The sequence below is a fragment of the Lampetra planeri genome, chromosome 45 (genome assembly GCF_965212315.1).
Source record: "Lampetra planeri chromosome 45, kcLamPlan1.2.h2, whole genome shotgun sequence".
Classification (NCBI taxonomy): domain Eukaryota; kingdom Metazoa; phylum Chordata; class Hyperoartia; order Petromyzontiformes; family Petromyzontidae; genus Lampetra; species Lampetra planeri.
The window spans coordinates 8044462-8181877 of record NC_136151.1 but is presented as its reverse complement, the minus strand read 5'-3'; the positions used below and the strand labels follow the sequence as shown (position 1 = coordinate 8181877).

The 137416-nt window shown below is 48.1% G+C and overlaps 3 protein-coding genes and 2 long non-coding RNA genes across 6 annotated transcripts; 2 read left to right on the top strand and 3 right to left on the bottom strand.

Moving 5' to 3' along the window:
- Positions 1–48838: 48838 nt before the first annotated feature.
- LOC144733095 (uncharacterized) lies at positions 48839–51995 on the top strand. The gene is made up of 2 exons (XR_013588308.1): positions 48839–50144; positions 50642–51995. It is a non-coding gene; the product is annotated as an uncharacterized LOC144733095 (long non-coding RNA).
- A 1678-nt stretch (positions 51996–53673) lies between these two features.
- Positions 53674–63239, bottom strand: LOC144733094 (aerolysin-like protein). Its single transcript, XM_078614834.1, has 5 exons — positions 63053–63239; positions 59302–59412; positions 57668–57760; positions 56335–56477; positions 53674–55152 (listed from the first exon to the last, which is right to left on the bottom strand). Exons 1-5 carry the CDS (start codon positions 63222–63224, stop codon positions 54202–54204), a joined length of 1470 nt encoding a protein of 489 aa, XP_078470960.1. The 5' UTR covers positions 63225–63239; the 3' UTR covers positions 53674–54201.
- A 1419-nt stretch (positions 63240–64658) lies between these two features.
- LOC144733239 (uncharacterized) lies at positions 64659–70233 on the bottom strand. The gene is made up of 4 exons (XR_013588331.1): positions 69665–70233; positions 67876–68006; positions 65261–65339; positions 64659–64806 (listed from the first exon to the last, which is right to left on the bottom strand). It is a non-coding gene; the product is annotated as an uncharacterized LOC144733239 (long non-coding RNA).
- Positions 70234–75893: 5660 nt separating this feature from the next.
- Positions 75894–111487, bottom strand: LOC144733093 (uncharacterized). Of its 2 annotated transcripts, XM_078614832.1 has the most exons (16): positions 111360–111487; positions 109500–109763; positions 107821–107902; positions 104446–104574; positions 102603–102749; positions 98316–98423; positions 97295–97434; positions 94130–94259; positions 91548–91715; positions 89899–90093; positions 87295–87609; positions 83477–83788; positions 82207–82317; positions 79997–80089; positions 76870–77096; positions 75894–76703 (listed from the first exon to the last, which is right to left on the bottom strand). In XM_078614832.1, the coding sequence occupies exons 2-16, from the start codon at positions 109590–109592 to the stop codon at positions 76536–76538; spliced, it is 2418 nt and encodes an 805-aa protein (XP_078470958.1). In that variant the 5' UTR covers positions 109593–109763; positions 111360–111487; the 3' UTR covers positions 75894–76535. The 2 variants fall into 2 exon arrangements, with proteins under 2 accessions (XP_078470958.1, XP_078470959.1); XM_078614833.1 differs by lacking the exons at positions 79997–80089; positions 82207–82317.
- Positions 111488–116440: 4953 nt separating this feature from the next.
- LOC144733197 (uncharacterized) lies at positions 116441–131329 on the top strand. The gene is made up of 5 exons (XM_078614989.1): positions 116441–116544; positions 119828–120267; positions 121112–121288; positions 123135–123192; positions 130986–131329. The coding sequence occupies exons 1-5, from the start codon at positions 116499–116501 to the stop codon at positions 131327–131329; spliced, it is 1065 nt and encodes a 354-aa protein (XP_078471115.1). The 5' UTR covers positions 116441–116498.
- Positions 131330–137416: the final 6087 nt, after the last annotated feature.

Sequence of the window (137416 nt, the reverse complement as noted above, 5' to 3'; positions counted from 1 at the left end):
CCCATGGGATACACAGAAGTTTAGCAGCCTCATACCATTATTATTGAGCTGATCTTGTCCGTGCCTTCCAATTGCTCCAGCCCAGCTACCAACATCATGACACACTCGGTCATTAAATCATCCAACAGGATGACTCTATCCTGAGGGGCCACTTTTGCTCACATCTGTGACAGGAGATCATAAAAGGCATCTGACTCATCAGCCTTGCCTGCATCCCTCCACTGATATTCTTCTTCAGGGGGGCATAAGCAATCACCACCAATACTTTCTGGTCTCTTGTTGATGGAAAGGAGAGCCCACATTTGCCTGGGACTTACAGCTTTCCAAACCTCGCCGCTACATTCATTCTTTTATTCAGAAGAAGAGTCACTCCTTGTTGTTTGGCAGTCTCCTGCCCCGAGTAGGGGACTGTCTACCTCTCATGGTGACTGGAGCCAAAGCCGATCCATCGGACCTCCTGAATATCTCGCCATGGCCAGTCACGGTGGTTTATCGTCGTTTGTGGAGGAACTCCGAGGGTATGGATTCAGTTCCTGGTTCTGCCAAGTGGGGGTTGGCCAAGAAAGGTCGTAGATACTTGTCCACACAGATCCTCTGGCACAAGCTTAGTTCGATAATATGCACGTAGTTTAGTGGTCGTTGAATTGAAGGTGGAGGGGTGTCCAGCCTCTCGCACCCATCCAGAACACCCATTTGGCCGCTGTGATGGCTACAAGTGCCATGATGGGTATAGCCGATAGGAATTGGCCATCCCTCCACAACCACCACCGTATTATTGTCCAGTACCACCACAGAGGTAAAGGGTTGCTTTTGCCGGACTCCTCCACTATATATACATGCACACACATAGAAGAGAGACAGAGCAGCACACCAGTAATTACTGTGGCGTCTCCTCCACGACTCACCAGAGGTTCGAGACATGGATGAGTCGGAGGCTGCCAAGCTCATCAAAGTGCAGAGGCCGGAACTGAAGAAGTGGATTGGCAGGGACCCCACGTACCTGCTCGACTACTTGGAGAGCAGGGGTTTGATCCATCGCGACAAATACCACGAGGCCAAAGACATCAACGTGAAAGTGGAGCGCGCCGACTTTTTGATCAACGAGTTCATCGACAGGAAAGAGTGCCTCATACTCTGGAGGACTCTCGAAAGCCTACAGGACAAGTACCCCCAGCTGACGGAGTGGATCTCAGACTGTGTGTCAACTACACATCACGCTTGTGGTAAAGCAATGCAAAACGATACACGGCTGCTGCTTTGATATAAACAAATACTAATGATGTTATGGCTTTGTTGTGTTTGGAACTCATTGGCCTACGCCAGAGACAGCCTTGTTCATGGCCTTGTCTCTGCACCCATGTTAGACTAGAGAACAAGTACAATGACAATCATAATCATAATAGTAACACGCATTGTCGTGTTTGGAACTCATTGGCCTCTACACCAGAGATGGCAGACAGCGCTGCCACAGTCGTGGAACCAAAATTTGGGTACCCTCATTGCTAAGAGGCACACGGGCGCGAAACATCGCCCTGGTGAGTGAACAAAACAAATCCTGTCACATCGAACAGCCGAGTTGTTTCGCGTGGTTTGTTTGTTTTGTAGCTTGAGAAATACAAAAATAACGGATGAAAGTTTAAGAAAAGGTGTGATTTATATACACAACCATGTCTGGCAATAATAAAAACAAGAGGTGGTGTTAAGATATAATGCAGACTTTTGATTCCTTTTTAAAGATATCATAACGTACTACATTAACTCACAAACATATCATACTTGCAAACACTTTCCAATAATAATGTATGGCATTGTCTTTCAAAGTGATTCGCCTACAACACGAAAGACAGTCTTCTGTATGGCCTTGTCTCTGCACCTCTAGCAGTGTGTTAGTAGACCAGATAATGTCAATAGGCGAACAGTACAAAGACAATCCCAGTGGCGCAATGTTAACTACCTCGCCTGGTATGCAGGACGTCGTGGGTACAATACCAACCCTGTCGCCTGCTGTATATTGGGAGTTTGCGTCTCTCTGTCTCTCTCCACGTGGTGGTCACTGCGTGGATTTCTCTCCAAGTCCTCCGGTTTTCATTCCTCCACATTTCATATCGCGTTAAAGAGTATTTGGCTGCTATACATTTCCACTTGATAAGCCCACTTCGTTGAGCCACTATCATTCGTGATGGCCAGGTCATTGCTCAAAAAGAGTGGGGTCTTACCTGGTAAAAAAAAAAAGTAGATTAGTTAAATTTTGAATAAAAATTACGTATGACAAACATCCTCAGTGGAGTGAACGAGCAAAATCAGGGCTGCATATATTTTGCCTGTATTCATTTGATTTTTGTTCTTTTCTCTCGTTCAACCTCCAGACGGGAAGCCTGGTCACTCTAATCAGCCCGACTCGACTGCATTGGATCAAGATGAACAGCAAATCATGCAGATTGATCCTAAACGACATACTCGGGTCCCTGCCATTACTGGTGAGTTTATTTTGTTCTATGGGTCTCTTTGTATCTATATGGATTTCTGTGTATCTATATGGGTCTATATGTATCTAATATATGGGTCTATATGTATATATATATGGGTCTCTGTGTATCTATATGGGTCTATATGTATCTATTATATGGGTCTATATATATATATGGGTCTCTGTGTATCTATATGGGTCTCTGTGTATGAATATGGGTCTCTGTGCATATATATGGGTCTGTGTCTCGATGTATCTCTATGGATTTAGAGTATTTGGCTGCTGTACTCTTAGTTCTTTCGGTAAAGTCACGTAGGTAAAAAATTAAATTAAAATTAATAAAAATAAAACAATAAAATCACGACGTTTCGGAGGCAACACAAGTCTCCGTCATCAGGTGAGACTTGACCATAAAAAGGCTGCTGTCTCTGGTATAGACCAATCCGTTTCAAAGACAATACAATCAAACATTATTGTTGTTGTTATTATTATTATAAGAGCCATGTTACACCATTGCTACCTCATTTGCCAGTAAAAAATATGATAATAGTTTTTTTACCCTTTTATCTGGCAACAAAACTGACACCTTTTTTTACGAGGAGTCATGTTTGCGTTATGACTGCAGGTATTGTGGTCTATGCAAACATGACTCCTCGTAAAAAAAGGTGTCAGTTTTGTTGCCAGATAAAAGGGTAAAAAAACAATTATCAAGAGCCATGTTGTTTGTATGTTCACCACAAGCACCGTGTGTGTGGTTAATGCCACTAGTAACTTGATTCCTTACAAAATAAGAAATGTCGTCTATTTTGTGTTTGAACATCTTAACACAACTCCTGTTGTATTGCAAAGATGGTTACAAAAAAACCCATATTTTTATTTGACAAAGCTTTATAGCTCATCGGATATTTTTGTGTTTGTTACCACCATCACCATCAGCCCACCCACCACCACCACCAACCACCAACCCACCACCCACCACCACCAACCACCAACCAACCCACCCACCACTGCCGCCGCCAAATGATGAGCCGCCGCAGGTCCACGAGATGCCGCGGTCCAACGGCGTCGTCTCGGACTACCTGCACATGGATTCCTCCATCAGCGAGGCGAGCGAGAACCACGGGCGGAACGGAGAGGCCCAAGAGAACCACAGTCCTGAACGAGAGAAACTACGCGATTCTGAACCTCCTAAAAAACCAACCCCTCGTCCACGTCGTGGGAGGTGGTAACAGGTGAAGTACAGGATTGCCAGACAGGGCGAAGTATGGTGGGTGGTTCGACCACCTGGGCCGCTTCGGTAACCATGAAGGCCTGTCTGGACGCAACCTGGAAACACGCTGGCTAACGGGGCACTGGTTAGCCACTTAGGCTAAGGGAGTAAACCCTCATAAAATCCCGGGCGGATACCAAGTGTATCCACTCCACCTCGGTGGGGCGGAGGAGGAGCCACGGTCCAGATGGCCAACGGCATATGGCGGAGGAGCCACTGAATATCTGGAGCTTCAGGAAAAGCCGTCCAATTGTCTTGCTTTTCTGCCTTGCCATTGGACCGTGGCTTGGTTCCTGGTTAAGCCCCGTGCAGTAGGCTGGTGTGCAACAGACACTGCATGTAAATTAATTCACGCACTGGCACCCTCCAGGGAAACTGTGCCATCGCACCACCACACTACACACCCAAAGTCCTTGGGCGATTGGCAAGTGGCGAGTGGGGGAGGCCTATGCAGCTAGAAGCTCCTAGTATCAAACCAACACTAAGGCGATAGCTATTAGAAGGTTATAGTAGTAGGTTTTCACCCTTTAAAGTGGTACAAAAACTGACACCTTTATACAAGGCGTCATGTTTGCAATAACCACAACACAAGCAGTCAAAATGCAAACAAAAAGAAACAACTCTGATAATGATAATGATATGCACTGTCCTTGAAGTTGATTGGTCCACACCCGAGACAGCTTTTCTTAGAGCCTAGTCTCCATTGGTGTTGGACCAGATGATGCCAATAGGCGTACATTATCATCATCAGAGTTGTTTGATCACGTGATCGGGAGATCTGATTGTTGATGCTTATAACCATTTGATACGCATATTTTCGGACACGCATTCCGTACGCATATTGCTATTTTAGGGTCTGCCTATTGTTTTGTATCACGTGATCGTGAATATTAGCCAATACTTGTTTTTTGTCATTTAATACGGATTGATGAGTAGGTATATTTGCATGGATACTATCGTTGCTATTAATTACTGTTGATAAGAGTTCTGCATATTAGAGTAAGTTGATATTAAAGTTGCTTGGAATTAAAAACAGGTTTCCGAGTGATTCTTTGCTAAACTCATGCATCATTGTCGTAATGAAGAACTGTCTCCTGCGGCGAGATCCGAATCCCAAGACCTGACGTATTTACACACGTCATTGTTAAGGCGAGAATCATAAACGTTAAAGCGAGAATTAGAATTGTTAAAGCGAGAATCATGAATGTTAAAGTGAGAATCATTGAGAATTAGAATTGTTAAATCGAGAATCATGAATGTTAAAGTGAGAATCATGGAGAATTAGAATTGTTAAAGCGAGAATTATAAATGTTCAAGTGAGAATCATTGATGTACCACGATTGGTGACACATAATGTATACACACATAATGACATGCACACAATCAGATACACACATTAATAATTCATTACACTTAACAGACATTTTTAGTTAATTACACCAAATTAGACACGTTAACATATTTTCAATAATTGTACATTTTTATTATTTCATAATTTCATCACATTTTCATTTTTGCTATATATTCAACATAACCCACAACCTCCTGTATGCCAGGCGAATGAGTTAACATCTCCTAGCCACCATAGTGTGTTGATCATACGACCTTAACTCATTGGACTTAAAAAAAAATCTCTAAATGATATAACCAAGAAAATACGGTGCTCCTTCACACTTTATAAATAAGTGGTGCACCACTCGCTTAGCGAGTGAGTGTATGGGTAAGTGGGTGGGTGGGTGAATGAGTGAGTGGGTGAGTGGGTTGATGAGTGATTGGGTGAATGAGTGAGTGGGTAGGTGAATGAGTGAGTGAGTGGCTGGGTGAGTGGTTGAGTCAGTAGGCCCTCGGCACAGTGCCTACTGTGGCCTGTTGGATAATACGGCCCTGGTCGGTGAGTGGGTGACAGAGGTCGGGTACGGGTAGCCGGGTATCGGGTAGGGTACGGGTATCGGGTACCCGGTTGCGACCTCTGGTGGGTGAATGAGTAATACGGCCCTGCTTTCATTCACCCGCCCGCCTCACGTAGCCTCCAATCACAAATCCCAAGACGGTGCCCCCTGCCGAGTAGAACCTGGAGCTGCGGCGCATGTGGAGTTCACTCGTGCCAGGAACGTAACCCCATCCCCCCCATTGGCAACGAGGTCTTTCCACATTCGCGGATAGAGAGAGGGTTTGCTGTACACTATTCAAAAGTGTCTTTCCCGGGTATCTCTCGTATCGCTGCAACAGTTGACCGAGAGAGACACTGGCATCAGCTCAATCCCCCCCACCCACAAAACCCAATGGCTTATTGAACCAGCACTGAGTATCATACATACACACTTTAACAAAAACTACCTTAAAATATATAATTTCACTCTATCCAAAACCGCTTTTAATCGCACGTAAATTAATGCATATTTACTAGTACAATGGTGACATCTAAAATAACTGATATCTAATTATATCGATGATGCAAATAATACCGTGCTAATTGTGAATAGACAAAACAAAATACGCGTCTCCTATCTGAAACGACCAATGCAGTGATCCCGAGGAAAACGCGCACCGAACGCCCAACCCCATTTTGTTCATTTTAAACACATTCCTGCGGAGGGAGCTGGTAGGAACGTCGGGTTGCTCGGTCAATGGCGGCGTGGTGTATTCCGCAAATATGCCCGACTGTGAGGGCGGGCACAAGCCGGCGTGAGTTGGTTAAACGTTGAGTTTTATAAGGGCACCACAGGGTGACCAGCCCCTCCCCACCCAGCCCCACCATCCCCACCCAGCCCAACACTCCTTGTTAAAAAAGGTGTTAGTTTTGTTGCCAGATAAAAGGGTAAAAAACCAATTATCATATTTTGCTACTGGCAAATAAGGTTCCAATGGTGTAAATGCTTACCCCGAGCTCTCATACTCGGATGGTGCATTGTCTTTGAGTTGTGCGCCTTTTGGCGTCATCTGGTCCAACACCATGTGAGACTAGGCTCTAAGGAAAGCTGTCTAGGGTGTGGACCAATCAACTTCAAAGACAGTGCATATCATTATCAGAGTTATGTTTTTTTTTGCATTATGACTGCAGGTATTGTGGTCTATGCAAACATGACTCCTTGTAAAAAAGGTGTCAGTTTTGTTGCCAGATAGAAGGGTAAAAACCCGACTTTAAAATTACTTTGGCAAGTCAAATGACGAAACCACACAGCCGACGGCTTTGTAAAAAACTCGAGGAACCTCGTTGGTGACGTGACATTTACTAAATCTATCAAAAGTACCACAGGTATATGTATACACACTTGTTTTTGTGGGGGCAAGAATTACATAATTCACGCAATAGCTTCCAGCAGCACTTAGCCTTTGCGCAGCACCCAATTTGATAGATAGCACCTTGCACCACCCAGGCCTCTGGGCAACACTTACCCAGCTTGTCTAGAGCACCCAGATGCTTGCCACCATTCAATAGCACCCAGCCTCTTGCTACGAATCAAAAGCACCTCGTAGTACCCGGACTCTGGAAGCACCCAGTCTTTGAGCAGCACCGAACTTGGTAAATAGCACGCAGCCTTTGGGCAATATCCAGCTTATGCACAGCACCCAGCCTCTTTCTACCAATCAATAGCTCCCAACAGCATCCAGTATTTGCGCAGCACCCAGCTTGTTAGATAGCACCCAGAATCAACCAGTCTCTGAGCATTACCCAGCTTGTGTAAGATCCCTACAGCACCCAGTCGGTAGAGCAGCCAGCCTACCCGGGTATAATCCTTCTGGCAGAATCCAATTCATGGGCAGCACGAAACAACATCCAGCGTCTGGTAGCATCCTGCAGGACACCAGCCAGCAGAACTGAGCCTTCGGACATCACCATGACTGCCCAGCCTTGCCCTACACATCCCAGCCCTGCTCCCCCACGCCCGAATAAGGTCGGCCATTATAACAAACGACTTGAGGCCCCCCACCCCGCACACACAGTGGGGTATCCTTCTGAAAGCCATTTGTTGTACATTTCTCAGTGCAATACATTGCCTGGTTACGAGTTAAAGTGTTCCAATTACGAAAAGTGCTAAACACTTGTAGTGTCTTGTAAAATCACTCGGTCGGAAACGTTGTAACAGGTCACCTGCTTACACTTTATTAACCTAGTTTTGCACGAGTTTCAGGCACTCATATCTCTGTCTATATGGTCACTTCTGTTAACTAACTTCCCAGATCGAACTTACACCTCGCTAACCTGCCTACGGCAGCTCTTGCTCTCAGCAGCTCCGCACTTATCAGTGCTCACACAGAGTTCGTACACAGCAGCGCTCAGACAGAGGGTTGCACCCAGCTTCGCTCAGACAGAGGATTGCACACAGCTTCGCTCACACAGAGGGTTGCACTCAGCAGCGCTCACACAGAGGGTTGCACACAGCTTCGCTCACACAGAGGGTTGCACACAGCTTCGCTCACACAGAGGGTTGCACACAGCTTCGCTCACACAGAGGGTTGCACACAGCTTCGCTCACACAGAGGGTTGCACACAGCTTTGCTCACACAGAGGGTTGCACACAGCTTCGCTCACACAGAGGGTTGCACACAGCTTCGCTCACACAGAGGGTTGCACTCAGCAGCGCTCACACAGAGGGTTGCACTCAGCAGCGCTCACACAGAGGGTTGCACACAGCTTCGCTCACACAGAGGGTTGCACACAGCTTCGCTCACACAAAGGGTTGCACTCAGCAGCGCTCACACAGAGGGTTGCACACAGCTTCGCTCACACAGAGGGTTTCACACAGCAGCGCTCACACAGAGGGTTGCACACAGCTTCGCTCACACAGAGGGTTGCACACAGCTTCGCTCACACAAAGGGTTGCACTCAGCAGCGCTCACACAGAGGGTTTCACACAGCTTCGCTCACACAGAGGGTTGCACACAGCGGCGCTCACACAGAGGGAGGATTGCACGCAGCAGCGCTCACACAGAGGGTTGCACACAGCAGCGCTCACACAGAGGGTTGCACACAGCAGCGCTCACACAGAGGGTTGCACTCAGCAGCGCTCACACAGAGGGTTGCACACAGCTTCGCTCACACAGAGGGTTGCACACAGCTTCGCTCACACAAAGGGTTGCACTCAGCAGCGCTCACACAGAGGGTTGCACACAGCTTCGCTCACACAGAGGGTTGCACACAGCAGCGCTCACACAGAGGGTTGCACACAGCTTCGCTCACACAGAGGGTTGCACACAGCTTCGCTCACACAAAGGGTTGCACTCAGCAGCGCTCACACAGAGGGTTTCACACAGCTTCGCTCACACAGAGGGTTGCACACAGCGGCGCTCACACAGAGGGAGGATTGCACGCAGCAGCGCTCACACAGAGGGTTGCACACAGCAGCGCTCACACAGAGGGTTGCACACAGCAGCGCTCACACAGAGGGTTGCACACAGCAGCGCTCACACAACGCCGCTGCCCTCGCCTACGTTCCCTCAGACCCACTCACTCGTCCGATCCGGGAGGGGGGATCAACCATCACCCGCACGGCAACCCGTGAGGGTTGAGGTCCATCCCTGGTCTTCTTGGTTCTTTCGGTAAAGTCACGTAGAATAGAAATGAAAAAATAATAAAAAATAAACATAATATTATATTATTATATGATATTGTTTTATTGTATTATATTATTTTATTATATTATTATGGTTTTTTTATTATTTCCATTCTACGTGACTTTACCGAAAGAACCAAGAAGATGAATCCCTGCAGTCACGAAAGCTTTAAATCGAAATTTAGTCCGTCCCTGGCTTGAGCGGCAGCAGGGAGATGTCTTTACCTTGGTCCCAGCAACACTCTCCTCTCCGCTCTCACGTCCGTTTTTATATCCCCTGTCCAATTAACCAACTCTACTCTGGTGTCTCGTTAGGGCCAGGCAGGCCATCAATCACCCCTTATTACAAGTCTCACTGGCAACACCTCCAGTGTCAGTGCGCAACCCCGGGCCAACCAAGTTTGCACCAGCGTCCCCCCTTAACGAGGTGGCGGTTTTGCTCGTGCACGTGTATAGTAGTGTATATTGTAGTGTATAGTAGTGTAGTGTATAGTGTAGTGTATAGTGTAGTGTATAGTGTAGTGTATAGTAGTGTAGTGTATAGTAGTGTAGTGTATAGTGTAGTGTATAGTGTAGTGTATAGTGTAGTGTATAGTGTAGTGTATAGTAGTGTATATTGTAGTGTAGTGTATAGTAGTGTATATTGTAGTGTATAGTGTAGTCTATAGTGTAGTGGAAAGTAGTGTAGTGTATAGTGTAGTGTAAAGTGTAGTGTATAGTGTAGTGTATAGTAGTGTAGTGTATAGTGTAGTGTATAGTAGTGTAGTCTATAGTGTAGTGTAAAGTAGTGTAGTGTATAGTGTAGTGTATAGTGTTGTGGTGTATAGTGTATAGTGTAGTGTGCAGTGTAGTGTAATGTGCAGTGTAGTGTGCAGTGTATAGTGTAGTGCATAGTGTAGTGTGCAGTGTAGTGTGCAGTGTAGTGTATAGTGCAGTGCATAGTGTAGTGCATAGTGTAGTGTATAGTGTAGTGTATAGTAGTGTAGTGTATAGTGTAGTGTGCAGTGTAGTGTATAGTGTAGTGTACAGTGTAGTGTATAATGTAGTGTGTAGTGTATAGTGTAGTGTATAGTGTATAGTCTAGTGTATAGTGGTGTAGTGTATAGTGTAGTGTATAGTGTAGTGTATAGTGTAGTGTTTAGTAGTGTATAGTGTATAGTGTAGTGTGTAGTGTATAGTGTAGTGTGCAGTGTAATGCATAGTGTAGTGTATAGTAGTGTAGTGTATAGTAGCGTATAGTGTAGTGTGCAGTGTAGTGTATAGTGTAGTGTCCAGTGTAGTGTATAGTGTAGTGTATAGTGTAGTGTATAGTGTAGTGTGCAGTGTAGTGTGCAGTGTAGTGTATAGTGTAGTGTATAGTGTAGTGTATAATAGTGTATAGTGTAGTGTATAGTGTAGTGTATAGTGTAGTGTATAGTAGTGTATAGTGTAGTGTATAGTAGTGTATAGTGTAGTGCATAGTAGTGTAGTACTCTTAGTTGGGCCTGTGGCGTAGCTTGCAGAACCCCACACCTCCCTACTCTGCACCCCCACCCTCTCTCTCTCTCCTCCCTTGCTCCTTCCCCCTCTCTTTCTTGTTATTCGCAGCCCATTTTGCCCACTTCAGCAACTGTTTCTTGCTGTGTTTGTCTTGCCTGACGAGGGACGCTTGTATTGCACGCGAAACGTCGTGATGTAATTTATTTTATTTTCTACTTACGTGACTTCACCGAAAGAACCAAAGAGAATGGATTCCTGCAGTCGCAAAAGATTCAAATCAAGATTACACCCGTCATTGTTTATGTGGGTTTTCGTTCGAGTTTGTGTATAAAACGCGCACCTGCTGTTCCGCGCGAGTGATTAAGGTGGGGGTCGGGGTGCGCTGAATCCACTCCCTGCCGTTTGCGTGTAGATTACCATCTCTACAACCGCTACGGGTTCCGAGTGATTTGAGCGTGTGCATGTACTGCAGCACACAGAGCCGCTGTCGCGTGCACATTCTTGCGCTCGAGTGCGTGGGTGCACGGCGCGCTTTACGCAGCGCGTTTACACAGTGGAAATCGCCTTAACGACGAGACGCTCACCCAGGGTCCTGCGGCAGAGGTCGCAACCGGGTACCCGATAGCCGTACCCTACCCGATACCCGGCTACCCGTACCCGGCCGGGTACGGGTACCCGTTTGCGACCCTGGTGCGGCCGGGTACGGGTACGGGTAAGCCGTGAGTCACTGGTGAGTCACCGTTTATCACTCATTTCGGGTAGGGTACGGGTACCCATTTTCGACCCTGGTGCGGCCGGGTACGGGTACGGGTAAGGAATCAAAACCCGTTTGCGACCTCTGGTCCTGCCGCAGGTCATCTTCTTCGTGTAGCATCAGTAGTGGTACCCTGCGGATTAAGGGGCCGTCCATAAACGACGTCCCTGCTCCCCCACGCCCGAAAAGGTCGGCCATTATAACAAACGACTTGAGGCCCCCCACCCCGCACACACAGTGGAGAATCCTTCTGAAAGCCATTTGTTGTAAATTTCTCAGTGCAATACATTGCCTGGTTACGAGTTGAAGTGTCCCAATTACGGAAAGTGCTAAACACTTGTAGTGTCTTGAAAAATCACTCGGTCGGACACGTTGTAACAGGTCACCTGCTTACACTTTATTAACCTATTTTTGCACGAGTTGCAGGCACTCATATCTCTGTCTATGTGGTCACTTCTGTTAACTAACTTCCCAGATCGAACTTACACCTCGCTAACCTGCCTACGGCAGCTCTTGCTCTCAGCAGCTCCGCACTTACCAGGCTCACACAGAGGTCCGTCCCTGGCTTGAGCGGCAGCAGGGAGATGTCTTTACCTTGGTCCCAGCAACACTCCCCTCTCCGCTCTCATGTCCGTTTTTATATCCCCTGTCCAATTAACCAACTCCACTCTGGTGTTTCGTTAGGGCCAGGCAGGCCATCAATCACCCCTTATTACAAGTCTCACTGGAAACATCTCCAGTGTCAGTGCGCAACCCCGGGCCAACCAAGTTTGCACCAGCGTCCCCCCTTAACGAGGTGGCGGTTTTGCTCGTGCACGTGTATAGTAGGGTATATTGTAGTGTAGTGTATAGTAGTGTAGTCTATAGTGTAGTGTAAAGTAGTGTAGTGTATAGTGTAGTGTGCAGTGTAGTGTATAGTGTAGTGTATAGTGTATAGTCTAGTGTATAGTGGTGTAGTGTATAGTGTAGTGTATAGTGTAGTGTATAGTGTAGTGTATAGTGTAGTGTTTAGTAGTGTATAGTGTATAGTGTAGTGTATAGTGTAGTGTATAGTGTAGTGTATAGTGTAGTGTTTAGTAGTGTATAGTGTATAGTGTAGTGTAGTGTATAGTGTAGTGTATAGTGTAGTGTATAGTGTAGTGTGCAGTGTAATGCATAGTGTAGTGTATAGTAGTGTAGTGTATAGTGTAGTGTGTATAGTGTAGTGTGCAGTGTAGTGTATAGTGTAGTGTATAGTGTAGTGTATAGTGTAGTGTAGTGTATAGTGTAGTGTGTATAGTGTAGTGTGCAGTGTAGTGTATAGTGTAGTGTATAGTGTAGTTTGTATAGTGTAGTGTGCAGTGTAGTGTATAGTGTAGTGTATAGTGTAGTGTATAGTAGTGTAGTGTATAGTAGTGTAGTGTATAGTGTAGTGTGCAGTGTAGTGCATAGTGTAGTGCATAGTGTAGTGTATAGTGTAGTGTATAGTAGTGTAGTCAGGGGCGGTTTCTTCATTAGGGCGATTGGGCGACGCACCACCAATGTCATTCAACCACAGAGTCACGCTAGCCGTCACTGTGCCTCTGGATATAGTCCAATCAGCGTCACGTCACGTTCTGTGGAGTACCGCCTCTTTTTGGGCGATTTCACTCCGGCTGAGAATCGCCCCGAGTGGTCCCATAGACTTACATTCAAAGATGTTTTTTTTCGAACGGGGGGCGCTGCAATGCATTCTCTATGGCTTCCGGGGGGGCTCGCACTAACGTGCTTACGTCATCATACGTAAGCACGTTTCATCCAACAATATTATTTGTCGCCACCTAGTGGAATCTTTAATAAAAGAAACTTGAGTGGATTGTATTAATAGTGAGTATAGAAACAAACAAGATGTATTGTAAGAGTCACTTTATTTTTCATTAATATTAAAGAAGTGAAGTTGCCTTTACATGCTTAAGCTGTTAATTTATCCTTTGCATGGGTGGACCTTATCCTTATAAATCATCCAGACATTTGCCCCCCCTGAGAGATTTTGCAGGAGCCGCCACTGGTGTAGTGTATAGTGTAGTGTAGTGTGTAGTATAGTGTAGTGTATAGTGTAGTATATAGTGTAGTGTATAGTAGTGTAGTGTATCGTGTAGTGTATAGTGTCGTGTATAGTAGTGTAGTGTATAGTGTAGTGTATAGTGTAGTGTGCAGTGTAGTGTATAGTGTAGTGTATAGTAGTGTAGTGTATAGTGTAGTGTGCAGTGTAGTGTATAGTGTAGTGTATAGTGTAGTGTATGGTGTAGTGTATAATAGTGTATAGTGTAGTGTATAGTGTAGTGTGCAGTATAGTGTATAGTGTAGTGTATAGTGTAGTGTATAGTGTAGTGTATAGTGTAGTGTATAATGTAGTACTCTTAGTTGGGCCTGTGGCGTAGCTTGCAGAATCCCACACCTCCCTACTCTGCACCCCCACTCTCTCTCTCCTCCCTTGCTCCTTCCCCCTCTCTTTCTTGTTATTCGCAGCCCATTTTGCCCACTTCAGCAACTGTTTCTTGCTGTGCTTGTCCTACCTGATGAGGGACGCTTGTGTTGCACGCGAAACGTCGTGATTTAATTTATTTCATTTTCTACCTACGTGACTTTACCGAACGAACCAAAGAGAATGGATTCCTGCAGTCGCGAAAGCTTCAAATCAAGATTACAACCGTCATTGTTTATGCGGGTTTTCGTTCGAGTTTGTGTATAAAACGCGCACCTGCTGTTCCGCGCGAGTGATTAAGGTGGGGGTCGGAGAGCGCTAAACCGGTAAACCCACTCCCTGCCGTTTGCGTGTAGATTACCATTTCTACAATCGCTACGGGTTCCGAGTGATTTGAGCGTGTGCATGTACTGCAGCATACAGAGCTGCCGTCGCGTGCACATGCTTGCGCTCGAGTGCGTGTGTGCACGGCGGGCTTTACACAGTAGAAATCGCCTTAACGACGAGACGCTCACCCAGGGTCCTGCGGCAAATGTCGCAACCGGGTACCCGATACCCGTACCCTACCCGATACTTGGCTACCCGTACCCGGCCGGGTACGGGTAGCCATTTGCGACCCTGGTGCGGCCGGGTACGGGTAAGGAATCAAAACCCGTTTGCGACCTCTGGTCCTGCCGCTGGTCATCTCCTTCTCCTCCCTAAAAAAAACATGCTTCAAACCGCTTTAAACTATCGTCATTGTAGCGCGTATTTAATGTGGCGCTGCACTCTGATGTTGTTGGATAAAACATGTATTAAAAAGTCTATTTAATTAAGTAGAACGTGATAATTGTTATTTTACCCTTCTATCTGGCAACGAAACTGACACCTTTTTACAAGGAGTCATGTTTGCATAGACCGCAATACCTGCTGTCATAATGCAAACAAAAAACATAACTCTGATAATGTATGCACTGTCCTTGAAGTTGATTGGTCCACACCCGAGACAGCTTTCCTTAGAGCCTAGTCTCACATGGATTGGACCAGATGACGCCAAAAGGCGCACAACTCAAAGACAATGCACCATCAGAGTATGAGAGCTCGGGGCAACCATCTACACTATGGGAACCTCATTTGCCAGTAAACACATGATAATGGGTTTTTTACCCTTCTATCTGGCAACAAAACTGACACCTTTTTACAAGGAGTCATGTTTGTATAGACCGCAATACCTGCAGTCATAATACAAACAAAATACATAACTGCACCTTCAGATGGTGCATTGTCTTTGAGTTGTGCGCCTTTTGGCGTCATCTGATCCAACCCATGTGAGACTAGGCTCTAAGGAAAGCTGTCTCGGGTGTGGACCAATCAACTTCAAGGACAGTGCACATTATCAGAGTTATGTCTTTTGTTTGTATTATGACTGCAGGTATTGCGGTCTATGCAAACATGACTCCTTGTAAAAAGGTGTCAGTTTTGTTGCCAGATAGAAGGGTAAAAAAACAATTATCACGTTCTACTTAATTAAATAGACTTTTTAATACATGTTTTATCCAACAACATCAGAGTGCAGCGCCACATTAAATACGTGCTACAATGACGATAGTTTAAAGCGGGTTGAAGCATGTTTTTTTAGTGGGGGGAGGGCAGAGCTTTGTGATCGTCATATTTGAGGGGGGGTCTGACTTTTTGTGATGCCGTGTGACGAGGCGGGGGGTGTCAAAAATCGTCCAAATCACGTGACGTCATTTATGGACGGCCCCTAAGGCACATCCAACGGAGGGTAGCGGTGCATATTGATATGGCTATTGTAGTAGTAGGTTTTTACCCTTTAAACTGGTACAAAACTGACACCTTTATACAAGGACAGTGCATATCATTACCATTATCAGAGTTGTTTATTTTTGTTTGCATTTTGACTGCTTGTGTTGTGGTTATTGCAAACATGATGCCTTGTATAAAGGTGTCAGTTTTTGTACCAGTTGAAAGGGTAAAACCTACTACTATATTTTGCCACTGGTAAAGGAGATGTCTCATAGTGATATGGCTATTGTTAGCGCTCGCCTTTATGTGCAACGAGCGCCCGCACGGGCACGCGCGTGCACGCAGCAACCTCCGCATTGGTGGTGGTGTACGTGGGGAGTGTGTGCGATAACTCCGGGCGGTGGTGAGCCAGCCACTTAGCCATGTCCCTTAGCCATACTGGAGGAAGGGCACAAGCACTGCTTCCCCCCTATGTTCCGTTTGGAATTGATAAAAGCTACCATACTGCCTCTACTTGATTACTGTGACATCGTATATAAATCAGCCCCCAGTATTGTACTGAAGAAGCTTGACTCAATGTATCACTCTACCTTAAGATTTGCATTGAACTGCCCATATAGGACTCACCACTGTGATCTCTACATTGGGTCAAACTTAACATCTCTTAATGTTCGACGGCTTGTGCACCAGATCTTATTTATTCACGATGTACTTACAAAAAAATCCGCAGATTACCTGCTGGATCTCCTCTCTGTTTCGAAGAACAAATTTGACCTAAGGTCTTCGCTCATTTACCAGCTTCACATTCCCTATTGCCGTACAAATACTGGAGGAAGGGCCTTTGCTATTGATGCCCCCAGGGTCTGGAATGCTATCGCCAATAAACTGCAACTTGAATCACTACCTATGAGATCTTCACTCAAAACTGCTCTAGAGGAGTTGTACACCCCTAGCTGCCACTGCTATTCAGTGGCCTAAAATACAATGTTGATCGCTGCAAAGTATGATCTGTGTTTTGATTTAGTGTGCTGATCTTAAAGGTGCATTGAAAAATGTTGACACTCTGACTGATGCTCCTGCTGTTGTGGAGTGACTCATGCAGCCAGCTATGGCTACAGGGTTTGGTGGTACAAGTTGTTTATGTCGTTTATTGTGAAAATTCGGTCACAGTTCCTATGATCACTGCTGTTTCATTACTTTTATGGCTTTATTTTGGTGATTTTCGAAAAGTTTTTCGGTTTGGCCATGTTTGTTTGTTGTAGTACAGAGTTAGACTGATGGCCTTAATCTAAGTTGTCTTGTGGTTCATCTTCTTGGTTCTTTCGGTAAAGTCACGTAGAAGGGAAATAATAAAATAATAAAAATACAGCATAATAAAATAAAATAATAAAATAATTATTTTTAAAGGTTGTATTTTTATTATTTTATTATTTCCCTTCTACGTGACTTTACTGAAATATGATAATATAATGATTTTATTATGTTTTATTTTTATCATTTTATTATTTCCCTTCTACATGACTTTACCGAAAGAACCAAGAAGATGAATCTCTGCAGTCACGAAAGCTTTAAATCGAAAAATGTCTTGTGGTTGTTGTTGTTGTTTGACTTGCATCCCACTGGGATTATTGCACACAGTGTTGGTGTACGGTGCTTTTTCTGCAATATTTTTCTGTCTTTTCTTGGATTTTCTGTTTGCACATATTCACTTTAAGATGTTTTTGTTTGTTTGTTGCGGTTGCACCCGATTCAACAGCCGAATGGCTCACATGGCTATACCTAATAAATGAACTTGAACTTGGTGCGGGGGGGCCGATCACTCGATCGGCGGGGGACCCGCGAGAAGTGGCCGAGGAGGAGGGGGGGAGTAGAGGACGTCGCGCCTCGCCCGCTCACGGGGAGGTGGGCGTCAGCCCCCACATAGAACGAGCAGGCGTCTGATCATGCTTACAGGCTTCCTCTTCGCGATTCCAATGGGCTGCGGTGGTTGCACCGCGAGCGAGCGATAAGCTGCCAGGCTGGTTTATTTGTGCGTGTGTCTTTGTGCGTGTGTGTTTATTTCCGTGTGTGTGAAGGATGAGACACACAGGCACACATACAGACGTCTGTGTGTGTGTCCTGTCCTTCACACACACACACACACATGCAGGTGTGTGTGTGTCTCATCATTCACACACACAAAGACACACACAGGCGTAACGGGTGTGTGTCATGTTCTTTACAACAACAACACAACAACAACACAACAACAACCGCCATTCGCCACTAAGTGGCGGTGACGTCACCACGACGCTTGTGCCAGGCCATGTGCACCTTGAGGCCACGTGAAGTGTCGAACGCCCGCTGGCAGGAGGTCACGGGGCAGACCCAGCAGGTGCCACGGGTCAACTGACCGAGATGACCGGCTGATGTACCACCTGTGCCCCCTACTGTGCCAACTTGCTGTGCTTTCCACACACACACAGGTGTGTGTGTGTGTTTCCTGTCCTTCACACAAAGATCCCCCATATAGCCTTAACAGACTGTAGGGGCAAGTGCTGTTAGGGAGCACCTATGAAGGCCAGAACGGTACACGAGGGGGTGGGTGGCCAGCACCACGCCCGACCGCCTTTGTCTCCCTGGTGACGATGTTTACACACCACACCAGGTACTCATTTGAGGCTGAGTCGACCTAGGGGAGGCCCGGGACCGGTTCAGATAATCGTCACTGGTGTTGGCCGTGAGCGGGAATCGAACCCGGGGTCGCTGGTTCATAGTGCTCCCCACACACACACAGACACACACACATACAGGTGTGTGTTGTCTTATCCTTCACAGACGCACACAAATAAACACACAAAGACACACACAAATAAACACGCAAAGACACACACAAAGACACACACAGACAAACACGCGCTGTGTATAAATTATGTTTCCTGTTATTTTCTTGGAATTTGCGTCATAGTTGATGTGAAACTAGCTCGGCAGCGTATAAATACCGCTCGCTCATACAATTGCAACCACCACAGCCGATTGGAATCGCGACGAGGAAGGCGGTAAGCACTCTCAGACGCCTGTTCGTTCTACACCTTCACAATTATACAGGCAGTCCTCTACTTACGATGGAGATGCGTTACTACGACCCCATCGTAAGTCGAAAATATCGTAAGTCTAAGACGGCCTCGCCTACCCAGGAGTCTTAAATAATGGTGATAATTTAGCAAAACAGAGCATTTTACAGTACCGTACTGTATAAACTATATGCTTTATGTATTTATTAATTACAATACTGTATTGCACAGTAAAATTTCAAGTAAAAAACAAGGTAAATTCTTAGCCTACCTATATGAACAGCAATTTAATAGAACGTTTTTCTCAGGAAACAATCCTATCTGCTATAAAAAAAACTTTTAACATGCATTGAACGTATGTATCGTATTGTTGTAACCCTAAAATGAAATCGCTAAAGCTACGTATCATATATGCATTGAACGTATCGTAACGTATCATATTGTACTGTACTCACCAAGATTATGTCCGTCGGCTGCATACTTGAACGATGTTAGGTTGTTGTTGATGGCAATTTTGTCGTATCGCTATCGCCATCGTATCATCGAAATATCGTAAGTCGGACCATCGTAACTCGGGGACTACCTGTACTCTGTAGCATTTCAACACTACCTATAGACTCAACACTACCCATAGACTCAACACTACCCATAGACTCAACACTACCCATAGACTCAACACTACTCATAGACTCAACACTACCCATAGACTTAACACTACCCATAGACTCAACACTACCCATAGACTCAACACTGCCCATAGCCTCAACACTACCCATAGACTCAACACCACCCATAGACTCAACACGAAACATAGACTCAACACTACCCATAGATTCAACACTACCCATAGACTCAACACTGCCCATAGACTCAGCACTGCCCATAGACTCAACACTGCCCATAGACTCAACACTGCCCATAGACTGTTGGCCACCAGGTTTGCACACATCTCAGGAGGGATTTTGTCCCACTCCTCTTTGCAGATCTTCTCCAAGTCATTAAGGTTTCGAGGCTGACGTTTGGCAACTCGAACCTTCAGCTCCCTCCACAGATTTTCTATGGGATTAAGGTCTGGAGACTGGCTAGGCCACTCCAGGACCTTAATGTGCTTCTTCTTGAGCCACTCCTTTGTTGCCTTGGCCGTGTGTTTTGGGTCATTGTCATGCTGGAATTCCCATCCACGACCCATTTTCAATTCCCTGGCTGAGGGAAGGAGATTTTCACCCAAGATTTGACGGTACTTGGCCCCTCCCATCGTTCCTTTGATGCCGTGAAGTTGTCCTGTCCCCTTAGCAGAAAAACACCCCCAAAGCATAATGATTCCACCTCCATGTTTGACGGTGGGGATGGTGTTCTTGGGGTCATAGGCAGCATTCCTCCTCCAAACACGGCGAGTTGAGTTGATGCCGAAGAGCTCCATTTTGGTCTCATCTGACCACAACACTTTCACCCAGTTGTCCTCTGAATCATTCAGATGTTCATTGGCAAACTTCAGACGGGCATGTATATGTGCTTTCTTGAGCAGGGGGACCGTGCGGGTGCTGCAGGATTTCAGTCCTTCACGGCGTAGTGTGTTACCAACTGTTTTCTTGGTGACTATGGTCCCAGCTGCCTTGAGATCATTGACAAGATCCTCCCGTGTAGTTCTGGGCTGATTCCTCACCGTTCTCATGATCATTGCAACTCCACGAGGTGAGATATTGCATGGAGCCCCAGGCCGAGGGAGATTGACAGTTCTTTTGTGTTTCTTCCAATTGCGAATAATTGCACCAACTGTTGTCACCTTCTCACCAAGCTGCTTGGCGATTGTCTTGTAGCCCATTCCAGCCTTATGTAGGTCTACAATCTTGTCCCTGACATCCTTGGAGAGCTCTTTGGTCTTGGCCATGGTGGAGAGTTTGGAATCTGATTGATTGATTGCTTTTGTGAACAGGTGTCTTTTATACAGGTAACAAGCTGAGATTAGGAGCACGCCCTTTAAGAGTGTACTCATAATCTCAGCTCGTTACCTGTATAAAAGACACCTGGGAGCCAGAAATCTTTCCGATTGAGAGGGGGTCAAATACTTATTTCCCTCATTAAAATGCAAGTCATTTATTTTTTTTTACATGCGTTTTTCTGGATTTTGTTGTTGTTATTCTGTCTCTCACTGTTCAAATAAACCTACCATTAAAATTATAGACTGATCATTTCTTTGTCAGTGGGCAAACGTACAAAATCAGCAGGGGATCAAATACCTTTTTCCCTCACTGTAGAACGAGCAGGCGTCTGATCGTGCTTACAGGCTTCCTCTTCGCGATTCCAATCGGCTGCGGTGGTTGCAATTTTACGAACGAGCGGTAGCTTTAAGCTGCCAGGCTGGTTTATTTGTGCGTGTGTCTTTGTGCGTGTGTGTTTATTTGCGTGTGTGTGAAGGATGAGACACACAGGCACACATACAGACGTCTGTGTGTGTGTCCTGTCCTTCACACACACACAGACACACACATACAGGTGTGTGTGTCTCATCATTCACACACACAAAGACACACACACAGGCGTGTGTGTGTTTCTTTTCCTTCACACACACACACAGACACACACACATACAGGTGTCTTATCCTTCACAAATAAACACACAAAGACACACAGACAAACACGCGCTGTGTATAGATCATGTTTCCTGTTATATTCTTGGAATTTGTGTCCTAGTTGATGTGAAACCAGCTTGGCAGCGTATAAATACCGCTCGCTCATACAATTTCAACCACCACAGCCGATTGGAATCGCGAAGAGGAAGGTGGTAAGCACTCTCAGACGCCTGCTCGTTCTACACCTTCACAATTATTCTGTACTCCTTAGCATTTCAACACTACCAATAGACTCACCACTACCCGTAGACTCAAGTGGTTGTTGTTGGTTGTTTGACTTGCATCCCACTGGGATTTTTGCACACAGCGTTGGTGTACGGTGTTTTTTCTGCAATATTTTGCTGTCTTTTCTTGTATTTTCTGTGTGCACTCAGTCACATATTCACTTTAAGATGTTTTTTGTTCATGTTTTGTTTTTAGTTTGTTGCGGTTGCACCCGATTCAAGAGCCGAATGGCTCACAGGGCTATCTTCTTTCCTTCTTTTCTTTTTCTTACCTATAAAAGTAACTTTTTGTCTGTCCGTCTGTCTGTCCGTCTGTGTACGCTCGCTTGCGAAGGATTTGGCGCTCGGGCCGTGGGGTTTAAGACGGAAAATATTTGCCGGTCGATTTAGTGCGATGCCTATTTATTTATTATTGCCGACCGGCACGTGAGGAAGCACGCCGTTGCGCATGCGCGAGACGCCGACCAGGGCGGTTGCCCCTGGCAACGGGCAGCAACGCCGTCGCTGCGGGGTGGACGCCATTTTTCATTCCCGTAAAAAATATGCACACGCGTTAACACGCGACGCTGAGGTAAATTAATCAAAGTTTCACGTCCTCTTCTCTCCCCCCCCACCCCAATGTGTGCAATTACTATTATAGGGTCGGTAGATAATACAATTATAGCGATTAGACAGTATTTTTGTAGTTGGGGGGGGGGGGGGTAGCGGCCCAGCCCCCAGTGTCGCCCGGCTGGGCAATCTAGGCAAGGCCGGAGGCTCTGCACGGTACTAGGCCTCGACACCCCTCACTTATCAGTTGAGGACTTTGTGCTATAAACTCGATATACCCAGCGTTGCCCGGGGAAAAAATACATTTAAAATCTTCTGAAAACTTTAAACATAACATACCAATGAAAATACAACGGTGTAATTAAAATTTTAAACCCGACCGAGCCAAGAATCGATTCTCTGAATCGCGCAAAGGAATCGAAGGTTGTAGACTCCTTTAGAATCGGCCGATTCCCGTTTACTAAAAGTTGGTTATAGAGTCGATATAAACTGCTACGAACGGGAAATATCCGGCGTTGCCCGGGGCAAACATATATTTTAAAACTTCTGAAAACTTTAAACATAACATACCAATGAAAATAAAACTCTGTAATTCAAAATGTAACCCAAGCGCGAAAAGCGATTCTTTGGAATCGTTGCGAAGGAATCGAGGGTTGTAGATTACTTTAGAATCGCCCTATTTTCTTTTTAACAAACTGCGTGTCGCCAAGTTTTCTTAACATTTCCAACAGACACACATTCACACATTTAGCTTTTACATTTAACATACAAAACGTCAGCATGTACTGCTTGTGTGTGTGAGTCCATATGTGTGTGTCTGAGTCCATGTGCGTGTGTGTTAGATGCTGTGTGTGCATGCCTCCATGTTAGTCAGTGTAAGTACATTTATTTGCGTGTCTGTAGGCCCATGTGTGCGTCTTAGTCCATGCGTGTGCTTTATTGACCTGCTCAAGGCCTATGATACCATCAGTAGGCCTGGCCTCTGGGTTGTTCTATGTGCTTTCCGAGTCCCTCACCCACTGCTCACCATCCTTAAGGACCTTCATGATGGTGAGCGGCCCCGCGTCAAACTACGTGGCCGTGAGTCAGAGCCATTCCCTGTACACCTTGGGGTGCAACAGGGATGTCTTCTGGCTCCCACATTATTTTACATATATTTGGACTACGTAGTTCCTGAAGCCTTCAATGGCTGTACCGGAACAATTTCCATCTGGTACAGATATAATGGGAGGCTGATCGATGCCCGGGTGCGGTCAAGGGATGGCTCCCTATTGTTCAACCACGTTATGTATGCTGATGATCTGCTAATTGCTGCTCACTCGGAGGAGGAGTTTGAGGTGCTGCTGCTGAACCTGGAGCCTTACCATTAGCCCCACCAAAATTAAGCACCTGCCTGGGTATTTTCTACCATCGGACACTCCACCCCCACAACTCCCAATCGGTGATGGGACAGTTGTGGAGACAGTGTGCTAATTACCGGCTCTGGTTTAACACCAAAGGTCTCACTCCGAATCAGTCGAGCCACATTATCTTTTCATTGGCTGCGTAACGCTGTGTGGAAGCTACCTGGTCTATCATTCCGCACGAAGCTTCAGGTCTTCTCGGCCACGGTCATTCCTTCCCTTCTCTACGCTTGCGAAACTTGGACCCCCCTAATGGAACATCTTCGCCGGTTAGAAACATTTAGGATGGCCTACCTACGATCCATCCTGGGTTTAACCATATATGTGTGTATGTCTAAGTCGATGTGTTTCTATGTGTGTGGGTCAATGTATGTGTGTCAGTCCATGTGTGTGTCTGCCTTTTTCGCCCGAGCAACGCCGGGTACTTACCACTAGTACCTAATAAATTAACTTGAACTTGAACACTATCCATAGACTCAACACTGCCCATTGACTCAACACTACCCATAGACTCAACACTACCCATAGACTCAACACTACCTATAGACTCAACACTACCCATAGACTCAACACTGCCCATAGATTCAACACTACACATAGACTCACACACGGGTGTGTGCAGCAGGGCCGTCCCCGCGGATAGAGACGGGTCCGCTCGGGTGTGATGAGCAGTTCGTTGTACGAGTCCGCAATGCTTCATCCGTGGCAAATAGGTTCTCCAGTCCTGTAGGCAGTACAGAACAATCCTCCGTATGGCCCGTTACCTCAGACGTGGTGGTTGGCGCACCAGACACATCAGACACTGGCCACCAGGGATTTGGGGATAAATCGACCGGGCCGAACAGAACACATGTTTTCAACCGTGAAGGATGCACTAACCAGCACCGCCGGCCCAATCGGATACGTACACAATGCGGCCGCCGAACCTCAATGACCTCGACAGGTCCATGCCAGAGACGGTACAGTTTCGGGGATGTGCCAACAGGCACTTGGAGAACATGTAACTAATGGTTTAATGATATCAGATGACAACGAAGACAACTCGGTTTGCTTTTAAAATAAGACATTACTCTGTGTTTTTGTTTTGTTTGAATTAACACAATTCGCCTCCTGTCAAAAAAAAACTCTGCAGCAGCAGCAATTCACCACGGCCATCCCACCCTGGGCGTCGAGCCTCCGAGGAGCCGACAGGCAGCAGCAGCAGCAAGCGCCACCGTCTCAACCCATTCCCATCCCAATCTCCGCGTCCATCAACAACAACAACAGCAGCAGCGGCGGCAACAGCATCAGAGGGTCCCTTCTGCCGCTGCCGTCTTCCGAAGAGGCCACTTTGGGCGCCAGCTCGCCAACTTTCCTCTGCAGGCACCGTTCAGTCGTGATGGACATCTACCTCGATTCCCGGACCATGTCGTCGTTCAACTCATCCACTTCGTCGTCGTCGCTGCTGAGGTGCGCCGTGGAGGTGTTCTCCTTCGACAGATCGTGTGACGGAGCGGGGGCAGTGGCCAGCGTCGTGGGGGTCAGGGTCGGGGTGGCTGTGGCCGGACCCGGCAGCGGCAACAGCAGCAGCAGCCCCCCGCTGTGATAACAATATGTAACACGATATTTATCCCTGGGTACTAAGTGTTACTTGTTTAGTTGCGTATGCCTAAAAAGTATAGAAAATGGCTATTATTTTCCACAGACTTTGCTTTTGTGACCAGGACTTTACGCGAATGAATGACACATTCACCCGTTTTCTCATTGAAAATAGGTACATTTCAAAATATCAATGTCCTCGTCAAAAAAGTAAGGTTTGTGGGGAATGATAGACATTTTCTGTTCTTTTGAGGCATAAGCAATTAGAAAATAACACTTACTACCCACGGACAAAAACTTTTTTTGTTACACAGTGCACGCAGACCGGGGGAGAGCTGCAGCCAGCAGCCGCTGTTGCTGAATAAGTGGAAGACGCTGTGGCAGGAGCAGCAGCAGCTGTGGCAGCAGCTGCGGCAGAGAGGCGAAGACAACCGCAGCACTCGGCGACAGGACCCGGTGAGGGTGAGTGTGTCGGGTGGGGGGGGTCACTATATTTAATGCTGTATTTCAGCTTTTAATATAGTCAACACATTCCCAACAAATGCACAGCCCTCTGTCAATCCACTGCTGGATGAAGTCATTCGCATGCCACGTCGTTAATGGTTGTTAGATCGGTCACCAACCATGCTCCACTGATATTATCCATGGCTGTGAATCTAACTGAGGTCATCGAGTGCAGTGAGAGTGCAGTGAGACAAACACTGCCCCACCGTTTTAGCAACACAGTGACAAAGAAAACAATGCAGCCCTTACTTAGTGTTTCGCCTACCCAAACAAATGTCACCACTGCCCCCCCCTCTCCCGCCGCAAAGCACAGCTGCTTTTTGGGGCCAAGAACCAGCATGTGGATGGTCATTACTTGCTGGGTAAGGCAGGGGGAGTCCTATTCATTACACCCATCGTTTATTCAGAAGAAAACAAGACAACCAGGGTAGTGACCATTTCTCATGTTATCCTAATAATAGGGGTTTCCCCCTTTAAAGAAAGCTGTCTCTGGTGTAGACCAATCAATTTCAAGGACAATGCATATATTATCAGTGTGTTTTTTGTTTGCATTTTGACCACAAGTATTGTGTTTAATGCAGACATGAATCCTTGTGTAATAAAGGACTCTGCAGTCAATGTAGGTCTCCGTTTGTCCTTTATTTAGGTTTTGTCTCGCACCCCGCGATGTCCGCGTTCTGGACACGCGCCTCCTCTGTCGTGCGCCCCACGCACTCGTTGCGTGCTCCACACGCCCCGCAGCCACACCGCTGCTCCGTGTGCCCCGCACACTCTGCTGTCTCCCCTCTCCCCACTAGCTCCACACACTTCGCTAGCTACTGCTACTCCACGTACACCACCGGCCGACGGTGCCGGGACTCCGACCGCGTGGCAAATGGCGCCACTTCTTCCGCCACCACTCAGCGTGGCTCTCCCCTATTTCCACTCTCTCTCGACTTCCAGATCTCTTCCGGCTCTCGCCCTATATCCTCCTTCTCACGTGACCCTGACTCTTCCTTCCCGTGCTGCCCCTGTTTCCGCCCCTCCTTCACCCCGACTCCCATTGGAGCCGAGGTTAGCAGTGGCTCCTCCCACTCACTCCGTCGACCAGGCTCCGTCTTCCCAATACACCGGCCCGTGTGAGTGTCGCGGAGGCAGCACCCACCCTGTCCTTGCTCGCATTACACTTGTAAAAAGGTTTCAGTTTTGTTGCCAGAAAAAAGTGGAAAAACCCCTATTATTATATTTTGGTACTGGCAAAGGAGGTCCAATGATCATGTTACCTTCTTGACAACTCGACTATGCTCCAGAACATGTTCCATTAGCCACTCGGCATTGCCACTACCCAATGTATTTTGTCAAAAAAGTGCATTTGGAGTGAGTCCTGGAGTTGGTTTGTAGTTGACAACCAACTCGAGTTTCTGCTCTTGAGTTTGAAAAACTGAACTTCCTGACCAGTCTCACATAAAATGACCTCAATTATTTATTTTTGCTCTTTCAAAGATAGTGATTTCTTACATATTAGTTTTATGGAATTATCAGTTGGGCGCTTGGGCGACCTGCAGGGTTGGGGCAGAGGGGAGCGAGTGGCTGCAGGGGTTGGAGTTCGGGTGCTGGAGGTGAGGGGTTGAAGGTGTGAGTGGAGGAACGGTGTTGGGTTTGGCTATTGGCCAGGGCGTGACAGCTGGCGTGCAGCCCCGAGTAAGCTCGCCTTCCCCGCTGTTCCCGCCGCTTGCCCCTAAATGTCACAACCACAATAATAATAAGTAGCGGCAGCGGCCACTCGCCATGGTCACACCGAAGCCCGGCGGCGTCATTCGCGATAGACACCTGCTCGCCAAGCAGACCGGTTGCTCCACCTGACAATTCCCCAACATCACAGAGCGCTATTTGCAAAGATGGCGACAATGGTTTAATAATGATAGCAGATGACAAAGAAGAAAAATCGATTTACTTAAAAAAAAGACATTACTCTGTGGTTTTGTTTTGTTTTAATTAACACATTTCGCCTCCTGTCAAAAAAAACCTCTGTCACGGCGCGCAGGATCAGCAGAGGTACCTGCGGTGGATCACGGCGTCGAGCCTCCGAGGAGCCGACAGGCAGCAGCAAGTGCCACCGTCTCAACCCATTCCCATCCCAATCCCCGCGTCCATCAACAACAACAACAGCAGCGGCGGCAGCAGCATCAAGGGGGTCGTTCTGCCACTGCCGTTTTCCGAAGAGGCCACTTTGGACGCCCGCCTGCGACCTTTCGTCTGCAGGCACCGTTCAGTCGTGATGGAGGACATCGACGTCGATCCCCGGACCATGTCGTCGTCCGACTCGTCCACTTCGTCGTCGTCGCCGCCGCTGAGGTACGTCGTGGAGGTGTTCTCCTTCGACAGGTCGTGTGATGGAGCGGGGGCAGTGGCCGGCTTCGTGGGGGTCGGGGTCGAGGTGGCTGTGGCCGGACCCGGCAGCGGCAACAGCAGCAGCAGCAGCAGCCCCCCACTGTGATAACAATATGTAACACGATATTTATCCCTGGGTACTAAGTGTTACTTGTTTAGTTGCGTATGCCTAAAAAGTATAGAAAATGGCTATTATTCCCCACAGACGTTGCTTTTGCGACCAGGACTTTACGTGAAGGAATGACACATTCACCCGTTTTCTCATTGAAAATAGGTACATTTCAAAATATCAATATCCTCGTCACAAAAGTAAAGTTTGTGAGGAATGATAGACATTTTCTGTACTTTTGAGGCATAAGCAATTAGAAAATAACTCTTACTACCCAGGGACAACATTTTTTTTGTTACACAGTGCACGCAGACCGGGGGAGAGCTGCGCCATGCAGCTGTGGCTGCAGGAGCGTCAGCAGCTGCGGCGGTGGTGGCAGGAGCGTCAGCAGCTGCGGATGCAGAAGCTGCAGCAGTGGCAGATGCTGCAGAGAGACGAAGACAACTACAGCACTCTGCAACAGGACCCGGTGAGTGTGAGTGTGTCGGGTGGGGGGTCACTATATTTAATGCTGTATTTCAGCTTTTAATATACTCAACACATTCCCAACAAATGCACAGCCCTCTGTCAATCCACTGCTGGATGAAGTCCTTCGCACGCCACGTCGTTAATGGTTGTTAGATCGGTCACCAAACATGCTCCACTGATATTATCCATGGCTGTGAATCTAACTGAGGTCATCGAGTGCAGTGAGAGTACAGTGAGACAAACACTGCCCCACCGTTTTACCAACACAGTGACAAAGAAAACAATGCAGCCCTTACTTAGTGTTTCGCCTACCCAAACAAATGTCATCACTGCCCCCCCCTCTCCCGCCGCAAAGCACAGCTGCTTTTTGGGGCCAAGAACCAGCATGTGGATGGTCATTACTTGCTGGGTAAGGCAGGGGGAGTCCTATTCATTACACCCATCGTTTATTCAGAAGAAAACAAGACAACCAAGGTAGTGACCATTTCTCATGTTATCCTAATAATAGGGGTTTCCCCCTTTAAAGAAAGCTGTCTCTGGTGTAGACCAATCAATTTCAAGGACAATGCATATATTATCAGTGTGTTTTTTGTTTGCATTTTGACCACAAGTATTGTGTTTAATGCAGACATGAATCCTTGTGTAATAAAGGACTCTGCAGTCAATGTAGGTCTCCGTTTGTCCTTTATTTAGGTTTTGTCTCGCACCCCGCGATGTCCGCGTTCTGGACACGCGCCTCCTCTGTCGTGCGCCCCACGCACTCGTTGCGTGCTCCACACGCCCCGCAGCCACACCGCTGCTCCGTGTGCCCCGCACACTCTGCTGTCTCCCCTCTCCCCACTAGCTCCACACACTTCGCTAGCTACTGCTACTCCACGTACACCACCGGCCGACGGTGCCGGGACTCCGACCGCGTGGCAAATGGCGCCACTTCTTCCGCCACCACTCAGCGTGGCTCTCCCCTATTTCCACTCTCTCTCGACTTCCAGATCTCTTCCGGCTCTCGCCCTATATCCTCCTTCTCACGTGACCCTGACTCCTCCTTCCCGTGCTGCCCCTGTTTCCGCCCCTCCTTCACCCCGACTCCCATTGGAGCCGAGGTTAGCAGTGGCTCCTCCCACTCACTCCGTCGACCAGGCTCCGTCTTCCCAATACACCGGCCCGTGTGAGTGTCGCGGAGGCAGCACCCACCCTGTCCTTGCTCGCATTACACTTGTAAAAAGGTTTCAGTTTTGTTGCCAGAAAAAAGTGGAAAAACCCCTATTATTATATTTTGGTACTGGCAAAGGAGGTCCAATGATCATGTTACCTTCTTGACAACTCGACTATGCTCCAGAACATGTTCCATTAGCCACTCGGCATTGCCACTACCCAATGTATTTTGTCAAAAAAGTGCATTTGGAGTGAGTCCTGGAGTTGGTTTGTAGTTGACAACCAACTCGAGTTTCTGCTCTTGAGTTTGAAAAACTGAACTTCCTGACCAGTCTCACATAAAATGACCTCAATTATTTATTTTTGCTCTTTCAAAGATAGTGATTTCTTACATATTAGTTTTATGGAATTATCAGTTGGGCGCTTGGGCGACCTGCAGGGTTGGGGCAGAGGGGAGCGAGTGGCTGCAGGGGTTGGAGTTCGGGTGCTGGAGGTGAGGGGTTGAAGGTGTGAGTGGAGGAACGGTGTTGGGTTTGGCTATTGGCCAGGGCGTGACAGCTGGCGTGCAGCCCCGAGTAAGCTCGCCTTCCCCGCTGTTCCCGCCGCTTGCCCCTAAATGTCACAACCACAATAATAATAAGTAGCGGCAGCGGCCACTCGCCATGGTCACACCGAAGCCCGGCGGCGTCATTCGCGATAGACACCTGCTCGCCAAGCAGACCGGTTGCTCCACCTGACAATTCCCCAACATCACAGAGCGCTATTTGCAAAGATGGCGACAATGGTTTAATAATGATAGCAGATGACAAAGAAGAAAAATCGATTTACTTAAAAAAAAGACATTACTCTGTGGTTTTGTTTTGTTTTAATTAACACATTTCGCCTCCTGTCAAAAAAAACCTCTGTCACGGCGCGCAGGATCAGCAGAGGTACCTGCGGTGGATCACGGCGTCGAGCCTCCGAGGAGCCGACAGGCAGCAGCAAGTGCCACCGTCTCAACCCATTCCCATCCCAATCCCCGCGTCCATCAACAACAACAACAGCAGCGGCGGCAGCAGCAGCATCAGGGGGTCCGTTCTGCCGCTGCCGTCTTCCGAAGAGGCCACTTTGGGCGCCAGCTCGCCACCTTTCCTCTGCAGGCACCGTTCAGTCGTGATGGTCATCGACGTCGAGCCCCGGACCATGTCGTCGTCCGACTCGTCCACTTCGTCGTCGTCGACGCCGCTGAGGTGCGCCGTGGAGGTGGTCCCCTTCGACAGGTCGTGTGACGGAGCGGGGTCAGTGGCCAGCGTCGTGGGGGTCGGGGTCGGGGTGGCTGTGGCCGGACCCGGCAGCGGCAACAGCAGCAGCAGCAGCCCCCGCTGTGATAACAATATGTAACACGATATTTATCCCTGGGTACTAAGTGTTATTTGTTTTGTTGCGTATGCCTAAAAAGTATTCCTGCATTCTCAGGAAGAACGTAATCAACCAGGTAGGGTGTTGACTGTTATGTTATCCGACTCTCTGTTGTATTACATTACATTTCCAAGTATACTAGATTTGTGTTTCTATTTCATTTATACCTGATGATGATTGCTTGTGTTGCAATCGAAACGTCGTATGCTAGTATTTAATTTATTATTTTATTTTTATACGTGACTTTACCGAAAGAACCAAAGAGTAGTTGCGTATGCCTAAAAAGTATAGAAAATTGCTATTATTCCCCACAGACGTTGCTTTTGCGACCAGGACTTTACGTGAATGAATGACACATTCACCCGTTTTCTCATTGAAAATAGGTACATTTCAAAATATCAATGTCCTCGTCACAAAAGTAAAGTTTGTGGGGATTGATAGACATTTTCTGTACTTTTGAGGCATAAGCAATTAGAAAATAACACTACCCAGGAACAAAAAACTATTTTTGTTACACAGTGCACGCAGACCGGGGGAGAGCTGCCGCCAGCAGCCGCTGTTTCTGAAGCAGCTGCAGCTGCGGATACAGGAGCGTCTGCGGACACAGCAGCTGCAGAGAGGCGAAGACAACCGCAGCACTCGGCAACAGGACCCGGTGAGTGTGAGTGTGGGGGGGGGGGGGGTCACTATATTTAATGCTGTATTTCAGCTTTTAATATGCTCAACACATTCCCAACAAATTCACAGCCCTCTGTCAATCCACTGCTGGATGAAGTCATTCGCATGCCACGTTGTTAATGGTTGTTAGATCGGTCACCAACCATGCTCCACTGATATTATCCATGGCTGTGAATCTAACTGAGGTCATCGAGTTCAGTGAGAGTGCAGTGAGATAAACACTGCGCCACCGTTTTACCAAAACAGTGACAAAAAACCAATGCAGCCCTTAGTGTTTTGCCTACCCAAACAAATGTCATCACTGCCCCCCCCATCTCCTGCCGCAAAGCACAGCTGCTTTTTGGGGCCAAGGACCAGCATGTGGATGGTCATTACTTGCTGGGTAAGTCAGGGGGAGTCCTATTCATTACACCCATCGTTTATTCAGAAGAAAACAAGACAACCAGGGAAGTGACCATTTCTCATGTTATCCTAATGATAGGGGTTTCCATTTAAAGAAAGCTGTCTCTGGTGTGGACCAATCAGTTTCAAGGACAATGCATATATTATCAGTGTGTTTTTTGTTTGCATTTTGACCACAAGTATTGCGGTTAATGCAGACACGAATCCTCGTAAAAAGGTTTCAGTTTTGTTGCCAGAAAAAAGGGGAAAACCCATATTATTATATTTTGGTACTGGCAAAGGAGGTCCAATGATCATGTGATCCTTTTGACAACTCGACTATGCTCCAGAACATGTTCCATTAGCCACTCGGCATTGCCACGACCCATAGGGTTTGTCAAAAAAGGGCATTTGGAGTGAGTACTGGAGTTGGTTTTTAGTTGACAACCAACTCGAGTTTCTGCTTTTGAGTTTTAAAACTGAACTTCCTGACCAGTCTCACATACAATGACCTCAATTATTTATTTTTGCTCTTTCAAAGATAGTGATTTCTTACATATTAGTTTTATGGAATTATCAGTTGGGCGCTTGGGCGACCTGCAGGGTTGGGGCAGAGGGGAGCGAGTGGCTGCAGGGGTTGGAGTTCGGGTGCTGGAGGTGGGGTTGTTGAAGGTGTGAGTGGAGGAACGGTGTTGGGTTTGGCTATTGGCCAGGGCGTGACAGCTGGCGTGCAGCCCCGAGTAAGCTCGCCTTCCCCGCTGTTCCCGCCGCTTGCCCCTAAATGTCACAACCACAATAATAATAAGTAGCGGCAGCGGCCACTCGCCATGGTCACACCGAAGCCCGGCGGCGTCATTCGCGATAGACACCTGCTCGCCAAGCAGACCGGTTGCTCCACCTGACAATTCCCCAACATCACAGAGCGCTATTTGCAAAGATGGCGACAATGGTTTAATAATGATAGCAGATGACAAAGAAGAAAAATCGATTTACTTAAAAAAAAGACATTACTCTGTGGTTTTGTTTTGTTTTAATTAACACATTTCGCCTCCTGTCAAAAAAAACCTCTGTCACGGCGCGCAGGATCAGCAGAGGTACCTGCGGTGGATCACGGCGTCGAGCCTCCGAGGAGCCGACAGGCAGCAGCAAGTGCCACCGTCTCAACCCATTCCCATCCCAATCCCCGCGTCCATCAACAACAACAACAGCAGCGGCGGCAGCAGCATCAAGGGGGTCGTTCTGCCGCTGCCGTTTTCCGAAGAGGCCACTTTGGACGCCCGCCTGCGACCTTTCGTCTGCAGGCACCGTTCAGTCGTGATGGAGGACATCGACGTCGATTCCCGGACCATGTCGTCGTCCGACTCGTCCACTTCGTCGTCGTCGCCGCCGCTGAGGTACGTCGTGGAGGTGTTCTCCTTCGACAGGTCGTGTGATGGAGCGGGGGCAGTGGCCGGCTTCGTGGGGGTCGGGGTCGAGGTGGCTGTGGCCGGACCCGGCAGCGGCAACAGCAGCAGCAGCAGCAGCCCCCCACTGTGATAACAATATGTAACACGATATTTATCCCTGGGTACTAAGTGTTACTTGTTTAGTTGCGTATGCCTAAAAAGTATAGAAAATGGCTATTATTCCCCACAGACGTTGCTTTTGCGACCAGGACTTTACGTGAAGGAATGACACATTCACCCGTTTTCTCATTGAAAATAGGTACATTTCAAAATATCAATATCCTCGTCACAAAAGTAAAGTTTGTGAGGAATGATAGACATTTTCTGTACTTTTGAGGCATAAGCAATTAGAAAATAACTCTTACTACCCAGGGACAACATTTTTTTTGTTACACAGTGCACGCAGACCGGGGGAGAGCTGCGCCATGCAGCTGTGGCTGCAGGAGCGTCAGCAGCTGCGGATGCAGAAGCTGCAGCAGTGGCAGATGCTGCAGAGAGACGAAGACAACTACAGCACTCTGCAACAGGACCCGGTGAGTGTGAGTGTGTCGGGTGGGGGGTCACTATATTTAATGCTGTATTTCAGCTTTTAATATACTCAACACATTCCCAACAAATGCACAGCCCTCTGTCAATCCACTGCTGGATGAAGTCCTTCGCACGCCACGTCGTTAATGGTTGTTAGATCGGTCACCAAACATGCTCCACTGATATTATCCATGGCTGTGAATCTAACTGAGGTCATCGAGTTCAGTGAGAGTGCAGTGAGATAAACACTGCGCCACCGTTTTACCAAAACAGTGACAAAAAACCAATGCAGCCCTTAGTGTTTTGCCTACCCAAACAAATGTCATCACTGCCCCCCCATCTCCTGCCGCAAAGCACAGCTGCTTTTTGGGGCCAAGGACCAGCATGTGGATGGTCATTACTTGCTGGGTAAGTCAGGGGGAGTCCTATTCATTACACCCATCGTTTATTCAGAAGAAAACAAGACAACCAGGGAAGTGACCATTTCTCATGTTATCCTAATGATAGGGGTTTCCATTTAAAGAAAGCTGTCTCTGGTGTGGACCAATCAGTTTCAAGGACAATGCATATATTATCAGTGTGTTTTTGTTTGCATTTTGACCACAAGAATTGTGGTTAATGCAGACACGAATCCTCGTAAAAAGGTTTCAGTTTTGTTGCCAGAAAAAAGGGGAAAACCCATATTATTATATTTTGGTACTGGCAAAGGAGGTCCAATGATCATGTGATCCTTTTGACAACTCGACTATGCTCCAGAACATGTTCCATTAGCCACTCGGCATTGCCACTACCCAATGTATTTTGTCAAAAAAGTGCATTTGGAGTGAGTCCTGGAGTTGGTTTGTAGTTGACAACCAACTCGAGTTTCTGCTCTTGAGTTTTAAATCTGAACTTCGTGACCAGTCTCACATACAATGACCTCAATTATTTATGTTTGCTCTTTCAAAGATAGTGCTTTCTTACATATTAGTTTTATGGAATTATCAGTTGGGCGCTTGGGCGACCTGCAGGGTTGGGGCAGAGGGGATCGAGTGGCTGCAGGGGTTGGAGTTCGGGTGCTGGAGGTGAGGGGTTGATGGTGCGAGTGGAGGAGGAGGTGTTGGGTTTGGCTATCGGCCAGGGCGTGACAGTTGGCGTGCAGCCCCGAGTAAGCTCGCCTTCCCCGCTGTTCCCGCCGCTTGCCCCTAAATGTCACAACCACAATAATAATAAGTAGCGGCAGCGGCCACTCGCCATGGTCACACCGAAGCCCGGCGGCGTCATTCGCGATAGACGCCTGCTCGCCAAGCAGACCGGTTGCTCCACCTGACAATTCCCCAACATCACAGAGCGCTATTTGCAAAGACGGCGACAATGGTGTAATAATGATAGCAGATGACAAAGAAGAAAAATCGGTTTACTTAAAAAAAGACATTACTCTGTGGTTTTGTTTTGTTTTAATTAACACATTTCGCCTCCTGTAAAAAAAACCCCTCTGTCACGGCGCGCAGGATCAGCAGAGGTACCTGCGGTGTATCACAGAGTGGACCCTCCGAGGAGCCGACAGGCAGCAGCAAGTGCCACCGTCTCAACCCATTCCCATCCCAATCCCCGCGTCCATTAACAACAAGAACAGCTTCAACACCAACAGCAGCAGATGGGCCCATCTGATTCGAACGTTTTCCTTCGCGGCCACTTTGGCTGCCCGTTCGTCACTCCGCAGGCACCGTTTAGACGTGCTGGGCATCGAGGTCGTGACACGGGGGCTCACTTTGCTCTATTCAAAGGCATCATTCTTCCCGTCGTCGTCCTACTCGTCCATTTCGTCGTCCTCATCGACGCTGCTGAGGTGCACCGTGGAGGTGTTCCCATTCGACAGGTCGTGTGACGGAGCGGGGGCAGTGGCCGGCTTCGTGGGGGTCGAGGTGGCTGTGGCCGGACCCGGCAGCGGCAACAGCAGCAGCAGCCCCCCGCTGTAATAACACTATTAACACGATATTTATCATAATTGGTTGTTTACCCTTCTATCTGGCAACAAAACTGACACCTTTTTACAACGAGTCATGTTTGCATAAACCGTAATACCTGCAGTCATAATGCAAACAAAAGACATAACTCTGATAATGTGCACTGTCCTTGAAGTTGATTGGTCCACACCCGAGACAGCTTTCCTTAGAGCCTAGTCTCACATGGGTTGGACCAGATGACGCCAAAAGGCGCACAACTCAAAGACAATGCACCATCAGAGTATGAGAGCTCGGGGCAAGCATCTACACTATGGGAACCTCATTTGCCAGTAAAAATATGATAATTGGTTGTTTACCCTTCTATCTGGCAACAAAACTGACACCTTTTTACAAGGAGTCATGTTTGCATAGACCGCAATACCTGCAGTCATAATACAAACAAAATACATAACTCTGATAATGTGCACTGTCCTTGAAGTGGCGTCATCTGGTCCAACCCATGTGAGACTAGGCTCTAAGGAAAGCTGTCTTGGGTGTGGACCAATCAACTTCAAGGACAGTGCACATTATCAGTGTTATGTCTTTTGTTTGTATTATGACTGCAGGTATTGCGGTCTATGCAAACATGACTCCTTGTAAAAAGGTGTCAGTTTTGTTGCCAGATAGAAGGGTAAACAACCAATTATCATATTTTTACTGGCAAATGAGGTTACGATATGAATCCCTGGATACTAAGTGTTATTTGTTTATTTGCGTATGCCTAAAAAGTATAGAAAATGGCTATTATTCCCCACAGACTTTGCTTTTGCGTCCAGGACTTTACGTGAAGGAATGACACATTCACCCGTTTTCTTATTGAAAATAGGTACATTTCAAAATATCAATGTCCTCGTCACAAAATCTAAGTTTGTGGGGAACGATAGCCATTTTCTGTACTTTTGAGGCATAAGCAATTCGAAAATAACACTTACTACCCACGGACAATTTTTTTTTTTGTATACAGTGTACGCAGACCGGGGGAGAGCTGCAGCCAGCAGCAGCTGTGGCTGAAGAAGCAGCTGCAGCAGCAGCTGCTGCTGCTGCAGGAGCAGGAGCAGCAGCTGCAGGAGCAGCAGCTGCAGGAGCAGCAACAGCTGCGGCAGGAGCAGCAGCAGCTGCGGCAGGAGCAGCAGCAGCTGCGGCAGCAGCTGCAGGAGCAGCAGCAGCTGCTGCAGGAGCAGCAGCTGCATGAGCAGCAGCTGCAGGAGCAGCAGCTGCAGGAGCAGCAGCAGCTGCTGCAGGAGCAGCAGCTGCATGAGCACCAGCTGCAGGAGCAGCAGCTGCAGGAGCAGCAGCTGCAGGAGCAGCAGCTGCAGGAGCAGCAGCAGCTGCGGCAGAGAGGCGAAGACAACCGCAGCACTCGGCGACAGGACCCGGTGAGTGTGAGTGTGTCGGGGGGGTGGGGGTCACTATATTTAATGCTGTATTTCAGCTTATAATATACTCAACACATTCCCAACAATTCACAGCCCTCTGTCAATCCACTACTGGATGAAGTCATTCGCATGCCACGTCGTTAATGGTTGTTAGATCGGTCACCAACCATGCTGCTTAGTTGGAGCCGAGGGCGACTTCGGATATAAATCTCTTCTGATATTATCCGTGGCTTTGAATCGAACTGAGGTCATCGAGTGCAGTGAGATAAACACTGCCCCACCGTTTTACCAACACAGTGACAAAGAAAACAATGCAGCCCTTACTTAGTGTTTCGCCTACCCAAACAAATGTCATCACTGCCCCTCATTTCCCGCTGCAAAGCACAGCTGATTTTTGGGGCCAAGAACCAGCATGTGGATGGTCATTACTTGCTGGGTAAGTCAGGGGGAGTCCTATTCATTATACCCATCGTTTATTCAGAAGACTATGCTCCAGAACATGTTTGATTAGCCACTCGGCATTGCCACTGCCCATAGGGTTTGTAAAAAATGGCTTTTAGAGTGAGTACTGGAGTTGGTTCTTTGTTGACAACCAACTTCAGTTTCTGCTCTTGAGTTTTAAAACTGAACTTCCTGACCAGTCTCACATAAAATGACCTCAAGTATTTATTTTCGCTCTTTCAAAGATAGTGCTTCCTTATATATTCGTTTTATGGAATTATCAGTTGGGCGCTAACATATGATACAAATGTAATAAAAAAAACTCCGTCAGGCACTGCTGGTCTCCGTTTGTCTTTTATTCAAGTTTTTTCTCCCCACCCCGCTGACTCCTCCCCTTCCTGATCTTCAGATCCGGCCTTCCCATACTGCCCTGCTGGCTCCACCCCCATTCACCTCGCTTCCCATTGGAGCCGAGGTGAACGGCGGCCCCTTCCACACGCCCCCCAATACCCCGTTCCGTGTGATTGGGCCAGAGCCCAGCAGCGACCCCATTTACGCTCGCATTACACAAATACTGAATAACAATTTGCAACCATTTGTCAATCCACTGCTGGATATAGGTGTTGTACACTCGAAATGAAGGACGTGGACAGGTGCTCCAAATCGAGGGCAAGCACATTTATGTATTGTAGTTAATAATAATATTGTGAAGAACCGCACCGTCACTCTGTAAAATGCAACAACGCGCGTTACACGCAGCAATTCTTCCGAGACGCCATTAACCATGTGGCTGGTTTACACGTGCGGTTATTCATTAACCCTTTTTCTTAAACCCAATTCTACTACTTATAAACCATCCTTGTCTTTGACAATCACATTTGCACATCACTATTCGAATATTACTTTAATCCTAAGCTGTATGTCTATCTATACCATCCACTTACATCGGTATCTTACACCCATTATATGTACTGTATGTGTACAGTATACGTACTGTATCTCACCATTGTACAGCTTACTACTTTACATGTGTTCTATTCTCAATAGCATTGCAAGTAGTCATACTCTGGGTACATGGGCATGGTTATAGACTAAACAGTATTAGAGTTAGAGAATTACAATGACAGTAACTAATTACAGTGCGCCATCTCTTTACAATGCACAGTGCTAAAACGCCTCTAATTGCATACATCACAAACGAACAATTCAAAGCCAAGCTAAAAGTCTAGAACAAGTCTAGAACAAATCTAGAACATTTATATAACGATCAAAAACAACCTTTGGGTCCTTTACCTGTAAAATGCAACAACGAGCGTTACACGCAGCAATTCTTCCGAGACGCCATTAACCACGTGCGGTTATTCATTAACCCTGCCAGCCACCTACAGGCCCGACTCAGTCATCACATGCTGCTGTACACACATGCATTGATGCACTGCACAGCACATCAGGACCTTCACAGAACCACACTTTACTCCCTTGCTGCACAAGGGTATACTTAAAAGAGTGATCCATTCCTAATATGCCACATAGGCTTCCCCACACGGTGCTGGTCAGTGTGGGTTGCTAGAGAGGAGGAGCTGAGAGACTGATTCAGATATCATGAACCATTAATGTTACCCGTGACCTTGAACCCAGCTCAGAACTCAGGCTTCACAGCACTGCACCACCTATATTTACATCTCGTCTATATGACAGTGTTTTGCGCAAACTTTACTTATTCATCATCACTTTTCTTAATGGTTACCATGTATTGGTAGTTATTAAGAGATACCGCCCAATAATGTTACATCTCCTTAAAAAGCACACTTTCGTGTGTTTTGGATTACGAGAAATATCGTTGATAATTATTAATGGAGTGGATGATTAACTTTGCTTTTGTGCCCTGGTCACAAAAGCAAAGTTTGTGGGGAATAATAGCCACTTTCTGTACTTTTGATGCATAAGCAATTAGAAAATAACACTTACTACCCGGGGACAAAAATATGTACGTTTTGTTACACAGTGCACGCAGACCGGGGGAGAGTTGCAGCCCTCAGCAGCTGCAGAGAGGCGGAGGCAACCGCAGCACTCGGCTACAGCACTCGGTGAGTGAGTGTGGGGGGGGGGGGTCACGGTGTGTGGGGGGGGGTCACACTGTGTGTGGGGGGGGGGGGGTCACGGTGTGTGTGGGGGGGGGTCACGGTGAGTGTGTGTGGGGGGGGTCACGGTGTGTGGGGGGGTCACGGTCTGTGCTGCTGGTGGTTGCTCGTGGTGCTTTCGGCGTGGGGGAGCGGTGGGGCAATGGTCAGCACACTGCGCGACACACCCCGGCGACCGGGTGACCTGGGTTCCTGCCTGCTCACAGCCCACTCCGTTGATGGATATGTAATGCGAGCATAAACGGGGTTTGCTAATGGGCTCTGGCCCAATCACATGGCCCGGGGTATTGGGGGGCGGAGCCCAGTATGGGGGGCGTGTGGGAGGGGCCGCCGTTCACCTCGGCTCCAATGGGAAGCGAGGTGAATGGGGGTGGAGCCAGCAGGGCAGTATGGGAAGGCCGGATCTGACGATCCGGAAGGGGAGGAGTCAGGGTCACGTGGTAAAGAGGATATAGGTGGGAGTAGGCCTCGGCAAGGTAAGGTAAAAGTTAAACGGTAAAAAGCAACGAGCCTACCTTTTACCCTTACCTCATACAAATTACCCCATTACAGGATAATTACTGGGGTACTACTACTGTTGTCATTCTTTAAGCTATCATTTGTGACCAGGTGGCATCTGAAAATGAGCAACATAGTTCAGTGGGCCTTGCATAATAGAGGTTTGTTTGGGTTAGATTGCTTAAATATGTGTCGGTAAACCCGCCACCACCCAACACAGCCAATTAGTAAAGTTATCACGTAAACACAACGTGCTGATTAGTCACTAGTACAGCATTAGTGTATAGTGTAGTGTATAGTAGTGTAGTGTATAGTGTAGTGCACTAGTACATCACACCGGTTGTGTTGTAGAGAAAATCCACAACATTTACATTCTGAGTACCGTGACGTTTTGCCAGCAATTACAACCAGGTTCATCGGGCAACAGCAGGTTTGTAGAGAAATCCTCCAGTTTCGTTCCTTAAATATAAGGGTTGATGTGATGGCGTCACTTGTGAACCCTTCTTGAGCAAAGTGAGGGGGGGGGATTAAAGAACGAAGGATGGGGATTTCTCCACAAATCTGGATGTCGCCTGATGAAGATAGTTGTAATAACTTGTGAAAAGTCGTACTCCGATTGTAAATGTTGTGGATTTACTTTGAAACACATCGGTTAGTGCTGTACTAGTAACGAATTGGCACATTCTGTTTACGTCGTAAACTTTACTAATTGGCTGTTTTGGGTGGTGGCAGGATTAACCACACATTACACTACACTACTATACACTACTATATACTGCTATACACTACACTACTATACTATACAGTATACACGATACTACTATGCACTACACTACAATACACTACTCTACTATACACTACACTACTATACACTACGCTACTATACACTACACTACTATACACTACAATACACTACACTACTATACACTACACTACTATACACTACATTACACTAAAATAATATACACTACACTGCTATACACTACACTATACACTACACTATACACTACTATACACTACTATACACTACACTACTATACACTACACTACTATACACTACACTACTGTACACTACACTACTATACACTACACTACTATACACTACACTACTATACACTAAACTACTATACACCTGTTGTGGGTATACACGTGGAACGAGACTTCTATTTTGGAGGCAACGCGTTTATTACAATTGTAATAAACGACTCTGGACCACGATGTCTGGCTCAGTGTCCTTTATTATTCGGTTCGTGCTGTACACCCACACGGCTGTCTTGACTCGGTAGCTTCTCCACGGTGCTGACTCCAATGTCGGCCCGATCCACAACAGCAGCTCCGCTGCTGTTTCTCTCACACAGCCCCCCTCGGCTGTACTCTCTGCTGCTCTTCTCCCTCCGCAGCTCTCACAGCTTCTTGCTCTCTCTCTCTCTCTCCGCAGCTCCTCCTGGCAGCCACACCGCTGCCTCTAACACACAGCCTTCCTGGCTGTACTCTCCTCTCTCTTCGTCGCTCCTGCGACTCTCTGCAGCCACACCGCTGCCTCTAACACACAGCCTTCCTGGCTGTACTCTGGGGTCGGCCCCCGCTCGCCGGCGGTGCCTCCCTCCTCTCGTTCGCCCTCGTGGCCTCACCCTTTTCCATTCACAACCCGACTCTCTTCCTCTTCCGGTTTACCCGCTTAAAGCCCCGAACCTTCCCCCCACGTCACATGACTCCACCCCCCGTGACGTCACCTCCGGAAGGTCGCTTACGCCCGCATTACACCACCCTCCCCCGTAGAAAAATCCCAGCCGACCTCGGCTGACCAATAGCAAATCGTAATGCGGCGAATCGAGCTTCCCCCCCTAAAGGACACTAAGCATATAATATAACAACAAGAACAACAACAGCACAAAGCACAACAACGCACATCCGCATGTCGTACACGACAGCCCCCCGGCCCCAGGATAGAGATGATGTAATTCCGGGCCGCTTAAGAAACCCCCAATAATTACCCAAATAACCGCGATGGACGCCCCAGTATTTACATTTGAACAGCAATATTATTTACACGTGAAAACAACAACAACAAAAAAATTTCTGCTCTTACCCACCAGCAGTCCTCCCTTGAGGACCAGCACAGACCTCAGACGTACACAGCATGTACCCACAGTCACTCTCAACAAACCAACAACCCCTAATCGCACACCCTCGCGTGGAGAGCCACGCTCCCCAGCGGTAACGTTAAACTCGCCGTAACCCTCACCGTGGTCGTCAACCCACAGCAACATCCATTTACCATACTCTCGGCTAGTGCCATTTCGGGGATGAGCAGCACTCGGCCATGCTCCTCCCTTACTATCCCATCAGCGATGGACACACACCAGCCTCTTATAGTCTGACGCTTTATAGCCAAGGGAAGATCAATCCCTCGGCAAGGCCAGATATCAACGACCCCCCCCATGGGGTAATGTTCTCTTATAGAGACAATAACGCCCTAACCCAAATCCCGTGAGCCCCCGGCACACCAGGTTCAGTCTGCCACCGCACAACTGAACCATGACTCCCCGAGCCATATGAGCACACGGCCCATTAGTTTAAGACATACCACGGAGGTTTCGCCTCCGGGCTGTCAGGTCAGCCATCAGCCATAGGCCAACGTGACCACCACTCTTGCATCACCCAATCAACAATGGCAGGCATAACAGATGGAATATTTGCCCCACCGAGGTTTTTCCCGCGCGCTCACAATGGCGGCCCTTTCCGCAAAGCGCATCGACGCCATACCCCACGTGTGCGCAAAATGGCGGCCCAACGTGCGAACACGTGGCCAGTTTTCTCCATTCGTGCACCCCAGCTTCCCTTTGCTGTGGGTCACAAATTGCTTCCCCCGTCTTATTGTAACAATCCCAACAACGATAGACGCACAGCCCCAGCTTGCTGCGCGCAGCAGTTATATCGGGGAATTTTTAACCAATATTTTACCAACCACATTGGTTACACAACCCAACTCGCAAAGCAACTCGTGGCTGCATGCGATCAACCGAATACGCGACGCAACTTTGCGCCAATTTACGGTCCCATTAGCATTAACCTTTGAGACACCCACAACGGCGTCATCACGCACCCTCAAAGCGCGCTCTCTCTCTCACAAAGCGCCGTTACCCATAATATACACAAAATCGCGTGTACATAACATCCATACGACCAAATAATAGGGTCCCCCTCGAATTTGTTACCAATTTCCAAACAGGTACGCACAATTAATAACATCCCAATCCCAATAGTCAATCAATGCATCGCACCCCATAACCGTACAGAACGGTGTAACAGCACATACAGTCAACATATCGCGATCACACGCGCACATTTAAGCACAATAGCAAACCGATCTGCAGGTAACCAACACACCATTAATCCAGTCGTAACATTGCAGCAACAACACAAATATTCTCTCTCTTGCAACAACCACATCGCACATAGCACCTCGCAGCACAATACACCAAAAAAAATATATATATTTTCCAATTAAGCCCATCGCACAAGGTAACCCACGAGATGATACAGCGCAAGATACCCGACGCTCCCGAGTTAATAATTAACTTCGACATCAATATAACAACTCCACACCGCAGCGCACACACTCAATTTAACACTCAGCAAGCACAGCATACTCTCCGTCCATTCTCAACACACGTACACACTTTAATTGACACCGAGCAACAAGCAGATAGCGCGTTCATCGTTATTACACACACATACACACTTTCCGAACCGCGCTCCGCACAATCGAGTCATGAGAGAACAAAATCGCCCCCACCCGGCCCTCGAAAGATGGGTGAGGTGTGTGTAAAGGCCGGTTGCGTATCGTTACGACCCGCCCGGGGCTGCAGCAAGAAGAGGATGGCAGGGCGGCAACTTGAGTCGTCTCGCAGAACTCGTTCGGCGACTTGACTGCTCCGTTGTCACGCACCCGAGCCAGGACGGGAGAGCTCCCGCCCCAGCAGCTGTAGCGTCGTCGTCCTCTCCTCGCAGCTCCCCCTCGCAAAACAGCAGCTCACAGCAGGCTGCTCTCCCCGCGGCACCTCCAGATGGCAGCGCAAGGCTGCCTCTCCGCCGCGATGTTGAAGATGGCGGCGTCTCCCCGCCGCGGTGAAGACAAGATGGCGGCTTCCCGCCGTTTCTCCCCTGCCACGCCCAAGATGGCGTCTTCGTGCCACGTGGCAGATGGCGCTGGCAGCGCAGGCAAGGCGTCGGCCTGCAGACCACCATCGGCTTTCCCCACTGCCGTCGTCGGCGTGGTGAGCTCACACGGTTTCGCCAGCACGATTTTCCAGGTCTCCAGCTGCGCCATCTGTCTCAATCGTAAGTCGGATGATGTAGCAGATGATGGCACAGGAATATTCTTTCTTCCGAGCCGTCTTGACAAGCCGTTTCACTTCTGACACCAGTGTAATAAACGACTCTGGACCACGATGTCTGGCTCAGTGTCCTTTATTATTCGGTTCGTGCTGTACACCCACACGGCTGTCTTGACTCGGTAGCTTCTCCACGGTGCTGACTCCAATGTCGGCCCGATCCACAACAGCAGCTCCGCTGCTGTTTCTCTCACACAGCCCCCCTCGGCTGTACTCTCTGCTGCTCTTCTCCCTCCGCAGCTCTCACAGCTTCTTGCTCTCTCTCTCTCTCTCCGCAGCTCCTCCTGGCAGCCACACCGCTGCCTCTAACACACAGCCTTCCTGGCTGTACTCTCCTCTCTCTTCGTCGCTCCTGCGACTCTCTGCAGCCACACCGCTGCCTCTAACACACAGCCTTCCTGGCTGTACTCTGGGGTCGGCCCCCGCTCGCCGGCGGTGCCTCCCTCCTCTCGTTCGCCCTCGTGGCCTCACCCTTTTCCATTCACAACCCGACTCTCTTCCTCTTCCGGTTTACCCGCTTAAAGCCCCGAACCTTCCCCCCACGTCACATGACTCCACCCCCCGTGACGTCACCTCCGGAAGGTCGCTTACGCCCGCATTACACAATGAACGATAACAATGGCAATAGCCGTAACACTTGCGGTTATGGCCCCTGTAACACTACTGGGTACGGCCCCGTCACCCGTTAACCGAAGGGAGGTACAGCCTCCCTTCTAGCGTGCCTATCTTGGCTACTCCCACCCTCAACCAGTATATATACAAGGACTGTTTTCTTGGAATTTCTCTCACTTGATACAGCAATCGTGCTGTGACGGTTCCACCTGAAGACGGAAGCTTGCGTTGCCTCCGAAACGTCGTGATTTTTATTTTATTTTTATTTTACTTGTATTAATTTTAATTTATTACCTACGTGACTTTACCGAAAAAACCTAAGAATATGTGCACTACACACTCCAGGCTACGCTCTCACGGGTCCTCCGCTATGAGAGCTAGGGGAGGCTAGACTGACCCGACCTAGCCACGGTACGGGTCCCACCACTGGACCGCTGCTACCCGGCTCTCACAAGAGCCTCGGTTGTTGGTCCCAGGGTGCTGGTCTAGTCTTGAGCAGAGGTCGCAAACGGGTTTTGATTCCTTACCCGTACCCGGCCGCACCAGGGTCGCAAACGGGTACCCGTACCCATACCCTACCCGTACCTGGCCGGGTACGGGTAGGGTACGGGTATCGGGTACCTGATTGTGACCTCTGGGATGAAGCCACGTTGCAGGCGAGGGTGGGTTGATTCTAGGAACTTGAATTGTGAGACGAGACAAGACGTTGGGAAATGAGTGACAAACAGTTACTCACCAGTGACTCACGGTTTACCCGTACCCGGCCGCACCAGGGTCGCAAACGGGTACCTGTACCCGGCCGGGTACAGGTAGCCGGGTATCGGGTAGGGTACGGGTATGGGGTACCCGGTTGCGACCTCTGGTCTTGAGGGGATGAACACTGCCGGTCCCGTTGAGAGGGCTGGCTTTTATACAACGGTTGGGGCTTATCCCGCCCCTAACCACACCTTTCCCAGAACCTTCCACAAGTTTCTGGAAGGGTCGGAAATGAACCGTTGGCCCCTAGCCCCCAGCCCCCACCCCTTGGGGTTCTGGGTTCTCTACCGGGGGGGGGAGGTTATCCCAGGTCTACCACCACCAGAGGTCGCAACCGGGTACCCGATACCCGTACCCTACCCGATACCCGGCTACCCGTACCCAGCCGGGTACACCCACCTGCGGAGTGGAAGGGTACGGGTAGCCGTTTGTGACACTGGTGCGGCCGGGTACGGATAAGGAATCAAAACCCGTTTGCGACCTCTGACCACCACACATCCCGCTCACTCTCTCGGCCGCCCCCTATCGGCCCATGAGGGTGGTGACCATAAGAAGACCCACAGTGCCTTGGTATGGCGCAACACACCCATAATAGAGGTTTTTGGGTTAGATCGCGTAAATATATAAATGTGTCGTTAAAACCCGCCACCATCTGACACAGCCAACTAGTAAGGGTTGCCACGTAAACAGAACATGCCAATTCTATACACTGCATTACTTTATACTAAATTTCGATTTAAAGCTTTTGTGATTGCAGGGATTCATCTTCTTGGTTCTTTCGGTAAAGTCACGTACAAGGAAAATAAAAAAATAAAAATAAAACATAATAAAATAATTATCACGACGTTTCGGCCACAACGCAAGCAGCCATCTTCAGGTGGAGAACAGGTCTGCTTGCGTTGTGGCCGAAACGTCGTGATAATTATTTTATTGTTTTATTTATATTTTTTATTATTTTATTATTTTCCTTCTATGTGACTTTACCGAAATAACCAAGAAGATACTATATACTAGTATACACTACTATACACTACACTACTATACACTACTGAACACCCACCTGCAGAGTGGAAGAATGGCAGGCGCATCTTACAGATGACAAGCTGATGGTCGGTGGGAAAATCAGCTCCATGGTAGGTCCTGGTGTCAAGGGCGTAGCCCCACATCCACTTTTCTATCGCTATATAGTGTAGCAGATGTTCTTTCTTGGACTCAGCATGGATACATTGTTTTCTGTGGATGTGCCGATGCTGGAATGGCGTATTGTTTATTACAAGCCCATGGGATACACAGAAGTTTAGCAGCCTCATACCATTATTATTGAGCTGATCTTGTCCGTGCCTTCCAATTGCTCCAGCCCAGCTACCAACATCATGACACACTCGGTCATTAAATCATCCAACAGGATGACTCTATCCTGAGGGGCCACTTTTGCTCACATCTGTGACAGGAGATCATAAAAGGCATCTGACTCATCAGCCTTGCCTGCATCCCTCCACTGATATTCTTCTTCAGGGGGGCATAAGCAATCACCACCAATACTTTCTGGTCTCTTGTTGATGGAAAGGAGAGCCCACATTTGCCTGGGACTTACAGCTTTCCAAACCTCGCCGCTACATTCATTCTTTTATTCAGAAGAAGAGTCACTCCTTGTTGTTTGGCAGTCTCCTGCCCCGAGTAGGGGACTGTCTACCTCTCATGGTGACTGGAGCCAAAGCCGATCCATCGGACCTCCTGAATATCTCGCCATGGCCAGTCACGGTGGTTTATCGTCGTTTGTGGAGGAACTCCGAGGGTATGGATTCAGTTCCTGGTTCTGCCAAGTGGGGGTTGGCCAAGAAAGGTCGTAGATACTTGTCCACACAGATCCTCTGGCACAAGCTTAGTTCGATAATATGCACGTAGTTTAGTGGTCGTTGAATTGAAGGTGGAGGGGTGTCCAGCCTCTCGCACCCATCCAGAGCACCCATTTGGCCGCTGTGATGGCTACAAGTGCCATGATGGGTATAGCCGATAGGAATTGGCCATCCCTCCACAACCACCACCGTATTATTGTCCAGTACCACCACAGAGGTAAAGGGTTGCTTTTGCCGGACTCCTCCACTATATATACATGCACACACATAGAAGAGAGACAGAGCAGCACACCAGTAATTACTGTGGCGTCTCCTCCACGACTCACCAGAGGTTCGAGACATGGATGAGTCGGAGGCTGCCAAGCTCATCAAAGTGCAGAGGCCGGAACTGAAGAAGTGGATTGGCAGGGACCCCACGTACCTGCTCGACTACTTGGAGAGCAGGGGTTTGATCCATCGCGACAAATACCACGAGGCCAAAGACATCAACGTGAAAGTGGAGCGCGCCGACTTTTTGATCAACGAGTTCATCGACAGGAAAGAGTGCCTCATACTCTGGAGGACTCTCGAAAGCCTACAGGACAAGTACCCCCAGCTGACGGAGTGGATCTCAGACTGTGTGTCAACTACACATCACGCTTGTGGTAAAGCAATGCAAAACGATACACGGCTGCTGCTTTGATATAAACAAATACTAATGATGTTATGGCTTTGTTGTGTTTGGAACTCATTGGCCTACGCCAGAGACAGCCTTGTTCATGGCCTTGTCTCTGCACCCATGTTAGACTAGAGAACAAGTACAATGACAATCATAATCATAATAGTAACACGCATTGTCGTGTTTGGAACTCATTGGCCTCTACACCAGAGATGGCAGACAGCGCTGCCACAGTCGTGGAACCAAAATTTGGGTACCCTCATTGCTAAGAGGCACACGGGCGCGAAACATCGCCCTGGTGAGTGAACAAAACAAATCCTGTCACATCGAACAGCCGAGTTGTTTCGCGTGGTTTGTTTGTTTTGTAGCTTGAGAAATACAAAAATAACGGATGAAAGTTTAAGAAAAGGTGTGATTTATATACACAACCATGTCTGGCAATAATAAAAACAAGAGGTGGTGTTAAGATATAATGCAGACTTTTGATTCCTTTTTAAAGATATCATAACGTACTACATTAACTCACAAACATATCATACTTGCAAACACTTTCCAATAATAATGTATGGCATTGTCTTTCAAAGTGATTCGCCTACAACACGAAAGACAGTCTTCTGTTTGGCCTTGTCTCTGCACACCTAGCAGTGTGTTAGTAGACCAGATAATGTCAATAGGCGAACAGTACAAAGACAATCCCAGTGGCGCAATGTTAACTACCTCGCCTGGTATGCAGGACGTCGTGGGTACAATGCCAACCCTGTCGCCTGCTGTATATTGGGAGTTTGCGTCTCTCTGTCTCTCTCCACGTGGTGGTCACTGCGTGGATTTCTCTCCAAGTCCTCCGGTTTTCATTCCTCCACATTTCATATCGCGTTAAAGAGTATTTGGCTGCTATACATTTCCACTTGATAAGCCCACTTCGTTGAGCCACTATCATTCGTGATGGCCAGGTCATTGCTCAAAAAGAGTGGGGTCTTACCTGGTAAAAAAAAAAAGTAGATTAGTTAAATTTTGAATAAAAATTACGTATGACAAACATTCTCAGTGGAGTGAAGGGGCAAAATCAGGGCTGCATATATTTTGCCTGTATTCATTTGATTTTTGTTCTTTTCTCTCGTTCAACCTCCAGACGGGAAGCCTGGTCACTCTAATCAGCCCGACTCGACTGCATTGGATCAAGATGAACAGCAAATCATGCAGATTGATCCTAAACGACATACTCGGGTCCCTGCCATTACTGGTGAGTTTATTTTGTTCTATGGGTCTCTTTGTATCTATATGGATTTCTGTGTATCTATATGGGTCTATATGTATCTAATATATGGGTCTATATGTATATATATGGGTCTCTGTGTATCTATATGAGTCTATATGTATCTATTATATGGGTCTCTGTGTATCTATATGGGTCTCTGTGTATGAATATGGGTCTCTGTGCATATATATGGGTCTGTGTCTCGATGTATCTCTATGGATTTTTATTTGGCTGCTGTACTCTTAGTTCTTTCGGTAAAGTCACGTAGGTAAAAACATTAAATTAAAATTAATAAAAATAAAACAATAAAATCACGACGTTTCGGAGGCAACACAAGTCTCCGTCATCAGGTGGGACCGTCACAGCCAGCAGATAATCTGGATGTGATGGTCCCACAAAGATGGTTACAAAAAAAACCCATATTTTTATTTGACAAAGCTGTATAGCTCATCGGATATTTTTTTGTTTGTTACCACCATCAGCCCACCCACCACCACCACCAACCATCAACCCACCACCCACCACCACCACCAACCATCAACCAACCCACCCACCACTGCCGCCGCCAGATGAGGAGCTGCTGCCGGTCCACGAGACGCCGCGGTCCAACGGCGTCGTCTCGGACTACCTGCACATGGATTCCTCCATCAGCGAGGCGAGCAAGAACGTAGAGGCCAAAGAGAACCACAGTCGTGAACGAGAGAAACTACCCCATTCTGAACCTCCTAAAAAACCAACCCCTCGTCCACGTCGTGGGAGGTGGTAACAGGTGAAGTACAGGATTGCCGGACAGTGCGAAGTATGGTGGGTGGTTCGACCACCTGGGCCGCTTCGGTCACCATGAAGGCCTGTCTGGATGCAACCTGGAAACACGCTGGCTAACGGGGCACTGGTTAGCCACTTAGGCTAAGGGAGTAAATCCTGATAAAATCCCGGGCGGATACCAAGTGTATCCACTCCACCTCGGTGGAGCGGATGAGCCACGGTCCAGATGGCCAACGGCATATGGCGGAGGAGCCACTGAATATCTGGTGCTTCAGGAAAAGCCGTCCAATTGTCTTGCTTTTCTGCCTTGCCATTGGACCGTGGCTTGGTTCCTGGTTAAGCCCATGCAGTAGGCTGGTGTGCAACAGACACTGCATATAAATTAATTTACGCACTGGCACCCTCCAGGGAAACTGTGCCATCGCACCACCACACTACACACCCAAAGTCCTTGGGCGATTGGCAAGTGGCGAGTGGGGGAGGCCTATGCAGCTAGAAGCTCCTAGAAACAAACCAACACCAAGGCGATAGCGATTAGAAGGTTATAGTAATAGGTTTTTACCCTTTAAACTGGTACAAAAACTGACACCTTTATACAAGGCGTCATGTTTGCAATAACCACAACACAAGCAGTCAAAATGCAAACAAAAAGAAACAACTCTGATAATGATAATGATATGCACTGTCCTTGAAGTTGATTGGTCCACACCCGAGACAGCTTTTCTTAGAGCCTAGTCTCCATTGGTGTTGGACCAGATGACGCCAATAGGCGTGCATTATCATCATCAGAGTTGTTTGATCACGTGATCGGGAGATCCGATTGTTGATGCTTATAACCATTTGATACGCATATTTTCGGACACGCATTCCGTACGCATATTGCTATTTTAGGGTCTGCCTATTGTTTTTATCACGTGATCGTGAATATTAGCCAATACTTGTTTTTTTGTCATTTAATACGGATTGATGAGTAGGTATATTTGCATGGATACTATCGTTGCTATTAATTACTGTTGATAAGAGTTCTGCATATTAGAGTAAGTTGATATTAAAGTTGCTTAAAATTAAAAACAGGTTTCCGAGTGATTCTTTGCTAAACTCATGCATCATTGTCGTAATGAAGAACTGTCTCCTGCGGCGAGATCCGAATCCCAAGACCTGACGTAATTACACACGTCATTGTTAAGGCGAGAATCATAAACGTTAAAGCGAGAATTAGAATTGTTAAAGCGAGAATCATGAATGTTCAAGTGAGAATCATTGAGAATTAGAATTGTTAAAGCGAGAATCATGAATGTTCAAGTGAGAATCATTGAGAATTAGAATTGTTAAAGCGAGAATCATGAATGTTCAAGTGAGAATCATTGATGTATCACGATTGGTGACACATACCCCTAGACAACGAGAGGCAATAATGAATACACACATAATGACATGCACACAATCACATACACACATTAATAATTCATTACACTTAACAGACATTTTTAGTTAATTACACCAAATTAGACACGTTAACATATTTTAAATAATTGTACATTTTTATTATTTTATTATTTCATCACATTTTCATTTTTGCTATATATTCAACATAACCCACGACCTCCTGTTTGCCAGGCGAACGAGTTAACATCTCCTAGCCACTGTAGCGCGTTGATCATACGACCTTAACTCATTGGACTTAAAAAAAAATCTCTAAATGATATAACCAAGAAAATACGGTGCTCCTTCACACTTTATATAAATAAGTGGTGCACCACTCGCTTAATGATTGAGTGTATGGGTGAGTGGGTGGGTGAATGAGTGAGTGGGTGGGTGAGTGGGTGAATGAGTAATACGGCCCTGCTTTCATTCATTCACCCACCCGCCTCACGTAGCCTCCAATCACAAATCCCGAGACGGTGCCCCCTGCTGAGTCGAACCTGGAGCTGCACAGAGGGAGGGAGAGACGCGGGGCGCATGTGGAGTTCACTCGTGCCAGGAACGTAACCCCATCCCCCCCATTGGCAACGAGGTCTTGGTGTTGGACCAGATGACGCTAAAAGGCGCACGAGACTAGGCTCTAAGGAAAGCTGTCTCGGGTGTGGACCAATCAATTTCAAGGACAGTGCATATCAGTAATCGGAGTTGTGTTGCGCCCGAAACGTCGTGATTTATTTTATTTTATACCTGCGTGACTTTACCGAAAGAACCAAAGAGTATGGATTCCTGCAGTCACAAAAGCTTCAAATCAAGTTATGGTTATACTTTATTCATCCTTAATCTCTGCCATTACATATGTAATGTGAGGATATATCCGGGTTGCTGACGGATCACAACTCGTCACGATGATTGGCTCTGCCAGTCCTGGTCCATAGCCAATGGGGAGACGAGTCAGGGGCGTGGCCCTGACGTAATGGAAAGGTGACATCTGTAAGTAGATGATTGGCCCTGCTGCCTTTAGCCACAGCCAATGGGGGGACGAGTCAGGGGCGTGGTCCCGGGAGCCTACGATGGAGTCTAGAAGATTCCATAGAGGCTAACCAGGATTGGTGGAAAGGTACCACGTGACCCGGGTATTAAATAGGGGTGGAGACGAACAACACGTGGTCAGAACTGGAACGAACGGAGGGAGAGGCCACGCGAGAGCGGGGTCCAGGCTGCCACGTGGCCACGGGTGTCTCTCTCTCTCTCTCAATCCCTCTCACGCTGTCTGTCAGCAGTGTGAAGGAGTGTTGTAAAGAAAGACAAATAAAGACCGTATTCCAGAAGTCGCTTCCACGACCTTTATAACACATACAATGAATGAGGAAAAGATAAAAAAAAACAGAGCACCGTAATACAATACACTATTAGACATTATTGTAAATAATAAATAAAAAGTCCATCCCATGTGTTAGTGATTTTTTAAATATTTTTGGGGGACCCCCAGAACCCCTGGAAGATTTGGTACCCCCCAATGTTGACTCCATGGCTACGGCCTTGCAGCGTGGTATCCGTGTACATTTTCGATACGTAAACCCCACAGTTTGTCAGTTAAAACGGTGACAAGGTACCCGCGCAGATAGACAGACAGACGGACAGACAGACACACAGACGGACAGACAGACAGACACACAGACAGACAAAAAATACTTATATACTCTTGTCTAAAGGTATCAGTTTTTGTACCAGATGAAAGGGTAAAAACCTATTACTACAATACTTATATACGTAAGAAGATTTTACACAGCCAAAAAACATTCCTTTAAAACACTTCGAAAACATCACCAAAACAAAGATGCTGGAAAACGCCGCTCTAGCTCTCAGTAGCGACGGCCGCCATCTTGGTGTAAGTGAGCCCCCTGTAGACGCCGTTCAGGGGAGTATCAAGGATTGCGCCATTCACGCAGGTGATGCGCAGCAGGGCTGTGTACGGAAGAACGATTTTGACGTGGCCGATCGTGGCGACCACGTTGATGGTTTTGTGGGGCGGAACAGAGACTGAGAACGTGAGCGTATCAGTCTCCTCCTCGGACTCCTCCACCTTGTGCTTGCTCTCAATGCCCTCGGCGAAGCTGAAACCGCCCCCCGCTTCCACGATCTTGGGAGTACCGGCGTTCACCGTCAGGCTGAAGGTGAACGCGATGTTGTTGGTGGTGGACCAGGATGACGTTTTGTTGATCTTCTTGGAGCTCTCGAAGGTGTAGGACTGATCGACGCTGGTGTCGTTCTTGTACTGCATTTCTTTAATCTCCTCCATCTGCACGTTGGGCAGAACCTGGCGCATAGTCGGGTACTTCATGTCCTGGATCACCGATGACTTTATGGCATTGATGAAGAGGAAGCCCATGGAGTCAATGTAGGACCCCGCTCGGCCCTGAACGCCCAAGCAGATGCCAGAGCCCACGTCGATCTTGTACTCGTTCTTGAGCTCCAAGTCCGTCATGTTGGCAAAGAACTCGCGGCTGTGGCTCGTTCTGAACTTGATGGCGCCCAGGTGCGTGCCATCCCCGTTGTTCCAGAGCGAGAGGCTTGTGATGAACTCGCCCGACTTGAATTCGAACTCCTGAGCGGAGGAGTACATGGTGCCGAATGTCTTCCTGCGCCCGTCCGTCAGCCACACTTCGACGCCCCTCACCCGGCAGCCTCCAACGCTCACGGAGAGCTTCTGCAGCGTGGCCACATTCTCCTGCCCGTCAAACGAGAACTCGTTTCCACCTTGGCCGCCAATGATCTTCAGCGTATACGGGGACACCATGATGTCAAGCTGAGTGGGAGACAGAAGCAAAGGGAGAGCGTGCCAAGTGTTTTTTAAAGCCTCATCTCTTGCGGCTGACATCTTATCATTGACCTTTACGATGCATGCTGCTGTATGTTTAGAGTCTATCTCTATCTGCCTCTCACTCCCCATGGTGTTGATTACGTGGATTTTCTCTGGGTCCTCCGATTTTCCCCCCTCCACATTATATACTACTATACACTACACTTTTAAACACTACATCACGATACACTACACGACCATACACCATACCACTATACACTACACTACTATACACTAGACCATACACTACACCACTATACACTCGACACTACACTCCTATACATGACACTACTATACACTACACTATGCTAATGTACACTACTATCAACTACACTACTATACACTACAACAATATACACTACACAACTATACACTACACTACTATACACTACACTATACACTACTATACACTACACTACTATTAACTTTAATACTATATACTATGCTACTAACCAATATATACCATACTACTGTACACTACACTATACATTTCTTTACACTACACTACTATACACTACACTACTATACACCACTATACACTACTATACACTGCACTACTATACACTACACCACTATACACCACTATACACTACTGTACAGTACAGACTACACTACTATACACTACACTACTATACACTACACTACTATACACTACCCTACTATACACTACACCACTATACTCTACACTACTATACACCACTATACACTACTGTACAGTACAGACTACACTACTATACACTACACTACTATACACTACACTACTATACACTACCCTACTATACACTACACCACTATACTCTACACTACTATACACCACTATACACTACTGTACAGTACAGACTACACTACTATACACTACACTACTATACACTACACTACTATACACTACCCTACTATACACTACACCACTATACTCTACACTACTATACACCACTATACACTACTGTACAGTACAGACTACACCACTATACACTACACTACTATACACTACACCACTATACTCTATTGTACAGTACAGACTACACTACTATACACTACACTACTATACACTACACCACTATACACTACTGTACAGTACAGACTACACTACACACTGCACAACGGGCATCGTGTTGAATTGCAAGTTACCTTGTTTTTCTGAGCAATGGCTCTGCTCTGCACATCTGCGTATCCCAGCGATTCCACCTCGCCCAGCAAGTTGCCCGGATCGTCGCAGACGATGCGCACGACCTCGGCGCGGTTGTCTTTGATGAATTTTACTTCGATTGAATCTGCAAAGTTTAAGTACAAACTAATCACGAGAATCAGAATATTGAATATTGCATACCGCAGGAGGAATCCGATGAGCTATAATGCTCTTTGATCACAGATGGTCAAGGTAGGGGGTCACGTGGTCAGAACATTACAACAAACTGTCCAAAAAACACGATAGGAGTACAAAGTACAAGAAAGGTAAACAAATCACCCAAACAAAGACAAATACACAACACCAAACCATGCACCCATCCTACCAGGCAAAGCCCCACTGAGGTATTAACAATGCTTTTTTTACAAGCGACCAGGCCTATCACAGATGATATCAGCTCAATACAACGCCTGATATCATTCAGACGTTAATATCAGCAAAGTAATCCAAATAATCTCAATGCGCGACGATGTTGATTCTAAATGTGGAGGGGGAAAACCCAAGGACCTGGACAAAATCCATGAAGTTACCACCATGGGGAGAGAGAAAGAGACGACGCAGACTTCCAAATATGCAGCAGGCGTCAGTCAGGGTCGGGATCGAACCCACAACCTCCTGTACACCAGGCGAGGTAGTTAACATATCACAGGGTTTGGATCGAACCCACAACCTCCTGTACACCAGGCGAGGTAGTTAACATATCACAGGGTTTGGATCGAACCCACAACCTCCTGTACACCAGGCGAGGAAGTTAACATCTCACAGGGTCGGGATCGAACCCACAACCTCCTGTACACCAGGCGAGGTAGTTAACATCTCACAGGGTTTGGATCGAACCCACAACCTCCTGTACACCAGGTGAGGAAGTTAACATCTCACAGGGTTTGGATCGAACCCACGACCTTCTGTACACCAGGCGAGGTAGTTAACATCTTACAGGGTCGGGATCAAACCCACGACCTCCTGTATAACAGGTGAAGGAGTTCATATCTCACAGGGTCGGGATTGAACCCACGACCTCCTGTCCACCATGCGAGGGAGTTAACATCTCCTAGCCACCGTGGCGCCCCGTAGTGGCGAATGGCGGCTGTTGCTGTTGTTGTTGTTTGGTGAGAGGGGTGGGGGCCTGAGGCCATGAAGCAGTGTGAGTGTTATATTTTTATAACGTCATCATAATTACTTTCAAAATCTAAATTTTTATCTATTGGAGGTTATTTTTTCCAGCAATTCAAAACGATTAAATGTTTAGAATATGGAATTTATGTTTATTTTGACCTGTGGAAGGTACAGCCTCAGGGTTTTGTTTATTCTTCGTAAGAAGAGGCGATGCAGTGGATCCGGGCTGATCAGGGTTACCAGGCTCCCCGTCTGGAGGTTGAACGAGAGAAGAAAACAATAAAATGAATGCATTTATTCTACATTTGAAGCTTTCGTGACTGCAAGGATTCATATTCTTAGGTTTTTTTCGGTAAAGTCACCAGGTAGGTAAAAACATTAAAAAGTAAAATAAAATAAAAATCACGACGTTTCGGAGGCAACACAAGCTTCCGTCTTCAGGTGGTACCGTCACAGCCACGACAGCTGTATCAAGTAAATTACTTTTTAATGTTTTTACCTACCTGGTGACTTTACCGAAAAAACCTAAGAAAATGAATGCTTGTAACATTTTTTAGAAAGGGGTGTGCAGCCCTGATTTTGCCCGTTCACACCACCGAGGATGTTTGGCATACTTCATTTTTACGAAAAGGAAACTTTTTATTATTTTACCGGGCAAAGCCACACTGAGCTACGTGACCTGGCTATCACAAATTATATCGGCTTCACAAAGTAGCTCATTACCATCATCACCATCGCCTAGATATGTATATCAGCAGCCCAATACTCTTAAATGTGTGACGTTGATTCTAAACGTGGAGAGAAAAATCCACGCGACTACCACGTGAGACAGAGACGCTTCTGAGTATTTTTTTCAGAAGCGACTTGGCCATCATAAGTAATAGCAGCTCAACCACGTGGGATGATCCACCATCGTGGAGACATTCATAGCAACAGCCAAGTACAGTGGCGGTCACATTCTGTCCCGCTTTTACCTGGTCCGGTGAAAAAAAACTTACTGGCGCCATCTGTAGGAACAGAAGAGCTTCATAGATCATCAGATTTCCTCCAGTATATAAATATAAATAAATAACTTGGTTTTTTCTTCTTGGTTCTTTCGGTAAAGTCACGTAGAAGGGAAGAAATAAAATAATAAAAATAGAACATAATATTATAGTAGTTTATTTTATTATTTTAATATGCTTTATTTTTATTATTTTATTTGTATTTTTATTATTTTATTACTTCCCTTCTACGTGACGTTACCGAAAGAACCAAGAAGATGAATCCCTGCAGTCACGAAAGCTTTAAATCGAAAAATAACTTGGTTCTGAACTTAATGACCTCACGCCCCCTTACTGGACCATGAGTGAATGAAGAGCTTCAAGAATTTTGGGATTTGCTCCTCCTCCAGTGTGTGCATAAATAAAGATTATGGTTTACAGGTGCAATGCGAGAAATAACAAGTATAACCCGTAAAAACAAAGTTTTTCACTATAAATCCTTTATATGCGTGGCGGCTAGAGTCCTCTCGTCCTCTGGCTTGAGATGGCTGCCACCTATGAGTCAGATGATTGCATGGCAGCATTAAGCAATTGGTAATTAAATATAATATTTTTGTCCTAAAAAGTGTAAAATTTTGGAAAAAAATTTTAACGAACATTAATTGTCACGCACAACGAGTCTGTGTGGAAAATGTCAGCTCGATTGGATCACGGGAAGTGGGTTAAAAAACGACCGAAAGATTTGCACGGTCCTAAGGAAGCAAGCAAGTGAACTTAATATAAAGGATTTAAAAATGGTCGCTACTTTACCGCATGGAAATCTTCCCCCCTTCTTCTTGTAAATGAACGCAGCAGCACCAGCAGCAAAAATCAGAAGCAGCAGAACCACGGCCACCGCAATGACCACTGTATTGCTTCCTCCTGTTTGAAAAGAGAAGCACGCAGGGTTGTGTGTGTGTCTGTGTGTGTTACTGTCTCTCTGTATCTGTGTCTGTCTCTCTGTGTCTCTGTGTGTTTCTCTGTATGTGTCTATGTATGTTGATGATCTGGTGATTGCTGCTCACTCAGGAGAGGAGTTGGAGGTGCTGCTGCTGAACATGAAATGTGCCACTACGAGGTGGGGTCTTATCATTAGCCCCACCAAAACTAAGCATGGGTAGTTTGTGTGATGGAGCAGTTGTGCAAAGAGTGGAGAGTTTACCATGTCTAAGCAGTGTGCTTATGACCAGCTGCTGTTTGCACAGCAGAGGTCTCACTCTGAATCAGTCGGGCGGCATTATCTTTTCATCGGCTGTGCAATGCTGTGTGGAAGCTACCTGGTCTATCGCTCCGCATGAAGCTCCAGGTCTCCGCGGCAACAGTCATGCCCTCCCTTTACTACGCTTGTGAAACGTGGACCCCTCTAATGAAATATCTTCACCGGTTAGAAATATTCAGGCTGGCATGCCTACGATACATCCCAGGTTTAACCAGGCTGGATTGTGTGAGGAGCTCACAAATCCTTGAAAGATGTGGACACATTTCCATCAGTGGGCTCCTCGGCTAGGCAAGGCTGAAATGGCTGGATCATGTAGCCTGCATGCCCAGCCACGGCATGCCCAAGCTGCTTCTGTTTGGCCGCATAGAGGGGGCTAAACGTGCACGACATGGGTTGGAGAAGAGATGGACTGATGCGGTATGAGAGGATGTGGAGCTGAGTAGACTTTCCAATGACTGGTTCCAGCGGTGTCAAGATCGGCCTCTATGGGGAAGGCTCGTGAAGGATGTGACTGGGCAGTTGGTGGCAGTCGCCCTCCATCATAAACGGAGGGCAGAGGAGCGACACTCACAACAACGAGTGGAGCACCGGGCGGAATAAAATACGGCACCTTGGCGCAGTGGGGTGTATAGCTGGTGGTGCATCTACTGGTTATCTCAGTCAGCCAACCCATGGAACCTGCTGGGTCTGTCCCGAGACCTTCTGCCAGCGAGGCATCGATACTTGACATGGCCTCAAAGTGCACCTGGTCTGACACAGGCACCGAGGTGATGTCACCGTCACTTAGTGGCGAAAGGCGGGTATTGGTGTTTGTATTGGTGTCTTTGTGTGTGTGTGGAGAGTGGCAGTGTAGTGGGTGGAGATGGGTGGTGGTGGATGGGTGGAGATGGGTGGTGGTGGGAATCAGGTTTAAAGTAGGAATCTGTGTGGGTGGCTTTCCTGTAGACAGAATGTCTTAAGGATCCGAGAGGAGACCTGACGGATCCTTGGGACATTCTGTCTACAGGAAAGCCACCCACACAGATTCCTACTTGAAACCTGATTCCCACCACCACCCATCTCAAAATAATTATCTCATCAAAACGGTATACCACAGAGCTCATGACATTTCTGACCAACACCACCTGGCCAGTGAATTAAGACATGTACATCGGGCCCTCAGGATGAATGGATACTCTGACCGCACCATCCGCCAATCTGCTTCTCCCACCATACAGAAACAGCAACATAAAACTCCGATCGAAACTATCACGTTGCCATACATAGCAGGCGTGACCAAAAAGATCTCCAAAATTCTAAACAAACATAATATCCAAGTCCGATTCACATACAGTACATAAAATCCGTGATCTAATTCCATCTGTGAAATATATAATTCCTGACTTACAATACCCTGGAGTCTACAAACTGAGTTGCAGTTGTGGTGATTGCTACATTGGAGAAACGAAACGTCATATCTCTGATCGTGTCCGCGAGCACAAGTCAGATCTGAAACACGACAAAACTGATTTATCTGCCGTTGCCGATCATTGCTACAACGCTGTCGGCTCTCATGAAATTGTCTTTTCCGAGACCAAGGTGCTCTGCAAACCTCCTGGCTACCATCAAAGGTTTGTACATGAAGCCATCCAAATATACAAACACAGACATAATTTCAACCGTGATGATCGGTACAAACTTAGTAATCATTGGAAAGATGTTATTAACCATGCAAAAAAGATTTAACTACACATATTTGGACCATCTTATTTGACAGGCACTATTCTTCAGTTACCGTAAAGTTTCTTCTTTTTCACACACTGGTTTTCGTACTTTAAGTTTTACCAAACATATTTGGCAAATCTAGAATTAATCCCAGCAACGTAGCAAAAGTGCTGTTTCATCTACATAACAAAGGCTTAGTCCCATTCACAGCAGCCGCACCTTTACATCAGCCGCACCTTAACAACTCTTGGAACCTCCCAGTTCAACCAGTCTACACAACAAAGACTCATTCCTGGCAGCGGTTTCAGCCGCACCACCTCTACATAACAAAAGGCTCAGTCCCATTGACACGCACCTTTACATCAGCCACACCTTAACAACTCTTTTCAACCAGTCTACACAACAAAGGCTCATTCCTAACAGCGTGCTTCAGTCGCACTGAACCTCACAATAATAATATCCAGGGCCTACCTTGGCTCCTCCCACCCTCAACCAGTATATATCTAATGTAGTAACTCGGCGGGAGACGACTTCACGGGGAGCACACTCTTTTATTTTACCAAACTCGTTCACAGGTGACTAACACCCACTTAGTATCTCGGGTGACAAACACCCACTTAGCTACCCTGGCGACTAACGCCCTCTTAGCTACCCTGGCGACTAACGCCCACTGAGCTATTCTGGCGACTAACGCCCACTGAGCTATTCGGGTGACAAACACCCTCTTAGCTACCCTGGCGACTAACGCCCTCTTAGCTACCCTGGCGACTAACGCCCACTGAGCTATTCTGGCGACTAACGCCCACTGAGCTATTCGGGTGACAAACACCCACTTAGCTACCCTGGCGACTAACGCCCTCTTAGCTACCCTGGCGACTAACGCCCACTGAGCTATTCGGGACACTCCCTGCCCGAGGTGTCCGTCTTGACTGTGGGTCCCCAGCCCGACCCACGTGGGCGTCGGACCCCGGGTCCCACAGTCTCGCCTCCGAGCCACACAGGGCCCCGGTCCCCACAAGGACGGCGGGACTAGGGGTCTCGGGGCACCTGGTCTTCAGCTCCGTCTTCTGGTCTTCAACTGGGTAACTCTCCTCGAGTGCTCTCTCGCGTCCCCCTTTATACCCCACCTGCGGACGTCGCTGCGAGCACCCATCCTATTCGACCAATCACTGGGCGCTGGCTACGATCCTGTTTTCCCACATCTCAGCGTGCCTCAGCACCCACGCCGCGCCGCCCCGTCATCTGTCACTCCCGGCGCGCGAGTCCACACCACGCCCACAACGCGTGCCCAATCCCGCACCCCGCGCCGCCCCGTGATCCATCACTGTCACAGTCGGCGCACGTCAACACCACCACTACATATATACAAGGACTGTGTTCTTGGAATTTCTCATTTACTTGATACAGCTATCGTGCTGTGACGGGTCCACCTGAAGACGGAGGCTTGTGTTGCCTCCGAAACGTCGTGATGTTTATTTTATTTTTTATTTTACTTTTATTAATTTTAATTGTTTTACCTACGTGACTTTACCGAAAAAACCTAAGAATATATAACTAAGCCACCATGAGCATGGGGGCCTCAGCCTGCGTTCGTTTTACCGCTGGGTGCACCGGTCGGAGTTGCATTGCTTGGATCTTGTGTGCAGAACGTGTCTACTCTGTGGAAACCGGCTTTACATTGGCACAGCGTGTCGGAGCTCTCGGTGCAAGGCTGGGCAACTTCCTCGTCTGCACAGGGAGACACGGGTGGAAAAAACAAAGAAAAATCCATGTGGTGACCACCACGGTGAGAGAGAGAGACGCAGACAGAAAATATACAGGAGCAGGCATCGTCAGGGCCACGGGATCGAACCCACGACCTCCTGCATACCAGGCGAAGGAGATAACAACTCCCAGGTAGTATCACACGCAGTTCATCACATCTACACCTCTATTTAAGGAACGAAACATGAAGACTTCTCCACAAATCTGGTTGTTGCCTGATGAAGCTGGTTGCAATTACTGGCAAAACGTCACAGTATTCAGATTGTAAATGTTGTGGCTTGGCTCTAAAACACACCGGTGTGCTGTACTAGTATACTACACTATACACTACACTAATAAGACTTCTATACACGACAGTATACACTACACTACTATACACTATACTATTATAAACTACACTATACACTAGTGCTGTACTAGTACACTACACTATACACTACACTATACACTACACTATACACTACACTAATAAGACTACTATACACAACAGTATACACTACACTACTATACACTATACTATTATAAACGACACTATACACTAGTGCTGTACTAGTCACGAATTGGCATGTTCTGTTTACGTGGCAAACTGTAATAATTGGCTGTGTCGGTTGGTGGCGGGTTTAACGACATTATATTTACGTGATCTAACCCAAAAAACTCTGTATTTTGGGATTTTAACAATTCAACATTTGCCGTTCTTTCCGAGCCTAGATCATTGATGGAGGAGTGCTGGAGGTGCTGGTGGTGGTGTTGGTGAAGCTGCTTGGTAAAGCTCTGCGGTCATCCAATGCCAGATTTCCCGCCACCTCCCGATGAGCCGCGGTTGGCTATGCACGGTGCGAAAGAAGTTCAACATACATACACTACACCATACACTACACCGTATACTACACCATACACCATATACTACACCATACACTACACCATACACTACACTATTCACTACACCATACACTACACCATACACTACACTATACACTACATTATTCACTACACCATACACTACACCATATACTACACCATACACTACACCATACACTACACCATACACTAAACTATTCACTACACTATACACTACACTATGCACTAGACCATACACTACACTATACACTACTATACACTACACTGCACAATACACTACACTATTTACTAAACTATACACTACACTATACACCACTACTATACACAACACCATTACACTATTATACACTACACTACACTACTACACACTACACTACTATACAGTACTGCATACTACTACATACTACAATACACTACTATAGACTACACTACTACACACTACATTACTACACACTACACTTCACTACACCACTATACACTACACCACTATACACTACACTTCAACACACTATACTAGTTTACGCTTCGGTATATTTAAATCGGACATTAAGAGGAACGCCAATTCTCATTGATAAAGACGCGAGGGAAGTGGTTGTTACCTTCCTCACATTTGTAGCATTTCCTACATCCTGAATCGTAGTTTTCTACGGCGTTGTAGTATCCGTTAGGACATTCCCCACAGGTCGTGGGGCCATTGTTTTCCTTGCATCCATTCTCAACGAATTGCCCTGCAAGAGACGAGAGATGCAAAAGGTACAAACAAACAAACATCATCTTCATCATCGTCACCCACCTCGTTATTCACGAATTTGGTTATCGGTGAATCGTGCCTGGAACTCAACGTGGCTGACTGCATCGAGAGAGATGCAGACTCCAAATACACAGCAGCAGAGCATGGTCATGGTCAGGGAATCGAACCCACGACCTCCTGCAAACCAGGCAAGGTAGTTAACATATCCTAGCCACTGTGGTGATGAAGAGAGAGACACACAGACTCCAAGTATACAGCAGCAGCGCATCGTCAGAATCAGGGACTCAAACCCACGACCTCATGCACACTAAGCAAGGCAGTCATTGCTCACCAATGCACACCTCAAAAATGGCAACTTTTTTTTGTCTACGACAGCGCTGCTTTACTTTAATGCTGTGACTGCCCGATTTCGTTTTTGGCTCTGCCCTTACCTGGCTTGCACCGCTCACAGCAAAGGCCAGTTTCTACCACCCGGTGAAATCCATGAGGGCACAGAGCTTCTGTTGGTGTCTGTGGGTGACAGAAAAGGGTTGCATTGGCTTAGAGCTTGTTTTTTTGTGTGTTTTTTTTACGTGAGTATGTAACTTTGTGTAATAAAGCTCGTTGAGGCGACTTCTGGAATCCGTCTTTGATTCAACTTGTATTACAGCTTTCCTTCACGCTGCTGACAGGCAGCGTGAGAGAGAAAGATAGAGAGAGCGACGCACTGCCACGTGGCAACCCGGAGCCCCGCTCCCGCGTGGCCCCCTTCCTCTGTTCGTTCCCGTTCTGACCACGTGTCGTTCGTCTCCACCCCTATTTAATACCCGGGTCACGTGGTACGTTTCTGCCAATCCTCGTTAGCCTCCATGGAATATTCCAGGCTCCCTCGTAAGCTCCCGGGACCACGCCCCTGACTCCTCCCCCCATTGGCTGTGGCCAAAGCCAGCAGAACCAATCCTTACCGCTGTCACCTTTCCATTACGTCAGGGCCACGCCCCCAGGCTTCCCCCCATTGGCTATAAACCAGGATCGGCAGAGCCAATCATCATGACGAGTTGTGATACGTCAGTGAGCCGGATATATCCTCACATTACATTTGTATGAGGTCGTCACATTCCATCATCATCGTCGTCATCAAAGCAAAAACAAGTACGAAGATCCCCCGTATATGCTACCGGCGCTGTGGCACACACAGAGGGGGTGGGTGGCCAGAACCACGCCCGGCTGCCTTTGTCTCCCCCAGTGGTGGTGTAAATACACCATCGCACCAGGCACTCATTTGTGGCCGAGTCGACCTAGGGGAAGCCCAGGACTGGTTCAGATAATCGCAACCACTGGTGTTAGTGGCCGTGAGTGGGAATCGAATTCGGGATGCCGGGTTTGTAGCGTAGCGATAACCGCTACTACACTACCACACCCAAACACACGCAAACAGATACACAAACATACACACACACACATAGATACACATAGATACACACAGACACACACACAAAGACGAAGACAAAGATCCCCATATAGCCTTAATAGACTGTTAGGACAAGTGCTGTTAGCGAGTATCTATGAAGGCCAGCACAGCATACGAGGGGTGGGTGGCCAGCACCAAACCCAACCGCCTCTGTCTCCCCAGTGGCGATGTTTACACATCGCACCAGGTACTTATTCGACATGGGTGGGAATTGAACCCGGGTCGCCAGGTTCATAGGGCAGCGTGCACACCGCTACACTGCCACTCACACACTCAGATACAACAACAACCGCCATTCGCCACTAAGTGGCGGTGACGTCACCACGACGCTTGTGTCAGGCCATGTGCACATTGAGGCCTCGTGAAGTGGCGAGGAGGTCACGGGGCAGACCCAGGTGCCATGGGTCGACTGGCTGAGATGACCGAGATGACTGGCTGATGCACCACCTGTGCCCCCTACGGTGCCAACTTGCTGTGCTTAAGCCACCCGGCGCTCCGCTCGTTGTTATGAGCGTCGCTCCTCCGCCCTCTGTTATTGTTGGAGGGCGACTGCCTCCAACTGCCCAGTAGTGTCCTTCACGAGCCTCCTCCACAGAGGCCGATCTTGACACCGCTGGTACCAGTCATCGGTAAGACCACTCAGCTCCACATCCTCCTGTACCATGTCACTCCATCTCTTCTCTAGCCCGTGCCGCGCCCGTTTAGCCCCCTCGATCCAGCCGAACAAAAGCTGTTTGGGCATGCGGTGATTGGGCATGCGGGCTACATAGCCCAGCCAACGCAGCCATGCCTGCCGGAGGTGCTCACCGATGGGACTTTGTCCAGATCTGTGAGCTCCTCACACAAACTAGCCTGGTTAAACCCAGGATGGATCGTAGGCAGGCCAGCCTAAATGTTTCTAACCAGAAAAGATGTTCCATTTGGGGGATCCACGTTTTGCAAGCGTAGAGAAGGGAGGGAATGACTGTGACCGAGAAGACTTGAAGCTTCGTGCGGAGCGACAGATTCAGTAGCTTCCACACAGCGTTATGCAACCGATGCAAAGATAATGCAGCTCGACTGATTCGGAGTGAGACCTCTGCTGTCAAACCGGAGCTGGTCATGAGCACACTGCCCAGGAATCGTAAATTCTCCACTCTCTCAATTGCCTCATCACCAATTGGGAGTTGTGAGGGTGGAGTGTTCGATGGAACAAAATACCCAGCAGGGGCTTAGTTTTGGTGGCTTACTTTTATCTAACCGGGTGTGGCTAGAATCCACGCAGTGACTACCACGGGGAGAGAGAGAGACGCAGACTTCAAATATACAGCAGCAGGCATCGTCAGGGTCATGGGATCGAATCTCTTGTACACCAGGAGAGGGAGTTAACATTTCCCTCACCTCCGTGGTGCCCATGATGATGATGATGAAGGTCACCTACTGATAGCAGTGACCATCATCATCATTCACTATGAGATCTCTTTTACCAGTGGCAAAATATAGTAGTAGGTTTTTACCCTTTTAAACTGGTGTCAGTTTTGTACCAGTTTAAAAGGGTAAAAACCTACTACAACATCATCATCATGATCATCAACCCCTCCACCCCCCTTCTCTTACCGCAGCCACCAATCCGGCACAGCAGCACAGCGCCAGCACCGCCGTGAGCATCTTCCCCCGTTCGGAAACCACCATCGCCACCAACCACCAACTTCCTCTTCTTCTTATAATGATGATCCGATGGGCATCTCCTGAGCAACGCACCGTGCACACCACGAGATCGCAAAGAGGCCCCTTGAGTTGTTGCTGTGTTTTCATTTCACACGGTTCCGTGAGTGCCAACCCGTGTGTGTATCTGCGTGTCTGTATGTGTCTGCGTGTGTGTGGTGTCTGCGTGTGTCTGTGTGGTCTGGCAAAAACAACCCGCTACCTGTTCGTTGGTGCCGGACGGCAATGCTGTGGTGGGCAGTGCTGTGGCGTGAGGGCCAATTTAGATTGCCCATTCCCTTCATAGCGTTTTTAGCCACCACAGCGGCCAAAAGGGCTCTGGATGGGTGCGAGGGGCTGGTAACCCCTCCAACTTAAAATAAATTACCACGATAGCATGGGAAAAAAATATCAAACGAAGCTTGTACCGGAGGCCCCGGGGGGTCAGGCGTCTATGACATCTCCTGGCCAGACCCCATTTGGCGGAGCCAGGAGACTGAATCCATAACCTTCGGGGTTCCTCTAGAAGCAGCAAAAAGCCACTGCGGGTGGCCACGTGGAATGTTCAAACGCTCACTGTGGAGCAGAGGCTGCCACTCCTCTGTCAGGAGCTGGATTGGTACCGCCTGGATCTCTGTGGTATTCAGGAGGTCCGGTGGACTGGATCGAGATCCTGCCACCAAGAGGGGTGGACAGTCCTCTACTCGGGGCAGGAGACTGATTTAAAGGCAAGCTTTAAATTGAAATTTGACCTTCATGATGGTGAGCAGGCCCAGATTAAACTACGTGGCCAGGAGTCGGAGCCCTTCGCTGTTCACCTTGGGGTGCGACAGGGATGTCCTCTGGCTCCCACATTATTTAACATATATTTCGACCACGTAGTTCGTGAAGCCTTCGATGGCTGTACCGGAGGAATTGCCATCTGGTACAGATACAATGGGAGTCTGATCGATACCCGGGTGTGCGGTCAAGGGATGGCTCCCTATTGGTCAACCATGTCTCGAACCCACTAGAGGGTTCCAGGGGCCTCTCTGTGAGGGCTACTGTGACCCTTGTCCCAGTTCGTCCGCTCTGCCGGCACACGTGTAGAAACATCGCCACTAGGGAGACAAAGGCGGCCGGGCGTGGTGCTAGCCACCCACCCCCTCGTGTACAGTTTGGGCGCTCGCACAGAGACTCACAGGCTCACGGAGACCCACACAGAGACCCACAGACACACAGACACCCACAGACCCACACAGAGACCCACAGACTCAGAGACCCACAGACACACACAGAGACAGAGACCCACAGACCTACTCAGAGACTCACAGACTCAGAGACCCACAGACCCGCACAAACTATATCACAGATCCCCACACAAACTCACAACAAATACCCATACACACACAGAGAGAGACCCATAGACTCACAGAGGCCCACAGATACACACAAACTCACCACAGATACCCACAAACTCACCACAGTTCCCATCACAGATTCCCACACAGATACTCACCACAAATACCCACACACACACAGAGACCCATAGACTCACACAGATGCCCACAGACACGCACAAACTCACCACAGTTCCCATCACAGAGACTCGCTACAAATACCCACACACACAGAGAGAGACCTATAGACACACACAAACTCTCCACAGATACCCACAAACTCACTACAGATTCTCACCACAGATTCCCACACAGAGACTCACCACAAATGAGAGAACAAACTCTACGAGCGAAGTTCCTCTTCCTCGGATGGAGTTTAAGCTCCAGGTGTCTCCATCCCACTGTCTCTCTCACCTCTCACCCTTCACCTGCCTCTGTCTCTAACTCCGATTAAAGCGAGAGAGCGAGAGACAGAGAGACAGACACAGAGAGACAGACACAGAGAGCGAGAGACAGAGAGACAGACACAGAGAGACAGACACAGAGAGACAGACACAGAGAGACAGACACACAGAGACAGACACACAGAGACAGACACACAGAGACAGACACAGAGAGACAGACACAGATAGACAGACACACAGAGACAGACACACAGAGACAGACACAGAGAGACAGACACACAGAGACAGACACAGAGAGACAGACACAGAGAGACAGACACACAGAGACAGACACACAGAGACAGACACAGAGAGACAGAGCGAGCGAGCAAGTGGTCTCCTACTTCCTCTTTCAGTTTGTACACCGAGTCATTTGGAGACTCAACGAGCCAGGGGGGGAAGGGAGGGGGGGAAGAGTGTACCTGGTGTGTGTGTGTAGTAAGGGGCCGTCCATAAATGACGTCACGTGATTTTGGACGATTTTTGACCCACCCCCCTCGTCACACGGCGTCACAAAAAGTCAGACCCCCCTCAAATATGACGTCCCAAAGCTCTGCCCCCCCCCCCCCTCCAAATATAACATGCTTCAAATCGCTTTAAACTATTGTCATTGTAGGGCATATTTAATGTGGCACTGCGCTCTGATGTTGTAGGCAATCAGAGCTGTATCGGAGGCAGCAGAAGGCAGCAGTCAGTGACTCTGGATGAAGAGGAAAGACCCCAGCTGGGCCCCAAAGTGAGAGGGCCAGGAGGTATGCAGTCAACAATGCTTGACTCAGGGAGGAGGACGCCCCTGCCATGCATAGTCCCATGGGATGTTGGCTATCAACAACAAGGCAACTCCTATGACTAATTGGGAATGGGACGCAAGCGTAGGATTGATCACCCTGTGGCTGGCTGCCTTTGGGGAGGGTGTATAGTATGAAAGGCCGAAACACCCTAGGAACCAAAGGTTCACTACTGACGATGCGCTCCCCAAATTTCACCAGGCTCACTGTTCATGAACTCTTGGAAGTACTTGCACAAAGGATAGTAACATCTCATCCTGTGTTCTTTGGAATCTGAATGTGGCACTGCGCTCTGATGTTGTAGGAGAAAACATTTATTAAAAAGTATATTTAAATAAGTAGAACGTGTTTATATTTATTTAAAGTTGCGAATTTTGATGTGACGTCACATTTCTCACCCCCCCCCCCCCCTCGTCACACATCGTCACAAATGACGCTTGTGTTGTGCCCGAAACGTCGTGATTTAATTTAGTTTTCATTTTTATTTTTATTTCACATACGTGATTTTACCGAAAAAACCAAAGAGTATGTGGATGACACTTTCGTCATTTGGCCACATGGCCTGCCAGCACTGAAACAATTTCTCAACCACATTAATTCCATACACCCATCCATCAAATTCACCATGGAAGTGGAGAAGGATGGTAAGCTACCATTCCTGGCTGTTTTGTTTGAGAAGAGACCTGACGGCTCGTTGGGACAATCTGTCTACCGAAAATCCACCCACACAGATTCCTATCTGCAACGTGATTCCCACCACCATCCGGCACAGAACAATTCCCTCATCAAAACACTGCACCATAGGGTCCACTGCATTTCTGACCAACACCACCTGGCCAGTGAATTAGAACATGTACACCTGGCCCTCAAGATGAATGGATATACGGACCGTACTATCCGCAATGCTGTTTCTCCTACCGTGAAGAAACAACCCCCTGAGACGCCGATCAAAACTATCACGTTACCATACATAGCAGGCGTTACCAAAACGACTTCCAAAATCTTAAACAAGATCCAGGTCCGATTCAGTACAGTACACAAAATCCGTGATCTAATCCCATCTGTGAAGCATGTCATTCCTGACATGCAATATCCTGGTGTCTACAGACTAAGTTGCACCTGTGGTGATTGTTACATTGGGGAAACAAAACGACATGTCTTGGACCGTGTTCTCGAGCACAAGTCAGATCTGAAACATGGCAGGACTAATACCTCCGCCGTGGCTGACCATTGCTATAACGCTGTGGGCTCTCATGATATTGTTTTTTTCCGAGACCAAGGTGCTCTGTAAACCTTCGGGCTACGATCAAAGGTTTGTTCATGAAGCCATCCAGATATATAAACAGACATAACTTCAATCGAGAAGATGGATACAAATTGAGCAATCATTGGAAGGATGTTATTAACCAGGTAAAACCTTAACTGCTTTATAGTTTGCCTCATATCCGCATCTCCAGTTTCTTCAGCCTCCTACCCTATACACTACACTATACGCTACTATACACTACACTATACGCTACTATACACTCCACTATACGCTACTATACACTACACTACACGCTACTATACACTACACTACACACTACACTACACACTACACTATACACTACACTATACGCTACTATACACCAGAGGTGGGACAAAGTCATTGTTATGCAAGTCCAAGTCGAGTTGCAAGTCTTTGTACATTTTGCCGAGTCGAGTCTGAAGTCATCAAATTCATGACTCGAGTCTGACTCGAGTCCAAGTCACATGACTCGAGTCCACACCTCAGAGGTGGGACAAAGTCATTGTTATGCAAGTCCAAGTCGAGTTGCAAGTCTTTGTACATTTTGCCGAGTCGAGTCTGAAGTCATCAAATTCATGACTCGAGTCTGACTCGAGTCCAAGTCACATGACTCGAGTCCACACCTCTGCTATACACTACACTATACACTACACTATACATTATACATTGGGCTCTATGGAGGCCTATCGTTAAGCGATTAGTCGCTAACAGGGGTGCTCGTTAAGAGAACTTCTACTGTGCATATTTGCGCCCACGTGATGGGGCAATTTTTGTCCAATCGGAGCACTACTGTCGCTCGTTAAGCCGTTTTCCTCACCCAATCAGCGACGTGCCCCGTCTGTGTGTGTGAGGCGTGTAATTGTGAACAATGTAGCCACATCAGACATTAGAATAGGGACTCATCTACTTAGGAACGAGTTAGGTTCCAGAGCTGTCTGTTAGTAAGTCGATTTGTTCTTAAGTCCCAACTTTAATCCTGTCGATCCCAAACGTGTTGTACGGCATGTCCACTAAACACGGGGAATGGCTTTAAACGTTGTATCATATCCTGCAGATGTACATGCCACTGGTTCTTCATGTTCTACAGATGTAGATGCCACTGGTTCTTCACATTCTGCAGATGTAGATGCCACTGGTTTTTCACATTCTGCAGATGTAGATGCCACCACGACCATCTATTGCGTGGCGGTTGAACTTACGACCCTCGGTACGAACAGGAAACTGGACATACGGACAGGTTTGTTCGTATCTCTGAAAGTTCATAAGTAGAATGTTCATAAGTAGAGGAGTCTTTGTCCATCTAATCGGCATAATCATCGTTTCACTGCAGCTCAAAGACTTAGTCCCTACAAGGCGCGCGTGTGTCTGTTGGTGAAGTTAGGAGACTGTCTTGGCTTTGTTTTCCTTCAGCAATTGAGAGATAGGTGTTCAAGGGTTTGCTGGCCTCTTGAAACCCCCAGGGACACTTGAGCAGTGTGTTGGGAGGTGTAGCACTCTGCATGATGGTGTATATATTGTGATAAAATGTTATTAATACAACTTGCCCTAACATCTTCTTAGGTTTTTTCGGTAAAGTCACGTAGAAAGTAAAACAAAATAAAAACAAAAATCACGACGTTTCGGAGGCAACACAAGTCTCCGTCATCAGGTGGGACCGTCACAGCCAGATTAGCTGTATCAAGTGAGGCAATGATTCAAGATGTAATCCCTTAAAAACGAGTTGAGGGGGGAGGGAGAGGGAGGGGGGAGCTCATCAGACTATGGTAGCCAATGAAAGGAACGTATCGGGAGGGAGGGGGGGCGAGGCCAAAAGGGTGGGCGATGGACGTGGAAGCGCTTGTGCGCAAGCGGCCAATTACTGCACACGCCAACACAATGGAGCGATTGTGCGCAAGCGACCAGCCACTGCACCCGCCAACACAATGGGCAGAGAGGAGGAGGGGAGGTCTAATACACATGATAGACAAAAGAACGAAAATGATGATGGGTACAAACTTAGGGGGAGCTCATCAGACTATGGTAGCCAATGAATGGAACGTATCGGGAGGGAGGGGGGGGGCGGGGGGGGGCGAGGCCAAAAAGGTGGGGGACGGACGTGGAAGCGCTTGTGCGCAAGCGGCCAATTACTGCACACGCCAACACAATGGAGAGAGAGGGGGAGGGGGGGGTCTGATACACATGATAGACAAAAGAACGAAAATGCCCATGTTTATACCAATGCTGGCTGAACAATGAAGAGAGTACTGTTAAAATAACTGGGGATGTTAACACTTGGTAAAGTACAGTAAAATAGTGCCTGTCAGATAAAATGGTCCAAAATTTTTTTGTGATTAAGTCTTTTTTGCGTGGTTGATAACATCTTTCCAATGATTACTAAGTTTGTACCCATCATCACGGTTGAAATTATGTCTGTGTTTGTATATTTGTATGGCTTCGTGTACAAACCTTTGATGGTAGCCGGGAGGTTTGCAGAGAACCTTGGTCTCGGAAAAGACAATTTCATGAGAGCCCACCGAGTTGTAGCAATGATCGGCAACGGCAGAAGAATCAGTTCTGCCGTGTTTCAGATCTGACTTGTGCTCGCGGACACGATCAGAAACATGACGTTTCGTTTCTCCAATGTAGCAATCACCACAAATGCAACTCAATTTGTAGACTCCAGGATACTGTAAGTCAGGAACGACATCCTTCACGGATGGAATCAGATCACGGATTTTATGCACTATACTGAATCGGACTTGGATCTTATGTTTGTTTAGAATTTTGGAGATCTTTTTGGTCACGCCAGCTATGTATGGTAACGTGATGGTTTTGGTCGGAGTTTCATGTGGCTGTTTCTGTGTGGTGGGAGAGACAGCTTGGCGGATAGTACGGTCAGAGTATCCGTTCATCCTGAGGGCCCGATGTACATGTCTTAATTCACCGGTCAGGTGGTGTTTGTCAGAAATGCCATGTGCTCTGTGGTATAGCGTTTTGATGAGAGAGTTCTTTTGAGATGGGTGGTGGTGGGAATCCGGTTTCAAGTAGGAGTCTGTGTGGGTGGCTTTTCTGTAGACAGAATGTCCCAAGGAACCGTCAGGACTCCTCTCAAACAGAATATCCAAGAATGGTAGTTTACCGTCTTTCTCCACTTCCATTGTGAATCTGATGGATGGGTGTCTAGAATTGATGTGGTCCAAGAAGTGGTTCAATGCTGGGAGGCCATGTGGCCAGATGACGAAAGTGTCATCCACATATCTCTTCCACAGGGAAGGACGCAGGGTGGATGTCTGGATGGCGTCTGATTCAAACTTTTCCATGAATATGTTGGCTATAACTGGTGACAAAGGGGAGCCCATAGGGGTACCCTCATTCTGTTTGTAGAAGGTGCCATTCCAGGTAAAATAGGTGTTGGTGAGGCAATGCCTAACCAGCGCAGGTGCATCAGAATTCAATCCATGTTGGACTAAGTCCTCAATTATTGTTAGGGTATCCGGTACTGGGACTTTGGTAAACAAAGATACTACATCAAAGCTGACGAGGATGTCATCAGGAGATAGTACCATGTCCTTAACCATAGAGACTAATTGGGTTGAGTTGAGTACTGCTGAAGAGGTCTTGCCTGTGAAAGGGAGCAGAGTATCTGATAGAAAACGGGCTAGTTTGTACGTAGGAGAGTTTATCGTCGACACAATGGGTCGTAGCGGGGTGCCTTCCTTATGGATTTTGGGAAGACCATAGAGTCTGGGAGGTCTTGCCGCCGATGGTTTTAGAGAGGGACGTTTGCTTGGTTCGATTAGGGAAGTCGAACTCGTGATGATACTGTTGGTTTTCCTCGTTAGGCTTTTTAGTGGGATCGTTTTTTGGCCTCGCCCCCCCTCCCTCCCGATACGTTCCTTTCATTGGCTACCATAGTCTGATGAGCTCCCCCCTCCCTCTCCCTCCCCCCTCAACTCGTTTTTAAGGGATTACATCTTGAATCATTGCCTCACTTGATACAGCTAATCTGGCTGTGACGGTCCCACCTGATGACGGAGACTTGTGTTGCCTCCGAAACGTCGTGATTTTTGTTTTTATTTTGTTTTACTTTCTACGTGACTTTACCGAAAAAACCTAAGAAGATGATTCTTTGCAGTCACGAAAGCTTCAAATCTAGAATTGCCCTAACATCCACCAACTCTTACCATCAGAATTCCTATAAAAGTGCCCATGCAAATGTACGTACTCATCAATCCGTACTGGATGATCATAAAAGCATCAATGGGCAAATCTCAGGATCACGTGATTAAACCTCAATGATAGGCAACACCTCAAAGTGTCAATATTCGTACAGAATTAGTTCTCATCAAATGCGTATCAAATAACTAGAAAACGTCCACGATCGGATAAAACAATTACGTTATTAAAATAAAACAATAAGCTGTCTCGTGGTAACGCGACCATACACAATTCCCTTGTACAAGGTACAGTTACAAATAGTGAGTGTCAAGTTCATGTTTCTTCTTCTTTCTTCTTTCTATATAGACGCATAGAGACCCACAGAGACCCACAGAGACACAGAGCTGCTATCATTACGTGGCTTACATCCGGTTAAACAAACAACAACAACAAAAACATTATTTTTTGTTGTTTTAACATTTGGAGCCGCAACATTCCCAGGAAGCGTCTTGCAGACATCAAACAGCGGGCTCGATGATCAGAGTCCATTCTCAAAGATCTTGTGCATCCGCAGATAGTTTGTCTTCAAATTCCAGAGGGCCATCCAGAATTCTCTGGCCACACGGTCACCCTTATGGAGCAGCTTCGTTATCAGTTGAGATGCAGCTTCAAAGCCACCATTATTTTTTTGAGTGGTCGAGACAGCCTGTGAATAAACATATAAAAAATATAAACGTGAAGAACGTAAACATTTGATATTTTTTGGGATTATCCACGACTTTTGAATTATTGCCGCAACTAATGCGCGGATAATCGAGTCTTACTGTTTAAAAAACAAGAGAGAGGTAATAATACATCTTTGATAGGCTCACATTCATCTCGGCGAGTGTGAAGATCTCCATCTCGAACAGCTTCGTCAACAGCGGCTGCACATCTCCCTGGATAGCCTCGACCAGCGCCGTCATATTTTTCATTATGCCATCGAGCAGTTGCTCGTCCGAGCACGCGGTCAGTCTCCTGAAGGCCTTCTCATTCGCCGCCACCTCGCCAGCAGGAGCGGTGCTGTATTGAATGTTTGCGTCAAGTCCCGGAGCTTTTTCTGTTTCAAGAGAGAGAGACAAAAAGACACAAACACAAACAAAAGTTTGGGAAGCATCGGCCGGAGGCATTTAGATTCTTTTTTGCAGATTAACGTTTTGTGGTTTTCTCAACTACATTGACGACAACCGACATTCTCCACTTAGTGGCGGTGACGTCAGCACGCCGTTTGTGCCAGGCTAAGTGCACTTTAAGGCCACGTGAAGTGTCGAGAGGGCAGAGTTTCCCATACCTGGGCAGTGTGCTCATGACCGGCACTGGTTTGACAGCAGAGGACTCACTCCGAATCAGTCGAGCAGCATTAGCTTGTCATCGGCTGCGTAACGCTGTGTGGAAACTACCTGGTCTGTCACTCCACACGAAGCTTCGGGTTTTCTTTGCTACGGTCATGCCCTCCCTTCTCTATGCTTGTGTAACGACAAATGGGTCGTTCTATGGCACCAGTGGGTGTACTACATCTAGGGGCTCGCTAGAGGGCAGGTTCCGGATGTCACGGACGTCGGGTCAGGACATGACAGTCTGTGTGTATAGTCTTAGGTTTTTTTCGGTAAAGTAACGTAGGTAAAAAAATTTAAATTAATAAAAGTAAAATTAAAATAAAATAAAAATCACGACGTTTCGGAGGCAACACAAGCTTCCGTCTTCAGGTGTAACCGTCACAGCACGATTGCTGTATCAAGTAAGAGAGTATCTTAGTAAGAGAGTATCTTACTTGAAACAGCAATCGTGCTGTGACGGTTCCACCTGAAGACGGAAGCTTGTGTTGACTCCGAAACGTCGTGATTTTTATTTTATTTTTATTTTACTTTCATTAATTATAATTTTTTACCTACGTGACTTTACCGAAAAAACCTAAGAATATGAATCCTTGCAGTCACGAAAGCTTCAAATCTAGTCTGTGTGTACCCCGCGAGAGCACGTGACTGGACGAGGTAGTGAGAGGGCCACGTGGTGTGGACCCGGAGCCTCCGCAAAGGATCTAGAAGGGAGCGTGACCAGGGGCGGTGCCCGGTCACGCCACAGCGGATATAAGCCCAGTCCCGTGAGGGAGCTGGGGTGTTTGACCCAGGAATGAAGCCACCTTCTTCTTCAGTTTCCAAGACAATGCCATACATTATTATTATCAGAGCATGTTTGATGTGTGTGTGGGATAATGCGGCCCTGGGGGGACGGGTATCTACAACTTCTGGCCAACAACCAATTGTCAGGGCCAGGAGACTGAATCCTTACCTTCAGGGTTCCTCCAGAAACGACTTAAAAACACTCTGACTGGCCATGGGGTACGTTCGAACGGTCACTGTGGAGGAGAGGCTGCAACTCATCTATCAGGAGCTGGACTGGTACCACCTGGATCTCTGCAATATTTAGGAGTTCCAGTGGACCGGTTTGGCTCCAGTAACCATGAGGGGTGGACAGTTCTCTACTCGGGGCAGGAGACTGCCAAACAACAGGGAATGGCTCTTCTTTTTAACAAAAGAATGAAGGGGGCATGAGAGTGTGGTGCCTTTTGGAGTCCTTTACCTTCTGCTCACTATTATTCAGGACCTTCATGATGGGGGCCAGTATTTGTAGCTATTCTCTGGCCACCTTGGGGTGTGACAAAATGTCCTCTGACTCCCACATTATTTAACATATTTTTCGACCATGTAGTTCAAGAAGCCTTCCATGGCTGTACCAGAGGGATATCCATCTGGTACAGATGCAATTGGAGGCTGATTGATGCCTGTGTGTGGTCGAGGGATGGCTCCCTATTGGTCAAACATGTTACGTATGCTGATGATCTGGTGATTGCTGCTCACTCAGAGGAGGAGTTGGAGGTGCTGCTGCTCACTTGGAGCGTGAAACTAAGAGGTGGGGCCGTTCCATCAGAACTACCAAAACTAAGCACCTGCCTGGGCATTTTGTGCCGTCAAACACTCCACCCCCTCAACTCTCCATTGGTGGATTAGTTGTGGAGAGAGTGGAGAAGTTTCCATACCTACGCAGTGTGCTTATGACCGGCTCCGGTTGACAGCAGAGGTCTCACTCTGATTCAGTCGAGCAGCAGTATATTTTCATCGGCTGCGGAACGCTGTGTGGATGCTACCTGGCCTATCGTTCCACACAAAACTTTGGGTTGGCCACGGTCTCATGCCCTCCCTTCTCTATGCTAGCAATACATGGACCCCCCTAATGGAACATCTTCGCCAGTTAGAAACATTCAGGCTTGCCTGCATACATCCATCCTGGGTTTAACCAGGCTGGATTATGTGGAGAGCTCACAAATCCTTGAAAGATCTGGACACATTTCCATCAGTGAGCTCCTCCGGCAGGCAAGGCTGCATTGACTGGGTCATGTAGCCCACATGCCCAGCTACGGCATACCCAAAGAGCTTCATTTCGTCCGGATAGAGGGGACTAGCTGGGTGTGGCATGGGTTAGAAAACAGATGGAGTGATGTGGTACAAGAGGACTTGCCGATGACTGGTACCAGCAGTGTCAAAATTGGCCTCTGTGGAGGAGGCTCATGAAGGACGCTGCTGCTTTGAGGCAGTTGGAGGCAGTCGCCCTCCCAACTTGGCCCCCCAAAAGTAAGCGTCCTCAACTGTGCACCTATCCTGGCACTGCCCAGCAGCAGCGTCCTTTGTGAGCCCTCTCCTCCACCACGTGTGACAATCATGACCGCTGTTAGGCATTGTGGACGGCTGGAGGTCGGCGTGGCAAAATCCAACATTGTTCCCTTTCCTCACCACCTTCGCCAAACTGCGCTGCCCCCGTGTGGTGAGGTTGTGGTTGAATTTTCACTCGTGGCCCGTAAGACAAGGTGGTGTACACGCATATGAAGAAGCCACTCACAAATCCTTGCAGGGCCCCAAGTATTTTGTTTGGAATCAATCTGCGTGATTTGCTGTTCATCTTTACCTGCAAAAGGTCCAGTCTCAGGGATTGGGGCCTTCCAATTAAGCAGGCCCAATGCAGCCGATTCTTGCTGATTAGAGTTACCAGGCTCTCCTTCTGGAGGATGAAAGAAAGAAAATAAAAACAATCAAATGAATGCAGGCAAAATGTTAAAAAGGGTGTGCAGCCCTGATATTGCCCGTTCACTCTACCGAAAATGTTTGGCATACTTCATATTTATAAAAAAAAAATATATACTAATTTTGTGTATTCCCATTAAGCAGACCCAATGCAGTCGATTCTTGCTGATTAAAGTTACCAGGCTCCCCTTCTGGAGGTTGAACGAGAAAAGATAAAAAATCAAGTGAATGCAGGCAAAATGTAACAAAATTGTGTGCAGCCCTGATATTGCCCGTTCACACCACCGATGATGTTTGGCATACATCATTTTTACTAAAGCGAAACTCTTTATTATTTTACCAGGTAAGGCCCCACTGAACTATGTAGCTCTTTTTTAGAAGCGACCTGGCCACCACAAATGATAGCGGCTCAACAAAGCGGCTGATTACCATCATCATCATCGTGTATATATGTATAGCAGCAGCCAATACTCTTAAATGTGTGACGTTGATTCTAAATGTGGCGGGAAAAACCAGAGAACCAGGAGAAAATCAACGCGACTACCACGTGAGACAGAGATGCGTCTGAGCTATTTTTTCAGAAGCGACCTGGCCATCAGAAATGACTACCCAGTGTCTCACTACCCAGTGTCTCATTACCCAGTGTCTCACTACCCAGTGTCACGCTACCCAGTGTCTCACTACCCTGTATCTCACTACCCAGTGTCTCACTCGCAGTGTCTCACTACCCAGTGTCTCGCTACCCAGTGTCTCGCTACCCAATGTCTCACTACCCAGAGTCTCACTACCCAGTGTCTCACTACCCAGTGTCTCACTAGCAGTGTCTCATTACCCAGTGTCTCACTACCCAGTGTCTCGCTACCCAGTGTCTCGCTACCCAGTGTCTCGCTACCCAGTGTCTCGCTACCCAATGTCTCGCTACCCAATGTCTCACTACCCAGTGTCTCGCTACCCAGTGTCTCGCTACCCAATGTCTCACTACCCAGAGTCTCACTACCCAGTGTCTCACTACCCAGTGTCTCACTAGCAGTGTCTCACTACCCAGTGTCTCGCTACCCAGTGTCTCGCTGCCCAATGTCTCACTACCCAGAGTCTCACTACCCAGTGTCTCACTACCCAGTGTCTCACTAGCAGTGTCTCACTACCCAGTGTCTCGCTACCCAGTGTCTCGCTACCCAATGTCTCACTACCCAGAGTCTCACTACCCAGTGTCTCGTTACCCAGTGTCTCACTACCCAGTGTCTGACTACCAGTGTATCGATACCCAGTGTCTCACTACCCAGTGTCTCGCTACCCAGTGTCTCGCTACCCAATGTCTCACTACCCAGAGTCTCACTACCCAGTGTCTCGCTACCCAGTGTCTCACTACCCAGTGTCTGACTACCAGTGTATCGATACCCAGTGTCTCACAACTAGTGTCTCACTACCCAGTATCTCACTACCCAGTGTCTCACTACCCAGTGTCTCACTAGCAGTGTCTCACTACCCAGTGTCTCGCTACCCAGTGTCTCGCTACCCAATGTCTCACTACCCAGAGTCTCACTACCCAGTGTCTCGCTACCCAGTGTCTCACTACCCAGTGTCTGACTACCAGTGTATCGATACCCAGTGTCTCACAACTAGTGTCTCACTACCCAGTATCTCACTACCCAGGTTCTTGATCATAATCCGCATGTGTGGTTTATCTGGCTTGCGGATTAACCGCGTGTTCGAGTTTTTGACGTAGTAACTACTGCTGCTACAACAGATTTTATTTGTACCAGGTCTAAGACGCCACTGCTGAGCTTTTTTGTAGCATCTTTTTCAGAAGCGACTTGGCCACCACACATTGTAGCAGATCAACCAAGTGGCTGATATATATATATCATCATGTGGACATTTGTAGCAGCAGCCAAATACTTGAAATCCATAGAGATACATCGAGACGCAGACCCATATAGATACACAGAGACCCATAAAAATAAATATAGACCCATATAGTTACATATAGACCCATCTATATATAAAGAGACTCATATAGATATATAGAGACCCATACAGACACACAGAAACCCATATAGATATATAGAGACCCATAGACTAGACTAAACTCACCAGTAATGGCAGGGACCCGAGTATGTCGTTTAGGATCAATCTGCGTGATTTGCTGTTCATCTTGATCCAATGCTGTCGAGTCTGGCTGATTAGAGTGACCAGGCTTCCCGTCTGGAGGTTGAACGAGAGAAAATAAAAAATCAAACGAATGCAGTCAAAATGTTCACTCAACCGAGGCTATTTTGCATACTTCATTTTTTCTCAAACTAAACAATTGTTTTTATTTTAACAGGTAAGGCTCCGCTACGGAGCTGTGCAGCAAATTTTCAGAAGCGACCTGGCCATCACGAATGATAGCGGCTCAACGAAGTGGCTCATCACGTGGAAATGTATAGCAGCCAAATACTCTTTAACGCGCGAGGTTGATTCTAAACGTGGAGGGAGGAAAACCTGGAGGACTTGGAGAGAAATCCGCGCAGTGACCACCACGGGGAGAGAGACAGAGAGATGCAAACTCCCAATATACAGCAGGCATCAGGGTTGGCATTGTACCCACGACGTCCTGCATACGAGGCGAGGTAGTTCACATCTTGCCACTGGGGTGGTCTTTGTACTGTTCGCCTATTGGCATTTTCTGGTCTACTAACACACTGCTAGGGGTGCAGAGACAAGGCCATACATTGTTATTATCAGAGCATGTTTGCATGTGTACACAAGTATGATGTGTGTATGTGGGTTAATGCATTACTTCATGATATCTTGAAAAAGGCATCTAAAGTCTGCATTACATCTTAACACCACCTCTTGTTTTTATTATTGCCAGACACGGCTGTGTATATAAATCACACCTGTTCTTAAACTTTCATCCGTTATTTTTGCATTTCTCAAGCTTCAAAACAAACAAACAAACTACACAAAAACAACACGGCTTTTCGATACCGGGACGGGAGGCCATCGTGTGATATTTTTTCGTTCACTCACCGGGGCGATGTTTCGCGCCCGTGTGCCTCTTAACAAGGATGGCACCCAAGTTTTGGTTCCACAACTGTGGCAGCGCTGTCTGCCATCTCTGGTGTAGAGACCAATAAGTTCCGAACACTTAAATGAGGGTTATTATTCCAAAATTATCAAAGCAGTGTTTGCTTACATTGTCATTGTACTGTCCGTCTTTTGGCTTCATTATCTGGTCTAACATAGGTGGAGAGACACGGCCATGGACAAGGCTGTCTCTGGTGTAGGCCAATGAGTTCCAAACACAACAAAACCGTAACATCAGAAGTATTTTTTTTATATCAAAGCAGCAGCCGTGTATCGTTTTGCATTGCTTTACCACAAGCGTGATGTGTAGTTGACGCACAGGCTGAGATCCACTCCTTCAGCTGGGGGTAGTGGTCCTGTAGGCTTTCGAGAGCCCTCCAGAGCTTGAGGAACTCGTCCCTGTCGATGAACTCGTCGATCAAAAAGTTGGCGCGCTCCTCTTTCACCGTGATGTCGCGGGCCCTCTTGTATATGTCGCGAGAGATCAAATCCCTGCTGTCCAAGTAGTCGAGCAGGTACGTGGGGTCCCTGCCAATCCACTTCTTCAGTTCCGGCATCTTTCCTTTGATCAGCTTGGCAGCATTCGACTCATCCATGTCTCGAACTGGTGAGTAGTGGAGGAGATGCGATGTCACAGTAAATGCCGGTGTTCATCTCTTTCTCTCCTCTCTCTGTGTGCGTGTGTTTATAGTGGGAGAGTCCAGCAAACTCCAATCCCTTATCTCCGTGGTGGTGTTGGACAGTAACACTGTGGTGTAAGTGAGCAATGCCATGGAGGGAAGGACAATTTCTATCGGCTATACTCCTCGTGGCACTCGTAGCTACCACAGAGGCCAATGGGTGCTCTGGATGGGTGCGAGGGGCTGGTAACCCATCCACCTTCAATTTAACTACCCCTAAACTACTGGGTAAAACACTGGGTAAAACAACATGTGCATTGTCGTTCTCTTCTAGCACCATGTGCACCTTTAGCATGTGACCTGTTGTTCTATTTTAGCCCCGCCCGCCCCCCCCCAATACGTTCCATTCATTGGCTACCACACTCAGATAAGCTCCTCCCCCCCATAACTTGTATGTATGAACTTGTATCCCAGTGCCTGACAGACTAACAATAATTGAGGACTTTGTCCAACATGGATTGAATTCGGATGTACCTGCGCTGGTTAGGCATTGCCTCACCAACACTTTTACCTGGAATGGCACCTTCTACAAACATAATGAGGGTACCCCTATGGGCTCCCCCTTGTCACCAGTGATAGCCAATATGTTCATGGAAAAGTTTGAATCAGACGCCATCCAGACATCCACCCTGCGTCCTTCCCTGTGGAAGAGGTATGTGGATGACACTTTCGTCATTTGGTCACATGGCCTCCCAGCATTGAACCACTCTTGGACCACATCAATTCCAGACACCCATCCATCAGATTCACCATGGAAGTGGAGAAAGATGGCCAACTACCATTCTTAGATATTCTGTTTGAGAGGAGACCTGACGGATCCTTGGGATATTCTGTCTACAGGAAAGCCACCCACACAGATTCCTACTTGAAACCTGATTCCCACCACCACCCATCTCAAAAGAATTCTCTCATCAAAACGCTATACCACAGAGCTCATGGCATTTCTGACCAACACCACCTGGCCAGTGAATTAAGACATGTACATCGGGCCCTCAGGATGAACGAATACTCTGACCGCACCATCCGCCAAGCTGTTTCTCCCACCATACAGAAACAGCCACTTGAAACTCCTATCAAAACTATCACGCTGCCATACATAGCCGGCGTGACCAAAAATATCTCCAAAATTCTAAACAAACATAAGATCCAAGTCCGATTCAGTACAGTACATAAAATCCATGATCTAATTCCATCTGTGAAGGATGTCATCCCTGACTTGCAATACCCTGGAGTCTATAAACTGAGTTGCAGCTGTGCTGATTGTTACATTGGGGAAACGAAACGTCATGTCTCTGATCGTGTCCGCGAGCACAAGTCAGATCTGAAACACGGCAAAATTGAGTCTTCCGCCGTTGCCGATCATTGCTACAACGCGGTGGGCTCTCATGATATTGTTTTTTCCGAGACCAAGGTGCTCTGCAAACCCTCTGGCTACCATCAAAGGTTTGTACACGAAGCCATCCAAATATACAAACACAGACATAATTTCAAACGTGATGATGGGTACAAACTGAGTAATCATTGGAAAGATGTTATTAACCATGCAAAAAAGATTTAACTACACATTTTTGGACCATCTTATTTGACAGGTACTATTCTACTTTACCGAGTGTTAACATCCCCAGCGTTTAACAGCACTCTCCTTTTTTGTATTTGGATGGCCACCAACACTGGGTAAAACAACATGTGCATTGTCGTTCTCTTCTAGCAGGTGCACCTTTAGCATGTGACCTGTTGTTCTCTTTTAGCCCCCCCCCCCAATACGTTCCATTCATTGGCTACCACATTCAAATAAGCTCCTCCCCCCCTCCTCCCCCCCCCCCCCCCCCTTAACTTGTATGTATGAACTTGTATCTTGAATTCTTTTTGCCTCACTTGATACAGTAAATATAGCTGTGACGGTCCCACCTGATGACGGAGACTTGTGTTGCCTCCGAAACGTCGTGATTTATTATTTTATTTCTATTATAACTTTTATTAATTTTAATTTTATTTTTTTACCTACGCGACTTTACCGAAAAAACCTAAGAGTAAAAAAACATAACTCTGATAATGTATGCACTGTCCTTGAAATTGATTGGTCCACACCCGAGACAGCTTTCCTTAGAGCCTAGTCTCACATGGTGTTGGACCAGATGACGCCAAAAGGCGCACAACTCAAAGACAATGCACCATCAGAGTATGAGAGCTTGGGGTAAGCATTTACACCATTGGAACCTCATTTTCCAGTAGCAAAATATGATAATAGTTTTTTTACCCTTTTATCTGGCAACAAAACTGACACCTTTTTTACAAGGAGTCATGTTTGCATTGACCACAATACCTGCAGTCGGAATGCAAACAAAAAAAACACTAGGCTCTAAGGAAAGCTGTCTCTGGTGTGGACCAATCAATTTCAAGGACAATGCATATGTAGTGGTGTTAACTACTCGCTGTTCGCTAACTGTGAGAGAGTGGATCGTAAACAAGGTTTTCCCGCTCAATCAAACGGTCCGGGTCAAATGGGGTAAGGTAGGATCCAAACGCCATATTGGGAAGGACCAATCGGAGGGTCCCACAAGGTGGCCGGGGATTGGACAACCCGGCCACGAACAGGTATAAAAGCCAGAGCGCTGAGAGCTCTTGGCCAGTTCTGCTACACGAAGACCCAAGTCGGCCGAAGACATCTAGGACCCTGGACGAAGCACTCCAGCCCTTATCAGGGCTAAGGCTCAGTGTAACCAGTGGTCGGGGAGAGAGCCCCTAGGTCCAGCCAGAGGACACTGGGATAGCAGGAAGATTAGATAGCCTGCAAGGTCCGGAGGCTGTACCTCCTTAGAACAGGAGCTAAGCGTGAGTGTGGAGCTGTACAAGGTCCGGAGGCTGTACCTCCTCAGGGTAACGGGTGAGGGGACCATATACCCCTTTGTGTGATAGGGACTGTGTATTAAGACAATAAACAGTGTGTGCCATGAATAAGTTTAGAAGTCAGTCCTTTACAACACTACACATACATTATCAGAGTTATGTTTTTTTGTTTGCATTCCGACTGCAGGTATTGTGGTTAATGCAAACATGACTCCTTCTAAAAAAGGTGTCAGTTTTGTTGCCAGATAAAAGGGTAAAAAAACAATTATCATATTTTGCTACTGGCAAATGAGGCTCCAATGGAATATCAAAGCAATGTTTGCTTACATTGTCATTAATTCTAGATTTGAAGCTGTCGTGACTGCAAGGATTAATATTCTTAGGTTTTTTCGGTAAAGTCACGTAGGTTATTGTACTGTCCGTCTTTTGGCGTCATTATCTGGTCTAACATAGGTGCAGAGACAAGGACATGAACAAGGCTGTCTCTGGTGTAGGCCAATGAGTTCCAAACACAACAAAGCCATAGCATGAGTATTTTTTTCATATCAAAGCAGCTGCAGCATTTCGTTTTGCATTGATTTACCACAAGCGTGATGTATGCTCGATGCACAGGCTGAGATCCACTTCGTCAGCTGTGGGTAGTCCTCCTGTAAGCTTTCGAGAGCCCTCCAAAATATGAGGCACTCGTCCCTGTCGATGAACTCGTCAATCAAAAAGTTGGCGCGCTCCACTTTCAGCGTGATGTCGCGGGCCCCGTCGTATTTGTTGCGAGAGATCAAATCCCTGCTGTCCAAGTAGTCGAGCAGGTACGTGGGGTCCCTGCCAATCCACTGCTTCAGTTGCGGCCTCTTCCCTCTGATAAGCTTGGCAGCCATTGACTCATCCATGTCTCGAACCTCTGGTGAGTAGTGGAGGAGATGCGACGCCACAGTAAATGCCGGTGTTCATCTCTGTCTCTCCTCTCTCTGTGTGCGTGTGTGTATATAGTGGGGGAGTCCGGCAAACTCCAATCCCTTACCTCCGTGGTGGTGTTGGACAGCAACACTGTGGTGGATGTGAGCAATGCCATGGAGGGAAGGACAATTCCTATCGGCGAAACCCCTCATGGCACTTGTAGCCACCTCAGCGGCTAAATGGGTGCTCTGGATGGGTGTGAGGGGCTGGTAACCCCTCCACCTTCAATTCAACTACTACTAAACTACATGCAAAATATTGAGCTAAGCTTGTGCCGGATGCCCTGGGGGGGGGGGGGGGGGGCAGGTAACTACGACTTCTCCTGGCCAAAAAACAATTGGCAGGGCCAGGAGACTGAATCCTTACCCTCGGGGTTCCACCAGAAACGACAAAAAAACACTCTGACTGGCCACGGGGAACGTTTGAACACTCACTGTGGATAAGAGGCTGCCACTCATCTGTCGGGAGCTGGACTGGTACCACCTGGATCTCTGCAATATTCAGGAGTTCCAGTGGACCAGTTAGGCTCCAGTAACCATGAGGGGTGGACAGTCCTCTCCCGGGGCAGGAGACTGCCAACCAACAGGGAGTGGCTCTTCTCCTGAACAAAATAATTAAGGGGGAATTGGAGTTTGGTGGCTTTCGGAGTCCTTGACTGTCTGCTCACTATCATTCAGGACCTTCATGATGGTGGCCAGTATTTGTAGCTATTCTCTGGCCACCTTGGGGTGTGACAAAATGTCCTCTGACTCCCACATTATTTAACATCATTTTCGACGATGTAGTTCAAGAATCCTTTCATGGCTGTACCAGAGGGATATCCATCTGGTACAGATACAATGGGAGGCTGATTGATGCCTGTGTGTGGTCGAGGGATGGCTCCCTATTGGTCAAACATGTTACGTATGCTGATGATCTGGTGATTGCTGCTCACTCAGAGGAGAAGTTGGAGGTGCTGCTGCTAACTTGGAACGTGAAACTATTCACTATACAATTATATACAGCAGTGTGGTATATAGTAGGGTGGGTAGAATAATACACAGTGTAATATTACAATGTATAGTCTAAGGTATAGGGTGGTGTATAGTAACGCAGTGTATAATTTAATGTTGGGTTTGTCTATGTCAGTGTATAGTACGGGGTAGACCCATGTGATGTAAGAAAAAAGTTTAGCTGGTGGCATATAACATTTTTTGCGACATCAAATTGTAATGTATGACTTACTGTTAGTAGCTCAGCTTATTGGAGAGTATATTGAGTATATTGATGATATTGATGTAGTTTATATTTTAGTTTTTTACGTGGTGGTTTGGCTGCTGCAGCTCCTTACTATTAAAATTCCTTCCCTTTATTACTGCTAATCCTACATAATACACGAGCATAATATGACTTTGAGACCCCCCCCCCCGCACCACCTACACATTACACAAGTATTGATTTAAAGCTTTCGTGACTGCAGGGATTCATCTTCTTGGTTCTTTCGGTAAAGTCACGTAGAAGGGAAGTAATAAAATAATAAAAATAAAACATAATAAAAATATTTTATTATGTTTTATTTTTATTATTTTATTACTTCCATTCTACGTGACTTTACCGAAAAAACCAAGAAGATTCCACAAGTAGTGACTAATCCCATATCAGCATTTTCCATAAATATGCTAAATTCCTCTGTTGATATGCAAATTCCTTTGTCAAGGCGCCCTTCCTCCCCTAACGCAGCTTAAATATACGCTGCCAAGCCTGGTGGTGCTCATTCAGACGTTGTCTTCCCGACAGACCTGTTCTTCACCTGAGGACGGCTGCTTGCGTTGTGGCCGAAACGTCGTGAGAATTGTATTTTATTATGTTTTATTTTTATTATTTTATTATTTCCCTTCTACGTAACTTTACCAAAAGAACCAAGAAGATGAATCCCTGCAGTCACGAAAGCTTTAAATCGAAATTTAAAGCGAAACTCTTTATTATTTTACCAGGTAAGGCCCCACTGAGCTATGTAGCTCTTTTTTAGAAGCGACCTGGCCATCACAAATGATAGCGGATCAACAAAGTGGCTCATTATCATCATCATCATCGTCGTGCAGATATGAATAGCAGCAACCAAATACTCTTAAATGCGTGACGTTGATTCTAAATGTGGAGGGAAAAACCGGAGAACCAGGAGAAAAATCCACGCGACTACCTGTCGCAGGCGTTGCACACGCGTGTTACACGCGAGTGGTTGAACGCCACTCACCGACATATTCATTATAATTCAGACGATGTCCGTTGGGGTCGGCCGCTCCGCGTTGGTTTCCATCGGGACCATCGGGCTGCGTCGTGGTTTGCGATTCTCTTTGATCCGCATCGGACTCTGAGGCTGACGGCTTTCCGTCGAGCAGACGTCCAGCGGAGCCGGAGTCGTCTTGACGTCGGCCAGAGGTGGGAGTGACTGATCGAGGTGGGTGGGAAAAGGAAATGCAACATGTCAAATTCAAGGTGGGTGCGCCTCTGCGGAGGAGGAGGAGGCTCGTGATGGACACTGCTGCTGCTGCTGTGGCCGTGCCAGGCTAGGTGCACAGTTGAGGATGCTCACTTTTGGTTTGGGGGGCAAGTTGGGAAGACATTCGGATAAAATGCAGCGAGTTGGCACAGAAGGGGCACAGGTGGTGGTGGTGATGGTGCATCTGCCAGTAGCCATCTCAGTCAACCCATGACACCTGCTAGGTCTGTCCCGTCACCTAATGACAGCAGCAGCAGCGAGAGCGTTGGACCCGCTCACGTGGTAGGATCAAAGTTCACCTAGCCTGGCACAAATGCCGCGTTGACGTCACTGCCGCTTCCTATTTGAAACTATTTTTGTTTTAGCAGGTAAGGTCTACCGAGTTTAACACGTATTAGGCTTTCGCGACCAATATCATCCACAATACAGCTTTTTTTGGGTTAGATCGCGTAAATATATGAATGTGTCGTTAAACCCGCCACCATCCGACACAGCCATTCAGTGAGGTTTGTCCTGTAAACAGAACGTGCCAATTCATTACTAGTACTGCACTAACCGGTGTGTTGGAGAGTAAATCCAGAACATTTACAATCTGAGTACGACTTTTCGACAGTAATTACAACTAGCTTCATCAGGCGACAGCCAGATTTGTGGAGAAATCCTCCTGTTTCGTTCCTTCATCCCCCCCTCTCCTCGCACTTCACTGAAGAAGGATTGACAAGTGACATCTGCACATCTGCCCCTCTATTTAAGGAATGAAACTGGAGGATGTCTCTACAAATCTGGCTGTCGCCTGATGACGCTGGCTGTAATTACTGGCAAAACGTCACGGTACTCAAATTGTAAATATTGTGGATTTGCTCTCCAACACAACCGATGTGCTGTACTAGTGCACTACACTAGACACTGCACGATACACTGGTGCTGTATGAGTGACTAATCGGCACGTTCTGCTTCTGTTAGTTGACAAACTTTACTAATTGGCTGTGTCAGGTGGTGGTGAGTTTAACGACACATTTATATATTTACGCGATCTAACCCAAACAACCTGTATTATGCAAGGGCCACTGAGCTATGTCGCTCATTTTCAGACGCGACCTGGTCACAAATGATAGCTCAGCGAAGGCGCTTATCATCCTCATCATTATTACTTGGAAATGTATAGCAGCAGCCAAATACTCTAAGCGCGTGGTGATGTTGATTCTAAATGTGAAGGGAAAAACGGGAGGTAGACCAGGAGAAAAAATCCCCACGACTAGTGAGAGACACACGCAGACTCCAAATATACAACAGGAATCAGTGTTGGGATCGAACCCACGGCCTCCTGCATACCAGGAGAGGTAGTTAACATTGCGCAGGCATTGTACACGTGTTTTACACGCGAGTGGTTGAACGCCACTCACCGAAATATTCATTATCATTCAGACGATGTCCGTTGGGGTCGGCCGCTCCACGTTGGTCTCCATCGGGACCATCAGGGTGCGTCGTGGTTGGCGATTTCCTTTGATCCGCACCAGACTCTGAGGCTGACGGCTTTCTGTCGAGCAGACGTCCAGCGGAGCCGGAGTCGTCTTGACGTCGGCCAGAGGTGGGAGTGACGGATCGAGGTGGGTGGGAAAAGGAAAATGCAACATGTCAAAGTCAAGGTGGGTGCCTCACTGTGGAGGAGGAGGAGGCTCGTGAAGGACACTACCAGAGGTCGCAACCGGGTACCCGATACCCGTACCCTACCCAATACCCGGCTACCCGCACCCAGCCGGGTACGGGTACGGGTCCCCGTTTGCGACCCTGGTGCGGCCGGGTACGGGTATGGGTAGCCGCACGTGACTCACCCCAACCAATGAGTGAGAAGGCCGTGAGTTACTGGTGAGTCACCGTTTGTCACTCATTTCCCAACGTCTTGTCTCTTCTCACAATTCAAGTGCCTAGAATCAACCCACCCGCGCCTGCAACATGGCTTCATCCCAGAGGTCGCAATCAGGTACCCGATACCCGTACCCTACCCGATACCCAGCTGGGTACAGGTACGGGTAAAGAATCAAAACCCGTTTGCGACCTCTGGACGCTACTACTGCTGGGGCCATGCCAGGCTAGGTGCTCGGTTGAGGAGTACAACCCATAGGCACCTGCAGGGTCTGTCCCGTGACCTCCCTCCTCCTGCACCTAGCCTGGCAGAGCAGCAGTACAACCCATAGGCACCTGCAGGGTTTATCATTATTGGCATCAAACCTCCGTCTGAAGACTCAAACCTCGTCCAATTGAAACCATAATGACACACACACATACAAGTACAACGACAAATAGCCGCCCCCCCCCCCCCCCCGTTGGGGCAAGTGGCTGTTCGTCGTGGCGAGTAGCAGCAGCGTCTATGACTCAGAGACCCACAGGCTGTAGGGGCAAGTGCTGTTAGTAGCACAGAGGCAAAGATCCCCCAGGTAGCCTCTAGCAGGCTGTAGGGGCAAGTGCTGTTAGTAGTAGAGAGTAGCAAAGACAAAGATCCCCCAGGTAGCCTCAAGCGGGCTGTAGGGGCAAGTGCTGTTAGTAGTAGCAAAGACAAAGATCCCCCAGGTAGCCTCTAGCAGGGCTGTAGGGGCAAGTGCTGTTGGCAGCAAAGACAAATATCCCCCAGGTAGCCTCTAGCAGGGCTGTAGGGGCAAGTGCGCTTAGTAGCGAGTAGCAGCAGCAGCGTCTATGAAGGCTGCCGGCACTGCAGCACACACAGAGGGGGCGGGTGGCCAGCACCACGCCTGGCCGCCCCCCACGAACGCGATAAGCAACAACTGATAGGCTGCGGTGGCAAGTGTCGTCTCTATTTAAAGCTTCTTTCGTGACTGCAGCAGGGATTCATCTTCTTGGTTCTTTCGGTAAAGTCATCACGTAGAAGGGAAATAATAAAATAATAAAAATAAAACTTAATAAAATAATTCTCGCGACGTTTCGGCCACAACGCAAGCAGCCGTCCTCAGGTGAAGACCAGGTCTGTCGGGAAGACAGCGTCTGAATGAAAAACACCAGGCTTGGAGCGTATATTTAAGCTGCTGGGTTAGAGGGGGAAGAGCGCCTTGACAAAATAATTTGCATATCAAGAGGAATTTAGCACAAGTAGTGACTAATCCCATATCTGCATTTCCCATAAATATGCTAAATTCCTCTTGATATGCAAATTCCTTTGTCAAGGCGCTCTTCCCCCTCCAACCCAGCAGCTTAAATATACGCTGCCAAGCCTGGTGTTGTTTCATTCAGACGCTGTCTTTCCGACAGACCTGTTCTTCACCTGAGGATGGCTGCTTGCGTTGTGGCCGAAACGTCGTGAGAATTATTTAATTATGTTTTATTTTTATTATTTAATTATTTCCCTTCTACGTGATGACTTTACCGAAAAAACCAAGAACAAGTGTCGTCTCAGCGAGATTACTATGCGCTCGTGTTATCGATCGAACACTTGTGTCCGGATACGTTCGAAAATACGTGGGCGCTGTGAATCGTGTTTGCTGTGGTTATTGTTACTCTTTGGTTCTGTCGGTAAAGTCACGTAGGTATTTTATTTTATTTTATACCTACGTGACTTTACCGAAAGAGTATGGATTCCTGCAGTCACGAAAGCTTCAAATCTAGAGTGGTTATTGTTGTTGTGGCCGGCGGTGGTGGTGGCGGCAGAGGTGATGGTCGGTGGTTGTGGTGGTTGGTGGTGGTTGGTGGAGGCGGTTGGTGGTGGAGGTGGTTGGTGCTGATGATTGTGATGGTGGTTGTGGCGGTGGTGGTTGTTGTGGCTGGCAGTGGTGGTGGTGGCGGAGTTGGTCGTTGTGGTGGTGGGTAGTGGTTGTGGTGGTGGGTGGTGGATGGTTGTGGTGGGTAGTGGTTGTGGTTGTGGTGGTAGGTGATGGTTGGTGCTTGTGGGTAGTAGTGGTGGGTAGTGGTGGTGGTGGTAATTGTGATGGTGGTTGTGGCGGTAGTGGTTGTGGTGATGGTGGCGCTGGTGACTTACTTATCATGTCCAGGAGTTGCTGTAGACCTTCGTATTTATCCTGCACGGCTTCGAGGGCTCGAATGAGGTCCTGACAAGCCTTCTGCCCAAGGGAAATCATCTCGTCGATGAGACTTTCGCCTCGACACTCCTGCGAAGAAACGGTAGACACCCATCCCCTTGTCTCAGGGGTATTTGACGGTGGCTATGGAGATGTTAACTAACCTCACCTTGTGTACAGGAGGTCGTGAGGTTTCGATACCATGACCCTGGCAATGCCTGCTGCTGTACATTTGGAGTCTGCGTCTTTTGCTGTGCGTGTCACTAGGACTCCATTCAAACCCGCAGTGGCCTGGTCTCAGCTAGTTGATGAAAGTTGCAAGCGAGTATTTCATCATCGCTTGAAGCTGGGGTTGGCATCGTCCCCCACTTCTCATTATGCCGAAGGCAAATCGGTGAGGTTTAGAACTGTGGCTCATCCAGCTGCAATTGCTGCTTTGGCAACATGGTCCAAACCTTGCCAGATACTCTGGCTGATGGAGGTGTTCCGGCTGGCTGAGAAAAAGCGACAGGCCCATTCCCATCGTCTACTGCATCCCACGTAGGAGAACGAGGAGGCTTACCGCAGCCTTCGCTCGAAGGTTTGGATAGCCGTGCTTTGCTGCAAGGATGGGTGGTGCTCGCCGGTTGCTGAGGACATGGAATCTGCCCCAGCAGCCCACAATCACAAATCACTATTTAATTCCATCCAAAACGTAAATTGTAGCCCCTTACCTATCACTGTCCTTGAAGGAAAGAACGGTAATTTGATCTCCGACCCCCAGGAGCAGAATCATAATCAGAAAGGGTTTTATTCGCCATGAAAGTTCGCACAGACAAGAAATTTATATTCTTAGTTTTTTTCCTTAAAGTCACGTAGGTAAAAAAATTAAAATTAAAATTAATAAAAGTAAAATAATACAGCTGTGACGGTTCCACATGAAGACGGAAGCTTGTGTTGCCTCCGAAACGTCGTGATTTTATTTTAATTTTACTTTTATTAATTTTAATTTTTTACCTACGTGACTTTACCGAAAAAACCTAAGAATATGAATCCTTGCAGTCACGAAGGCTTCAAATCTAGAAAGAAACAAGGAATTTACTTTGGCCGGAAGGTGCATACATTCAACATTTAGAAATCTTAAATCTTAAATAAGTGATTTACAAGTCTAACTATACTAAAGGCACAAGTCTAACTAATACTAAGGAGCTAAAGTATGTAGGTTTGCAGATAATGTGTGTGAGGTCTAGAGGGAAGAGAATCCCTCAACCCAGACAACATCATGGGGCAAGGTGGAAACGACCCTGCCAGGGCTGCCGTGCCTCAAACTTTGGCAGAAGTTGCCACCCCTCTGGAGTGGCTGGCTCAGGTGCCATCTGTGGAGGAAGTGCGTGGGACGATCCAGAATCTGAGACCAGGAAAAGCGTTGGGCAGAGTCGATCTACCAAGTTAAATGCTGAGGGAGGGTGACGTCTGTGTGCAGACTGCGCTAGATGACATCACAACTACATGATGTGACCGCCCATGATGTAGCTGTTCACCCCGAGCTCTCAATGCCCTGATAGTGTCATTGTCTTTGTGCTCATCTTCTTGGTTCTTTCGGTAAAGTCACGTAGAATGGAAATAATAAAATAATAAAAATAAAACATAATAAAATAATTCTCATGACGTTTCGGCCACAATGCAAGCAGCCGTTCTCAGGTGGAGAACAGGTCTGTCGAGGAGACAGAGACTTTGTGCAGTTCGCCTTTTGGTGTTATCCTCTGGGTCAAACACTATTAGTGAGACTAAGCTCTAAAGAGAGCTATCTCTGGTGTCGACCAATCAGTTTCAAATACAATGCATCATCATATACCACCAGAGCAATGCAAATCATTTCGATTTAAAGCTTTCGTGACTGCAGGGATTCATCTTCTTGGTTCTTTCGGTAAAGTCACGTAGAAGGGAATTAATAAAATAATAAAAATAAAACATAATAAAATAATTCTCACGACGTTTCGGCTACAACGCAAGCAGCCGTCTTCAGGTGAAGAATGAGGCACTGCCAAGCTAGGAGTGTATATATAAGCTGAGTTGGAGGTGGAAGAAGAGCGCCTTAACAAAATAATGTGCATATCAAGAGGAATTTAGCATATTCATGGGAAATGCGTAGGAGGTGGGCGGGGGGGTTTCAAAGTCATATTATGCCCATGCATTATGCAAGATCAGCAGCACCAAAGGGAGGGGGCAGGGGGTAGCATTAACAAAGGGAGGGAATGTTAATAGTATGTAGAAGCAATGAAACATGTGAATGGGAGAACGGATCTTAACTGATTGTTGTTCACGTTTACGGTGACTTTCAGACCGCAGTCCACTCACTGGCATTGACTGTGTATCTTGTGTTCTCCACAGGGAATGCTTTATTTGCTCCGCTGCGGGTCTCCTGCCACCGTTCTCCCATTCAAATGTTTCATTGCTTCTACATACTATTAACATTCCCTCCCTTTGTTAATGCTACCCCCTGCCCCCTCCCTTTGGTGCTGCTGATCCTGCATAATGCATGGGCATAATATGACTTTGAAACCCCCCCGCCCACCTCCTACGCATTTCTTATGAATATGCTAAATTCCTCTTGAAATGCAAATCAATTTATAACATTTTTGACATGCGTTTTTCTGGATTTTGTTGTTGTTATTCTGTCTCTCACTGTTCAAATAAACCTACCATTAAAATTATAGACTGATAATTTCTTTGTCAGTGGGCAAACGTACAAAATCAGCAGGGGATCAAATACTTTTCCCCTCACTACACTCCGCACTACGATACAGTTTAGACTGCACTACTTTACACTACACTACTATGAACTCCACTACTATACACTACACCACTATACACCACTATACACTACTGTACAGTACAGACTACACTACAATACACTACACCACAATACACTACACCACTATACACCACTATACACTACTATACACCACTATACACTACACTACTATACACCACTACACACTACACTACTATACACCACTATACACTACTGTACAGTACAGACTACACTACTATATACTACACTACTATACACCACTATACACTACACTATACACTACTATACACTACACACTGCACAACGTACGTCGTATTGAATAGCAAGTTACCTTTTTCTGAGCAATGGCTGTGCTGTACACATTTTTGTATCCTAACGATTCCACCTCGTCCAGCAAGCTGCCCGGATCGTCGCAGACGTGGCGGATGATCTCCGCACGGTTGTCTTTGATGAATTTTACTTCGATTGAATCTGCAAAGTTTAAGTGAAAAATAATCACGAGATTCAGAATATTGCATTGCATGTGTAGTGCCGTAGATGAGCCACACTTACCAGCAGTGGTGGACAGGCCCCATCTGCAGGTACCTCGGATCCTCAGGGGAGGGGCCACTGTGCCAGCCCAAGAGGGGAGGGGCTGCTGGGGGCTCTGGCATCCTAGACAGATAAGCCCTCGGCGCCACCTCTAGGATCCCAGACAGCTGAGCCCCTTGGCGCCACCAACGGGGGGCTGCGGGGTGTCTGGGAGGACACACAACGCCACCCCTCGATGGGCAAGGGGGATAAAAGTGCCGCTCCCCAGCCGATCGGGACCAGTTGCAGCTCAAGACCCAAGACCAGCCGGCTTAGGACCCTGGACCCCCTCGTCCTGCTTGTCCTTGTAAGGGCCGGGACGCTGTGAGGGCCAGTGGTGGGACTCTGGGACTCCCGACTCTACGTCCTTGTGAGGACGAGTTCCGAGGAAGCCAGAGTCCAGACCCGCACCTTGGCTGGGTCGGGTCAGATTAGCCTCCCCTAGGGTAATTGTAGCCGGAGGACCCCAGAGCGTAGCCAGAGTAGTGTACCTAGGCTGTGTACCTAGGCTGTGTACCTAGGCTGTGTACCTAGGCTGTGTACCTTGGCTGTGTACCTAGGCTGTGTACCTAGGCTGTGTACCTAGGCTGTGTACCTAGGCTGTGTACCTAGGCTGTGTACCTAGGCTGTGTACCTAGGCTGTAACAGAGTATCAGGACTGCTGGAGTGTTGTGTTGTAATAAAGAAGTTACCTCTACAAGTGTCTCCGGAACCCATGACACGTAAATAAAGATTCAAGTTCACAGGTGCAATGCGCGAAATAAAAATGGTCGCTACTTTACCGCATGGAAATTTCCCCCCCTTCTTCTTGTAAATGAACGCAGCAGCAGCAGCGCCAATCAGAAGCAGCAGAACCACGGCCACCGCAATGGCCACTGTATTGCTTCCTCCTGTTTGAAAATAAACGCACGCAGAGTTGTGTGTGTGTCTGTGTGTGTCGCTGTCTCTCTGTGTCTGTGTTTCTCGTACGTGTCTGTGTGTATTTTTGTGTATGTCGATGTATGTTTATGATCTGGTGATTGCTGCTCACTCAGAGCAGTTGTGCTCACTCAGAGGAGTTGGAGGCGCTGCTGCTAGACCTGAAGTGTGCCACTAAGAGGTGGGGTATTACCATCAGACCCACCAAAACCAAGTATGGGTATTTTGTTTGATGGAGCAGTTGTGGAAAGAGTGGAGAGTTTCCCATGTCTGAGCAGTGTGCTTATGACCAGCTACTGTTTGCACAGCGGAGGTCTCACTCTGAATCAGTCGGGCGGCATTATCTGTTCACCGGCTGCTTAACGCTGTGTGGAAGCTACCTGGTCTGTGGCTCCGCACGAAGCTTCAAGTCTTCTCGGCCACGGTCATTCCCTCCCTTTTCCACGCTTGTGACGTGGACCCCCTTAATGGAACATCTGCGCCGGTTATAAACATTTAGGCTGACTTGCCTGCGATCTATCCTGGGTTTAACCAGGCTGGATTTAGTGAGGAACTCCCAAAACCTTGAAAGATCTGGACAAAATTCCCATCAGTGAGCTCCTCTGGCAGGCAAGGCTGTGTTGGCTGGGTCATGTAGCCCGCATACCAAGCCACGGCATACTCAAACAGCATTTGTTCGGCCGGATCGAGGGGGCTAACCGGGTACGGCATGGGCTAGAGAAGAGATGGAGTGATGTGGTACAAGAAAAAGTTGAGCTGAGCAGACTTTCCGATGACTGGTACCAGCGGTGTCAAGATCAGCCTCTGTGGATGATGCTCGTGAAGGACGCTGCTACTGGGCAGTTGGAGGCAGTCGCCCTCCAACTGAGGGCAGAGGAGCGATGCTCACAACAACGAGCGAAAATGCAGCAACTTGGCACAGTACCAGCTAGTGGTGCATCTGCCAGTCATCTCAGTCAGCCAACCCATGGCACCTGCTGGGTCTGTCCCGCGACCTCCTGTCAGTGAGCCTTCACGTGGACTCAAAGTGGGCCTGGCCTGGCACAGGCGCCATGATGACGTCACCGCCACTTAGTGGCAAATGGCGGGTACTGGTATTGGTGTGTGCCTGTGCGTGTGTCTGTGTGTCTGTCTTTATCTGTGTGTGTCTGTGTGTGTCTGTCTTTATCTGTGTGTGTCTGTGTGTGTCTGTGTGTCTGTCTTTATCTGTGTGTGTCTGTGTGTGTCTGTGTGTCTGTCTTTATCTGTGTGTGTCTGTGTGTCTCTATGTGTCGGTCTGTATCTGTGTGTATCTCTATGTGTCTATCTGTATCTGTGTGTTTGTCTGTGTCTCTCTATGTGTCTGTCTGTATTTGTCTTTGTCTGTGTGTCTCTATATGTCTGTCTTTGTCTGTGTGTGTCTCTGTGTGTCTATCTATCTATATCTGTGTGTGTGTCTTTGTCTTTGGCTGTGTCTCTCTATGTGTCTGTCTGTATCTGTATTTGTCCTTGTCTGTGTGTCTCTATGTATCTGTCTTTGTCTGTGTCTGTGTGTCGTCTCAGTCAGTCGACCCGTGGCACCTGGTTTTGCCCCGTGACCCCCTGCCAGCGGGCAATCGACACTTCACGTGACCTCAAGGTGCACATAGCCTGGCACAAGCGTCGTGGTGACGTCACCGCCACTTAGTGGCGTATGGCGGTTATTGTTGTGTGTCTGTGTGTCTTTATGCCTGTCTTTATCCGTGTGTCTGTGTGCCTCTATGTGTCTATCTGTATCTGTAGTGCGTCTGTGTGTCTCTATGTGTCTGTCTGTATCAGTGGGTGTGTCTATGTGTGTCTGTGTGTCTCCATGTGTCTGTATGTGTCTGTGTGTGTGTCTGTATCTGTAGTGCGTCTGTGTGTCTCTATGTGTCTGTCTGTATCAGTGGGTGTGTCTATGTGTGTCTGTGTGTCTCCATGTGTCTGTATGTGTCTGTATTTGTGTGTGTCTGTATGTGTGTCTGTCTTTTTCTCTATGCGTACCGCGATGGGGAGCGGTGGTGAAGTGGTTAGTGCGCCGGGCTACGAACGCGGCAACCAAAGTTCGATTCCCGCTCAAGGCCGCCAACAGTAGTGATATCGATTATCTGGGCCTCTCCTAGGTCGACTCAGCCTCAAATGAGTACCCGGTGTGATGTGTAAACATCGCTACCACTGGGAAGACAAAGGCGGCCGGGCGTGGTGCTGGCCACCCACCCCCTCGTGTGCCACAGTGCCGGCCTTCATAGGTGTTGCTGCTACTTGCTAACAGCACTTGCCCCTACAGTCTGTTAAGGCTACACCGGGGATCTTTGTCTTTGTGCCACGACACTCAACTCGTCTCTGCTATCCGATCGAAAACTACTCCGATGAGTTCAATCTCAATTTTGGAGCTTTCGTGACTGTAGGAATTATTCTTTGGTTCTTTCGGTTAAGTCACGTATAAAGATAAAATAATAAATTAAATAATAGCATACTACGACGTTTCGATTGCAACACAAGCAATCATCATCAGGTATAAAAGAAATAACAACAAAAATCTAACCACAACACTATAGACAGACACACAAGCAGACAGACATCACAAAGACACACAGAGAGAGAACACGTATCGGCAGAAAGATACGTGTTCTCTCTCTGTGTGTCTTTGTGATGTCTGTCTGCTTGTGTGTCTGTCTCTAGTTTTCTGGTTAGATTTTTGTTGCTATTTCTTTTATACCTGATGATAATTGCTTGTGTTGCAATCGAAACGTCGTAGTATGCTATTATTTAATTTATTATTTTATCTTTATACGTGATTTAACCGAAAGAACCAAAGAATAATGCTCCGATGAGCCGAAGTTAACGCTTCGTCAGGCACGCCAAATTCTACGTGTCTAAGACGCACCCCATTATCATGATTATTATTACAATGTAAAAAATTAAACCTTCATTCTGATGAAAAATAAGAATAGGTGTTTAATGCTTGTCTGACAATAGTAAAACATGAGGTGGTATTTCGATTTAAAACTTTCGTGACTGCAAGACATGAGGTGGTGTTAAGGTGTTCCAACTACCAAATTGATATCTTTGGCGAGGCATAAAGTCTCCAATAACCACACAAACTTAATTCTAGATTTGAAGCTTTCGTGACTGCAAGGAATCATCTTCTTAGGTTTTTTCGGTAAAGTCACGTAGAAAGTAAAATAAAATAAAAACAAAAATCACGACGTTTCGGAGGCAACACAAGTCTCACCTTGTGTTGGTCCCACCTGATGACGAAGACTTGTGTTGCCTCCGAAACGTCGTGATTTTTGTTTTTATTTTATTTTACTTTCTACGTGACTTTACCGAAAAAACCTAAGAAGACCACACAAACTTGTGGCAAAACATTCAAACACGATCTGACAATGATAATAATGATAATGAGATGCATTGTATTTTAAACTGATTGACCAACACCAGAGGCAACCTTCTTCATAGTCTTGTCTCTGCACCAGAAGCGCGTTAGTAGACCAGAGACCAGAAAACGTGAAGAGTACAGAGGCAATGCTAAGTGTCGGAGTTACGTCTGTCAGTTATAGAGAACAGATGTCGCTGCTCAAAACTACGCTTATATACTACCAGGAAGGGGAAGAGGCGTACCAGACGGTATACAGTGTATAGTGTAGAGTAGTGTATAGTGTAGTGTAGTGTATAGTGTAGTGTAGAGTAGTGTATAGTGTAGTGTATAGTGTAGTGTATAGTGTAGTGTATAGTGTAGTGTAGAGTAGTGTATAGTGTAGTGTAGAGTAGTGTATAGTAGTGTATAGTATAGTGTAGTGTATAGTTGTGTATAGTGTAGTGTATAGTAGTGTATAGTAGTGTAGTGATGGTTTATATGATGATGGTGATGATGATTGTTTATATGATGATGATGATGGTTTATATGATGATGATGATGATGGTTTATATGATGATGATGGTTTATATGATGATTGTTTATATGTAGATGGTGATGATGATGGTTTATATGATGATGGTGGTTTATATCATGATGATGGTTTATGTCATGATGATGGTTTATATCATGATGATGGTTTATATGATGATGATGGTTTATATGATGATGGTTTATATGATGATGGTGATGATGATGGTTTTTATCGCTTCGTGACGAGATCGTCCAAATGTACCAGAATCAGGGGGTCCGGTGGTACTTGATGTCACAGGTGGAACAGAATCTTTCCTGCAGAAAATGTCGCCGCCAGGCTGATGGTAGCCGGGTTTGCATCTGCACCGTCTGTCTGTGGTTGCGCTGCATTGTCGCTCCTCTTCCTCATCTGTGGGTGAGAGAAAAATATTGCTTAGTATATAGTGTAGTGTATAGTAGTGTAGTGTATAGTAGTGTAGTGTATAGTGTATAGTAGTGTAGTGTACAGTAGTGTATAGTAGTGTAGTGTATAGTGTATAGTAGTGTATAGTAGTGTAGTGTATAGTGTAGTGTATAGTAGTGTAGTGTATAGTAGTGTAGTGTATAGTGTATAGTAGTGTAGTGTACAGTAGTGTATAGTAGTGTAGTGTATAGTGTATAGTAGTGTAGTGTACAGTAGTGTATAGTAGTGTAGTGTATAGTGTATAGTAGTGTATAGTAGTGTAGTGTATAGTGTAGTGTATAGTAGTGTATAGTGTAGTGTATAGTGTAGTGTATAGTGTAGTGCATAGTGTAGTGTATAGTAATGTAGTGTATAGTAGTGTAGTATATAGTGTAGTGTATAGTGTAGTGTATAGTAATGTAGTGTATAGTAGTGTAGTATATAGTGTAGTGTATAGTGTAGTGTATAGTAATGTAGTATATAGTAGTGTATAGTGTAGTGTATAGTGTAGTGCAGTGTATAGTGTAGTGTATAGTAGTGTAGTGTATAGTATAGTGTAGTGTGTAGTGTATAGTGTAGTGTATAGTGTAGTGTATAGTGTAGTGTATAGTGTAGTGTATAGTGTAGTGTAGTTTATAGTAGTGTATAGTAGTGTAGTATATAGTGTAGTGTATAGTGTGTAGTGTAGTGTATAGTGTAGTGTATAGTGTAGTGCATAGTGTAGTGTATAGTGTAGTGTATAGTAGTGTAGTGTATAGTAGTGTATAGTAGTGTAGTGTATAGTAGTGTATAGTAGTGTATAGTGTAGTGTATAGTGTAGTGTATAGTAGCTTAGTGTATAGTGTAGTGTATAGTAGTGTAGTTTATAGTAGTGTATAGTAGTGTAGTATATAGTGTAGTGTATAGTGTAGTGCAGTATATAGTGTAGTGTGTAGTGTAGTGTATAGTAGTGTAGCATATAGTGTAGTGTATAGTAGTGTAGTGTATCGTAGTGTAGTGTATAGTAGTGTAGTATATAGTAGTGTAGTATATAGTGGAGGGTATAGTAGTGTAGTGTATAGTGTAGTGTATAGTAGTGTAGTATATAGTAGTGTAGTATATAGTGTAGTGTATAGTAGTGTAGTGTACAGTAGTGTGGTATATAGTGTAGTGTATAGTGTAGTGTATAGTAGTGTAGTATATAGTAGTGTAGTGTATAGTGGAGGGTATAGTAGTGTAGTGTATAGTGTAGTGTATAGTAGTGTAGTATATAGTAGTGTAGTGTATAGTGGAGGGTATAGTAGTGTAGTGTATAGGGGTGTAGTGTAGAGTGGTGTATACTATTTGGTTCTTTCGGTAAGGTCACGTAGTTAGAAATAAAATAAAATAAAACAAATCAATGCCAATGCAGCAGCAATGCCAAACGCTGGGGATGCGGTGTATAGTGTAGTGTTTAGCATCGTGTATAGCGTCGTGTATAGTTTAGTGTTTAGTAGTTTAGTATGTAGCAGTGTATAGTAGTGTACAGTGTAGTGTATAGAGTAGTGTATAGCGTAGTGTATAGTAGTGTATATCGTAGTGTATAGTAGTGTATACCGTAGTGTATAGTAGTGTATAGCGTAGTGTATCGAATGTTAGGCCAATGATGCTTCAGCACACAAGACAATCGGGATGAGTCGCTCACCGGGCTGACAAGGTGTGCACGTAAAGCATTTTGGTGAGCTGTTTGGTAACTCCGTATAAGTGCCATCTGCGCAGACTTGACAGCCGGAGTGTCCCTGTTCAGCTGTGCAGTCCGATATTAAATAGTCCCCTTTTGGGAGCAAAACACAAAACACACGAACAGACGGACAAACGTTCATAAATGATTGTTTTTATGGAAGAAAAAAAATTTACTCGGCTAAACTTATACTAATAGGGGTTTTCCCCTTTTTTCTGGCAACAAAAACTGACACCTTTTGCAAGGAATCATGCTTACATTAACCACAATACTTGCAGTCAAATGCAAACAAAAAACAATACTCTGATAATTTATGCATTGTCTTTGAAACTGACTGGTCCACACCAGAGACAGCTTTCTTTAGAGCCTAGTCTCATATGGTGTTCGACCAGATGACGCCAAAAGGCTAAACTTATATATTTTTCACCCTACCAGGTGTAAGAACCCGCTGAGCTACGTAGATCGTTTTCAGATGTGGCACCTTAACATCGCAAATGATAGCGGCTCAAACAAAGTGGCTGATATCGTGTGGAAATTTATAGCGATAAATTAATGTAAATACTCCTAAACCGCGTGATGTTTATTCTAAACTTAGAGGGAAAACCGGAGGACCCTGAGAAAAATCCACAAGGGGAAAGAGAGAGACGCAGAGTCTGGGATCGAACCCACGACTTCCCGCATACCAGGCGAGGTAGTTAACCATCTCGCAGGGTCCAGGATCGAACCCACGACCTCATGGATACCAGGCGAGGTAGTTAATATCTCACAGGGTCACGGGATCGAACCCACCACCTCCTGTACACCAGGCGAGGTAGTTAACATCTCACGGGATCCGTGGTCTAACCCACGACCTCCTGTATACCAGGCGAGGTAGTTAACATCTCGCATGATGCTGGATCGAACCTACGACCTCCTGCATACCAGGCGAGGTAGTTAACATCTCCTAGACACTATGGCACCCCAAATTGTTCCATAATGTGTTTGTAGTTTGTTATTCTTCGCCCGCAACTCCAATTAGCGTGGTTGGTGACATAGAAGTTTAACATGCACTCGACTATACACAACAATACACTACTAAACAAACCACCATACACTACATACTACACACCACATACTATACACCAAACTACGATACACTCTACTATATACTACACACTACATTATACACTGCACTATATAATACACTACAGACTATATATAACATACAATACTCCACTACACTATATACTGCACTACTCTACACTGCACCACGTTACACTACTATACACTACACACCACACCATATACACTACACTACCATACACTACACAACACACAATATACATGCTACTACTACACACTACACTACATTACACTCCACTATACACGACACCACTATACACTACACCATCATACACTATACTATAAACTACACAACACACACTATACATTATACTACACACTACATTACACTACACTATACACTACACCACTATACACGACACCACTATACACTACACCACTATACACTACACAACACACACTATACATTATACTACACACTACATTACACTACACTATACACTACACCACTATACACTACCCCATCATACACTACACCACTATACACTACACACCACACCCTATACACTACACAACACACAATATACATTATACTACACACTACATTACACTACACTATACACTACACCACTATACACTACACCACTATACACTACACCACTACACACCACACCCTATACACTACACAACACACAATATACATGCTACTACTACACACTACACTACATTACACTCCACTATACACGACACCACTATACACTACCCCATCATACACTACACTACTATACACTACACAACACACAATATACATGCTGCTACTACTACACACTACACTACATTACACTCCACTATACACGACACTACTATACACTACACCATCATACACTATACTATAAACTACACAACACACACTATACATTATACTACACACTACATTACACTACACTATACACTACACCACTATACACGACACCACTATACACTACACCACTATACACTACACAACACACACTATACATTATACTACACACTACATTACACTACACTATACACTACACCACTATACATTACACTACACTATACACTACACCACTATACACTACACCATCATACACTACACCACTATACACTACACAACACACACTATACATTATACTACACACTACATTACACTCCACTATACACGACACCACTATACACTACACCATCATACACTACATCACTATACACTACACTATACACTACACACCACACCCTATACATCACTATGCTGCATTGACATTTCTTTAGAACTGCTTTCCTCTGTCTTCTTGGTTCTTTCGGTAAAGTCACGTAGAAGGGAAATAATAAAATAATAAAAATAAAACTTCATAAAATAATTCTCACGACGTTTCGGCCACAACGCAAGCTGCAGTCCTCAGGTGAAGAACAGGTCTGTCGGAAAGACAGCGTCTGAATGAACACCACCAGGCTTGGAAGCGTATATTTAAGCTGCTGGGTTGGAGGGGGAAGAGCGCCTTGACAAAGGAATTTGCATATCAAGAGGAATTTAGCATATTTATGGGAAATGCAGATATGGGATTAGTACTACTTGTGGAATGCGTAGGAGGTGGGCGGGGGGTTTCAAAGTTATATTATGCCCGTGCATTATGCAGGATTAGCAGCATCAAAGGGAGGGGATAGGGGTATCATTAATAAAGGGAAGGAATGTTAATAGTATGTAGCTGCAGTAACTAAACCACCACGTAAACAACTAAAGTATAAACTATATAGTTTCTTTCCTCTGTTTGTGGTTTGTTGTAAATCCCCACCTCCGATTCGCGCGGTTAGCTTCGTGCCGTGGTGCGAGAAAAGTTCAACACACACACACAGTGAGTGTGCTCCTAATCTCAGCTCGTTACCTGTATAAAAGACACCTGGGAGCCAGAAATCTTTCCGATTGAGAGGGGGTCAAATACTTATTTCCCTCATTAAAATGCAAATAAATTTATACAATTTTTGACATGCTTTTTTCTGGATTTTTTTGTTGTTATTCTGTCTCTCACTGTTCAAATAAACCTACCATTAAAATTATAGACTGATAATTTCTTTATCAGTGGGCAAACGTACAAAAGCATTGTACACTCACAGAACACAGAGGCATCTTTACAATAGCTGCACTGCCAATAGATTGGTTTTTCCCGGCTTGTTTTGAGAAAACAACACCGCCATTATCTGCGAACTTTTAAATATATCGATCGTAAAAATAAATTGTTATGCCAACACAATTTCCGTCACCTGCTTGGCACTGCTGACAGCAAAAGGCACCGCTTGTTGCCCGGTAGAATCCATGAGGGCACCACTCGCCGGCTTTGGTTGTCTGTGAAGGGGTAGAGAGAAGGTCCATTGACAACTCAACCAAATTCTAGATTTGAAGTTTTCGTGACTGCAGGAATTCATCTTCTTGGTTCTTTCGGTAAAGTCACGTAGAAGGGAAGTAATAAAATAATGAAAATAAAACATAATAAAATACAATTCTCACGACGTTTCGACCACAACGCAAGCAGCCGTCCTCAGGTGGAGAACAGGTCTGTCGGAAAGACAGCGTCTGAATGAGCACCACCAGGCTTGGCAGCGTATATTTAAACTGGGTTGGAGGGGGAAGAGCGCCTTGACAAAGGAATTTGCATATCAAGAGGAATTTAGCATATTTATGGGAAATGCAGGTATGGGATTAGTACTACTTATGCCCGTGCATTATGCAGGATTAGCAGCATCAAAGGGAGGGGATATGGGAAATGCAGGTATGTGATTAGTACTACTTATGCCCGTGCATTATGCAGGATTAGCAGCATCAAAGGACGTTTCGGAGGCAACACAAGCTTCCGTCTTCAGGTGGAACCGTCACAGCACGATAGCTGTATCAAGTGAGAGAAATTCCAAGAACACAGTCCTTGTATATATACTGGTTGAGGGTGGGAGGAGCCAAGGTAGTGTGAAAGCGATGGGTATGACCTTGTTATCTCGGCATCTCTTGAGGAAGGTCAGCGTCTCGAGAAGCTATGTGACTTCTTGTCTCGTCTGTTAAAAACTCTAACAGATAGTTGGAATTCCTCCCCGTAGAGGGCGTTAGTTCTAGATTTGAAGCTTTCGTGACTGCAAGGATTCATATTTCTTAGGTTTTATCGGTAATGTCACGTAGTTCTAGATTTGAAGCTTTCGTGACTGCAAGGATTCATATTTCTTAGGTTTTTTCGGTAAAGTCACGTAGTTCTAGATTTGAAGCTTTCGTGACTGCAATGATTCATACACTTAGGTTTTTTCGGTAAAGTCACCACGTAGGTAAAAAATAAAATTAAAATTATTAATTTTAATTTCATTTACCTACGTGACTTTACCGAAAAAACTAATAGTATAAAAAAGTCACGTAGGTAAAAAATTTTTAATTGTGGCTCGCGAATATTGAGCCACAAACAGAAACTCAGTGGATACCTTCCACCTGGCCACGATGAAGACGTTTTTAAATCCTTGATATTAAGTTCGCTTGCTTGCTTGCTTGCTTACGACCGTGCAAATCTTTCGGTCGTTTTTTAACCCACTTCCCGTGATCCAATCGAGCTGACATTTTGCACACAGACTCGTTGTGCGTGACAATTAATTTTCGTGAATTTTTTTTCCCAAAATTTCACACTGTTTAGGGAAATTTTTTAAAATATTTATTTACCAATTGGTTAATGCTGGCACACAATCATCTGACCCATAGGTGGCAGTCATCTCAAGCCAGAGGACGAGAGGACTCTAGCCGCCCCGATGCCACGCATATAAAGAATTTATAGTGAAAAACTTTGTTTTTACGGGTTATACTTGTGTCTTTAGTTTAAATCGCCGGTGAAGTGTCGGGCAATTGAATTCGAGGCCCGGATGACTCTTCCCATCGCTGTGAATTCTCTCGACACACGGGAACATCCACCCCTCACCTGCATCATTGCCACAGTTGCTGTAGCAGCCGATGGCACCGAAACCACCACCACCGCCACCACCGCCACCACCACCGCCACCATCGGCACCATGATCACAGAGGGCTCACGGCTTTCTTTTTGTTGAACTTTCTTCCCCTGTGCCGGATGGAGTTTGCCCTCTTGTGTCGTACGGCAGGTTAATTCCGTCCCTTGGTGCGAGCGAGCGAGTGATGCGTGATTCACCCCTCTGTCGTCGTGAGTTGGAGCCGCCTCCGATTAGCGCTGCTGGCGAAAGGAAGTTGGGCATTGGTCACGTACACGTGATTTTACACTACGCCATACACTACGCACGATACACTACACTATACACTACACTATACACTACACTATACACTACACTATACACTACACTATACACTACACACTACACTATACACTACACTATACACTACGCACTATACACTACACTATACACTACACTATACACTACACTATACACTACGCCATACACTACGCACGATACACCACTATAGACTACACTACTATACACCACTATACACTAGGCTATTATACACTACACTATACACTACACTATACACTACACTACTATACACTACACTATACACTACACTATACACTACTATACACTAGGCTATTATACACTACACTATACACTACACTATACACTACACCACTATACACCACTATACACTAGGCTATTATACACTACACTATACACTACACTATACACTACACTACTATACACTACACTATACACTACACCACTATACACTACTATACACTACACTATACACCACACTATACACTACGCAATTATACACTACACTATACACCACACTATACACTACACTACTCTATACACTACGCTATTATACACTACACTATACACTACTCACTATACACCACTCTACACTAGGCTATTATACACTACACACTACACCACTATACACTACACTATACACTACGCCATACACTACGCACTACACACTAGGCTATTATACACTACACTATAAGAAGTCCAACGAACGTACGGACGTAAATTTTCATCATCATCTGAATGCAAGGAGACCCATACAGACACAGAAACCCATACAGACACAGAGACCCATACAGACACAGAGTCCCATACAGACACAGAGACCCATACAGACACAGAGACCCATACAGACATAGAAACCCATACAGACACAGAGACCCATACAGACACAGAAACCCATACAGACACAGAGACCCATACAGACACAGAAACCCACACAGACACAGAATCCCATACAGACACAGAGACCCATACAGACACAGAAACCCACACAGACACAGAGACCCATACAGACACAGAAACCCACACAGACACAGAATCCCATACAGACACAGAGACCCATACAGACACAGAGACCCATACAGACACAGAGACCCATACAGACACAGAATCCCATACAGACACAGAATCCCATACAGACACAGAATCCCATACAGACACAGAATCCCATACAGACACAGAATCCCATACAGACACAGAGACCCATACAGACACAGAGACCCACCGTAGATACACAGAGACCCATATAGATACACAGAGACACAGATACCCATACAGACACAGAGACCCATACAGACACAGAGACCCATACAGACACAGATACTCATATAGATACACAGAGACGCAGAGACCCATACAGATGCATGGAGCCCAAATAGTTACACAGGCCTCGTTAACATACACAGAGACCCATACAGACACAGAGACCCATAGAGACAAATAGACCCACATAGACACACAATTTACCCGTATAGAAACGAGCGACATTAACATCAACAACAACATCATCAACAACATCAGCAGAGTGCTAAGAAACTGACTCAGGCAACGAAACTTTGGTGGGCGCTTTTCGAACTTGGGTTGTTTTTTTTCATCTCCGCGGTTTCGTGACATCACGTGGTCCAGTTCAGGCTTCCTCTTTCACTTCGTTTACCTGTCCGCCACAGGTGACGTTAGGAGGGGTGGGTGGGTGGATGGTTGGGCGAGGGAGTGGGTGGGTGGATTAGTGAGTGAGGGGTTGGGTGGGTGAGTGAGGGGGTTAGTGGGGTGGGTGGCTGAGTGGGTTAGTGGGTGGGTTGGTGAGTGAGTGGGTTGGTGGGTGAGTGAGTGGGTTGGTGGATTAGTGAGTGAGGGGTTGGGTGGGTGAGTGAGGGGGTTAGTGGGGTGGGTGGCTGAGTGGGTTAGTGGGTGGGTTGGTGAGTGAGTGGGTTGGTGGGTGAGTGAGTGGGTTGGTGGATTAGTGAGTGAGGGGTTGGGTGGGTGAGTGAGGGGGTTAGTGGGGTGGGTGGCTGAGTGGGTTAGTGGGTGGGTTGGTGAGTGAGTGGGTTAGTGAGTGGGTGGGTGAGGGAGTGGGTTGGTGGGTGAGTGAGTGAGTTTGTGAGTTTGTGAGTGATTGAGTTAGTGGGTGAATAATTGAGTGAGGTTAGTGGGTGGGTGAGTGGGTGGATGAGTTGTTGGGTGGGTGAGTGAGTCGGTTGGTGAGTGGGTAGGTGAGTGAGTAGGTGGGTTAGTGATGGAGTGCGTGAGTAGGTGGGTGAGTGAGTGGGCATGTGAGTTGGTGAGTAATTGAGTTAGGTGAGTGGGTGGGTGAGTGAGTGGGTTAGGGAGTGGGTGGGCGGGTGAGTGGGTTAGTGAGTGGGTGGGTGGGTGAGTGAGTGGGTTAGTGAGTGGGTGGGTGAGGGAGTGGGTTAGTGGGTGAGTGAGTGGGTTGGTGAGTGGGTGATTGATTGAGTTAGGTGATTGGGTGGGTGAGTTAGGGAGTGGGTGGGTGAGTGAGTTGGTTGGTGAGTGATTTAGTTAGTGGGTGAGTAGGTGCGTAGGTGGGTGAGTGAATGAGTTTGTGAGTTTGTGAGTGATTGAGTTAGTGGGTGGGTTAGTGAGTGATTGAGTGGGTTGGTGGGTGATAGAGTTAGTGGGTGGGTGGGTGGGTGAGTGAGTGGGTGGGTGAGTGGGTGGGTGGGTGGGTGGGTGGGTGAGTGGGTGGGTGGGTGGGTGAGTGGGTGGGTGGGTGGGTGAGTGGGTGGGTGGGTGGGTGGGTGGGTGAGTGAGTGGGTGAGTGATTGAGTGGGTGGGTGAGTGGGTGAGTGATTGAGTGGGTTGGTGGGTGATTGAGTTAGTGGGTGAGTGGGTGGGTGAGTAGGTGGGTGGGTGAGTGATTGAGTTAGTGGGGTAGTGGGTGAATGGGTAGGTTGATTAGTGATTGGTACACATGTACAAAGTCGGGAGGGGTGGTGGATGAGTGGGTTAGTTAGTAGGTGGGTGAGTGATTGAGTTGGTGGGTAGGTGGTTGTGTGAGTGGGTGGGTGAGTTATTGACTGTGTTAGTGGGTGGATGGGTGAGTGGATGATTGGGTGGGTGAGTTGGTTATGTAGGTAAGTGAGTGATTCAGTGAGTGAGTTAGTGGGTGAGTGGGTAAGTGAGTGGATTAGTGGGTGAGTTCGTGAGTAGGTAGGTAAGTGGTTGAGTTAGTGGGTTAGTGAGAGGGTAGGTGAGTGAGTTAGTGAGTGTGTGGTTGAGTGAGTGGGTGGGTGAGTTGCTAAATGAATGGTTTGGTGGATGAGTGGGTGGTTGATTGAGTTAGTTAGTGGGTTAGTGAGTAAGTGGGTTAGTGATCGATTTGGTGGGTTAGTGGTTGAGTGAGTGATTGATTGGGTAGGTGGATGGGTGAGTGATTGAGTGAGTTAGTGGGTTGGTGAGTAGGTGGTTGGGTGGGTGGTTGAGTGGGTGGGTGGGTTAGTGAGTAGGTGAGTTGGTAGGTGGGTGGGTAAGTGGGTTAGTGTGTTAGTGGGTGAATGGGTGTTTGAGGGAGTTGGTGACTGACCGAGTTGGTGGGTGACTGATTGAGTGGGTAGATGGGTGGATGATTCAGTGGGTTCGGTGACTTATTGAATGGGTGGGTGAGTGAATTGGTAGGTCGGTGAGTGAGTGATTGATTGAGTGGGTGGGTGAGTGGATTAGTTGGTGAGTGAGTGATTAAGCTTTTCAGTGGGTGGGTAAGTGTGTGGGTGGGTTTGTGCGTTCGTGGGTGAGTAAGTGGGTGTTTGAGTGATTGGGTGATTGATCGAGTGGGTGGGTGACTGATTGAGTGGGTGAGGGATTGAGTGGGTGGGTGAGTGATTGTGTGGGCGAGTGAGTGATTAAGTGGGTGGGTGGGTGGGTGAGTGGGTGGGTGAGTGGGTGGGTGGGTGAGTGAGTGAGTGGGTGGGTGGGTGAGTGATTGTGTGGGTGAGTGAGTGGGTGGGTGAGTGAGTGGGTGGGTGGGTGAGTGATTGTGTGGGTGGGTGGGTGAGTGAGTGGGTGGGTGGGTGATTGTGTGGATGGGTGAGTGATTGTGTGGGTGGGTGGGTGAGTGGGTGGCTGATTGTGTGGCTGGGTGAGTGATTGTGTGGGTGGGTGGGTGAGTGGGTGGGTGGGTGAGTGGGTGGGTGAGTGGGTGAGTGGGTGGGTGAGTGAGTGAGTGAGTGGGTGGGTGAGTAAGTGAGTGTTTGAGTGATTGGGTGATTGATCGAGTGGGTGGGTGACTGATTGAGTGGGTGGGTGAGTGGGTGGGTGGGTGGGTGGGTGGGTGAGTGGGTGAGTGAGTGAGTGATTGAGTGAGTGAGTGGGTGGGTGGGTGAGTGGGTGAGTGGGTGGGTGAGTGAGTGAGTGGGTGGGTGAGTAAGTGAGTGATTGGGTGATTGATCGAGTGGGTGGGTGACTGATTGAGTGGGTGGGTGAGTGGGTGGGTGGGTGAGTGAGTGGGTGGGTGGGTGGGTGAGTGAGTGATTGAGTGAGTGGGTGGGTGGGTGACTGATTGAGGGGTGGGTGAGTGGGTGGGTGGGTGGGTGAGTGAGTGGGTGGGTGGGTGGGTGGGTGAGTGAGTGGGTGAGTGGGTGGGTGAGTGGGTGGGTGAGTGAGTGATTGAGTGAGTGGGTGGGTGGGTGAGTGGGTGGGTGGGTGGGTGAGTGAGTGGGTGGGTGAGTGAGTGATTGAGTGGGTGGGTGGGTGACTGATTGAGGGGTGGGTGAGTGGGTGGGTGGGTGGGTGGGTGAGTGAGTGGGTGGGTGGGTGGGTGAGTGAGTGATTGAGTGAGTGGGTGGGTGGGTGACTGATTGAGGGGTGGGTGAGTGGGTGGGTGGGTGGGTGGGTGAGTGGGTGGGTGGGTGGGTGGGTGGGTGGGTGGGTGGGTGGGTGAGTGAGTGGGTGGGTGGGTGAGTGAGTGGGTGGGTGAGTGAGTGGGTGGGTGAGTGAGTGGGTGGGTGAGTGAGTGATTGAGTGAGTGGGTGGGTGATTGTGTGGGTGGGTGGGTGAGTGAGTGATTGAGTGAGTGGGTGGGTGAGTAGGGTAGGTCGGTGGTGATAGCAGCTCAACCACGTGGGTGATGACATCATCATCACGTGGTGAAGTCGTTTTGTTGTTGTTTTTGCGTTACCACTCATTCTTGTTGTTGTTGTTGTTATCGGCAACCGTGAAAACTTTTACTTGTTTACATAGTAAATTTAGATTTAAAGCTTTCGTGACTGCAGGGATTCATATTATTGGTCCTTTCGGTAAAGTCATCACGTTAGAAGGGAAATAATAAAATAATAAAAAATATGAAACAATAAAATTCTCACGACGTTTCGACTGCAACACAAGCAATCGTCATCAGGTGTGAACACGACAGCAAGTAAATTAGAAATTAGAAAATTTTGAAATTTGAAAAAAAATTGTTGCTATTTCATTGTTTCCCTTCTACGTGACTTTACCGAAAGAACCAAGAATATTGTTCACATATTAACACGTTTTTAAAATATTATTGGTTCTTTCGGTAAAGTCACGTAGAAGGGAAGTAATAAAATAATAAAAATAAAACATAATAAAATACAATTCTCACGACGTTTTGGCCACAACGCAAGCAGCCGTCCTCAGGTGGAGACCAGGTCTGTCGGGGAGACAGCGTCATTCACATCATCATCATCTTTTTTTTCGATTTAAAGCTTCTTTCGTGACTGCAGGTATTTCTATTCCTGGTTCTTTCGGTAAAGTCACGTAGAAGGGAAATAATAAAATAATAAAAATATAAAAATTCTCACGACGTTTTCGACTGTCGTGAAATTTTTTATAGTTTTATATTTATATTATTTTATTATTTCCCTTCTAACGTGATGACTTTACCGAAAGAACCAAGAAGATGAATCCCTGCAGTCACGAAAGCTTTAAATCGAAATTGTAATTTGTTTCGATTTGAAAGCTTTTCGTGACTGCAGCAGGGATTCATCTTCTTGGTTCTTTCGGTAAAGTCGTCACGTAGAATGGAAATAATTATTTTATTATATTATTTTATTATAGTATTTTAATGTTTTATGTGTATTATTTTATTATATTATATAAATTTATTATATTATTTTATAATTTTATATTATTTTATTACTTTATTTTATTATATTATATTATTTAATATTTTATTATCTTTCATTTTATTATTTAATTATTTCCATTCTAACGTGATGACTTTACCGAAAGAACCAAGAAGATGAATACCTGCAGTCACGAAAGTTTTACATCAAAACTTTTTTTTTAAACGCTGAATTTTCAATTTGACCGCGTGGAACATTCCTATGACGTCACAGCCCACGTGGGGTGGGTGGTGATGGTGGCTGGGGGGCGTGGTCAGCGTGGAATCGATGCGAAACTTTTTGTTGTCGTCGCGAAATCGATTAACCGATTCGATTCCTCCTGTTGGCGGACGGCGTTTCCGGGAATCGTGGAGTCGAGCTCGGAATCGATTCCCCTCTGAGCGCGAGAGAATCGATTTTCGAAGCCACGGTATCAAATAAAGATTAAAATAAAGACATCGAAAGCCTTTAATCGATAACTAGAATGTTAAATTTAGGTCGACTTTGTCCTGTGTGCCCTTTGAAGGGGGATAAATATATTTAAAACTAATATCCCCGTTGATTGGAATCGGTAATCGATTCTGTCGGGTGATCGATTCTTCAATGCGCTTTCACAGAAGTGAATTCAAAATTAACACGGAAATTCCTGGTGAGTTGTGAGTGTGGTGGTGAGTGTGGTGGTGAGTGTGGTGGTGAGTGTGGTGGTGGTGAGTGTGGTGGTGGTGAGTGTAGTGGTGAGTGTGGTGGTGGTGGTGAGTGTGGTGGTGGTGGTGAGTGTAGTGGTGGTGGTGAGTGTGGTGGTGGTGGTGGTGAGTGTGGTGGTGGTGGTGGTGAGTGTGGTGGTGGTGAGTGTAGTGGTGAGTGTGGTGGTGGTGAGTGTTGTGGTGGTGGTGGTGAGTGTGGTGGTGGTGAGTGTAGTGGTGAGTGTGGTGGTGGTGGTGAGTGTAGTGGTAGTGGTGAGTGTGGTGGTGGTGGTGAGTGTAGTGGTGGTGGTGAGTGTGGTGGTGGTGGTGGTGAATGTGGTGGTGGTGGTGGTGGTGAGTGTAGTGGTGAGTGTGGTGGTGGTGAGTGTTGTGGTGGTGGTGGTGAGTGTGGTGGTGGTGAGTGTAGTGGTGAGTGTGGTGGTGGTGGTGAGTGTAGTGGTAGTGGTGAGTGTGGTGGTGGTGGTGAGTGTAGTGGTGGTGGTGAGTGTGGTGGTGGTGGTGGTGAGTGTGGTGGTGGTGGTGGTGAGTGTGGTGGTGGTGAGTGTGGTGGTGGTGAGTGTAGTGGTGAGTGTGGTGGTGGTGGTGAGTGTGGTGGTGGTGGTGAGTGTAGTGGTGGTGGTGAGTGTGGTGGTGGTGGTGGTGAGTGTGGTGGTGGTGGTGGTGAGTGTGGTGGTGGTGAGTGTAGTGGTGAGTGTGGTGGTGGTGAGTGTTGTGGTGGTGGTGGTGAGTGTGGTGGTGGTGAGTGTAGTGGTGAGTGTGGTGGTGGTGGTGAGTGTAGTGGTAGTGGTGAGTGTGGTGGTGGTGGTGAGTGTAGTGGTGGTGGTGAGTGTGGTGGTGGTGGTGGTGAGTGTGGTGGTGGTGGTGAGTGTAGTGGTGAGTGTGGTGGTGAGTGTGGTGGTGAGTGTGGTGGTGAGTGTGGTGGTGAGTGTGGTGGTGAGTGTGGTGGTGAGTGTGGTGGTGGTGGTGAGTGTGGTGGTGGTGGTGAGTGTAGTGGTGAGTGTGGTGGTGGTGGTGAGTGTAGTGGTGGTGGTGAGTGTGGTGGTGAGTGTGGTGGTGGTGAGTGTGGTGGTGGTGGTGAGTGTGGTGGTGGTGAGTGTGGTGGTGGTGAGTGTGGTGGTGGTGAGTGTAGTGGTGAGTGTGGTGGTGGTGAGTGTTGTGGTGGTGGTGGTGAGTGTGGTGGTGGTGGTGAGTGTAGTGGTGAGTGTGGTGGTGAGTGTGGTGGTGAGTGTGGTGGTGAGTGTGGTGGTGAGTGTGGTGGTGAGTGTGGTGGTGAGTGTGGTGGTGGTGGTGAGTGTGGTGGTGAGTGTGGTGGTGAGTGTGGTGGTGAGTGTGGTGGTGAGTGTAGTGGTGGTGGTGAGTGTAGTGGTGGTGGTGAGTGTGGTGGTGGTGGTGAGTGTAGTGGTGGTGGTGAATGTGGTGGTGGTGAGTGTGGTGGTGGTGAGTGTAGTGGTGAGTGTAGTGGTGGTGGTGAGTGTGGTGGTGGTGGTGAGTGTAGTGGTGGTGGTGAGTGTTGGTGGTGGTGAGTGTGGTGGTGGTGGGGAGTGTGGTGGTGGTGAGTGTAGTGGTGGTGGTGGTGAGTGTGGTGGTGGTGAGTGTAGTGGTGGTGGTGAGTGTGGTGGTGAGTGTGGTGGTGAGTGTGGTGGTGGTGGTGAGTGTAGTGGTGGTGGTGAGTGTGGTGGTGAGTGTGGTGGTGAGTGTGGTGGTGGTGGTGAGTGTGGTGGTGGTGGTGGTGAGTGTGGTGGTGGTGAGTGTAGTGGTGACTGTGGTGGTGGTGAGTGTAGTGGTGGTGGTGAGTGTAGTGGTGGTGGTGAGTGTAGTGGTGAGTGTGGTGGTGGTGGTTAGTGTAGTGGTGGTGGTGAGTGTGGTGGTGGTGGTGGTGATTGTGGTGGTGGTGAGTGTGGTGGTGAGTGTAGTGGTGGTGAGTGTAGTAGTGAGTGTAGTGGTGGTGGTGTAGTGGTGGTGGTGAGTGTGGTGGGGAGTGTAGTGGTGGTGGTGAGTGTAGTAGTGAGTGTAGTGGTGGTGGTGAGTGTAGTAGTGAGTGTAGTGGTGGTGGTGAGTGTGGTGGTGGTGAGTGTGGTGGTGAGTGTAGTGGTGGTGAGTGTAGTAGTGAGTGTAGTGGTGGTGAGTGTAGTGGTGGTGGTGGACACTCACTCACCCACCCACACACGCACACACTCACATACTCACCCACACACTCACACACTCACACACTCACTCACCCACTCACCCACACACTCACACACTCACTCACCCACACACACACACACACACTCACCCACACACTCACTCACCCACACACTCACTCACCCACACACACACTCACCCACACACTCACTCACTCACCCACACACTCACTCACCCACACACTCACATACTCACCCACACACTCACCCACCCACACACTCACCCACACACTCACTCACCCACACACTCACACACTCACTCACCCACTCACCCACACACTCACACACTCACTCACCCACACACACACACTCACCCACACACTCACTCACCCACACACTCACCCACACACCCACACACTCACCCACACACTCAACCACACACCCACACACTCACCCACACACTCACACACTCACACACTTACCACCCACTCACCAACTCACCCACTCACCAACTCACCCACTCACTCACCCACACACCCACTCACCCACCCATACACTCACCAACTCACCCACTCACCAACTCACCCACTCACTCACCCACACACCCACTCACCCACCCACCCACTCACCAACTCACCCACTCACCAACTCACCAACTCACCCACTCACTCACTCACCCACACACCCATTCACCCACCCACCCACTCACCAACTCACCCACTCACCAACTCACCCACCCACTCACTCACTCACACACCCACCCACTCACTCACCCACTCACTCACCCACTCACCCACACACTCACCCACCCACTCACCCACCCACTCACCCACCCACTCACTCACCCACCCACTTACCCACCCACCCACTCACCCACCCACTCACCCACGCACTCACCCACTCACCCACCCACTCACTCACTCACCCACCCACTCACTCACTCACTCACCAACCCACCCACTCACTCACCCACCCACCCACTCACTCACCCACTCACCCACCCACTCACCCACCCCCCACTCACCCTTCAACACCTTACGATTTCCACCCCCCCCCCCCCTTCTCTCCTCCCTCCCTGCCCCCACTCACCTGATGCCACCTCCAGAGACAGACAGACAGACACACGGAGATAACAACTTGACAGACAAACCGAAAGCAAGACAAGAGAAACACACAGACAGACAGAGAGACAGAGAGAACATCTCTCTGTCTCTCCCGGTCTACCACCACATGGAGAATAACCTGGAGTCGGACATGGCTGTACGGGAAGTCCACCACCTCCTGTCGAGGAAGGAGCCCCATGACATCCGTGCCGGAGGTGGCGGCAACGATTCCTCCTGCGACTCTGGCCCCGGCGGGGAGATTCCATCGGTGCCCAGCGATGTGAGCTCCCTCCTGCAGGGCCTGGAGCTCGATGTGACGCGGCTGGGACAGCGAGGAGATGGAGGAGGAGGTGGAGGAGGTGGAGGAGGAGGAGGTGGAGGAGGAGGTGGAGGAGGTGGAGATGTGCCGGGGGAGGTCTCGGAATGTCGTCTTCAGCAAGAGGTGATTCACTTGAGGCTGAGTCGATCTAGGGGTGGAGGTGGTGGTGGTGGGGGTGGTGGTGGTGGTGGAGGTGGTGGTGGTGGAGGTGGAGGTGGTGGTGGAAGTGGTGGTGGTGGGGGAGGTGGGGGTGGTGGTGGTGGTGGTGATGGTGGTGGTGGGGGTGGGGGTGGTGGTGGTGCTTGGGGAGGTGGTGGTGGTGGTGGTTGGGGAGGTGGTGGTGGTGGTGGTTGGGGAGGTGGTGGTGGTGGTGGTTGGGGAGGTGGTGGTGGTGGTGGTGGGAGTGGTGGTGGGGGCGGGGGTGGTGAAGGTCGTGGTGGAGGTGGTGGTGGTGGTGAGGGCGGTGGGGGCAGTGGTGGTGGAGGTGGTGGGGGCGGTGAGGATGATGGTGGTGGAGGTGGTGGGGGTGGTGGTGGTGGTGGGGGTGGTGGTGGTGATGGTGGTGGGAGTGGTGGTGGGGGCGGGGGTGGTGAAGGTCGTGGTGGAGGTGGTGGTGGTGGTGAGGGCGGTGGGGGCAGTGGTGGTGGAGGTGGTGGGGGCGGTGAGGATGATGGTGGTGGGGGTGGTGGGGGTGGTGGTGGGGGTGGTGGGGGTGGTGGTGGTGGTGGGGGTGGTGGGGGTGGTGGTGGTGGTGGGGGTGGTGGGGGTGGTGGTGGTGGAGGTGGTGGTGGGGGTGGTGGTGGTGGCGATGGTGGTGGTGGCGGTGGTGGCCCTGATATGTCAATCACACACACTCACCCACCCACACACTCACCCACACACCCAACTCACACACCCTCCCAGCCACGATACCCATCGCATCGCTTCCCCAGCCTCAATCAAGATTCCCTTTCTCCATTCTGTCCAGCGGCAACAGCAGCAGCAGCACCAGCAGCAACAGCAGCAGCAACAACAACAGCAGCAACAGCAGCAGCAACAACAACAGCAGCAGCAGCAGCAGAAGGCCGATCCCGTGTTGGTGAAAGTTCGTCCGCAGCAAGCGGAGGCGACTAGGGCCACGGTGGATGGTGCCAAAGTGACGACGGTAAGGCCCACGGGACTAGGAAAAGATGGCCTTTGTAGCCACGGTGGAGAGAGGCCAAAGTAGCCACCGTTGAGGCCTACGGTAAGGCCCACGTCAACAGCAAAAGATGGCCTTTTTAAATTTTATTTTAATTTTACTTTTATTAATTTTTATTTTTTTACCAACGTGAATTTACCGAAAAAACCTAAGAAAATGAATAAAAAAGATGGCCTCTGTGGCGATGGTGGTGGAGAGAGGCCAAAGTTGCCACCGTTGAGGCCTACGGTAAGGCCCACGTTGCTGGCAGGGTGGTGGCCTTTGTAGCCACGGTGGAGGCCCATGTCTCCAGGAAAAAAAGGCCTTTGTAGCCATGGTGAAGGCCCATGTCTCCAGCAAAAGATGGTCTTTGTAGCCACGGTGAAGGCTCATGTCTCCAGCAAAAGATGGTCTTTGTAGCCACGGTGAAGGCCCATGTCTCCAGCAAAAGATGGTCTTTGTAGCCACGGTGAAGGCCCATGTCTCCAGCAAAAGATGGTCTTTGTAGCCACGGTGGAGGCTCATGTCTCCAGCAAAAGATGGCCTTTGTAGCCACGGTGAAGGCCCATGTCTCCGGCAAAAGATGGTCTTTGTAGCCACGGTGGAGGCTCATGTCTCCGGCAAAAGATGGTCTTCGTAGCCACGGTGGAGGCCCACGTCTCCGGCAAAAGATGGTCTCTGTAGCCACGGTGGAGGCCCACGTCTCCGGCAAAAGATGGTCTCTGTAGCCACGATGAAGGCCCATGTCTCCGGCAAAAGATGGTCTTTGTAGCCACGGTGGAGGCCCACGTCTCCGGCAAAAGATGGTCTCTGTAGCCACGGTGGAGGCCCACGTCTCCGGCAAAAGATGGTCTCTGTAGCCACGGTGGAGGCCCACGTCTCCGGCAAAAGATGGCCTCTGTAGCCACGGTGGAGGCCCATGTCTCCGGCAAAAGATGGCCTTTGTAGCCACGGTGGAGGCCCATGTCTCCAGGAAAAGATGGTCTTTGTAGCCACGGTGAAGTCTCATGTCTCCAGGAAAAGATGGCCTTTGTAGCCACGGTGAAGTCTCATGTCTCCAGGAAAAGATGGCCTTTGTAGCCACGGTGGAGGCTCATGTCTCCGGCAAAAGATGGCCTTTGTAGCCACGGTGGAGAGAGGCCAAAGTAGCCACCGTTGAGGCCTACGGTAAGGCCTACGTGTCCAGTAAAAGATAGCCTATGTAGCGATGATGGAGGGATGCTTCTGATGCTGCTGTTGATGATGCTGCTGTGATGCTGTTGATGATGATGGTGATGATGCTTCTGATGCTGTTGATGATGATGTTGTTGATGTTGTGATGTTGATGATGATGATGTTGTTGATTATGTTGATGATGATTATGTTGATGATGATGGTGATGATGTTGTGATGCTGTTGATGCTGTTGATGATGCTGCTGCGGTTGCTATGCTACTGTTGCCATGCCGCTGTTGCTATGCTACTGTTGCCATGCTGCTGTTGCCATGCTACTGTTGCTATGCTGCTGTTGCCATGCTACTGTTGCTAGGCTACTGTTGCCATGCTACTGTTGCTCGGCTACTGTTGCCATGCTACTGTTGCTATGCTACTGTTGCCATGCTGCTGTTGCCATGCCACTGTTGCTATGCTACTGTTGCCATGCTACTGTTGCTATGCTACTGTTGGTATGCCGCTGTTGCCATGCTACTGTTGCTATGCCGCTGTTGCCATGCTACTGTTGCCATGCTACTGTTGCCATGCTATTGTTGCCATGACGTTGTTGCTATGCCACTGTTGCTAGGCTACTGTTGCTATGCTGCTTTGAGCCTCTCCCTCTCATCGTCTCCCGGCAGGTCGCCGGTGAAGTCGGCAGGAACCAGAAAAAATCGAACTCCCAACGCTTCGTGAAGGGTACCACTACACCCTGCACACTACACCCTGCACACTACACCCTGCACACTACACCCTGCACACTACACCCTGCACTCTACACCCTCCTGCACACTACACCCTGCACTCTACACCCTGCACACTACACCCTGTACACTACACCCTGCACACTACACCCTGCACACTACACCCTGCACACTACACCCTGCACACTACACCCTGCACACTACACCCTGCACACTACACCCTGCACTCTACACCCTCCTGCACACTACACCCTGCACTCTACACCCTGCACACTACACCCTGCACACTACACCCTGCACTCTACACCCTCCTGCACACTACACCCTGCACACTACACCCTGCACACTACACCCTGCACACTACACCCTGTACACTACACCCTGCACACTACACCCTGCACACTACACCCTGCACACTACACCCTGCACACTACACCCTCCTGCACACTACACCCTGCACACTACACTCTGCACACTACACCCTGCACTCTACACCCTGCACACTACACCCTGCACACTACACCCTGCACACTACACCCTGCACACTACACCCTGCACACTACACCCTGCACACTACACCCTGCACTCTACACCCTCCTGCACACTACACCCTGCACACTACACCCTGCACTCTACACCCTCCTGCACACTACACCCTGCACTCTACACCCTGCACACTACACCCTGCACTCTACACCCTCCTGCACACTACACCCTGCACTCTACACCCTGGACACTACACCCTGCACACTACACCCTGCACTCTACACCCTCCTGCACACTACACCCTGCACTCTACACCCTGCACACTACACCCTGCACACTACACCCTGCACACTACACCCTGCACACTACACCCTGCACACTACACCCTGCACACTACACCCTCCTGCACACTACACCCTGCACACTACACTCTGCACACTACACCCTGCACTCTACACCCTGCACACTACACCCTGCACACTACACCCTGCACACTACACCCTGAACACTACACCCTGCACACTACACCCTGCACACTACACCCTGCACACTACACCCTGCACTCTACACCCTGCACACTACACCCTGCACACTACACCCTGCACACTACACCCTGCACACTACACCCTGCACACTACACCCTCCTGCACACTACACCCTGCACACTACACCCTGCACACTACACCCTGCACACTACACCCTCCTGCACACTACACCCTGCACACTACACTCTGCACACTACACCCTGCACTCTACACCCTGCACACTACACCCTGCACACTACACCCTGCACACTACACCCTGCACACTACACCCTGCACACTACACCCTGCACACTACACCCTGCACTCTACACCCTCCTGCACACTACACCCTGCACACTACACCCTGCACTCTACACCCTCCTGCACACTACACCCTGCACACTACACCCTGCACACTACACCCTGCACACTACACCCTGCACTCTACACCCTCCTGCACACTACACCCTGCACTCTACACCCTGCACACTACACCCTGTACACTACACCCTGCACACTACACCCTGCACACTACACCCTGCACACTACACCCTGCACACTACACCCTGCACACTACACCCTGCACTCTACACCCTCCTGCACACTACACCCTGCACTCTACACCCTGCACACTACACCCTGCACACTACACCCTGCACTCTACACCCTACTGCACACTACACCCTGCACACTACACCCTGCACACTACACCCTGCACACTACACCCTGTACACTACACCCTGCACACTACACCCTGCACACTACACCCTGCACACTACACCCTGCACACTACACCCTCCTGCACACTACACCCTGCACACTACACTCTGCACACTACACCCTGCACTCTACACCCTGCACACTACACCCTGCACACTACACCCTGCACACTACACCCTGCACACTACACCCTGCACACTACACCCTGCACACTACACCCTGCACACTACACCCTGCACTCTACACCCTCCTGCACACTACACCCTGCACACTACACCCTGCACTCTACACCCTCCTGCACACTACACCCTGCACTCTACACCCTGCACACTACACCCTGCACTCTACACCCTCCTGCACACTACACCCTGCACTCTACACCCTGGACACTACACCCTGCACACTACACCCTGCACTCTACACCCTCCTGCACACTACACCCTGCACTCTACACCCTGCACACTACACCCTGCACACTACACCCTGCACACTACACCCTGCACACTACACCCTGCACACTACACCCTCCTGCACACTACACCCTGCACACTACACTCTGCACACTACACCCTGCACTCTACACCCTGCACACTACACCCTGCACACTACACCCTGCACACTACACCCTGAACACTACACCCTGCACACTACACCCTGCACACTACACCCTGCACACTACACCCTGCACTCTACACCCTGCACACTACACCCTGCACACTACACCCTGCACACTACACCCTGCACACTACACCCTGCACACTACACCCTCCTGCACACTACACCCTGCACACTACACCCTGCACACTACACCCTGCACACTACACCCTCCTGCACACTACACCCTGCACACTACACTCTGCACACTACACCCTGCACTCTACACCCTGCACACTACACCCTGCACACTACACCCTGCACACTACACCCTGCACACTACACCCTGCACACTACACCCTGCACACTACACCCTGCACTCTACACCCTCCTGCACACTACACCCTGCACACTACACCCTGCACTCTACACCCTCCTGCACACTACACCCTGCACTCTACACCCTGCACACTACACCCTGCACTCTACACCCTCCTGCACACTACACCCTGCACTCTACACCCTGGACACTACACCCTGCACACTACACCCTGCACTCTACACCCTCCTGCACACTACACCCTGCACTCTACACCCTGCACACTACACCCTGCACACTACACCCTGCACACTACACCCTGCACACTACACCCTGCACACTACACCCTGCACACTACACCCTCCTGCACACTACACCCTGAACACTACACTCTGCACACTACACCCTGCACTCTACACCCTGCACACTACACCCTGCACACTACACCCTGCACACTACACCCTGCACACTACACCCTGCACACTACACCCTGCACACTACACCCTGCACACTACACCCTGCACTCTACACCCTGCACACTACACCCTGCACACTACACCCTGCACACTACACCCTGCACACTACACCCTGCACACTACACCCTCCTGCACACTACACCCAGCACACTACACCCTGCACACTACACCCTGCACACTACACCCTCCTGCACACTACACCCTGCACACTACACTCTGCACACTACACCCTGCACACTACACCCTGCACTCTACACCCTCCTGCACACTACACCCTGCACTCTACACCCTGCACACTACACCCTGCACACTACACCCTGCACACTACACCCTGCACACTACACCCTGCACTCTACACCCTGCACACTACACCCTGCACACTACACCCTGCACACTACACCCTGCACACTACACCCTCCTGCACACTACACCCTGCACACTACACTCTGCACACTACACCCTGCACACTACACCCTGCACTCTACACCCTCCTGCACACTACACCCTGCACACTACACCCTGCACACTACACCCTGCACTCTACACCCTGCACACTACACCCTGCACACTACACCCTGCACACTACACCCTGCACACTACACCCTGCACACTACACCCTGCACACTACACCCTCCTGCACACTACACCCTGCACTCTACACCCTGCACACTACACCCTGCACACTACACCCTGCACTCTACACCCTGCACACTACACCCTGCACACTACACCCTGCACACTACACCCTGCACACTACACCCTGCACACTACACCCTGCACACTACACCCTCCTGCACACTACACCCTGCACACTACACTCTGCACACTACACCCTGCACTCTACACCCTGCACACTACACCCTGCACACTACACCCTGCACACTACACCCTGCACACTACACCCTGCACACTACACCCTGCACTCTACACCCTGCACACTACACCCTGCACACTACACCCTGCACACTACACCCTGCACACTACACCCTGCACACTACACCCTCCTGCACACTACACCCTGCACACTACACCCTGCACACTACACCCTGCACACTACACCCTCCTGCACACTACACCCTGCACACTACACTCTGCACACTACACCCTGCACACTACACCCTGCACTCTACACCCTCCTGCACACTACACCCTGCACTCTACACCCTGCACACTACACCCTGCACACTACACCCTGCACACTACACCCTGCACACTACACCCTGCACTCTACACCCTGCACACTACACCCTGCACACTACACCCTGCACACTACACCCTGCACACTACACCCTCCTGCACACTACACCCTGCACACTACACTCTGCACACTACACCCTGCACACTACACCCTGCACTCTACACCCTCCTGCACACTACACCCTGCACACTACACCCTGCACACTACACCCTGCACTCTACACCCTGCACACTACACCCTGCACACTACACCCTGCACACTACACCCTGCACACTACACCCTGCACACTACACCCTGCACACTACACCCTCCTGCACACTACACCCTGCACTCTACACCCTGCACACTACACCCTGCACACTACACCCTGCACACTACACCCTGCACACTACACCCTGCACACTACACCCTGCACACTACACCCTGCACTCTACACCCTCCTGCACACTACACCCTGCACACTACACCCTGCACTCTACACCCTCCTGCACACTACACCCTGCACTCTACACCCTGCACACTACACCCTGCACTCTACACCCTCCTGCACACTACACCCTGCACTCTACACCCTGGACACTACACCCTGCACACTACACCCTGCACTCTACACCCTCCTGCACACTACACCCTGCACTCTACACCCTGCACACTACACCCTGCACACTACACGCTGCACACTACACCCTGCACACTACACCCTGCACACTACACCCTGCACACTACACCCTGCACACTACACCCTCCTGCACACTACACCCTGCACACTACACTCTGCACACTACACCCTGCACTCTACACCCTGCACACTACACCCTGCACACTACACCCTGCACACTACACCCTGCACACTACACCCTGCACACTACACCCTGCACACTACACCCTGCACTCTACACCCTGCACACTACACCCTGCACACTACACCCTGCACACTACACCCTGCACACTACACCCTCCTGCACACTACACTCTGCACACTACACCCTGCACACTACACCCTGCACACTACACCCTCCTGCACACTACACCCTGCACACTACACTCTGCACACTACACCCTGCACTCTACACCCTGCACACTACACCCTGCACACTACACCCTGCACACTACACCCTGCACACTACACCCTGCACACTACACCCTGCACACTACACCCTGCACACTACACCCTGCACTCTACACCCTCCTGCACACTACACCCTGCACACTACACCCTGCACTCTACACCCTCCTGCACACTACACCCTGCACTCTACACCCTGCACACTACACCCTGCACTCTACACCCTCCTGCACACTACACCCTGCACTCTACACCCTGGACACTACACCCTGCACACTACACCCTGCACTCTACACCCTCCTGCACACTACACCCTGCACTCTACACCCTGCACACTACACCCTGCACACTACACCCTGCACACTACACCCTGCACACTACACCCTGCACACTACACCCTGCACACTACACCCTGCACACTACACCCTGCACACTACACTCTGCACACTACACCCTGCACTCTACACCCTGCACACTACACCCTGCACACTACACCCTGCACACTACACCCTGCACACTACACCCTGCACACTACACCCTGCACTCTACACCCTGCACACTACACCCTGCACACTACACCCTGCACACTACACCCTGCACACTACACCCTCCTGCACACTACACCCTGCACACTACACCCTGCACACTACACCCTGCACACTACACCCTCCTGCACACTACACCCTGCACACTACACTCTGCACACTACACCCTGCACACTACACCCTGCACTCTACACCCTCCTGCACACTACACCCTGCACTCTACACCCTGCACACTACACCCTGCACACTACACCCTGCACACTACACCCTGCACACTACACCCTGCACTCTACACCCTGCACACTACACCCTGCACACTACACCCTGCACACTACACCCTGCACACTACACCCTCCTGCACACTACACCCTGCACACTACACTCTGCACACTACACCCTGCACACTACACCCTGCACTCTACACCCTCCTGCACACTACACCCTGCACACTACACCCTGCACACTACACCCTGCACTCTACACCCTGCACACTACACCCTGCACACTACACCCTGCACACTACACCCTGCACACTACACCCTGCACACTACACCCTGCACACTACACCCTCCTGCACACTACACCCTGCACACTACACTCTGCACACTACACCCTGCACACTACACCCTGCACTCTACACCCTCCTGCACACTACACCCTGCACACTACACCCTGCACACTACACCCTGCAATCTACACCCTGCACACTACACCCTGCACTCTACACCCTGCACTCTACACCCTCCTGCACACTACACCCTGCACTCTACACCCTGCACACTACACCCTGCACACTACACCCTGCACACTACACCCTGCACACTACACCCTGCACTCTACACCCTGCACACTACACCCTGCACACTACACCCTGCACACTACACCCTGCACACTACACCCTGCACACTACACCCTGCACACTACACCCTGCACACTACACTCTGCACACTACACCCTGCACACTACACCCTGCACTCTACACCCTCCTGCACACTACACCCTGCACACTACACCCTGCACACTACACCCTGCACTCTACACCCTGCACACTACACCCTGCACTCTACACCCTGCACACTACACCCTGCACACTACACCCTGCACACTACACCCTGCACACTACACCCTGCACTCTACACCCTGCACACTACACCCTGCACACTACACCCTGCACTCTACACCCTCCTGCACACTACACCCTGCACACTACACCCTGCACACTACACCCTGCACACTACACCCTGCACACTACACCCTCCTGCACACTACACCCTGCACACTACACCCTGCACACTACACCCTGCACACTACACCCTGCACACTACACCCTGCACACTACACCCTGCACTCTACACCCTGCACACTACACCCTGCACACTACACCCTGCACACTACACCCTGCACACTACACCCTACACACTACACCCTGCACACTACACCCTGCACACTACACCCTGCACACTACACCCTACACACTACACCCTGCACACTACACCCTGCACACTACACCCTACACACTACACCCTGCACACTACACCCTGCACTCTACACCCTGCACACTACACCCTGCACACTACACCCTCCTGCACACTACACCCTGCACACTACACCCTGCACACTACACCCTGCACTCTACACCGTCCTGCACACTACACCCTGCACACTACACCCTGCACACTACACCCTGCACACTACACCCCCAACACTCTACACCCCCCTTGCACACTAAACTCGTCAAAGCTTTGTAGCTGATCAGATTTTGTTGCGGTTTTTTGTTTCTCGCCACCACAACAACCACCCACCACCCACCACCATCACCACCACCACCACCACCCCCCCCCCCCCCACCACCACCACCAGAAGAACACGAGCTCCTGCAGGTGCACCAGACTCTGCGCGACAGCGGCGTCGTCTGCGACTACGTCCACGTGATGAGGCTCGCCGGTCTTGCCGAATCCCTCGTCGAGGAAGCGATCGAGAACCACCGGGGCAACGTGAACGAGAGGAACTACGCCATGCTGAAGAGCTGGAGGGAGAGCCTGGGGCGCAGGGCAACCTACGGCAGGCTGAGCGGGGCGCTGGCCAAGGCCGGGTTCAAGGGCACGGCGTGTATGGTGACGGGGCTGTGTGACAGGTTGGCTAGGCGGGAGGAGGAGGGGGAGGAGGAGGGGGGAGTAGGGGGAGGGGGGGAGGGAGTATACTGACTACTATAGTACTATACCGCCTTCAACTTTTATGAATGACTGGGTGTTCAAGGTTCGCTGAACGCTTTCAAGCCACCGATTCCGGTTCGGTGATTCTGCACTTGCTTTATTACTATAGTACTATACTACCTACTATAGTACTATACTGCCTACTATAGTACTATACCGCCTTCAACTTTCATGAACGACTGGGGTGTTTTAACGTTGGCGATTCGTCGTATTATCCGGCCGTATAGCAAATGGAAGTAAAACAATTACAATTTAAAGCTTTCGTGACTGCAGGGATTCATCTTCTTGGTTCTTTTGGTAAAGTCACGTAGAAGGGAAGTAATAAAATAATAAAAATAAAACATGAGAAAATAATTCTCACGACGTTTCGGCCACAACGCAAGCAGCCGTCCTCAGGTGAAGAACAGGTCTGTCGGAAAGACAGCGTCTGAATGAGCACCCATCCACACACCCACACACACACTCACTCACCCACACACTCACCCACCCACACACCTATCCACACACCCACACACACTCACCCACTCACTCACCTCATCACTTACCCACACACCCACACACTCACCCACACACTCACCCACACACTCACCCACCCACACACACACTCACCCATCCATCCACATACCCACCCACACACTCACTCACCCACACACTCACTCACCCACACACTCACCCACCCACACACTCACCCACCCACACACTCACCCATCCACACGCCCACCCACACACTCACTCACCCACACACTCACCCACCCACACACCTATCCACACACACTCACCCACTCACTCACCTCATCACTTACCCACACACTCACCCACGCTCCTCCGATCAGCACGATTGACTACGTGTACACACCTGCATTACATAGCACACGAGGCGATGTTTTTTTAAACCCCTTTTGTTTTGGAACTCAACCGCGGGAATTATTTTTACATGCGTCGACTCAGCCACAGTCAATCTTTCGTATAACAATAATACTGTACTATGGTGATGATAATACATTTTATAACGGCTACTGTAAAGTTACCTTGGAGTATTGTGAAATGCTTTGATGTGATTCTGAAAGGGAGATTCTGAGCTCAACAATTAAACATATGAGATCAGGTACTATATACACGTCCATATTTACTGGATACATCTATAAGGAGCGCGTGGTTTCGATCCCGTGACCCTGACGATGCCTGCTGTTGTATATTTGGAGTTTGCGTGTCTCTCTCATTATCACGGTGGCTATAAGATGTTAACTACCTCGCCTGGTGTACAGGAGGTCGTGGGTTCGATCCCGTGACCCTGACGATGCCTGCTGTTGTATATTTGGAGTGTGCGTGTTTCTCTCATCATCACGGTGGCTATAAGATGTTAACTACCTCGCCATTTTCTTTTACGAGGTCGACCTGGCGGCCATTTTATTTTCCAACACGAAGTCGACATGAAGCAGAGGATGGGAGATCAGCAGCCATTTTATTTTCCAAAAAGATGGCGACCTGACCGCCATTTTTATTTTCCAACACGACGTCGACCTGGTGGCCATTTTTTCGAACACGTGGTCGGCATGGCGGCCATTTTATTTTCCAACACGTGCAGGCGGCCATTTTGTATGTATATAATCTTGCTTTTAATCCGTAAAAGGGCACCGAAAACAAAATTGAAACCAACCGTTTAAACATTAAACCAACACCAACGCATCGCAAAATTGTCCCGTGGACACGGATCAACACAAGTACTGCAATAAATACTATTTTCAGATTAAACGTAAGCTTTGTTTTGAAACACAGATATCATTTTGAAAGGAATTGTTTTTTGTTACAATTTCCAAATAACATTGTTTAAGTATTCTTTTTTTGTTGCTTTAACCCTTTTTCCTTCTCATCCCGCCTGAGAGTTAACCGACGCGAAAAGTTACGTGAAAAAAAAAAAAATGTGCCCGTTGGCGTCACGGCGAGTGACCGGCATTGATTGCACTGGTCAACAAAAAAAAAAAAAATTCTGGCCTGGACTTTTGCAAACTGTTTTAGACTAATTTCAGGGTGCTGATTCCAAATCTGATCTCAGATTTGCTCTATCACATCTCATTTTATGCTATCGGCATACTCCATTTTCATTGATTTTACCCGAAATTAACTCTTGTCACTTATGATTGCAACTTGTTGCGAGTCAGTGACTGCTTTAGTGTTAAAATATGACGCTGTATTTTTAGGATAGTGTGTTTATAATATAATTTTATGTAGATATCAACATTCATTTAATATCTTTCTTCTGCAGTTTTTATTGAAAATGCAATATATCTCAAAAACCTGATGTGATAGACAAAAACTGATGCCAGATTTGGAATCAGCAAATTACCTTAAACCCGTTGGAATACCTTATGCCAGAAAAGGTGTGTTGACCAGTGATCGTCGGCCTTTCAAAAGTTTGTTTCCACCTCCGGTCGCTTTATTCGCTCGAGAGAGAGAAAAAAAACCTAAAAATCTGCCCCCTTCCCAAACAACCCCGAACCTGCACCCCCCCCCCTAAATCTCGATATCATATTGATCGATATTCCAAAAAACCCACTAAAATGATCGTTTCTCATCTCCGTGTGGTCCTATTCTTATAAATTTGAAAAAATACATTTGAGGAAAAATATACTCTCTCTCTCTCTATTTCTACTCTGAATGTAAACTTGACTAGAAAGCCTCCAGGCTGAGTTCGGGCAGGGCTCCCCAAAACACAACCCCAGCCACTCGGAGATCACCTCCCCCCCCCATCGCCCTCCCCCAAGTGGCAGCTACCAAAACGAGTCCTTGCCATGTTTAGCCACCAGGTGGGTTGGTGATGGTGGGTTGGTGATGGTGAGTTGGTGATGGTGGGTTAGTTGTAGGGCACAATCACCCACCCACCCACCCTATCTCTCACTCATCCACTCACCCACCCACTCATGGCGGTTGTTGTTGTCTGTGTGTGTCTGTGTGTAGGTTGTGCCGATTTTTCGGCATCGCTGTTGTCGAGCGTTCATTTTAGCGGTGGGTGGATTGGCGACATAGAAACCCCCAACAAACACCAACACCACCAACACCCCCACCACCACCAACACCCCCACCACCACCACCAACACCATCACCACCAACCCCACCAACACCCCCACCACCACCAACACCCCCACCAACACCACCAACACCCCCACCACCACCAACACCACCACCACCAACACCCCCACCACCACCAACACCCCCACCAACACCACCAACACCCCCACCACCACCAACACCACCACCAACACCCCCACCAACACCACCAACACCAACACCACCAACACCCCCACCAACACCACCAACACCACCAACACCACCAACACCACCAACACCATCACCAACACCCCCACCACCACCAACACCCCCCACCACCAACAACACCCCCACCACCAACAACACCCCCACCATCACCAACACCAACACCCCCACCAACACCACCAACACCCCCACCAACACCGCCACCAACACCCCCACCAACACCACCACCACCACATCGAGAATTTAGCCGATGACTGGTACCAGCGGTGTCAAAATCGGCCTGTGGAGGAGGCTCGTGAAGGACGCTACTGGGCAGTTGGAGGCAGTCGCCCTCCAACAACAACGGAGGGCGGAGGAGCGACGCTCACAACAACGAGTGGAGCGCCGGGTGGCTAAAATGCAGAAAGTTGGCACAGTAGGGGGGTACAGCTGGTAGTGCATCTACCGGTCATCTCGGTCAGCCGACCCATGGCACCTGCTGGGTCTGTCCCGTGACCTCCTTCTCCTGCACCTAGCCTGGCACAGTAGGGGGTACAGCTGGTGGTGCATTTACCGGTCATCTCAGTCAGCCGACCCATGGCACCTGCTGGGTCTGTCCCGTGACCTCCTTCTCCTGCACCTAGCCTGGCACAGTAGGGGTACAGCTGGTGGTGCATCTACCGGTCATCTCAGTCAGCTGACCTATGGCACCTGCAGGGTCTGCCCCGTGACCTCCTCCTGCACCTAGCCTGGCACAGTAGGGGGTACAGCTGGTGGCGCATCTATCGGTTATCTCAGTCAGCCGACTCATGGCACCTGCAGGGTCTGGCCACCCACCCACGCCCCCCGCTCTGTGCGTGCCGATTTGCTACTAACAGCCACTTGCCACAGCCACCCACCCCTCCCAGAGTCTGTTACAGGCTATACAGGAGTATCTGTGTGTTTTTTTAAAAAAAACGCATGTAAAAAAAATCGGACTTTACAGCATTTTAAAAAATATAAATCGTTTGGCTACGTACGGCGCGATAAAAGTTCAACTCGCGTACGTAGATCGCGAGGTTGGTTACGTACGGTGCGAAAGAAGTTCACCGTACACACACACGGGCAGGTTAAACAAACAAGCCACCAACTTGCCACCAACACCACCGCCATCACCTCCATTTAAATCGCCAAGGAGTCTATTGTTCCGACGGGGGAAAGTGAACACGAAACTCAACAGCAAATGTTCTTGGTTCTTTCGGTAAAGTCACGTAGAAGGGAAATAGTGAAGTAATGGAAATGAAACAATAAAATTCTCACGACAGTTTCGATCGCAACGCAAGCGATCATCATCGGGTGTGAAAACCACGGCAAGACATTTTTTTGAAAAATGTGGCGGTTTTTTTCTCCAAAAAATAGAGAAAAGTGACGTTTTTTCCCCCAAAAAAATTTGAAAAAAGTGGCGTTTTATCCCCAAAAATGTAAAAAAGTGTCGTTTTTTCCCAAAAATTTGAAGAAAGTGCCGTTTTTTTCCCCCCAAAAATGTTTAAAAAGTGGCGTTTTTTCCCAAAAAATTTACAAAAGTGCCATTCCCCCCCCCCCCCCCCAAAATGTTTAAAAAGTGGCGTTTTCCCAGAAATTTTTTGAAAATAAATGGCGGGTTTTTTCCCAAATTTTTTTAAAAAGTGGCGTTTTTTTCTCCAAAATGTAGAATTAAGTGGTGTTTTTTTAAAAAAAAAATTTTAAAAAGTGCCGTTTTTTCCCCCAAAAATTTTTAAAAGTGGCGTTTCCCCCCACAAAAAAAAACTGCCATTTCTTGCCGTGGTTTTCACACCCGATGATTGCTTGGCGTTGCAATCGAAACCTCGTGAGAATTTTATTGTTTCATTATTTTATTACTTCCCTTCTACGTGATGGCTTTACCGAAAGAACCAAGAACACAAGAATCCCTGCAGTCACCAAAGCTTTACATCGAAATCCAACAGAAAATATTTACACTATTTTTTTTTGTAGTTTTTTGTTTTAAAAAAAAAGACCGCCACTTATATACAAGAGGGTGCTTCAAAAAAATTGCGTTTGCACTTACCGTGCGACTATCGTTTTTTTTTATGGAAAAAAGAACGGACGATAAGACGACATCCATAAAACGGAGGTTTTTTTTGGGGTTGGATCGTGTCAATGTATAAAAGTGTCGTCGTTAAACCCGCCACCACCACCCGATACAGCCAACCAGTCAAGGGGTTATCGCGTAAACAGAACATGGCCAATTCATCACTAGTACAGCACTAGTGTGTAGTGTGTAGTGTAGTGTGTAGTGTATAGTGTAGTGTGTAGTAGTGTAGTGTATAGTGTGGTGTATAGTGTATAGTGTGTAGTGTAGTGTGTAGTGTATAGTAGTGTATAGTGTAGTGTGTAGTGTAGTGTATGAGATGTTAACTACCTCGCCTGGTGTACAGGAGGTCGTGGGTTCCATCCTGAGACACTGAGAGATGTTGACTACCTCGCCTGGTGTACAGGAAGTCGTGGGTTCCATCCTGAGACCCTGATGAGATGTTGACTACCTCGCCTGGTGTACAGGAAGTCGTGGGTTAGATCCCAGACCCTGATGAGATGTTGACTACCTCGCCTGGTCTACAGGAAGTCGTGGGTTAGATCCCAGACACTGATGAGATGTTGACTACCTCGCCTGGTGTACAGGAAGTCGTGGGTTAGATCCCAGACACTGAGAGATGTTGACTACCTCGCCTGGTGTACAGGAAGTCGTGGGTTCGATCCCAGACACTGAGAGATGTTAACTACCTCGCCTGGTGTACAGGAAGTCGTGGGTTCGATCCCAGACCCTGTGAGATG

What these genes read in the sequence shown, in the direction of transcription:
- LOC144733093 (XM_078614832.1), bottom strand. Translation starts at nt 109,592, where the DNA reads ATGGTGCCGATGGTGGCGGTGGTGGTGGCGGTGGTGGCGGTGGTGGTG. An exon ending in CAACTGTGGCAATGATGCAG is followed by an intron (nt 107,903 to 109,499) that starts GTGAGGGGTGGA and finishes ACCCCTTCACAG; the next exon opens with ACAACCAAAGCCGGCGAGTG. An exon ending in GAATGATAATGAATATTTCG is followed by an intron (nt 90,094 to 91,547) that starts GTGAGTGGCGTT and finishes CACCTCGATCAG; the next exon opens with TCACTCCCACCTCTGGCCGA.
- LOC144733197 (XM_078614989.1), top strand. Translation starts at nt 116,499, where the DNA reads ATGCGCTTTCACAGAAGTGAATTCAAAATTAACACGGAAATTCCTG. An exon ending in ATGGTGCCAAAGTGACGACG is followed by an intron (nt 121,289 to 123,134) that starts GTAAGGCCCACG and finishes GTCTCCCGGCAG; the next exon opens with GTCGCCGGTGAAGTCGGCAG. An exon ending in CTCCCAACGCTTCGTGAAGG is followed by an intron (nt 123,193 to 130,985) that starts GTACCACTACAC and finishes CACCACCACCAG; the next exon opens with AAGAACACGAGCTCCTGCAG.
- LOC144733094 (XM_078614834.1), bottom strand. Translation starts at nt 63,224, where the DNA reads ATGGATTTTTCTTTGTTTTTTCCACCCGTGTCTCCCTGTGCAGACGAG. An exon ending in GGGGGGAAGATTTCCATGCG is followed by an intron (nt 57,761 to 59,301) that starts GTAAAGTAGCGA and finishes TTCAACCTCCAG; the next exon opens with ACGGGGAGCCTGGTAACCCT. An exon ending in CCATTGCTCAGAAAAACAAG is followed by an intron (nt 55,153 to 56,334) that starts GTAACTTGCAAT and finishes TCTCCCACTCAG; the next exon opens with CTTGACATCATGGTGTCCCC.